The 140862-nt window shown below is 46.7% G+C and overlaps 3 protein-coding genes, 3 long non-coding RNA genes and 1 other non-coding gene across 26 annotated transcripts; 4 read left to right on the top strand and 3 right to left on the bottom strand.

Moving 5' to 3' along the window:
- Positions 1-104: 104 nt before the first annotated feature.
- Positions 105-177, top strand: TRNAQ-UUG. Its single transcript has one exon. It is a non-coding gene; the product is annotated as a tRNA-Gln (tRNA).
- Positions 178-5579: 5402 nt separating this feature from the next.
- Positions 5580-18485, bottom strand: TXNL4A (thioredoxin like 4A). Of its 5 annotated transcripts, none has more exons than XM_038525703.1 (5): positions 18374-18401; positions 17820-18015; positions 15849-15918; positions 9191-9294; positions 5580-5998 (listed from the first exon to the last, which is right to left on the bottom strand). In XM_038525703.1, the coding sequence occupies exons 4-5, from the start codon at positions 9232-9234 to the stop codon at positions 5827-5829; spliced, it is 216 nt and encodes a 71-aa protein (XP_038381631.1). In that variant the 5' UTR covers positions 9235-9294; positions 15849-15918; positions 17820-18015; positions 18374-18401; the 3' UTR covers positions 5580-5826. The 5 variants fall into 5 exon arrangements, 4 of the variants coding, with proteins under 4 accessions (XP_038381631.1, XP_038381628.1, XP_038381630.1 ...); XR_005353258.1 differs by having other exon boundaries at positions 5812-5998; positions 17820-18006; positions 18374-18405; XM_038525700.1 differs by lacking the exon at positions 15849-15918 and having other exon boundaries at positions 17820-18006; positions 18374-18485.
- A 162-nt stretch (positions 18486-18647) lies between these two features.
- RBFA (ribosome binding factor A) lies at positions 18648-47816 on the top strand. Of its 3 annotated transcripts, none has more exons than XM_038525699.1 (7): positions 18648-18866; positions 36217-36259; positions 36992-37168; positions 37675-37787; positions 40732-40816; positions 45723-45796; positions 47050-47816. In XM_038525699.1, the coding sequence occupies exons 3-7, from the start codon at positions 36992-36994 to the stop codon at positions 47390-47392; spliced, it is 792 nt and encodes a 263-aa protein (XP_038381627.1). In that variant the 5' UTR covers positions 18648-18866; positions 36217-36259; the 3' UTR covers positions 47393-47816. The 3 variants fall into 3 exon arrangements, with proteins under 3 accessions (XP_038381627.1, XP_038381624.1, XP_038381625.1); XM_038525696.1 differs by lacking the exon at positions 18648-18866 and adding an exon at positions 33208-33412; XM_038525697.1 differs by lacking the exon at positions 18648-18866 and adding an exon at positions 33226-33485.
- On the bottom strand, positions 25586-33486 carry LOC102154355. Of its 3 annotated transcripts, none has more exons than XR_005353256.1 (4): positions 33424-33486; positions 28660-28774; positions 25955-26016; positions 25586-25850 (listed from the first exon to the last, which is right to left on the bottom strand). It is a non-coding gene; the product is annotated as an uncharacterized LOC102154355 (long non-coding RNA). The 3 variants fall into 3 exon arrangements; XR_005353257.1 differs by lacking the exon at positions 33424-33486 and adding an exon at positions 29845-32134; XR_005353255.1 differs by lacking the exon at positions 33424-33486 and having other exon boundaries at positions 28660-32129.
- A 13732-nt stretch (positions 47817-61548) lies between the features above and the next one.
- Positions 61549-67713, bottom strand: LOC119870385. The gene is made up of 3 exons (XR_005353254.1): positions 66741-67713; positions 62361-62571; positions 61549-61936 (listed from the first exon to the last, which is right to left on the bottom strand). It is a non-coding gene; the product is annotated as an uncharacterized LOC119870385 (long non-coding RNA).
- On the top strand, positions 67586-97543 carry LOC100685536. Of its 6 annotated transcripts, XR_005353251.1 has the most exons (7): positions 67730-67849; positions 80908-81036; positions 81770-82013; positions 90222-90311; positions 94543-94682; positions 96557-96672; positions 96917-97543. It is a non-coding gene; the product is annotated as an uncharacterized LOC100685536 (long non-coding RNA). The 6 variants fall into 6 exon arrangements; XR_005353249.1 differs by lacking the exon at positions 94543-94682; XR_005353253.1 differs by lacking the exons at positions 90222-90311; positions 94543-94682 and having other exon boundaries at positions 67731-67849.
- Positions 97544-104136: 6593 nt separating this feature from the next.
- Positions 104137-139124, top strand: ADNP2 (ADNP homeobox 2). 7 transcript variants are annotated; one of them, XM_038525689.1, is made up of 6 exons: positions 104152-104225; positions 105167-105390; positions 106296-106419; positions 114738-114858; positions 130175-130264; positions 134458-139124. In XM_038525689.1, exons 4-6 carry the CDS (start codon positions 114751-114753, stop codon positions 137662-137664), a joined length of 3405 nt encoding a protein of 1134 aa, XP_038381617.1. In that variant the 5' UTR covers positions 104152-104225; positions 105167-105390; positions 106296-106419; positions 114738-114750; the 3' UTR covers positions 137665-139124. The 7 variants fall into 7 exon arrangements, with proteins under 7 accessions (XP_038381616.1, XP_038381617.1, XP_038381619.1 ...); XM_038525691.1 differs by lacking the exon at positions 106296-106419; XM_038525690.1 differs by lacking the exons at positions 104152-104225; positions 105167-105390 and adding an exon at positions 105406-105541.
- Positions 139125-140862: the final 1738 nt, after the last annotated feature.

Here is a 140862-nt window from a genome sequence, read left to right as displayed (position 1 = left end):
TCTTTAAAAATAAATAAATAAAAGGGGGAAAAAGAAAGCTTCTATTAGTTTTGTTTGTTTGTTTTGCTTCTATTAGGTATTAACTAAAATAAAAACATTGGGGTGCCCGGCTGGCTCAGTTGGTAGAGCATGTGACTTTGGATCTCAGGGGCATGAGTTCAAGCCTCACATTGAGCACGAAGCCAACATAAAACATGAAATAAAAACATTTACTGTCAGAAAAAATACTTCTTTCTAAAGTAAGTTCCAAGCTGATCCCCTTTCATAGTCTGACATTTACTATCTCAAACCACAGACACCTACCTTTACAGATTATTTGGCATTTTATAATATCAACTGTTTTAACATCTTCTTAACATTTTTACAAAAGATTGCTATTTTCCAGTACCCTGTTACATATATATTAGAAGAAATCAGGGCCACCTGGGTGGCACAGTTGGTTGAGTGTTTGACTCTTGGTTTCAGCTCAAGTCATGATCTCAGGGGTGTGAGATGGAGCCCCATGTCAGGCTCTGTGCTAAATCTGCTTGAGATTCTCCCCCCTCCCACTCTTGTTCTCTCTCTCTAAAGTAATAAATAAATCTTTATAAATAAATACATAAATAATAAAGAAAAAACCATAAAAAATAATTAATAAAAATAAATAAATAAAAATGCTCCCATAGGGGAAAATTAATAGATGGATTTACATGTGCTTAAACACACTTATTAATATAAACTACATTAATATGAAACTTTAGTAGCAAGCAGTTTACTCATAGAGTACTTAAGTAAAATGTTGGAAATTCAATGTCAAATGCTATATTTATATACTTGTAATTTAAAGCTCATTTAACACAAAATTTGGGAACTTATGAAAACATCAAGTTTAATAATACAGGGCTAAATTTGCAAATTAGCAGTTCTGGATGCAATTGTGTGAAGTTTTAAATTCTCACATTTAATTTCCTTTCTTTACAACCATGGTCTCTTGCCTGATCTCTCACCAAAGACTTTTAACTCTCTTCCCAAATCCCCTTTTAGCTCCTCCAAGGGGACAGACAGATCTTCTCAGAACTAAAATTTGATCAGAACTAAAATTGTATACCTGGTTCTCAAGGCAAAGCCTCTCATTGTTACCCCACCCCCACCCCCATACCTAACCACATCACATGCTCCAGTTCTCAAACAGGCCCCCGCTCTCTCCACCACCATGGGCCTCCTGCTGGTCACCATCTGGAATGCAATTACCTCTACACCCACTTAGTTCGCTTTTTAAATATCTGATCTCAGCTTGAAAATGATTTCCTAAGGGATTCTTTCCCTGAGTCTCCATCTGGGTCAGATCTACTTTTTATATGATCGTCTAGCACTCTACCTATTGACTGTCACAGTTGTAATTTCACTTTTACATGATCATTTGGCTATCTTCATGAGACAGCAAGCAACCAGATTGATTTTGCTCAGCCCTGGGCCCCAGGAGCTACTCAAACATTTTTTAACAATTTTTTGTACATGTAGATATGTGAGAGCTTAACCACTCTGCTGAACAAGAAAATCAGAGGCCAGATGGAGGATGTGGGCTTTAGCAGAGGCTGGGGAAGACTAGTGGGATGTTGCCCCACTACAGTGTGCAAAGCAATATAAATCTCATTAAGACGCTGTTGGTGTTCTTTGTATAGCTTTTGATGATAACTGTAAAAATGCTACAAAGGGTACTAAAACCAGATGTATTTTAAAAGTCATTAATAAAAATGATGCAGAAAAAGCTACTCAAAATGGCACCTATATAAAGGGAGTCCTCCCAAAGTTCCCCATTCTGATTTTTCAAGACATCCGGCTTTCCCAACTAGCACCTCAGCTTTCAGATAAGAAACCTAATGAGGCCATGAACATATCCTATATTTTAACTGAGCAACCTGAGGAACCAAAAGCTGGGTGCAGTTTTTGTTAACATTAGTGAGTGGTATTTAGGATAATCATAGTTTTTTGTTGTTGTTGTTGTTGTTTTTTATGATAGTCACAGAGAGAGAGAGAGAGAGGCAGAGACATAGGCAGAGGGAGAAGCAGGCTCCATGCAGGGAGCCCGACATGGGATTCGATCCCAGGTCTCCAGGATCGCGCCCTGGGCCAAAGGCAGGTGCCAAACTGCTGCACCACCCAGGGATCCCCAAGGATAGTCATAGTTTTGATTCTGTTAGTGCCCTGAGCTCCCCATCTCTTCTCTGCATGGGCTCAGAACAGTCAGGAAAAGGCAGTCTACCCTAGGGGCCCACACAGAACAACAATCTACTGCAAACACACAAGGTTGCCGGTTGTTTTTAATGCTTCAGATCTTTGTTTTGAATGTCTGAAAACTGTAAATAAATGACATCATGCCATAGTATCCTTCTGCACCTAGCTTCTCCATTCAGTAGTTTGAAATTCATCTATGTTGATGTATGTAGCTGTATGTCAGTCACTAACAGCTGTGTAATAATCCTTTGAATTGTTTCCCATTTGATTAATATTGTTTCCAAATAATGCTGCAATAAGCACTCTTGCGAATCTCTGTCCGTTTCCTTAGGGTACTTGATTACTTACTGCATCCCTGAATATATTCCGTACCTTCGGCTAGTTGTTGCTTCTATGTCAGCTGCCATGACTAATTCTGGACTTTGCACAAAGACCACCCTGGGGAGGACAGGAAACAGAAATTGTTCAGTGGTATACTTTCTGTACTAGTTAATTTCAACTTGAATAAAGCAATAAAGTAACACAGTGCAGCAATGGGGCAAGGTTGGTAGCCCTGCAGATCTAGGTTTGAATTTATGTCCTCTGCTGTGAGGTATAACTCTGGGTAAACGAAGCTTTAGTTTCCTTCTCTGCAAACTATCTACCTAGCAGGTGGTTGGAAGAATTTGCGAAAATGGCTTGTCAATCACTTAGTTCTGGATGAAGTAGACAGTAGATACATAATAATAGGATATGAACCTGGAAGAGACCAAACCATTATAAAGTAAACCATATTGGAGTTACAAAGCACCAGTGAAAAGATAGTTATTAAAGTCAAATGAATAACTTATTACAATTTATAAACCCAACAAATTTACAGTAACTACAGAGTTAGTTTACAAATGTGGGGTGTAATATTTTTGCTTATTTTTCTGTTAACAGCTAATAAAGCTTTATCAAGAAGAGATATAATTCACATACTATACAATTCACTCAACACAATTCAATGGGTTTTGGTATATCCACAGATGTGTACAACCATCACCACATAGAACATTTTCATTATCTCAAGAAGAAATCCCATACCCATTAGCTATCACTCCATTCATCCCCCTCCCCCTAATCTTAAGCAATCACTATTCTATTGTCTCTATGAATTTGGTTATTCCAGACGTTTCATAAAAACGGACTCATACGATATGTAGTGCCTCACCTCATTCACTTACCATGTTTTCAAGGTTCACCAGGCTGTAGCCTACATCAGTACTTCATTTCTTATGAACAAATAATATCCCATTGTACGGATGGACCACATTTTGTTTATCCATTCTGCAGTTGATGGACGTATGGGTGGTTTCCTCATTTTGGCTATTATGAATAATGCTGCCACTAAAGTTCCATCCAAGTTTGTGTGGACATACATGTTTAGTTATCTTAGGTATATACTTAGTACTGATATTTCTGGGTCAAAGGGTAATTCCCTATTTTATTTTATTTAAGATTTTATTTATTTATTCACAAGAGACACACAGAAAGAGGCAGAGACATAGACAGAGGGAGAAGCAGGCCCCATGCAGGAAGCCCGTTGTGGGACTCGATCCCGAGACTCTGGGATCACGCCCTGAGCCAAAGAGAGACACTCAACTGATGAGCCACCCAGGAGTCCCCCTATTTTATTTTTTGAGGAACTGTTAAACCATCTTCCAAAGGGTTGCCCATTCCACCTCTCCACCAGCAGTGTGAGGGTTCCAATTTCCCCACATCCTTGACAACACCTGTACTCATCTGATCTTGGAATCTATTCATATCTGTCTCAGTGAGTGTGAAATGGCATCTGCAGGTTTTGATCCGCATTTCCTTTCATGTGATCCTTGGCTGTTTGTCCTACCTTGGAGAAATGTCAGGAGTAGAATATTGAATGTCTATTATATGCCAGGCACTTGGGGTCATGATGATTTTTCCATTAGCCTCTCATTTGATGTGGCATTACACTCCCTATTTTGTAAATGGGAAAATTAAGGCTGGACCAATAAAGCTGAGGATTTGCATTTGAGTTTGAAATCCACTTCAAGCACACCTCATTTGTATTTGCTGGCTTGTATTTGTGTCTCAACCACAGTCAAACCACAGTCAATCTGGCCATGGCAGTGAGTGCTTTCACACCAAGAAGAGCCCACCAGGCACTATTCTGACACACGTGGGACAAACAGAGACTACCAACTCCCCCCCCCCCCCCCACCTGGAATGGAGTTCCAGGAGGCCACTTGCCACAGTAATTGGCAGAGCCCGGCCTTGAAAGCAGACGGGCCCCACGCTCCACACTTTCAGTCTGTGTGCACAAGATGTGCCTGGGAAGATCCCAACCAACCACCTACCCACATGCTGCTGGGGTAGGAGAAACAAAAAACTGCATGTACCAGGAGCTGTGGTTGCTACAGAAAATACAGACTGCTTGAGGACAGTAGATACGAGCTCAGGAGGAATAGAAACAACTCTTACTCTATATTTAAGAGGAAAACTCTGGGGCACCTGGCTGGCTCAGTTGGTTCAGCATCTGCCTTTGGCCCAGGTCATGATCCTGGGGTCCTGGGATCCAGTCCCGCATCAGGCCCCCTGCACGGTGGGGACTCTGCTTCTCTGTCTCCCTCTGCCCTTTCCCCTGCTTGTGCTCATTCTGTCAAATAAATAATCTTAAAAGAAAAAACCCTCCAAGAATCATTATTTTATTGCACTGTTTTTATAGCAAGAATAAAAGACATTTTTCCCCCAAGTGTATATTCTTTCAGAACTCAACCTTTGGATTGTGTTGTGTGTTGCATTGCACCCCCAGTAAGTTCCCATGTCAGGAGTTCGGATCCCCAGGACAACATGCACCCACCCCCCCTTTTTTTACAACATGCCCTTATTTGGAGATGGGTCATCACAAATGTAATCAGTTAAGATAAGGTCATGCTCCTGTGGGGTGGTCTTCTCCAGTGACCAGCGTCCTTAGAAGAGGAAATTTGGACACAGACACACATGCAGCGAGAAGGCCATGTGAAGGTTGTGAAGGGGCAAAGATTCAAGCCACAGGATGCCAAAGATCGGCAGAAATTAGCAGAATCTAGGAGAGGGGCAGGGAACAGATCCATCACAGCCCCAAGGAACCAGCCCTGACCTGACCACACCCGGACCCGAGGCTCTGGCCTTCAGATTGGCAAGGCAACTCATTTCCATTGTCACCCAGTCTGTGCCACTTTGTTCTGGCAGCCCTGGAGAACTCACATGGATTCCTACTGCCACATGGGTAAAACATGGTGAATTCTACTCCAGTGCTAAAGATGACGATTAGTCTCCAACTGCCCAAACCAGTTATCTGTACGGCAAGGTTCATAAGAAATAAGCAATTATGACTTTCCATCACTGTGTACTTTATTCGTGTCAGCTAGGTATTTACAAATATTTGCTAATATAAAAATACAATGGCCAGACAGGCAAAGAGTTGATGCCATGCAACCCTTACTACAAAGACCCTCCAAGTCCTTGAGCTTTGAATTCACTTCCAAACGCTTTCTCTAAGGCTTTAAATAGTTTCAAATATTTCCATGTGAAAACAATTCTGCACCACTTCTGTGCACGGAGACTGGGCTGAGCTCAGTATCTGTATTTCGTGGAGTAGTCCTTTGGAGACACAACCAGGCCGCGGCCCTTCCGGGCGCCCCGGTACACAGTCTCGATGATGTCTATCATTTCCTGTTTGTCTTCCATGGCCCAGTTGATCTTGTTGTTGTTACCAGTACCCAGGTCAATCATGATGTGCTTGTTCCTGCAAAGAGGACATGGGGGGGAGGGGTCAGTGCTCACAAAAATCCTTCTAAAAACAGTTCCATAAAAAAAAAAATGCCATTTCCTACCATCTCAGGCTCTTGTTAAACATCAGTGAAGACAAGAACACAGTCAAGAGGATCCACCATGATTTAGAAGATGGAAATAATGTAAACACTATCTTAACACAGCCATGCTTGGTGCAAGCTCCTTCTGTATACTCTGCGACTCCCTCAGGACCCATGTCCTCTGGGGAGCTGAAAGGTCAGAGGGCACAGTTCTAGTCACTTGGACAGTAATAGCATTTTCTGGGGCAGAGGGGTGGCGGAGTGGGGATTTACTTCAGAAACACATGATATATTTTTTTAAATTTTTATTTATTTATGATAGTCACACAGAGAGAGAGAGAGAGAGAGAGGCAGAGACACAGGCAGAGGCAGAAGCAGGCTCCATGCACCGGGAGCCCGACGTGGGATTCGATCCCGGGTCTCCAGGATCGCGCCCTGGGCCAAAGGCAGGCGCCAAACCGCTGCGCCACCCAGGGATCCCAACACATGAGATTTTCATGGCACTCTTGGGAGCTCTGGGCGTATACTTTACTAAAGGCCCCAGTGGCCTCAGAATTTTTAAAAAGCCCTTATTGTGAAATTAGTATATTTTGCATTCCTACAATCAGGGAAGTAGACGATATTTTACGAATTTGTTTTTTAAAAGGATACTTTAAAAAATGATCTTGTATGTGCACTTGACAAAGAGAGTAATCTTTTCTGTCCTTGGTGCACTGTTTTCCCCAGGTCTGCTGAACATTAATTTGTTTTCACTAATTTAACTTTTCACTTGAACAAGAATGAAGCGCTCTGTCCTGCAGTCTCTGCTTTGGACACCTTTCAACCAGAGCGAGCATCCAAAAAGGCAAATTTGATGCTTCTCTACTGCGAACACTCACTTGCAGGGTAACACTGCGCACCCGCACTCGGGCCCAGGGATCTGCTCCTTCTTACCACCAGTGTGCCAGCCATTCTGTGTCCCTACGGGACACCAAACACCTGACTGTTCATGCCCACACTAGCCCCTAGGAATGCATGTGCTCTTTCTAAACTTACTTAGTACTTGTGTCTCTATAAATACCTATCCTCTGGCCCTTCTGTGTCCTTTTGCTAGTCTACTCAGCTGTGGCCAACCCATGAAGCTCAGTGATGGCAGGAACCCTGCTGTATCTGACTTGATGTCCTGGTGGAGACCACAAAACCTGGCAAGACTCAATATATGCATTTGGTGAAAAAATCAACAGCAGTACTGATGTGCCTCATCTTAGAATTCTGGGTCACAGGAAGAGCAGAAGGAGGGTCCGTATTCTCTTCTGAGGCAGTGCTCTGGTTCGGCTGCCACAGGCAGCAGGAGGCTGGACCCAAGACAGCCTCATAAGTCGCACCTGATGGCCTGGGGAGAGTTTTGAGCAGCACGAGAAAAGGCCTAGGCTGCCATGAAGAGCTGTCAGTAGAAACACGATCTGAAGAGCGCGGGTGCCTAGGGCAGCAAGGAACACAAGGCTGGGATAGAGGAAGGGCCTCGATACTTGGTGGCTGGACATCAGTGACCCTGTCCTGTGGTTCTGGAGAAGCAGAAGTCACAAGGATGCACTTGGATGGTCAACGAAGGAACTATCAAGCCAAGTCCTGCAGGGGCTGCCTGGTTTCTCCCCACTGCGGACAGCAAAGCAAGGAACACGGGTGTAAGACCCACGAATGCCCCTCAGCAGATACCAGATCCAGGAATGACCTTCTGCGGAAGCCCCAGGAAGCTCTGTGGCCGGAATGCTCAGTCCCAATGAAGAACAGTGTGCCCCACCGTCTTTGCAGATGCCCGGGGCAGGGACTTGGGCTGCAGGGACGGACAGTGCAGGCAACAAACCCCAGGGGCTACGGCTGAAGCAGGGTGGGAAGCCGCCCCATGGCACATGCCTTTCCTAGAAGAGGCTGGGAAGCCCCGGCTGAACTGTCCCAGGGCCCCTGAGAAATCAGAGCTGCTTCCTCTGCTGCCCTACTGGGTGCTGCCCTACTGGGTGCTGGGGAGCCGAGGTCACGCAGGATGGGTGTCCAGGAGCCCAAGAGGCCTCAGTCTTACTGATTTTGCTTAGGGGAAGGATGTGCATCTGTGGACCCGGAGTGCACACTATGGCAGACAAAACCCTACACTCAACCCTGAGAAGTTCCTGCCCTCATCCCTGGGATGGTGATGTGATGAGATGCCAATGCTCAGCAACATTACAGACACATAGGGTTGGGCAGGTGACCCCGAAGGTTACAGATCCACTGACTTTAAAATAAGGGGATGATCCTGGATTATCTGGGTGAGATAATTGCCGGCATAGCAGAAGCAGAACAGGGTAGCGCAGAGACAGTGCAAGCCCCGAGATGGAAGGGGCTCAGGAACAGGGGGCCCCAGCACGCAGCCAGCGAGGACACAGCGGCTTCACACCCACAGCCATAGGAAGTGGACACGGCCACAACCCCACGAGCAGTGGCTTCTTCCCCGATTGATGGCCGGCTAAGGGCCCAGCGCATGACTGGCCTCCTGAGACCCTGGGAGGGGAGCCGCAGAGCCCCAACTCTGACCCACAACGCTGGGCTCCTACTACCTGTGCTGTTTTCAGCTGCTACAGTTGTGCTAACTTGTCACATGAGTACAGGCTGAGATACACCCTATACGGTCCTCACCAGCTGGGGAGCTCTACTTTCCCTTTACATCTAATGCTTAATGTCACTATTTGTCAACTTATGTAGTAACAATAAATAGAAACTGGGACGCCTGGGTGGCTCAGTGGTTGAGTGTCTGCCTTTAGCTCAGGGCATGATCCTGAAGTCCTGGGATCAAGTTCCGCATAGGGCTCCCTGCATGGAGCCTGCTTCTCCCTCTGCCTGTGTCTCTGCCTGTCTCCCATGAATAAATAAATAAAATCTAAAACAACAACAACAACAAAAACAAAAAAACAAAAAACCCAGAAAATTTGACAAATAAAAACAATGTCAAATGGTGATTTCTTTCTGCTTAAAATCTCCACAACACAACTTTTTTGACTCATGATGTTGCTCAACTTTATTATGTAAGTACCATCAAATGTAAAGATATCGTGATTACATCAAGCTTCACACCAACAATATTTAAGTGAAACGATGATTTTAAGAGAACATACCTGAAGAAAAACATGACAGTACACGGATCGTACAACTCATACATTTTGTTGAAGTCAGGCACTTCTGTAATATCCACAAGATAAATAACTGCAAAATTTTTAACCTAAAAGAGATTGAAAAAAACCCTATAAAATGTCAATTTTTTATTTTGTAAAAGCACATTTAAAAACAAACAAGACTCTGTGTATAAGAGGATAATTTTCAAATCAATTCCCCAGCCTTTTTTCCCAGTAGAGCTAACATGCAGGAAGACAACCCAGCTGGTTCATGGTCCTGACACTGGGCTGTCTATACCTGGTCTAACATTTCCAGGATAGCAGGTTATGGGAATCCTGCAGAAAATGTCCACAGCTACATTATTCATGTCGACCTAGTGATAATCTGTATGAACTTTTCCAAATACTTCACTGCACACAATCAATAACTGCCCTTAGAATTCAGCCCTATGATTCCCCCATTTAGGTTCAAGCACTTGCAGATACTAATATGCTAGTACCCCAAATAATACTGCACAGAACACATGTTCTTTAACTTTTTTCACTAATTAATTGCTATAAATATATGTTTAGTAAGTTCTTTCCCACTTTTCCTGGTGTATATATATGCTCACATATGTAAATGTTTATACTGTTTTAATAAAATGTGATCATACCACATACTTTATATCCTGCTTTAATTACAAACATGCTCTTGTATAAATTACATACTTTCCCCAAACTTTTTCTTTCTTGTGGGCACCAAAGCAAGGCTTTTTTTTTTTTTTTAATTTTTTTTTTATTTATGATAGTCATACAGAGAGAGAGAAAGAGGCAGAGACATAGGCAGAGGGAGAAGCAGGCTCCATGCACGGGAGCCTGACGTGGGATTCGATCCCGGGTCTCCAGGATCGCGCCCTGGGCCAAAGGCAGGCGCCAAACCGCTGCACCACCCAGGGATCCCCAAAGCAAAGCTTATTGATCAATAGTACAAAGCTCCCAAAAAGGGAGGGGATCCGAGAGGGCTGCCCCCCAAACAGAATTTTTATGGCTATATAATGCTTCATCAAATGGTTATGTCACTATTTTGTCATTCTTCCATTATTATCTGATTTTTCATGAAAACAATTCAGATTTTTCATTAATACCAATTATTCACCTGTGAACATTCTTACCCTTAAATTTGTGTACGTATTTCATTATTTCCAAAGATAAATTCCTATAACAGAACCTGTACCACAAGAAGGTGGCATTTAAGGGCCTCTATAAACTCCATTTTAAGGCCTTCCAGGAAGCTCACGCCACCCATAGGTTACAGATTGAGCTGCGCCACCCACAGGAAGAGACATAGCGGAGCCCTAAGCCCAAAACTCAGAATGTGGCCCTACTGGGAAGAGGCTCCTTGCAGCCACCACCAGTGAGAAGACTGGCCATTCGGATGGTGTCCTTTAGAGAACCAGCCACGGATGACCTGTGGGGAGCAGGAAAGCCACGGACGACCCAAGCACGGAGGATGTGCCAAGGCATTGTCCCTACAGGATTTCAGAGGCAGCGTGGCCCTGTGGACACCTTGGTGTGGGGCCCCTGGCCCCCAGAACGTGAGATAATAGACTTCTGTTGTTTTCTCTGCCCAGTTGTGGGGCTTTGTTACTGCAGCCCCAAGAAACGTGTACAACAGTAATTCTAAAATTCTGAATATAATTTGCAGATGAAGTAACATGGTATCTGGGACCTGTTTAAAGACTGCAGTATAACGATATCAGGGCTCAGGTGACACAAGACTGACAAGTATCGGTCACTGCTGGACCTGCGCGGTGGGTTGAGGGGTGGGCTTACCCTCCCCTCCTCTCTGCTTTCAGGAACATTAAAAAGTATTTAACATAGAAACCTAAGCCACCATCACCAAGGAAAGTTCACCCCCCAGCTCCCGTCAGAAGCCTCAGAACCTCACATGTTGGCTCCTGTGTGGATGCTGATGCCCCCACGTGCCCCATCGTCCAGAAAGCCTTTATATGGCTGATCCAATCTCTGTGAACACATTCCCAAAACCCTGGATTCCTGTGCCAACAGTGAGCACCTCCTTTATTTTCATGGTTAGCTAGTAAACTGTATTCTGGTTTTATTTAAAATAAGACAAACTGTACCACAGAGGTTAAGCCTGTGTGACAGTCACTGTTCAGATACACAGATGGTCTGGCAGCAGAAGCAAACCATCACGTTAGGTTCACTTCCCCCAAACATGAACATGCTCCTACCTCACTGTAGACTGACCGCTAGCTACTCTGTGCAAGGCCCTTCTCACCCATGACTTATAGTTCTTCCAAATTGGGACATTACTCCAGTTTTGTGCACAATGAAATCAAGGCTCAGAAAGACAAAGCGCCTCTAAGCTGCAAGGGAAGCAAGTGGCAAAGCTGAGACTCACCGTGTCTGGCTCTGAAGGCCAAACTCTGGATGGATCCCCTACCTGAGCCTTGAACAAACTGGCGTGCCCAAAGGGGACAGGAGGCCTGGGAGGGTGGGGAGTGTGCCAGCCGGGAGAGCCGCGTGTGCACGAGAGGACAAGGCAGGGACAGAGGCAGTGCCCGGGAAGGGGGTTAGATAGAGGTGGAACGTGAGCCTGGGGACCTTCTAGGCCACAGTTCAGGTGATGAAGCTGTTTACAAGTAAGGAGGGCTTGGAAACTTGAGGAAACGAAGGAGCACCTGTAGAGACAGTCTTACAAGGCATGCTGGTGTGCTGGTGTGGCTGTACTCTGGGCACCACTGCCTACATCCAACAGGGGCTGGGCCGTAGCCACTGCAGAGCCAAGGGCAGGTAAGGGGTGGCCAAGGAGATGCACTCACAAACCGAGACCGGGGACCTGTCCAGGGAGGTAGGTGGTCAAGGCAGGTGAAGTCCACGTGCATCCATGACTCTGGCTACTGGAAGGTCATCCACCAGTGACTGTGCCAGACAGCGCAGGGCTGAGGTGCGACCAGCACAAGGCACTAAAGAGGGACCGGCCCCACTAGGAGGGGGCCATGAAGAAAGGATGTCACTGAGGGACGGTGCAGAGGCAGGGCCTCCCCTGGCCACCCCCAATTCCCTCTTTTCCTGGTGAAACAGGAGAAGGCAGCTGAGCAGCATACAGGCCCAAAGAGCCTCCGTGCAAAGTGTTATTTCACTCCACAGCCGCCCCCAGATAGCAGCACTCTCCTCTGCGGAGCGGTCCTGGCAAAGTGACCCTGCCAGTTCTCATCCTGCCTACACTAGAATTTCACTAAGCAGAGACACTTTCTTTTATTGCTTTCTACGTATAAAACAAAGATACTATGGTTTAAAATAAAAGATTTTTAAAAAGATTTTACTTATTTATTCACGAGAGAGACCGAGAGAGGCAGAGACGCAGGCAGAGGGAGAAGCAGGGTCCCAGCAGGAAGCCCAATGCAGGACTCGATCCCAGGACTCCAGGATCATGCCCTGATGCACCACTGACTGAGGCACCCAGGAGCCCCTAAATGTTGGTTTTTTAGTGAAACTTTAAGAGCGGGACCTCTTTCCTTTAGCCTCCAATGATGAGTAAGAAAACTGTAGTTTATTCAGAGTAAAATAAACAGGGGTGTCTGGGTGGCGCAGTCAGGTGGAGTGTCCAACTCTTGGTTTCAGCGCAGGCTGTGATCTCAGGTCGTCCCAGGGTCGTGGGATCAAGTCTCTGCTGGGGTCTCCCTCTGCCCCCCCTCCTGCTCCTCCCACCACTCACTCACATGCTCTCTCTCTCAAAAAAAAAAAAAAAAAAGAAAAAAAGAAAAAAGTACAATAAACCACCAAGTGACACCCACTACTTGTTTCCTTCCCATCCATATGAATCACATCATGGTTCTGCAGGCAAATTTGAGGCTGGGCACCGTGAGTTCGCTGTACCGGACTCACACACAGCACCGGTAAATATGTTTACTGAATGAATCTTAACAACAAACTTGTATTTCGAAAGGCAAGAAACATAATGTCACTAAAAATGTGTTTCTGGACAGTGTGAGCTTAGTGACGTCATCCTGAGTTTGGAGTTCAAGCAGACCAGCCTTCAGGCATGGTCTGGTGCCTTCCTGGGAGGCTCTCAAGCTCCTGCAGCTCAAGTCCTTGCAAAGGGAGGGGTGGCCATCAGGAGCGTGGCCAGGTGATGGCCGTCCCGCGGCTCTGGGGCCTTCCTCCAACTCTGGGCCGCCCGACAGTGTCCTTCCTCTGAACAGCCTCCGTCTGCCAAAGCTTCTCCTAACATGGGCTACATGGCTTCTCATCTCAAGCCCTTCCACAACAGTCTCATCTATTTCACCCGTGTCACACCTGGTAGGGAATCTGTGATCCACTACAATCCTGTGTATTTTTTATAAAACTGAAATGAAACTAGGGGTCTACTCTATTTTCTCTATTTAAAAAAGATTCACTTTGAAAATAGAGAAACAGAATGGAAAAACCACTGCCATGTGTCCAGCCCCGTATTTTTAAGTGAACTCTAACCCCAATGCGTGATCTTGATCAAGGCCCCAAGATCAAGAGCGCCCGCTCCACTGACTGAGCCGGCCAGGTGCTCCAGCCCAGTATTTTTTAAACAAGTTACAGAACTTAAAAATATACAACAATCAAATAAAATCAATAGGAGTGTCTTGTAGTGAAAAGTCCTTCCCTTTCCCCAGGCCCACACACTCACGTGTGAGGAAGTCATGTTTGCCCTCCTTTCTCCAGCTGACATCATTAGCAAATGCCCACAGTATTTAGAAAATCATTTTTCTACATGATTTCTAAAATAATTTTTTAGCAGCCAAATAATACACTATCGGGTGAAGCAGACATTCCCGATTCAAATCCCAACTGTCCATTTCGCAGCCTGAACAAGTGACCTGGTGTACCTGCCTCAGGGATGTGAAGGTCACACGGGGGTTACCTGCTCATGATCTAGAGATTACAGTCGTCACGCTGCTGTCCTATCACCGACCCTTTCACTGCTTCCAGCTCTGCTGAGAAATCACAGCAAATGTCCCGTGGAGCAGAAGAGTCCTCTTTAGGACTGGAGAGCTGGGCTACTGAGTTCTAAGGCCTTTCATGCGATGCCCAATTGCTTCCAGAAGTGTGTCAGTATTAACCCTCTCGGCACCACTGCAGTAAATTCCTTCCCTCTGACGTATGAGAAACGGCAGCATGCTACTTCAACGTGTGCATCTCTGAAGCTTACTTAACCACTAGGATCTCTTTTTTTTAGGTTCTTTGCCTCTCTACCCATGGGAGTCCTCTTTTTTTTTTTTTTTTTTAAAGATTTATTTATTTATTCAGAGAGAGAGAGAGAGAGAGAGAGAGAGGCAGAGACACAGGCAGAGGGAGAAGCAGGCTCCATGAAGGGAGCCCAACGTGGGACTCAATCCCAGGTCTCCAAGATCATGCCCTGGGCCGAAGGTGGCGCTAAACCACTGAGCCACCCGGGCTGCCCGCCTACACGTTTTATAAGCACACCTCCTTTTCCTTCAACAAGTCACTGACCAAGCTGTGCAGCCGTCCTTCATCATATGCCACTAAATCTGTTTCCAAGTCGACAGGACTCACGCAAATCACTAAGGCAAGAAGGGCAGCACAAGGCCACCGGTCCAACCTTTCCCACAGAGCTCCTCCAGCTAAGAACCCACCCAGGAAGCTGGGGAGCATGTTCTGGACTGTCAATTGGCACAATGTATTTTAGTTCCAAAGAGTCCATTTTTAGGTAATTCACGTCGAAGCCTCAAAAATACTGCGCAATGACTTTATTTTCCCAAGCTGTCTGCCTGATTAGCAACTTCTGTAACGTGAATGACGAGGTCACTGATAACAGTGGCTAATGACTCCTGCCTGTGTTACCTGCCACGTGACAGGAAGTGGTCCAGAAGCCTGTTATGCTAATTCTATCCTCACGACTATCAATGGGTTAGGCACTACTACCCCTTTCTTGCAGACAGTAAAGTGAGGCACAGAGACAAGTTATGTAGGATCACACGGGGAGCACGTAGCAGACACCAGCACTCCATGCTGCCCCTCATAGCCTGCTGCTAGCTCCAAGGTCACTGCACCCAGAAACACAAAGCCATAGCAAACATACACAAGTTCCTGGCGCGTATGAGATACCTCATTTGACTGCACGTCACCTCCAGAAAGATTCAATTTACTTTATGCAACTTAAGAATGATCCCTTAAAATCATTTCCAAAAAGTTCCATGTCTATTTGTCTCATATACAATTTTCTTGAATGTATGATCCTGAATCAATGATGTCACCGAGGTTTTGCAGATCTTAAACTATTTGCATGGGTTTTTTTTTTTAACATGCAAAAATTAAAAGTCCCATTTATTCTTCCCCATCGTGGGGTTTAAGTTAACAGCGAGCTGTGACAAACTGTTCCTGCAAAATGGTAAGACAGCTCAGAGGTACACAGCCTCTCCCTGAGGCTGTGCATAAAATCAGATTTTAAATAGGAAACTTTGTTATTACCACTCTACCAAGCTCCAGACATCTGTAAAATCATTAAGCTTACCTCCCATGTTTTCAGGGCAGCTCAAAACTAATACAGCATGAGGTGGTGGCCTCATGATGGTTGGCACCATCAAAGCATCAAGTCAACACACCACATTCCCGGAGAAACAATCTAATCAAGTCCAGCCTAAACGGTGGAACTTTTACTCACTTTAAAACAGCTGGGGTATCCAAACAGGGCTCGAGACAGGATGAGGAAGATCCCCCACTATCTGCCATTTCTGCAGAGGGAGATTTTTAGATAGTTAAGTTGTTCTTTATACTAAAACTTTAAATTTCAAAAATTCCTGTTGAGCTCAAGAAGGACTTCCAGAATTATAAACTCATGTTTTGCCTTTACACAGAAGAAAATAAAACAATTATCTTGTGATGAGTTTCAAGTTTGCATTTCTAATAACTGTACTATATAATATTAAAAGTTTATTAAAACAGAAATCCAAATTTTTGGACCAAAGAAAAAGTACCTTAAAGATAAAACAAAGACAAATACTCAAAGTGAGCCCAACTAAACTGTTCTTATCAGTAGGTTCGATCCCAGAGTGCGTTCCTCAGTGATCCCGCAGTCCAGCCTACAGCTGACACACAGGGATGGGAAAAGAACAAACAACTTGCTGAAAGTCCCTAAGAGCTCAGGTTAACACAAAATCTGTCTCCCAAAGAAGAGCGTCTTGCTGGGTTTTGCCTGGGTATGAAGAGCCAAAGGAGCCTCCCGTCTCTAACCATCCTGACCCTGCACCGAGGGCAGCAGGAGCTGGTCACCACCTGGTGTTTATGCCCCCACATGCCCCGCACAATTCAGAACACACACCCTACGTTATTTCAAGGTCAACAGAGCAGCAATGGTGTTTCTCAGGAAAGTGCTTGGAGGTGGTTCTTCACTGACCACAGCAGTGTCTGCTTTTGACGCGACAAACTGGCGCCGCAGCTCTCCCGAGCTCCCCAGGCACCTCCTCAGGCTCCCCAAGAAGAGAAAGGGAACGGCCAGTCTCCCAGCACCCTTACTCTGATCCCGAACTCTGCCAAGTGGTTTTTGGAAGCCACTTCAGAATTCCCAGGGCAGCTTTTGGGCAGAGCTGTGTGTGGACCTCACCCCAGACCTGCAGAACGAGAACCTCGGAGGTGCACCTGAGCAAGTCTTCCAAGCGATCCTCACGTGACTGACCGGAAAGACGGCCTCCACAGTTCCACGGTTCCCAGTGCTACCACCCGGCCTCGCTTGGCTTCTCCCGCCACACAGGAGATCAGAAAAAGTAGCAGTGGAAGGTCAGATAGTTGTTAGTGAACTAACCTCAATGTGGGGTCCTGCTCTGACCCCCGAGACTTCGCCTTTCCCAGACACATCTGTCCCTACACCTGTTACCATGTACTGAGCTATCTTAAGCCCTTCTTCCTCTGAAAGAAATCATGGCTTTAATGTTTCCATTACTCTTGACCTCTCCTTATTTACGGAATATCAGTAAGTAATCTATGAATTGGCTACAACTACACATCCAAATGAAAGTTCTCCTGAAATGAGCCCACAGAGCCCACAGGAGAGCACCAGGTGCTGCTGGTTCTGGAACTGCCAACAGAGCCTCCGACAAGCCAGGGTGCCAGCATGGTGACCCAGACTGGGTCCAACCAGGCAAGTCTCCCAGAGCACGTCTGAGCTAGGAGTGCACTTAGGGCACAAAGACCGGGATGGAGAACAGGCTTTCCTTCCCCTGACAGGCACGACTGCCTCCCACACACAGGGAGCAAAGCACCAAAAACTGGCAATCCTGTGCAGCTACCTGGCTAAAATGGCGTTCCACGAAGTCCCTAGGTGTGCTGCTCCCAGCTCCGTGGAGGTGGCACCATGAACCCCTTCAAAACCTGGAGACCAGGGACACACTGCTCCCACGGAAGGACCGTAGCCTCGGGGCACAGGGTCAGGCCCCCTGAGCCCGCCGCACCCTACCCTCTGAGGCCTGGAGCCTCCACGCGGGGGTCAGGCCCTTGGACCCTGCTGCGCCTCTGCAGCCTGGAGGAAGAGGAGGACCTGCACGCGGTCACCTCACTCCAACCCTGCAGCCACCTAGCAAACGGGGCAAACCAAAGACCACAGCTTCCTAGGCTGACGCTGGGCGGGGGGCTGTGTTACCTTCTCCGCGATGCTGTACAGCACCTCGTCCATCTTCATACACGTGGGGTCCCAGTCGTGTCCAAAGCGGATGACGACCACGCGGTCCTCCTCCGACAGGATGGCCTGATCCACCTGCCAGCCGTTGTGCAGGTGTGGGAGCATGTACGACATCTCGGGGCGGCTCCGGGTACACCTGCGGGCACACCTGCGGGAACTGTGCGCACCGGCTCCTTGCGGCCGACTGCGGGCAAGGGCTGCACGTCGCACCCGCCCGCGCCCCTGGGTCCCACAGCAGACCTCACCCCCCCGACCCCTGGAAGAGGGACGGCACTGAGGGGACGCCCTGCAGACCCAGTCCCCGGTGCGGAGGCCCCGGGGTCGCCCCCATCCGTGCCCCTCGGTCCCGCCGCGGGGAGGGCCTGGGACCCCCGCAGACCTTGCCCCCGGCCCCCGGCCCCGGCCCCGGCCCCTGTCAAGCTCTACCCCTGGAAGGAGAACGGGGCCGCGAGGACGCCCCGCAGACGCCAGCCCCTGCCTCCCTCGCCCCCGCTCCCCGCTCCGTCCGCCCGCACCTCAGCCGACCGCAGCCTCCCGCGCGGCAGCCCTTCCCGGCGGGGACGCGAGCCGGTCGGTGCGTGCGCGTGGCCGCCGACGCGAGCGTGAGCGTGCGCGTGGCCGCCGACGCGAGCGTGAGCGTGAGCGTGCGCGTGGCCGCCCGACGTAAGCGTGAGCGTGCGCGTGCGCGTGCGCGTGGCCGCCCGACGTAAGCGTGAGCGTGCGCGTGCGCGTGCGCGTGCGCGTGGCCGCCGACGAGGGGCCGCGCGCGCCCGGCGCCGGGAGGGAGGGACACCGAGCCGGGGCTCCCGTGTGCGCCCGGGCGGTGCGGCCGGTGGCCCCCGGACCCCGCGGGGTCGGTCTCCTGAGGTGTCGCCGCGGTCACGGGGGGCCCGGCTTTGCCGCCTGATTCTCAGCCCCAGTCAGGCCCCTCGGAGCGACCCAGCTTCTCCGCGGCGCCCCCGTGCCCTGGGGGTGTGACGAGGGCAGCCGGCCGAGCGGAGCTGCGAGGTGCGGTTCGGGTCCCGGCGGGGAGCAGCGCTGGGAGCCGGGGGACGGGGCCGGCACACGGGACAGGCCGAGGACCGTGACGTGACGGGCTGGGGAAGGCCCGTCCTGCTCACCGCACAGCCGTCCCCGGGGCGGTCAGGGCAGACTAGGCCCCGCTGTGCGGTCGCCGCGTCAGCAGAAGACCAGCTAAGGTGTGGGTCACCGTGTGAAACACGCACGGCCCTTGTCGCCCGTCGCCCCGTCCGCCTCCGGGCGCGTCCTTTTTGTCAAGAAGCTGACGGAGGATCCCCCACGTCCTGTGGGGTCCTCGCGCTGCAGCCCCGGGGGGTCGTAGAAGCGCCACTGCGGTCTCCGTTGGGGCAGCTCCCGTCCTGCTGGGGGGAGGCCCGAGCGCGGTCGGCTGGTCGTCCCCACTCCCCGCGGTCCCTGAGCCCCGGCGACCGCGGACTCCCGCCCGCCTCCCTGCCCCCGCCTGCCCCGGGCAGTTCGTGCGAGCGGAGACCGACCGGGACATCGCCCGGGACTGCCTTCTCCAGGCCGCGCTGTCCGCGGGCGTCAGGATTCGGTCCTCGGTGCTGGTTACCACTTCATCATACGCATGTGTGCATTTTTTTATTTTTATTTTTTATACATTTATTTTTTGTTGGTGTTCAATTTGTCGACATCTAGAATAACACCCCGTGCCCGTCCCGTCAGGTGCCCCCTCAGGGCCCGTCACCCAGTGTGTGCATTTCATTTATCCATCGTCTGACATTTGGCTGTTTCCACTTTCTGGCCGTCGTGCATATGCTGCTGTGAACATCTGGATTTGTGTTTGTGTGGACTTAGGTTTTCGCTTCCCTAAGAGTATATGAGTGGAAAGCCGGGGTCACGCGATAACCGTGTTTAACATTTTATGGAATACGAACTGTTTTCAAGAATGGCTGCAGCTTTATTGTATTTATTCAAGAGAGCACGTGCATGCCCCCAAGTCGTAGGGTAGGGGAGCGGCGGAGGGGTGGGGCGGGGAGGCGGGGCAGGGGAAGCCGGCTTCCCACCGAGCAGGCCCTGCGGGGACTCCAAACCCCGGACCCAGAGACCGCGACCTGAGCTTAGCCAAAAGGCGGAAGGCGGACGTTGACCTACTGAGCCACCCAGATGCCTCGTGGCTACACCTTCTAACATTCCCAACAGCAAAGCGTGAGAGGTTTGATCCCTCCACATCTTTGCCTACACTTGTTATTTGTGTATTTTTTATTACAGCCTTGTGGTAGATGTGCCCTGATACTGTGATTTTGACTTGCATTTCCGTGATGGTTAACAATATACAGAGCATCCTCTCACATACTTATCCCCCACTTGGAGAAATATCTGTACATATCCTTTGCCCATTTAAAAAAAGTTATCTTTATTATTGAGTTTTAAGAGTTTCATTAGATATATGATTTTAAAATATTTCTTCCCATTCTGTTGACCACACTTCTTATTGGCATCATTTGCAGCCCAAAAGTTTTAAATTTTCATTATGTCCAGTTCATCATTTCCTTTTGTTGCTGTGGTGTTGTATGTTTCGGTGTCATATCTAAGAAACCATTACCTCATTCAATGTTGTGAATGCTTACTCCTGCTTTCTTCTAAGAATTTTTAACTTCTTTTTTTTTTTAAACAACTTTTTTTTTTTTTTTTTTCTAAGTAAGCTTTAGGCCCAGTGTGGGACTTGAACTCATGAGTTGCATGCTCCACAGACTGAGCCAGCCAGGCACCTCCATTAACTTTCACATTTGGGTCTTTGATCACTGTGAGTGAACTTCTGTGTATGTGGGTGCTAGGTGTCCACCATCATTCTCTGCATATTTAGACATCCACTTGTTCTGACGCCGTTTATTGGGAATATTTTTCTTTCCCTATCAGAGTGTCCTGGCACCCTTGATGGAAATCAGTTGATTTTGTTTTTTGTTTGTTTGTTTTGGTTTGGTTTGGTTCCGTTTGTTTTTGTTTTGTTTTGTTTTTTTTTAAATCAGTTGATTTTGAATGTAAGGATTTATTTCTGGATTCTCAGTTCTATCCCACTGATATGTATGTAGGTATGTATGTAGCCTAATGTAGGTACCACACTTTCTTGATACAGCTTTGTGTAGGTCTTGAAATTAGGAAGTATGAGCCCTCCACCTTTATTCCTTTTCATGATTGGTTTGGCTATTCTGGGTCCCTTGTATTTGCATATGAACTTTAGGATTAGCTTGTCAATTTCTGCAAAAAAGGCAGCTGGGATTTTGACAGGGACTGTGTTGACTCTTCACCAATTTAGGGAGTACTGTGCTGCCATCTTAATGTTGAGTCGTCAGTGGGTGAAGGATGTCTTTCCATTTGCTTAGGTCTTTATTTCTATGACTTTTATATTTTCCAGTGTTCACGTCTTGTGTTTTTTTTAGGGAGGGAAGTTAAATTAATTCCTAAATATTTTATTCTTTTTTGATGATATTTAAATGGAATTGTTGACGTGCCTGGATGGCTCAGTAGATTAAGCCTCTGACTCTTGATTTTGGCTCAGGTCATGATCTCAGGATCCTCGGATGGAGCACCACATTGGGCTTTGTGCTCAGCAGGGAATGTGCTTGAGGATTCTCTCCTCCTCCTCTGTTCCTCTTCTGTCTCTCTAAAATAAATAAATAAATCTTAAACATAAATAAATAAATGGGATTGTTGTTTTAAATATTTTTAGATTATTTGTAACTAGTGTATAGAAATACGGTTGATCTTTGGATACTGATCTTGCATTCTGCAATCTTGCTGAATCATTCATTACTTGGAATAGTTTTTTAGTTGGATACTTAGGATTTTCTATATACAAGATCATGTCATCTGCAAATAGGGACAGTTTTACTACTTTTATAGTCTGGATGCTTTTCATTGTGTTTTTGCCTACCTGCTCTGTTGAATAGAAGTGGCAAGAGAGACTTGTTCCTCATCTTAGAGGGAAAGCATTCAGATTTTATTTGTTTTATTTATTTATTTTAATAATGAATTAATTTTTTATTGGTGTTCAATTTGCCAACATACAGAATAACACCCAGTGCTCATCCCGTCAAGTGCCCCCCTCAGTGCCCGTCACCCATTCACCCCCACCCCCTGCCCTCCGCCCCTTCCACCACCCCTAGTTCGTTTCCCAGAGTTAGGAGTCTTTATATTCTGTCTCCCTTTCTGATATTTCCTACCCATTTCTTCTCCCTTCCCTTCTATACCCTTTCACTATTTTTTATATTCCCCAAATGAATGAGAACATATAAGTTTGTCCTTCTCCGATTGACTTACTTCACTCAGCATAATACCCTCCAGTTCCATCCACGATGAATGAAGCAAATGGGGGGTATTTGTCAGGGAGCAGGTGTCCCTGTGTGTCCTTATGAAAGGATACAGGTATCCAGTGTTCCTTCCTTCAGAGCACTGGCTTGAGTTAGGTTGAGGAAGAGAGCAATTTGACTGAATTAATGAAAAATCAATGGAGACTTTTTAAAAAAGAAAGGTAAGAAAGAAAAATGACTGGAGAGCCGTATAGTGCCCCCAGAGGAATTTGCATTTTTTAAATTATTTTTTAGTGGGGGAGGGGCGGAGGGAGAGAGAGAACCTTAAGCAGGCTCCTCATCTAGTGCAGAACCTGATGTGGGGCTCGATCCCATAGCCAGAGGTCATGACAAGAGCCAAAATCAAGAATCCGACCCTTAAGAATCCTCCAGTTACCTCCGGAATCTGCATTTTTATTTACTTTTTATTTTTTTAAAGATTTTGTTTATTTATTCATGAGAGAGAGAGAGGCAGAGACACAGGCAGAGGGAGAAGCAGGCTCCTCGCAGGGAGCCTGACGTGGGACTTGATCCCCCATCTCCAGGATCAGGCCCTGGGCCGCAAGTGGCGCTAAACCACTGAGCCACCTGGGCTGCCCTGGAATTTGCATTTTTAAAAGAAAAAAATTATTTGAGTCAGATGTAAGACAATGTTAAGGTGAGACTTTGCTTTCAAATTCCAGCAGAGGCCCCATACTGAAAATAAATGATTTAAAATGCTTACATGTGGGGCCCTGGGTGTCTCAATCAATTAAGTGACCAACTCTTGATCCACAGGTGAACAGAGAGGAGTCTCATGTGCTAATAAGCTTAGAACAAAGCAGGTCATGAAGGCTACATAAGGGTTGATTCCATGAACTTAAGTGCAGAAATATGCCAAACCAAACCACATATTGTTTAGGCTAATTTTGCCTCTTTTACCTCGTGGTATACTTCATTTTATTGCACTTTACAGATCCTGCATATTTTAGAAGTTGAAGGTTTGTGGCAACTCTACCAGCACCATTTTTCCAACAGCATTTACTCACTTCCTATCTCTCATATTTTGGTAATTCTCGCAATATTCCAAACCTTTTTCATTATTATTATAAGTTATAATTATATAATTATTATAAAAACTTATTTGTTGTGATGATATGTGACTAGTGATCTTTGATGTTACTCGTGTCGTTGTTTGGGGCACCGCGATTTTTGCTCCTCCTAGAAGCAGTAACCTGGGGTTAACCAGACCAATGTCCACTGTGGGCTACTGAGCACAGCTGCACCCTTTCCCCAGACTTTTCATTTCCTGTGGCTCTCCTCTTTGGGGAGGTGGATGTGAGGGTTTCCCTCCTGCCCCCTATTGTGGCTGCCTCTCAAAGTCTTCCCTTGCTGCGTACTTGATGTCTCAGTGATTGTGTTTGCTGAGCATCAGGCTGACCACCTTGGGTTTGGTTCTGATGGAAGATGGTGGACTGATAAATGTGTTGTTTTCTGATTGCTCTGCCTCCTGGCCATTCCCCCCCACCCCCTTGTGCCTCCCTGGTCCCTGAGAACCACCATATTGAGATTAGGCCAGTTAATAACCCACAATGGCCTCTAAGCATTCAGCTGAAAGGAAGAGTCACAACTCTCACTTTAAATCAAAAGTTAGAAAGGGGGGCGCCAGGGGGGCTCTGTCAGTGCAGCATCTGCCTTCAGCTCAGGTCATGATCCTGGGGTCCTGGGATCAGGTCCTGGGATCGAATCCCACGTCAGGCTCCCTGCTCAGTGGGGAGTCTGCTTCTCCTTCTCCCTCTGCTGCTACTTATGCTCTTTCTCTCTCTGTCAAATAAATACATAAAATCTTTTTAAAAAATTAATTTAAAAAACAGACATGATTGAGCTTAGTAGGGAAGGCATGTTGAAAGCTGAGCTACGCTGAAAGCTAGGCCTCTTGTGTCAAACAGCCTAGTAGTGAAAGCAAAGGAAAGTTCTTGAAGGAAATTAAAAAGGTCTATTCCAGTGAACACACAAATAATAAGAAAGCAAAACAGCCTTGTTGCTGATGTGGAGAAAGTTTGGTCTGGATAGAAAATGATGTTCCCTTAGACCAAAGCCTAATCCAGACCAAGGCCCTGACTCTTCAGTTCTATGAAGGCTGCGGGAGGTGAGGGAGCCACAGGAGAAAATTGTGAAGCTAGCAGAGGTGGGTTTCTGAGTTTTAAGGAAAGAAGTCCTCTCTATAGCATACAAGTGTAAGATGAAGCAGCAAGTGCTGGTGTAGAAGCCACAGAGAGTTATCCAGAAGATCTAGCTAAGATAATTAACAAAGGTGACTATGGACCAACAGATTTTCAATATACATGAAGCAGTCTTCCCTTGGAAGCAGATGCCATCTAGGACTTTTGTAGAGAAGAGAAGTCATTGCCTGGGTCAAAGCTTCAAAGGACAGGCTGACTGCTGACCCTCTTGTGAGGGGATTAAGTACCTGCTGACTTTAAGTTGAAGCCAGTGCTCACTGACTATTCTGAAAATCCTAGGGCCCTTAACTATTAGGCTAAATCTACTGGGCCTCTGCCCTAGAAATGCAACAACAAAGCCTGGATGACAGCACATCTGTTTACATCATTGTTTGCTGAGTATTTTATTTTATTTTTATTTTATTTTTTAATTTTTTTAAATTTATTTATGATAGTCATAAAGAGAGAGAGAGAGGGGGGCAGAGACACAGGCAGAGGGAGAAGCAGGCTCCATGCACTGGGAGCCTGACGTGGGATTCGATCCCGGGTCTCCAGGATCGCGCCCTGGGCCAAAGGCAGGCGCCAAACTGCTGCGCCACCCAGGGATCCCTGTTTGCTGAGTATTTTAAACCCACTGTTGAAACCTACCACTCACCAAACCAAACAAAACCAAGCAAAAAAACAAAACAAAAAACTCCCTTTAAAATATTGCTGATCATTGACAATACCGGTCACCCAAGAGCTTGGATGGATGTGTGCGATGAGATCGGAGTTATTTTCACGATGCTAACAGAGCATCCATTCTGTGGGCCATGGATCAAGGAGTAGTTTCAACTTTCAGTATAAAATATGCTTTGGGGATATCTGGGTGGCACAGTGGTTTAGCGCCTGCCTTTGGCCCAGGGCGCGATCCTGGAGACCCGGGTTCAAATCCCACGTCGGGCTCCCGGTGCATGGAGCCTGCTTCTCCCTCTGCCTGTGTCTCTGCCTCTCTCTCTCACTGTGTGCCTATCATAAATAAATTTTAAAAATTTAAAAAATATATTAAAATAAAATAAAATAAATAAAATATGCTTTGTAAAAAAATAATAATAAATAAATAATAAAATAAAATATGCTTTGTGAGGCTGTATCTGCCATAGATAGTGATTCTTCTGATGGATGTGGGCAAAGGAAATTGAAAACCTTCTGGAAAGGATTCAGTATTCTAAATATTTTATTTATTTATTTTAGATAGAGTGAGAGAACATGAGCTGGGGGAAGAGCAGAGGGGCTTAATCTTAATTAAGGGAGGGGTGGTGGTTTTGTAGGATGGAGCCCCTACCCTCTGGGATCTGATGCTGTTGTTGGGTACATAGAATCAGAATTGAGTTGAATTCTCAGACACCCTACTGGAATCCTGGGAATTGCTTCAAGTTGTGGGTGGGGGATCCTCCCTTGTTGGAAGCCAGGTGCTCAGAACCCTAAAAGAGCAATGGAGGAGCATATTGGTGGTTCTTTTAAAGCCTATTTTTGACAGCAGGAACTGTGCTTGTCTTACTGCAGGCCATGGGGGAACGGGACTTACCTGGTGTTTTGGTGTCTGGATTGGAAGGGCCTTACGGTATATGTGAAGATCATGTTGGAGATCTGCAGAAACATTTTAATCTCATTATCATGCAAGAATTTTTGGAAAATAAGACACAATTCAGCTCTTATCTCTGGGGAGGAAAGCTGGCTATTGAACAGGAGCTCCTGTGGAGCCTGCCATCGTTGAAGATAATTGCCTCACCAGGAGCAGGTCTAGATCACCTGGACCTGAAGCTTGTTGCCAACTTTAGTGTGAAGGTTGCCAATTCACCACAGGTTGTGTCCAGCCCCATGGCAGACATGGGCATGGCCTTGCTCCTGGTGGCGGCTCGCAGGGTGGTGGAAGTTAAGCAGCCCTTGGACTTGCTGGTTTTCCAAAGAGAGCAGATGACAGGCACTCATGACAGAGGCAGTAACATCATTTTTTATCTTCAAGCTACAAGTCTTTTCTGGGCCTGATTTCTTCACACTGTCTCCGGGACTCTGCTGCACTTGGCGATTGGAGCCACTGTGCACAGTGTATGAGGCCAGAGCCCAGCTCCTGGCACATGTTGGCCACCACCCAGTCCCCCTGGTCCCCACCCAGGCCATAGCATCTCTATAGACGTGCCCTTGGGGTCATTCACAGGTCAGTGAGCACGCATCCCTGGAGCGAAGGGCGGGATCCGACCCCCGCACCCCCTGGACATATGGGCGTGCCCCCAGCAGAGGCAGAGCTGCTGCAGTTCTGCACGCCCCATCCTCCTGCTGGAGCTGTGGTGTGGAGGCCCTCCAGGAAGGAGGCAGGAGCCAGGCTTTGTGGTTTTGGTTGCGGGTTCACGCACACACATGCTGACACCAACACATTTTAGCCAAAAGTCCTTCCTTAATGTAAAAGAAGTTGGTATCTTGAAGCTTTCTGCCAGGATGCTCTAGTTTTGTTACAAGGAAACTGCCACTTGGTCTTCGCAGAAACCTTTGTTTGCGGTCAGAGGTCAGCACTGGGTCCGGGGCCGCAGCAGGGTGCGGGGTTTCTGTGTGGAGTCCCCACTGCTCACCTGCACCTTGTGGGTTTCAGGTCATGCGCTGACCACTGTACCAGGTACAGAGCGTCTCTACAAACTGGATGGACCGAGAAGTAAGGGGGGCCACTCTGGGAATCGTTGGCATGGGCAGCATTGGCTATAAGATCGCTCAGAGGGCTGAGGCTTTTGAAATGAAGATTCTGTGTCACAACTAGAGTTGCAGGTAAACGTCAGAAAACGGGCCTGCCATGAGCCAAGCAGACTTAGGCCATCACTGCCTTCAGCTTAGCTTGGATGTAGTAGCCTCCATTCTCCATAGACCTCCCCTGCTCTTCCTCTCCAAAAAACAAGACTGATGGTCAGGAAAGAGATTGTGATTACCTAAGAGTGTGGCAGTGACTTTGTATTATTGAAAAAATTCACCGGAGAAGAGATTTTAACTCACAATTGTATTTTTTTAATTTCTAAAGTGATTTGTTTCAAGGGAGAAGCTGTCCACACTCTGGCCCTTGTGTCAGAGGGACCAGACATGTGTCTGGTTCCTTTAATACTGAAGTGCATATGGGCCCTGGGGAGGGTGGGGGGTGCTTCCCTGAATGTGCATATTCTGCCCTCAGCCCAGCACCCGGCTTTGGGATTCCAAGTCACTTCATGGATGCCACGGGCTCATATCCATCTAAGAGGTGCTCGCAACTGCCCACGCGCATCCAGCCAACGATGGCCATGCTTGACAAGCTTGCAGCGGCCTCCCACTGCCGTGGAACACCTTCCAGCTGGCCAGAGCCTGGCGGAGGTCCTGCTGAGGGCCGTGCCCAACTCAGTCTGCACCATGGGCGGTGAAGAGACTGGGGTGCAATGATGACTCTCCTGGTGATGACCGTGCACATGGGGACCAGGGTTCTTCTAGGACAAAGTCTCTTCTCCGGGCCATCACCAGACCCCAACCTGTGATATTTCACATTTAGTATCCGTATGGCAGTGGCTACTGGCTGGGAGGCTGTGACCTCCAGGAGTAACCAGCTGCGTGGGGTGCCCGGAGCAGGACCAGGGCCCTTGCTTTGTTTGATAAGCAGCATCCCCAGGTGTCTGCAGGGTGTCTGCCCACATTTGTCTGTGGTCACAAAAGGACCTGCTCGTATTCCTGCTTGCAGTGGGACCCACATCCTTTCAGGAATGTTCTGTCGTCCTTGAGCATATGTGGGTGTATGGCTGGGCTTGGTCCAGGCCCCTGAGGTCCAGGAAGAAGCTGCTGCTCGAGGGGCCTCAAGGGAGACCCCTCAGAACCAGGCCTCCCCTGAGAACCCAGGGGTGCCATGGGTCTGCACGGCAGGGTCCCAGACTCACGTTGATAGGGGTCCTCAGAAACTCCTTCCCGGGCCTGCGGTACGGATTTCTAACTAGAGAACATGGTTTTTCTTCCTCGTTCCCTCTGTAGGAAAATAGAGGAGGAAGCTGTCGGGGCCACTTACTGTGAGAGTCTAGATAACCTGCTACAGTGATTGGACTTCGTGCTGTTGGCCATGAACCTGACACCCCAGACCCAGGGGCTGATTGGGTGGAGGGAGCTGTGTGGGATGAAGCTCACTGCCATCCTCATCAACATCGGCAGTGGTACCTGGGCCGTGGTGCGTCTGGGGCCGCCTGGCTGGGGAGTGATGAGGGAGGAAACCCCCTGGTGGTCCTGACCCCCCTCACCCACCTTTCTCCGGCACAGCCGCGGTGTCCTGAGAGTCCACGTAGAAGGCTGGGGTACTGAGTTCCCAGGACTTTACTTTCCATGTAGAAATATTTCTGATTTTTGTTTTCACATCATTCTGAAACTCAAATCAACAACAAAAAGGATGAGAATAGTACCATATGGAGTCTTCACACCCCTGTCTGGGCATGTTGGAGTAGAGCCATTACACTTTGATTTTCTGGGTACAATTTAGTAAAATTTATGGGGATGAATTCTTATGAGCCTTCACTTTAAAAAATAAATAGCTTAGTGTTAGTTTGGTTATTCGACATTTCATGCCTTGTGTTTACATACAAGAGGCAGTGGACCCTGTGGTGGTCCCAAATGTTGTGGGTTGGTGCGGCATTTATAAAGAATAGAGCGTCGGCACTGATGTCGGACATTCAGGCCAGTGACCTCTGTGGGCTGGGGGCCAGAGGACACGGGACACCTAGGGCTCCCAAGAGCCGCTCCTGTCTCTTCTGTAGAACAAGGAAGACCATGCTTGCCACCTGAGATGATGATTTGTAAGAAACATAGTAGGTTATTCTGCTGTGGTCTTCATGCACAGTTTCTGGCTCCTACTGTCCAAACCCTCAAAATCTCTGAAGCGTTGAGTGATAAAGGTGCCATTTGTTTAAAAAAGGTGCCTTCTGGAACCCACTCGATCAAGGGCAGGGGCTGCTGCCAGGAGGCCCAACCATGGGGCCCACACCTGACCTCTGGGGAGATGAGAGGGCCTGGCGTTTCAATCAGCCAGTGGCCAATGATTTCATGAATTGTGGCCAAGCAGAGAAGCCTCCATAATAACCCAAAATGCCTGGGTTCAGAAGCTTCTGAATCAGTGAAGACCCAGGGACTAGGGAGAATGGCAGCTGTCAGCAGAAGGCATGCAGGCTCCATGCCCTGTCCCCAAATCTCTCCCTGTGCGCCTCTTCATTGGGCTGTGGGTTCTCACCCTCTCTCAGATCCCTTAACAAAGAGGTAAATGTGAGTGTCTCCCTGAGTTCTGTGAGCCACTGCCACAAATTAACGGAGCCTAAGGAGGAAGTCACTGGAATCTCCAACTGGTGGCTACTTGGCCAGAAATACAAGTAACAGCCTGGGACATCTGACCAGTGTCTGAGGTCAGGGGTGGGGGCAGCATGAGAGGCCTGAGCCCTTCACCTGTGGGATTGGATGCTATTTCCAAGGTAGACAGCATCAGAATTGGGCTGAATTCTCAGACACAGGTGCTGGTGTCCCAGAATCGCTCCGTCTTGCGGGAGGGCCCACTGCCCCACGTTGGCATGCACAGGGCTGGGCTAACTTGCTCCAGAGTTCTCTGAAAATTCAGACCCTCTAGGTGAGCAGGAAGGAGCAAGTAGTTTCAGTAACATCAGAGGCTGGTGGACGTGCTTGAGATTCTGGGAAAACAGCCGGGAAAGGGCGTGGACTAGGCTTTTCCAGCAGCCTCCCCTGCTGCTCCCGCTGCCCAGAGGAAAAGAGCTCCATGCCGAAGGAAAGGGTTTTCTTCTCAGTTTCTGCTCAAATGTGCTCGGCTCTTCTGAATCTGAAAGGACAGTTGAGAATTCTGCTTGTGGCTTAGTGTCCATCGTGCATACGCAGCTGTCAGGGTGGCATCCCTACCCCAAAGAACAAATGCTCATGCCAGGAGGTAGTGACGCAACATGGGCCCAGGCCACAGGGTCTGGGCTGATTTGCTAGGAGTTATGTGACCTGCCGTCAGGCCTCAGTTCCTCGTGAGTAAAATGAGGACTGGCTGCCCAGTGTTTGGAGGATCTAGTGGGAGAGTGTGTGTGCAGGCCTAGTGCACTGCCTGGCACGTGTCAGCCCCACATCCAACAACGAAGAGACACGAAGAAGCTTGCGGCCTCTGTCAGATGTTTGGCAAGATCAGGATGTGTTTGCAACAGCAGCTGCTAAGAGCAGAGCACCCTTCCTGGGGACCGTCCAACTGTACTCATGCAGGGGCCTTTTCTCTCTGATCAGGTCTGTTAGTCTATCAGGATGCCCTGATGGAAGCTCTTCAGAATGGTGTCATCAAAAGGGCAGCACTGCATGTGATGCACCCGGAGCCCCTGCCCAGGTAGGGAAGCGGGACAGAATCTGCATCTCTCCCAATACATGGGGGGTGCTCCTGCAGCAATCCCCGCCTCTGGCTTTGGCAGACCCGCAGGGTCTTGGTCACAGAGATTTGTGAGCAGGCATCCAGTGACCTGTCCAGTTCTGCAGCTGGACAGGGAGCTCCGGGCTCTCGGGCTGCAACCCCCATGGGTGGAGACCGCATAGGATAGTCTTCCTCTTGGACAGTGACCCTGGTTTGCCCCCCGGAGCATCAGAGCGCCTATGATTCTCCTTTTCCACAAACCTTGTGTATTGTCAACCACCGCATCTCATCGTACATCCCTCCAAGGTTAAGCGTCTTCATGTCCCTCATTCACAGTCTACAGTACATTTCCAGACACCTTGTTGTTAGTATTGCTGCCAGCACTTTAGGTTATTTTTTTTTTAAGATTTTATTTATTTATTCATGAGAGACAGAGAGAGACAGAGAAGCAAAGACACAGGCAGAGGGAGATGCAGGCTCCCTGCGGGGAGCCCAATGTGAGACTTGATCCCAGAACCCTGGGGTCATGCCCTGAGCTGAAGGCAGATGCTCAACCTTGGAGGTGTCTAATCCACCCAAGCATCCCTGGGGGACTAGATATCAACTACAGCAATGTTAGAGGTGCTAGCACCACCTTCTCAGCACAGCTGCCCTTGCCTGTTCACCAGAGAGTATGGACATGACTCAGTTTTTCCTGGGTTCTGAATTGGGGACAAAGCCGGTCACCCTGTCTCAGCTCAGAGCCTCATGGGAGGATGGTTTCCAGCGTGTGCTGTGCTGTAGCAGGGCCGGCGTTACCCTGGCTCCCTGTCGGGTAGACTGTCTTCACTCTGATCCCTCCCAGGTCAGGTGCCCCAGAGGACTTCCACAGGTTTGGGGTCTCTAAGATTCCCAAAGGGTGGAGGGTGATCACTGTGAATCTACTTTGGCCTCTGTCTTCAAACAATCCAGGGGCCCTGCTGGGTCAGGTCACTGCCCTTCCCTGTGCTGGTTCCCAGTGTTTCTATCACTGAGCCTGCCTCATGTCCTTCTTTTCCAGGGCTGATGGCCATCCTCTGCCTTCTTCGGGGAAGAGAACACCCCCTAATGTAATTCCAGTTAATAAATCTTTCCCTTCTAAATGCCACACCCATTAAAGGCACATTCAGCCTGTCCCACGATGCCTAGACTAGCACCCAGATCCCCATGTGCCATCGTGTGCCAATGGCCTGGGTTTGGTTAGGATTCTTCTGTGATGGGATCCCTGGGTGGCGCAGCGGTTTGGCGCCTGCCTTTGGCCCAGGGCGCGATCCTGGAGACCCGGGGTCGAGTCCCACGTCGGGCTCCCGGTGCATGGAGCCTGCTTCTCCCTCTGCCTGTGTCTCTGCCTCTCTCTCTCTCTCTCTCTCTCTGTGACTATCATAAATAAATAAAAATAAAAATAAATATTAAAAAAAAAAAAAAAGGATTCTCTGTGACACCCGAAAATGCTGCCCCCACCCTGCCCTGGGGTCAAGATGAGTGGGGGTCATACCTAGGCATAGTTAAGGGATACTGTGTAAGGCCAGCGACGCCTCCCCCTTCTCAGCATGAGGATATCCAACCAGAATGTGAAGTCAGAGACACCAAAGCGTGCTGAATAGTTTTCAACCACTGATCTGCATACCAGAGGCCTTGGTCCTGACACCTCACAGGAAGCGCGATGCACCAAGCCAGATGACAGATGATGGACAGTCTGGTGGAAAGCATCCTGACTTCTCCCCACGGCCTTCCCGTTCCTAATGGGGTGCTACTTCAGCGACCTTGTGAGGGCTGATTCAGTGCCAAGACATAGGGCACACTTAGTGGGGAAAAAATTCTTATTTTGTGTATTTACTAGAGCCCGTTGTATAGATTGGTTTAATATTCTTTTGGCCGAAGGGCGCCCCGTTGGCTGGGTCAGATGTCGGGGTCCTGCGTGCAGCCCATGTTGTAGTGGGGATCACGTAAATAAGCTTTAAAAACCGTTTACTATTCTTTTGGCTGAAAAAAGTCTTGAGAGCAGTCGTAGTACCGTCCACTGCGAGCTTGCTGGGCGCCTGGCTTCCCCTCCCACCCCGCCTCCGGGCAGCCTCGAGCGTTGCCGTGTCCCGGGCAGTGCGACCCTCGGCGACCGCGTCCGTGCGCCACGTGCCCGCGGGGCCCGGCCGTGCGGGTGGGAGGGGCGCGAGGCGACAGGCCGGCGGCCCCGGGCACCGGGCGGCCTCCTTCGGGAGCGCGCGGCCGCTGCAGAGGCGCCGAGGCCTCACTGACCGCAGGAGCCCTGGGCCGCCCGCACCTCCGAGGACACGGCCCCGCTCCGCGCACCCGCCGCCCCGCGTGCCCCGCCCCGCGTGCCCGCCCCAGGTTACAGTTCGCCGCCGCCTGCGCCCCGCCCCGCCCCCGTCGCCCCGCCCCCCCGCCGCCCCGCCCCACGTCCGCCCGCGCCCGCGCTCCCGCCGCAGCCATGTGGGCCGTAAGGGCGCGTCCGTGGGGCCTTCGCCGCGGGCTCCTGGCGCCGCCCTGGGGTCCGCGCGCGGCTCTCCTCCCGGGGGGTGCCCGAGGCCTGCATGGCTCGCCGGTCCCCTGCGGCAAGAACCTGCTCAAGAAATTTGCCTCGAAAACTAAGTAATGCGCACCTGGGCTGGGCGGGGCGCTGCGCGCGGGGTCCGGGCTGGGTCCGCGCGCCCGGCGGGCGCAGGTGCGGGGCGCGTGTCCTCGGGGGCGGCGTGTCTGCGGGCGGGCCGGGGGCTCCTGGTCGGGGGCCGGGGGCCGGGGGCCGGGTCGGCGGCGCTCGCTCGCTCGCTCGCGGGGTCCGGGTGGCTGCAGACGGGGCGGAGCCTCGCTCCCGGCTGAACGCTGCTGGGCCTCCCCTCCCCCTGCTCCGGGTGTTTCCGAGCGTCCCCGTGGCGCCCAGGTGACACCGCGCGAGGTCCGCGGTCTAGTCCGCGTCAGGGACACAGGGAGTCTGGTTCCTCGCCGGGGTGCAGTGGACGCATCGGGGGCAGATCTGAGAGCGTTCCGGGCCCGGGCGCCGTCCCTGTGGCCTCAGGGCCGGTGTCCAGACGTGACAGCAAGATGCGTTGCTCTTCTGACCCAAGGTCATCCTGTGCTAGACCCGGCTCTGTGGTGTGGACTCGCTTTCAGATTCCCCGCGCAGCCGGGAGGAGCAGAGGCCCTGCGGGAACGTCGGTATCCACGCCTCGGTGCCTGGTTCCTGCTTCCATAGCTTTGTTGTTTCCTTTTTATTTAAATTCAGTTTGCCCACAGACAGTGTCACACCCCGTGCTCATCCCGTCACGTGCCCTCCTTCATGCCCGTCCCCCAGCCGCCCTGCCCCCCAGCTACCCCAGTCCCCCATCACCCTATTCCCCGGTTCCCCATCACCCCGTGCCCCCTTCCCCTGATCACCCACACCCCATCACCCTGTCCCCCAGTACCCCTGTCCCCTGGTCCCCTGTCCCATCACCCCATCCCCTGGTTCCTCCATCACCCTGTCCCCAGTTACCCTGTCCTCCTGTCCCCTGATCACCCATACCCCATCACCCTGTTCCCCAGGCACCCCATCCCCCCATCCCCCAGGTACCTCATCCTCCCCCCGCCCCCTCTCCAGGAACCTTCAGTGTGTTTCCTGGAGTCATGGTTTGTTTTTCTTTCTAATTTTTCCTTCGTTTCAATTTAAAATCCTTTTTCTGCCCCTGGATCCCATGCAGGGACCACGTTACATTCATCATCTCTTCAGGCTCCTCTTGCCCAGCGGTTTCACAGACTTTCTGATGGTCTTGATGGTTAGATGTTTTCTAATGCTCCTCTGTTGGGATGTGTGGGACTCTTGTTCTTCCCATGGTTATGCTGGCATTATGGGCGCTTGGGGAAGGGCCATGTCCATCTGTGTGCACAGTGCACACTGCCAGTGTGGTTTGTCACCTTTGGCCTGATGACTGAATGAAGTCACATGTGCCAGGTTTACCGCTGGCGAGTTACCCACACCCATTCCATCCCATCCTCTTTAGGGACTTCCCTTGCTCTTGAATGTTTGCAGTTCTGTGTGAGAGGCAAATAACGTCATCCTACACTAACTTAGATCAGTGTGGTCTTACAGGTGTTAACCTAATAGAACTTTATCTCACTCAGATTGTTTTAGCTTTGACCCTTGTGAGCTCTTTTTTTTTTTTTTTTTTTTTTTTTGTAAAGATCTTATTTATTCATGAGAGATACAGAGAAAGGCAGAGGGAGAAGCAGGCTCCCTATGGGGAGCCCGATTCGGGACTCGATCTCAGGACCCTGGGATCACGCCCTGAGCTGAAGGCAGACACTCAACCACTGAGCCAGCCACCCAGGTATCCCATGAGCTCTTTTCTTTTTTTTTTTTTTTATGATTTTATATATTTATTCATGAGAGACAGAGAGGCAGAGACACAGGCAGAGGGAGAAGCAGGCCCCACGCAAGGATCCCGATGCAGGACTCAGTCCTGGGTCTCCAGGATCATGACCTGGGCTGAAGGCAATGCCAAACCACTGAGCCACCGGGGCTGCCCTCCCATGAGCTCTTTATTTAGCTCCTATCTCTCTTTGATGTACTTGTTGTTATGGGATTTTGTGGTGGCTTTTAAGTTTAAGAACTTTTTTCAAGCTTTATTTATTTGAGAGAGAAAACAGGAGCAGAAGGAGGGGAAGAGGGAGAAGCAGGTTCCCATCCCAGGACCCTGAGGTCATGACCTGAGCCAAAGGCAGCCACTTAACCGACTGAGCCACCCAGGTGCCCCTAAAAAACATGTTTTTGTTTTTGTTTTAGCACTTCTTTCTCAGGCTGGAGTCAGCCATTTCTCTTGGAAGCTCTGTTATTGCAGGACACCATCAGAGATGATGCCCTGAGACCCGGGGTGTCTGTCCCTTAGGCCTTTCAGCTGACAAAGCAGAAAATAGGTTTCCGTGAACCCCTGCATGCACATGTTCTGTACTTGAGCACTGCAGGGACCCTTGAGTCCATACTGATGTCCAGCTGTAGTCCATCTCCACACGGCTCGTCCAGCTAGCATTCCTTGCTTATCTGTAATCTGCTGCTGAAGTGGTGAGGCCTGCCTCCCCCACTACCACCCAGTTTCCCGGTCCCGTCCAGCACGTGCATGGACCCAGGTATGGTGCTTGCGTGCAGTTTGGTAGGCATTCTTTTAAGATTCTCTTTCTGTACTTTCGGGATTGGAAGTAGACCTTAAGGAAACATTAGGAGGTTGAATTAAAACTGTTTTTTATCTCCCCTGCAACCTGTGTTGTTGATCAGAATTCTAAATTTCTTCACTCCCTGGTAACACCATCCCTGTGCCCAGGTTTGGCTCCCTAGGAAGGATTGTGCTATTGCACTATTGAGTTGCTGTGTGATTTCATTTTCTTTCATTTGCTGTCAGCATCATAGATCTATTTTCTCTCCACAGAAAGAAGTTTTGGTATGAAGGCCCTTCGTTGGGTTCTCACTTGGTAAGTGTAGAGCAGCATCGAGAGCTGCTTTACCCTCTGGGCAGGAGTCATGGCAGTCCTTCCATTTCCACGTTCGAGCACACAAGGTCTGCAGGGGCAGGACTAGACACACTGGGGTGTGAGTTGTCACTACTTAAAGATTTTATTTTACAGGGAGAGCGAGTGAGCGAGCGGGGGAGGGGCAGAGGGAGAGAGAATCCCATGCAGACTCCCCGCTGAGCACAAGCCTGACTGGGGCTCTATCCCACGACCCCGAGACCATGACCTGAGCTGAAACCAAGAGTTGGACACTCCACCTCCCAAGCCCCCAGGCGCTCCTTGACTTAAAAATAAATTATTGTGAAGGTTTCTGGAATGTCTGCGTTATCAAACACTAGTGTCAGAATGTCCATCTGGTCTTTAGTGTGTGTGTGTGTGTGTGTGTGTGTGAGAGAGAGAGAGAGAGAGACACACATGTATACACGTGAATAAACTGAAATTTTACGTCATGAGTGGTTCTTGTTAGAGAAAGTACATTGTATGTTAACAACCACTGAATTGTTTAAGAGGGAGAACTTTATGGTACGTGGGATTGTTTCAACGAGATTTCTGGATGGAAAAACATCTACTAACACACTTGTTGTGGGGGGAGGCTAGGTGAAACCTCAAGGACCTTGGTCTATGAGTTGTGTCTTAGTGAAAGCTGAAGTGGCTCAGTCACATTGGCCTTTTTCTTGGTGCTTCTGCATGGAGATGTACAAGCCGTCCCGGTTGGACTTCCTAACGAAGACCACTGCAAAGAAACCCAGGAGGGACGACCATGTGCGCCTGCGGGCACTGAACGGCCTCCTCTACAAAGCACTGATGGACCTGCTGTGCACCCCTGAAGTGAGCCAGGAGATCTGCGACCTGGACGTGCAGCTCTCCAAGGTAGGGTCGGGGCCAGAGTGGGAAGAACAGGGTGAGACCGGCAGGCAGTGTCCTTTGACACCGCAGCCCAGTGTAAGGGAAGGGCCCACGTCTGTCACAAAGCCTCTGGGTTCAGAAGCCACGTGAAGCGTGATCATTTAAGTAGTAAAGATGGGGTATGTGTGTGGCATGCGGTGTGCAGGCGCCCAGTGGGCTTGCGGGATGGATGCACCTACATCTCTGTTGCCCTAGAGTGAGTTGAGCCAGGGGGATGTGAGGTGGGCTAGAGGTGGCAGGTTGGGCATTTTGGCACGCACCGTGGGATTGGGGTCAGGGATGTTGAGGGTTCGGATTTGGGACCCAGCTCCACATCCTATGAGAGGGTGGCAGGAGATGGTAGCCTGTGGCGGGGGTGGGGGGCTGCTGACCAGCTAGAGCTCCTGAGCTCTTGTTGGTCTCTTGGTGTTGTCTGCGTGCGAGAAAGCCCTGGAGGCTGATGCTGACCGGAGTCTGGGGCTGGGCCCCAGGTCTCTCTGACTGCAGACTTCTCAGCCTGCCGTGTGTACTGGAAGACCACAGTCTCCGCCAAGCAGAGCGCACACACAGAGGCCGTCCTGCGGGGGAGTGCTGCCCACATGAGGTGACGGTGCTGTGCTCTCTGCCTACTTGCTTCTGCGTGCACCATGAATCTCCCACTTGCTGCATCAAGTATTTTTGCTTTTAAGGAAAATCTTGGAAGCACATTCTTAAATTTCAAAATGTGATTTACGGTTTCCTGCAAGACCTGATCTAGAGCAGTGGTTCTCAGAGTGCGGTCCCAGACTTCTGGGGACTCCTGACGCCCAGATGCCCCCGTGCTCTTTGAGTGTCATGCCACAGGCTTACAGGAGAATGCAGTGATATTTTATTTAGGATTTATTTAGGATTATCCTTGAATAAACCTTTTATTTGGGATTATCCTTGAATAAGTGGAAGTTGCTAATTTTATTAAATCCAATGCTTCTGTGTGGTGGGGAGTGAGCATAAACTAACCTGTGCTGGTGTGGGATGGTGGTCTCGGGAAGGTGTGCAGTTGAGCGTGAGCAGAGGCAGTCACTTGCTCACTGGAGAGAACCAGTCAACTAGTGTGGTTTTCCAGATTCAGGAGTTTGACATTTTTCTCTAAAATGAGCAAAGTGAACCTGCCACTCTGACGGAGAACAGTGAACTCTACTTGTTGCCAGTGTAAAATTCAAGCTTTCTTTTTTTTAAAGATTTGTTTGTTTATTTGAGGGGGAGGAGCAGAGGAAGAAGCAGACTCTGCTGCGCAGGGAGCCCGAGGTGGCTTGACCTCAACCCTGAGATCATGACCTGAGCCAAAATCAGGAGTCGGACCTTAACCAACTGAGCCACATAGATGCCCCAAAATTCAAACTTTCAAATGAAAATTGACTTTAGAAAACTTATGTCTACTACCGTGAGTTGGATAGTGTTCTGACACTTAGACTCTGGTAACGCTAATAAGTGCAGTGTTGTGTAGTATGTACCACCCTCTGAAAATCTGGGTAGCCTGGGGAATCCGTGTTTTCTAAACGAGTTGTCCGTGAGGCCACAGAATCACGAATAGGGAAAGAACAGTTCACAGTGCCTGGTTTCAGGTTCCACGGCGCAGCTAACTAAGCCATTGTTGGTTGACCTGTGGAGTACTCCTCTTCCAGTTAGGGGTCACTGTGAGGCCAGATTTTCTTGTATTTCAGCCAAAATAACAGAACAGCTTGAGTACAGATGGAGAGATGAGAATCCAGCGAAGCTAGGCACTGAAGAAATTTGTAACTGTGTAAAGAATACCACCCTTCTTAATTTTTCTGAAAGTAGTTATATTTCATTAAAAATATCCATGTGGGGATCCCTGGGTGGTGCAGCGGTTTAGCGCCTGCCTTTGGCCCAGGGCGTGATCCTGGAGACCCGGGATCAAATCCCACGTCAGGCTCCCGGTGCATGGAGCCTGCTTCTCCCTCTGCCTATGTCTCTGCCTCTCTCTTTCTCTCTGTGTGACTATCATAAATAAATAAAAATTAAAAAAAAAGATTAAAAATATCCATGTGAGCATTTAGAGGGTTTGTTATTTGAAATGAATTAACATATTTTTCAAATTCTTGTTTTTAATTTATAGCATGGTAGATATGGACAAGATACAACCCACGTTAACAAAAGCTCCTTGCATCCTCAGTGATTTTTAACAGTATAAAGACCGAACATTTTGAGAACTGTGGAGCTGGGTGATAGTGAAGGAGTTACTCCAGGGGCGCCTGGGTAACTCAGGGGGTGAAGCCTCTGCCTTCAGCTCAGGTCACCATCCCGCGGTCCTGGGCTCCCTGCTCAGAGGGGAGTCTGCTTCTCCTTCTTCCCCTCCCTCTGCTCATGCTCTCTTTCTCTTTCAAATAAATAAATAAAATCTTAAAAAAAAAAAGAGAAGTTAGTCCGTTTCCTCCCCAGTCCGAGGAAATGCAGAAACCCAACCCACAGCACTCTCAGAATGGGGTTCTCTCCTCTCTCTCCCTTCCCTGCTCTGTCACTCTCACCAATCCCTCTTCCCTCTCACCAATCCCTCATCCATCTCCACCACGTTTTGGAGATGGGGATGAGTCCTGTGAGGAGCTAATGTTTGCATGTCCCATACCGTCTGCTTCAGTTCTCCTGACATCCGTCCCCGGAGGCCCTAGGAGTCTCTTAAATTGTGTATCAAAGAGTGTTCAGTTTATTCTATTTTTTTCTTGTTAACAGAAACAAGAAAAAGATTTCTAACAAATGTTGGCAATAGCGGTATTGTTTTCTTTTTGTTTTTCTTTAAAGATTTTATTTATTTATTCATGAGAGACACACAGAGAGAGAGGCAGAGACACAGGCAGAGGGAGAAGCAGGCTCCATGCAGGGAGCCCGACACGGGACTCCATCCCGGGTCTCCAGGATCAGGCCCTGGGCTGAAGGCGGTGCTAAACTGCTGAGCCACCTGGGCTGCCCGCAGTATTGTTTTCTGATTAATTTTTAGGTAATCAGGAAATCCAGCTGAACAGACTATCCCTTTCCTAGCTTCTGCGCTCATCCTGCTCACCTGAGGTTTAGTGTGGAGGCTTTCTTGTACCTGTGTGTCACTGTGCAGAGAGGCTGTCCCAGCAGTGTCTTCCCTGGAGGCTAATGCAGCTGATTTCACCTCAATGTGCATGCTGGAGCCACTGCAGATGATGACGTATGTGTGGCTCTGGGTGCTTGAGGACCTCCATGCACGTCTGTGGCCTTGCTGCCAGTGAATGTCTGCTGAGTGGAGGAATGGGGTCGGGACAGGCTCTTCGTGCCCAGACCTCGCAGCCCATGGCCACCACCATGCCCAGGAGGCTCTGAGCTAAGACCGGGTTATTCATAAGGATCTCAAGAGTTTCATTTAGGCAATTAGAAATAGTCGTGATAATGGGCAGTTGGCTAAGGATGAGTTTCCTGCACTGACATCCTTGTGTTTGTGTAAGGTGATGAGTAAATCTCATGTTTTATCTCTCCTTGAGATGATTGTATTTGTTTCTGCAACCGTCACGTACAATGTCTCTCTCCAGGCACCTTCTGATGGCCCAACAGATCCTAAGGAACGTGCCGCCAATAGTGTTCATTCAGGACAGAGGCAGTTTGGCTCTGGTGGAGGTAAGGCTTTAAATAACTCACTTCTCTGACAGGAGCTTACTACAGGGGTAAGATCTTACATGTAATCTTCACATATTCGAATGCTGATGTGTGTAGTTAAAAGAAGTAATCCTTTGATCAGTTCATGTGGGAAGTGAGGCTCCCAGGCACCCGTCCTAGCCAGATTCCCTAGAGGTAACCACTTTTTCTGGCTTTTTAAAAAAATGTTTACCACTAAATCTCTAGATAGGAAACCAAATCTTGGTTTCTCAACTTACAAACTGTCTTCCTCTTCGGATTCAACCTAAGTTACGTTACACTAAAGGTTACGTCCTGTTAATTGTAAGTTAATTATAGAGGTTACAAATTGTAAGTTTATATATATTTTTCTGTGTCGTAGTTACTTGGTGGTTATTAAGGTGTGTTATGCTTTTCTTTTTTTTAGGAAATAGGTTTTGCTTTCATTGGCTAGATAGAAAAATATGCAACATTTATGCAATAATTAATTAGGAAACTAACTTTTACTATGACACAAAGTAAATAAGGCCATTTTAAATCTTTTGTTTGAAAACATTGCATGCTTTTCTGCCATGGAAAAAGCTTATTAGCGACACCTAATAAACCGCTGGGTGGCTCAGCAATTGGGTGTCTGCCTTTGGCTCAGGGTGTAATCCCTAGATCGGGAATTGGGTCCCCACGGGGAGCCTGCTTCTCCCTCTGCCTGTGTCTCTCATGAGTAAATAAATAGAATCAAAAAAAAAAAAAAAAAGGGAAAAAGCTTATTAAAGCAGACTTAATTATTAGTAACAACATTGTTTGAAATAAAATACAGAGTGCTCTTTCAGGTTATTGAACAGAGACACTGCTCATGCACTAGAAAGCAGTCCAAGTTCAGGTCAGAGGATCTTTTGATTAGTGAATTTAATGAATTTTATTTAGTGAGCTTATAGCTTCAGTTTTCAGTGCACAGAAGGCTCTTCACTCTATGCTTTTTTAATTAAGTCAGTTTCAGTTCAGTTCTCAGAAACCAAGGTAGATAAAAAACTGACTTCCTTATAGGTCAGGGATAATGCCAATGTATAACTTGCACATTTTGTTTTATTTATTTATTTTTTAATATTTTATGTAAATTTAGTTTGCCAACATATAGTATAACAGTGCTCATCTCGTCATGTATATTACACTTTAAAAAGTTTAGAAAAACACCTAGCCGGTAGCATTTATGGTATTATTATAGTTAGGGAGCTGTTGGTCACCACAGGACTATATAGTATTTTTTTCTTTACTTTTGCTTCTTTATTTCTTTTCTTTTCTTTTTAAGATTTTGTTAATTTATTCATGAGAGAGACACAGAGAGAGGCAGAGACACAGGCAGAGGGAGAAGCAGGCTCCATGCAGAGAGCCCGATGTTGGACTCAATCCTGGGACCCCAGGATCACAACCTGAACCAAAGGCCAACGCTCAACCGCTGAGCCACCCAGATGCCCCATTTTTATTTATTTTAAATGTTTATTTATTTGTTTGAGAGAAAGTGCAGGTGCATGTGAGCAGGGGTGGGGGGTGGGGGCAGAGGGGCAGAGGGAGAGAGAATCTCCAGCAGACCCCCTGCCCCAGGGCTCAATCCCATGATCCGGAGGTCATGACCAAGCTACACCAGGAGTCAGATGCTCAGGCACCCCAGGACTAGATAGTACGTAATCCACAGAGGAAAACAAATCTAAATAGACATTTTCAGTTTTTGTTGGTGGTTATTTAAGCGATACTGAAAACATTATATGAATAATAACCTTGATGGATACGTGGTTTTTGTGGCTAGAAAGGGAAACAAAGGGGTAGAGTGAGCAGCACCACTTGATTTAGAGCATCAAGTAGAATTCAGGCTATGGAGTGTGCTGGGAAGATGCATGGAGGAACTCACCCACACACAGTGGGTCGAGCTGGTAGGAGGATGTATCACTGCGCTGTGGGAGAGCCCTCTACTCACATTACACCATGACTTGTCCCTCTAGGGGGCAGGAGGTCCTACCTGGCCTGTGGCCCCCTTTTTAGAAGAAGTCTTTGGAGGAGGGAAGTGCAGGCAGTGCTCAGAGCATCGCAGGCAGGTGTGTCTGCAGAGATCCTGCTGCTGGGTGTTTGCTGTGGAGGCCACTTGGGCCTGTCCAGCCTGTGTCCTCCCATGTCCTTCCTGGACTTCTGCTTGCCTCCTTGTTCTTAGGTTTCTGTGTCCCTGTAGCTGGGAGCAAGCAGAGGCTGAACCAGAGGGGGCTCTGGGGCAGGTGATTTGCGGAGGGCACGGCTGTGACCTGCTGCTCTTCCTAAGTCCAGGCAGTGTTTTTTGAAGTAAGGGCTAAAGCCAGCCAGTAGTAAAGCAGTTTGGACATACACACGCATGTGAAATTGAGGATTACGGATGAAACTGAGTCTCTGCCTGTCAGCTTATTTTTGTATTTCTGTATCTTGTGTTGGTTGTGCCACATTGAAAAATCATTGATAAAAGTAGTGATAGCAGCCAGCAGTGCTTTCAACACCTTGCTTTGCATTCCCAGAATCATCTCCATGGCTCTGAGCATTTGAAAGAAGAGCAGTAATGAGCTCTGCCCAAACTGAACCCCCAGGAGCTTTTAGCCATTTTGGTGTCCATGCCTGTAAACACGCAGCAGAGCTCAGGGAAACAACCGTGGAAACCAGAGAGATGCCAGTGTGCACACTCCCCCAAGAGGTTTCCATTAGAGTCCTGGCCACAGCCAGTGTGCCAGAATCCCACTGTGGGAACCTCCTGTGTGGGGGGCTGAGCAGCACCCCCTGCGCACTCTTCACCCTGTGTCCTGCCACCCAAAGTTCCTGTGGCAGGGCCTGTGGAAACGAGAGTGTTCGGTAGGGACGTGCATGGAGTGCTGGCGGCAGGGCTTCCTGTGTCAGCTGAGAACAGTGGACATGCGCCCCTCACCGCTCAGCTGACATGGAGCTGAGGAAAGGCCATGTTCCTGTGACTCTGTTTAAAAGTCAGACAGTGTGACAGACCTTTGCTGATGGAAGTCACAGTGGCAGCTGTCTCTGAGGAAGGCAGAGGGTGGGAGGGACGTGAAAGGGCTTCTGGGGTTCATTACCTCGACGTCGGGACGGCTGTTGGTGCAGTGCATCTATGACATGTCACTGAGCTGCACACTTGATTTGTGCACATCTCTTGTGTGTTGTAACATTTCAATCAAAGAGTTTTTAAAATATTGATTTTTTTTTCATGATTGTAAAGGAGAAAATGTAAACTTTCAAAGAAAATACATCAACTTGGTACCAGTGTTGTGATTTGTTACACATTTGTCTGTCCCCTGGCTGACCATCAGACGAGTTCACCTAAGCACATGGGCTGCTTGGTCTCCATAGTCAGGCCTGAGTCCTCCCAGACAGTGGGGTCCGAGCAGCCCCGTCTCTCACTCAGAAGTCAGCTTAGAGCCGCTGCCATTCCTGTGCGGGTTCTCTGGGCTCAGAGTTGGCCAGGAGTTACCCTGCGGCCTTGTGTGTGTGTCAGGGTTTGGTTGCATTTACATTGCGTTCTTGGTTAGGGCTTCACAGATGAGCCTCTGAGGCCTGGGCTGCTGGCAGTGCCCTCCGTCCTCACCCTCCTCCCACCAGCTCCAAAGTAGTTTCCCCAGGTTAGAATTCAGGAGTTTCACATGAATACAAGCAGACACCTGGCTGCTTATGCCTGGCACAGATTTTGAGGTTCACCTTGTTTCATGTGTAGGTGGTTCCTTCTTGCTGAATGACCCGATTATCCTCCCATGGATGTTAGTTTCTGTTTCTGATTTTTGGCTACTATGAGTAAAGCTGCTCTCAATGGCAGTGCACACATCTTTGTGTGAGTGTGTTCCTTTTATTTCTTGTAGGTCAGCATGTAGGAGTGGCCAGTAGGTGTTCTAGTTCTTGGGAAACTGCTGGTCAGAGTTACCAGGCTGTGTGACCATCTGCTCCCGCCTGATGCTGGAGGCCCTGCTGCATGTGCTGAGGCCGTTCTGGTGGTTCACTGTGGTGACTGATTCTGCTGAGCATCTTCCCAAGCACGTGTTGGCTGTTCTTGTGAAGTCTGTTCAAGTCTTATGCCCATTCTTGTAAGGTTTGCTGAGTGTGGGGTGTGCGAATGGTCATGTGTCCAGCATAGGCCCCCTTGGCAGGTACAAGCGGATGTGTTCTCTGAGCTCACTCGGGAGATGTCCACTCAGTGCTTGTTTTGTGGCATCATCAGTCCTGTTTTCTGGGGACTGACTTTTCTCCTGGTTCTTCTGTTTTTACACTGGTGGTTTTTACTGGCGTGCCATTGGTTTGTGGTGATGCTTTGTGTTGCTGTGCGACAGCAGGCCACGGGCCTGGGCTGTCTTGGGCTTGCCCTGCAGCAGGGTAGGGTCTCAGGAGCATGTCCTGGGCCCGCCAGTGGGTGGGTAAAGGTGTGAGCCGTGCTCGGTGTCCACAGAGAGGCTCTCTCTGGTGGTGCCCTCACAGAGGAGAACCCTCGTGCCTAGGTTATTAGGCTCCTCAGCCAACATGGAGCTGGGTTTGTGTGCTGGACCCGATGTGACTTTATCGCTATGTCAGGAGGCTTTCTTTTCCCAAATACAAATTCTGTGGCAAAATTGAAGTATTTTACACACATCATTAGGACTTACTTATGTAAACTAACATTTACTGGGTTTTTTCATAAGTTTGCCTGACGTTTACAAGTTTCAGGCATAGTTTTAAAAAATCATCTGTTATCAGAGAAAATGTGATTGTAAGTAGCAGGTTTGAAAGCACAGACTAGCAGACAGTGTCACTCCTGGATGGTGTCAGCAGAGGGACTATTTAAGCAGGTACGGTGAGGTTCACCGTGAGCCGGGCTCTGATGCCGGTGGTAGATAGGTGTGGCTTGCTGAATTACCCTGTCCATGCTCTTCAGGTTGACCGGTTACTGGCCAGTGCTGATTTTGGAGCCCCGGACAAGAAAGAAGACTCTGTGCAAGACGATGTCAGGTACATGAGGACCTGATTTTTATTCTCTTTTTTTAAAAAATATTTTATTTATTTATTCTTGAGAGACACAGAGAGAGAAAGAGGCAGAGACACAGGCAGAGGGAGAAGCAGGCTCCATGCAGGGAGCCTGACGTGGGACTCGATCCCAGGACTCCAGGATCATGCCTTGGGCTGAAGGCGGCGCTAAACCCCTGAGCCACCTGATTTTGATTCTTTGGGCAGATGTCCAGATGTGGAGTTGCTGGTTGCCGTGGCGGTAGCATCGTTGCATCCTCTGCTGCTGTGTGGGCCCTGCCCTGGGGCCCAGACCTGCAGCAGCCTGTGGCGGGTCCCACGGCCAGCCCTGCAGCAGTTCCTAGCACCTCCACAAGGTGGTTGGGAGGGCCTCCATGGCCCCCACAGAAGTGCTGGGGCCCATGGCTCCTCAAGGGGGGCAAGTGTCTCTCTCCACCCTCTTTGTCCGCACTGCAGTTTTCTTGAATGCATACTATACCCTGTTCTGGCATGAGGGTACTTACATGAACAGAACAGATGAGCCTTTGGAGCTCAAAGGCATTTTGCTGGGAGAGGCCAGTGGTGAGCAAAGGGTGCCACGGATGACTATAGACACCCTTTCTGGTTGGGGGTTTGGGAGGCGGATGGGTGGGGGTGGTGTTGTGGTTTCCAGTTGGACAGGCTCTGTGTGAGAAAGAGATTGGGGCCTTGAGGGTACTTGTGGAGGGGCTGCGTTCCAGTGGGGAGGAGCTCCAGCAGGTGCTCAGACCGGTGCGTTAATGTCGTGGGTACAGTTGTGGGGCCATGGTCACCAGCCCGAGGGCTGTGGAGCTGGAGCCCCAGGCAGTGGGGAGCCCAGCCCAGGGGTGTGAGAGCCTCAGAGCTGAGCAGGAAAGGGTTAGAAGCCAGAGTTGGGTTTTGGAAGGGTTGCACCAGGTTTGCTCTTCCCTTTGGTTTCCCAGGTAACCCGAGGGCTAGATCTGAAAGGCCCCCCGAAATTCTGTGTCACTGGCTGGCCTAGCATATGGCCATGTTTAGGGAAATAGATGGAAACATAAGAAGGGCTATGTTGGGCTGTGCTGCCCCACGTAGCAGTTGTGGGCTGGGGGGGAGGGGTGCCAGTACCAAAGCCCCTTCCCAGTGTTGTCTTCCCAGCTTCCCCTAGACTTGGAGCAGCACACAAGCACATGGAGGTGGGGCTGGGGAGTGCTGTCCTACGGCTTCGCTCGAGCTTCACCTGACGCCTTTTCTCCCTCCAGGAGTCCCAGGGCCCTGGACGCTCCTACACAGCAAGGCACTCTGGCCTCCACTACGTGCTCAAGTCTGTGCGGCATTGATCACGAGGCGCTCAACAAACAAATCATGGAGTACAAGAAGCAGAGAGGGCAAGGCTGTAGGACCGTGAGCCCTGAGGTGTCGCAGCTGACAGCTGGTCTGGCATCACAGACGAGAGCAGGAAAGGTGGTGGCTGTGCCCTGTGCAGACGGTGACCTCTCCCCCAGGAACCACCTGTCGGGGGCGGGGAGCACTAAGCCCCACCCTGACCTCGGTGGGGCTTGGGGTGTGGACAGCAGCTCCGAGGAACAGAGCAGGGGGCAGTGAGGGGCCAAGGCAGGAAGGGTGGAGGTGACCAAGTGGCGGGGAGGGGGTGAGGTTCCGGCTCTGCCGGCAGAACCACGGGCTCCACATGTACTGCACAGCCTGGCAACGTGGGTGGACTCATAGCTCTAGCCTGGGTGAGACGCCTGTGGAAATTCTTTAGGTGGATGGCACCAGTTGGCCCACTTAGAGGCTCATGGGGCACTTGCACACCATCTAGAACATGCACAGCTGCCTGCTGCATTGTTCCTAGTTAGGAAGGCAGAGTGTCGCCATGTTTGCACGTTTCAGCTCATGCCGGAAAAGCCGTCCTCAGGGTCTCCATAAGAACGGCCCTGAGTCCGCTTTCCCCCAGGGCAGGACGGCCATGGTGTGCCTTGTCGGACGAGTACCGTTGGAAGGAAGTATAATAAATCTTTAAGTCTGACCTCGAGAAATGTCGTTCTGGGCATGGGGCTCCTCCCTTTCCCAAGTATCATCAGTGTCAAGATGCTGAAAACAGCATCAGCAGAGTTTCCATGGTCACATGTGCACCAGTGAGACACAGCAAGGAAGCTTGTGACGTGGCCTTTAGGGGAGGACAGCTTCCACATGTGCGAACAGTCAGCTCTGCGGTGCTGGTATGCCCCCCGTGCACCTGCCAGTGTAGCCCCTGTGGAAGGGGCACCTCCAGGATGCGGGAGACTGCCGTAGGAGCTCCAAGCATGTTGCTGTCTGGGGGCACGTGTGTGGTCCTTGCTGACCCGGAGACCTGGAAGGTGCGGGTAACTGGAGTGTTTCCCGAGGAGCGCACGTGCTGACCAGAGGAGGAACATCCAGACCAAGGCTGCACGTATCTGAAAATACCTGTGGGTTGGTTCTAATCAGGAATCTAGTGAGGCAGGATGGCAGACCTGGAGAGGACAGTCCTGTGTTCAGTGTCCCCAGGAGGCAGGGCCGCTTGGGGAAGCACCAGGCTTGGTCAGGAGGCAGAGGAACAGGAGAGGGGTGGGTGGGCAAGGCTGGTGCTGCGACTTCTGTGGGCTCTGGACTGTAGGAGCATGGGCCCTGGAGACACAGGCAGAGGAGATGCTGACGAGTGGGGTGTGGGCTCTGGTCGGTGGGCTTGCGTATTAATGCAGGGCCATGGTTTGCCGTGTTGAAGAGTTAGCCCGGGCAGGGGGGCAGTCTCTCCCAGGCCAGCAAGGCCCCCAAGATGGTAAAACATCGTAAACACAGAACATCCGGAACCCTCTGCACCAAGCAGCCTGCTCAGTGGCTGCCAGGTCTGGGTTTACGCTGCAGAAGGTGCCCAGACCCCAAATGCAGCACAGTGGGCACGGCTTGTGGGTTGTGAGGCCCAACAACCGTGAGCGCCCATTGGTGTTCCCCGTGGCCTGAGAAATCTGAGGCAAAGCAGGACACAGAGCCAGAGAGGAGACTGACTGAGAGCCGCTTGTCCCTGAGCTTGTGGCAGAAAATCAGGGTTTCAAGACCAAAGACACAGGGAGAAGGCAAGATGCAGGTTTCTTGTATTTGAAGAGAACCCAGGATGGTCCATGTCCTGACCCAGTGGGGCAGACGCGGCAACCTTGTGCTGCACGGAAGCGCTTTCCAGCCCTGTGGCTGCTCTGGGTTCTTTTTTTTTTTTTTTTAAGATTTTTTATTTATTTATTCATAGAGATGCAGAGAGAGAGAGAGAGAGGCAGAGACACAGGCAGAGGGAGAAACAGGCTCCATGCAGAGAGCCTGACATGGGACTCTATCCAGGGTCTCCAGGATCATGCCCTGGGCTGCAGGCAGTGCTAAACTGCTCCGCCACTGGGGCTGCCCTGCTCTGGGTTCTGTAGGCTGATCTGTCCTCCGCTCAGCGCCATCCAGCTGTCAGAGAAGTGTGTCCACCTCAGGGGGTCCTAGTGTGGCTCTGCTGTGTGGACACCTAGGGAGCCTGGCAGGTGTTCTGTGTCTTCTAACATGCAAGGGGACGAGGGGAACAGCTGAATCGGTGTCTACTGGAGACTGCATGGCTTACCTCCTGAGGATGTGCGAGCTGGACGACCCTCTGCAGCACAGCCCCCGACGTGGCTGGGGTTTCATGTCCTCCTGGCATGCAGGATGGTAGGCCAGAGTCTGTCTTCCTGAAAGCCGTGCCTGTCAGAATCCAGCGTGCCTGCAGTTAACACCCCTCTGGAATCCCGAGCAGTCACTGAGCGTCCTAGCCCCAGGTTTACCTCGCAGAAGGTGAGCACACACCTGTGTGGCTTTTCAGTGTTGATTTGATCACAGGTCTAGATTTGGACACCTGGATGGGAAGCCGAGGATGAGCAGATTTTGTGCTGAGATGGGAAGCTCAGAATGACAGTGAGGCGCAGACCTTGCAAACGTGCATGCAGATGGCCCAGCAGTGGCTGCAAGCGCAGTAGGCAAGCCTCCAGCGGGCTTCCAGGGCTCCGAAGCCCCCGGGAGGAGGTGGCATAGGCCTCCCTCAGAGGCACCGTGGAGGAGAGCCACACGCTCATGAACTGTTAATGCAGCGGTCAGGCCTGACAACCTTTCCGTTGACTTCTCAGGTTCCCAGGTTCTTGCTGTGTTCCTCAGGCCTGCACATGTCTGATCGACGCCTTGTCTTGCTGGGTGTTCACTGGGTGTTGGCTACTGTGCTTCTTGCTGGGCTGAAACCAACACTCACATGCCCTCCCAAGAGTGGTCGTGTTGAAGGGGAGCTGGGCCTCTGCCACCTGCATTGGGAGGAGCTCTGCTCCGCTGCAGTCGGGGTCAGCTCCAGACTGGCCAGGACCAGCCAACTTGCAATGAGTCCTGCTTTCCTATGTCTCCAGGTAGTTTCCCTTTTAGTCTGTGCAACCCTGCCAGTTCTGTGTGGTTCATGCCTCCCTGCCACTGAGCCTTGGTTTCTGAGACTTTGAATCTGGGTAAGACAAGCACTGGGGTCTTGCTTTTCCCTCCTAGAACAGGAACCATGCAGATTGGCCTGTGTCCAAGATTCTGGCAAAGCAGGATGTCAGGAGTTCTATTCTGTCTGCAGGGCACAGAGGTCAAATGGAGATCCCACTACATCCCCTTGGGCATGGGTGCGCCAGGCTCCCCGGAACTGGAAGTGTAAAAGCAGCAGCTTCTTCCCTAGCACCTGGCCAGGATGACCACACAGGCAGCCAGAGTGTAGTGCAGTCTGCAGTGTTTGCCTTTCCTTCTCTCTGCGGTGCACAGGGTGCCAGACAGTGTTAGAGAACCGACTTCCTCTGTCCGCTCAGAGCTGAGGTGACACGGTCGTCATAGAGATGCCACTAGATCAGAACCCAAAGTTTGCAGTGACTGAAGGCACAAAACATTGTTGCTAGATCTGGGTTAAGCTTCCAAGCATTCTAGAATGCATATCCCTGTAGCACCATTTTCTGTGTATTTTCAAATTCACTTAGGATAGCACCGCTCAATAGGAACCACGAGATTAGGTACAGCCTTGTTTAGTAAGCTGTTCTGGGAAGAATATGTGTACAAGAAACTCTCAGATGTCCTGTAAATCCTCTTGACTCAGCCCCAAACATAAACTTCCCCTATGTGCTGGCATGGCAGACAGCTTGTACACTGGTTCTGGACGTGCTGGGTGCAGGCTGTAGACATGAACCAACACATCAGAGTGGCCAACAGGATGGTGGCATCCACATTGTGTGGGCTGGACCTTCTGCTGGGATTCTGTTTTGAATTCCTGATGTTGGTCCCTGCTCAGGCCCATGGCTTGTAAATTGGCACATGGCTACATTCCTGCACCACACATCATTAGGATCAGGAAGGTTTGTGAGGAGTCAGTGGCTGCCATCCCACTCCCATGCTCATCTGTGTCTTCAAAGCAGGTTTTATTAGAGTATATTAATCTTGGTCACAAAGCCAAGAATAATTGCATGTATTTTAGTTACCAGGAGAAAAGCAGGGAAGAACCATCCAGAAATGTCATTGAGAAATGACAAGGTCTGTGGCAGATTCTTGTCTGAATTCTATGGATGCAAACCAACAGAGCCTGAAAGTGTGCTACATACAGCCTCAGAGCACTATATTAAAGTATGTGTGTGAATGCCCGTGTGTGCGATTGTGTTTGTACATGTGCAAGTCTGAGTGCACATGTGAAGTGTGTGTTTGTGTGTGTGTGTGAGTGCATGTGTGTGTGTGCCTGTTCACAAGCTATTAGGCTATAAGGTCTTTTTTTTTTTTTTTTAAAGATTTTATTTATTCACGAGAGACACAGCGGAAGAGAGAGGCAGAGACAGGCAGAGGGAGAAGCAGGCTCCATGGAAGGGAGCCAGATGTGGGACTCGATCCCGGGTCTCCCAAGATCATAACCCTGGGCTGAAGGTGGCACTAAACTGCTGAGCAACCTGGGCTGTCCAACTATAGGGTCTTTTTAAAAAATATTAGAGGGGGAAAAAAATATTAAGAGGGATGTCTGGGTGGTTCCACGGTTGAGCACCTGCCTTTAGCCCAGGGTGTGATCCGGGGTCCTGGGATCTAGTCCCGCATCAAGCTCCCCACAGGGAGTCTGTTTCTCTCTCTGCCTGTGTCTCTGCCTATCTGTGTCTCTCATGAATAAATAAAATCTTTAAAAAAATAAAATATTAGAGCACCCACGAGCAGTGGGGAGGGGTAGAGGGAGAGGGAGAAACAAGCTCTCTGCTGAGCAGGGAGCCTGATATGGGGCTGTATCCCAGGACCCTGGGATCATGTCCTGAGCCAAAGAAAGACACCTAACTGACCGAGCCACCCGGGGTTCCCCAGGCTATGATGTCTTAAGGCACAACATTCATAACCAAGCCATCTGGGCATTGCCACTGACCCTTTTGTTGTTTTGGTTCCATTTTGAGAAGTCTCAACCATCAAGGTTAGGGAGGAGGCAGGATTTGAAGATCAGGCCCTATATAGTTTCAAAGCTGTGCTTTTTTGGGTAGAAACACAATGGAGACTTCTGACCCTTTTCTGTAATGAAATAATGTTGAAAATGTTCTGATGCACAGCAATGTCTAGACACCACCCCCACCCCGGAATCTGTGGTAACAGGTTGGGTCTGGAGTCTACCCTTGCCCCTCCTCTTACAGGGGCCCTGGTCTCTGTGCCTATGTGATAAAATGGAGGGCATGAGGGTGTCAGAATCGAGAGAGGGCTTGGGGGAGAGATTTTTCTGACCCTTGGCATAGAGACTGCCTGCAAAAAGAAAAAAACAACTACCTCTGGGAAAGAGGAGAATCTGATTTCCAGAGTTACTATATGGTTAGATTCAAAAGTCCAGTTTGCAACAAAGTCACAAGGCACACAAAAACAGGAAAGTGTGGCCCATTTAAAGGAAAAAAAGATACCATCCCTGAGAAAGACCTGATGGCAGTTCTACTAGACAAAGACTTTAAAGCAACTGTCTTGCTCCTCAACTAATGAAAGAAGTGGAGCAAATCAACAAAACAACCTTTGAACAAAATGGAACTATCACAAAGAGAAAGCAAAAAGAAACTGAAGAGATTCTGGAGCTCAAAAGTACAGTAATTGAAATGAAATACTCATTATAGGAATTCAGAGGCAAGTTCTAAGCACAAGGAAAGAAACAGTAGATTGTAACCTAAGACAAAGTTGAATTTGAGGAACAGAGAGAAAAAAAAAGTTAATGGGACCTGGGACACCTGGGTGCCTCAGTCAGTTAAGCATCTGCCTTCAGCTCAGGTCATGAACGCAGGGTCCTGGGATCAAGGCCCATATTGGGCTCCCTGCTCAGTGGGGAGTCTGCTCCTCCCTCTCCCTCTGCCCCTATCCCTGCTTGTGCTCCCAATCAAATAAATAAAATCTAAGGGAAAAAATGTTAATGGGACCTAAGGGGCCTGTGGGATTCCACTAAGCAGGCCAACCTGTGCATTGTAGGTGTCCTAGAAGGAGGAGAAAGAGGTAGAGCAAGTGTTTGAAGAAATAATGACTGAACATTTCCCAAGTTTGAGGAGGCACCAGGAAACTGAATGAACTCCAAGTTAAGATGAACTCAGAGACCCACACTAAGAAACACAAAGGCCAAACACAATCTTGAAGCAGCAAGAGAGAAGTAAATCAATACATGTCAGGGATCCCAAATAAGGGTAACAGATTTCCATCAGAAACTGGAGGTCAGGAGGCAGTGGGTTGATATCTGCAAAGTGCTAAAAGGAAAACGTTCAACCAAGAATTCTGTATTCTGCAAAATGTCCTTCAAAAGTGAGGGAGAAATTAAGACATTCTTAAATAAGAGCTGAGGGAGGGCTTTACCGCTAGACATGCCCTTCCAAGAAATGCTTGAAGGAGCCCTGCAGGGTGAAATGAAGAACAGTAGACAGTAACTTGAAGCTGTGTGTAGAAATAAAGATCTCAGTAAAGAAAAATGCATGGCCAGTTATAAAAACTAGTACTCTAACAATTTGTAACTCTACATTTTGTTTTCTACATAATTTAAGAGACTAGTGCATTTAAAAGAATTGCAAGTTTATCTTTTGTGACAGCAAGTAAAAGGGCTGGGTTTGGAGATATTAAAGGAGCAGAGTTTTTGTGTGTTGTTGAAATTGGTATACATTCACACTATAGTGCTAGAGTTTCAGGATGTTAAATGTAATCTCCACAGTAACTACAAAGAAAATAGCTATAGAATATATACAAAAGGAAATGAATAAGGAATGTAAATGTTTCACTACCAAAAAAACCCCCACAAAACACAAAAGAAGACAGTAATGCAGGAAATGAGTGACAAAAAGAAGCTGCAAGGCACATAACAAATAGCAAAATGACAGAAGTCCTTCCTCATCTGTAATATAAATGGATTATAACCTTAATATAAATGGATTAAACTCTACAATGAAAAGACAGAGATTGGCAGAACAGATAAAAATCATCATCCAGCTACATTGTCTTTAAGAGACTCTAGATCCAAAGACATAAGTAGATTGAAAAATGAGAGAATATAAACATGTTCCATGCAAATAATAACCAATGATAGCAGGAGTGGCTACACTGGTATCTGACAAAAAGTGAGTTTAAATATTAAAAAGTTAAAGAGATAAGAGAGGCCACTGTACATTAATAAATATTTCCATGAAACAAGATACATAATTATAAACTTTTACATGTCTAATGACAGGCCATTGAAATATATGAAGCAAAACTTGACACAACCAAAGGGGGAAATGGATTTAAAATCACACTTGGAGAATATACTTCTTGTAATAATGGATACAAAACCCAGATAGAAGTAGGGAAATAGAGGACTTAATAACTAGATCTAACACATTCAGGACACTACCAAGCAAGAGCACACACATTGCTCTCAAGCGCACATGGGACGTTTTCCAGTATCATATGTCAGGCCACAAATTAAGTCTCAATGAATTTAAAAGCAGTTGTTCTACAATCTTCTGTGACCACAATGGTATGAAGTTAGAAATCAATAACAAAATTGGAAAATTCACAAATCTGTGGAATTTAAATCAGCACACAACCCAAAGATCAAAGAAGAAATCAGGGAGATTAGAAAATACTTAGAGATGAATGAAAATGAAAACAACTTATCAAAACTTACGAGATCCAGCAAAAGCAGTGCTAAAGGGACATTTATAGTTATAAATGGTTACATTAAAAAACAAGAAGATCTCAAATCAACAACCTAACTTTACAGTTTAAGGAAATACAGAAAAACTAACCCTAACCTAAAACTACCAGAACAAAGGAAATAAAGTTTAGAGCAGTGATGAAGTCAGGAACAGAAAATCAGAGAATATCAATAAACTAAATGTTCTTTAAAAAGATCAACAAAATTGACAGACTTTAGATGAAGAACAAAAGAAGATTGAAATTACTAAAATCAGAAATGAAAATGGAGAAATTACCAATTCTACAGAAATAAAAAGGTTTCTAAGAGTACTATGAGCCTTTGTATTCCAACAACTTAGATAACATAGATGAAATGGACAAATGCCTAGAGACACAAAACCTGCCAAGTCTACATCTGAAATTTTCTAAGTCCGAAAATCTGAACAGACTGAAAACTAATAATATCAAATCAGTAACCAAAAACGTCTATATAGAAAAGTCCCTGGGCCCAGTGGTTTCACTGGTGATTTCTAAACATTTAAGGAAAGTCCTACCAATCCTCAAACTTAAAAAAAAAAAAAAAATGGAAGGGAGACCACTTCTTGACTTATTTTAGGAGATCAGCATAACCCTCACAAAAATGGAAGGGAGACCACTTCTTGACTTATTTTAGGAGATCAGCATAACCCTCACAAATCAAAGCCAGACAAAGACACTACAGGGAAAGAAAATTATCGACCAACATCCCTTGTGATCATTGATCCAGAAGTCTTCAACAAAATATTAGCCAACAATTCAGCATATTCAAATGATTATATACCATGACCAAAAGGCATTTTTTCCTGGAATGCAACGATGATTCAACACACAAAAACATAAATGTGATACATCAACAAAATGGGAAAAACACAATAACCTTGATGCAGAAAAAGTGTTTGACAAAATTCAAGTGTTTGACAAAATTCAACACCCTTTCATTAAAAGAAAAAAAGAAAAAAAAAAAAGCTCAACAAAATAGGAATAGAAGGAAGCTACCTTAACAAAAGCCATATGTGAAAAAACACAGCCAACAATACTTAACACTGAAAGAAAGCTTTTCCTGGAAGATCAGGAGCAAAATTAGGATGTCTGCTTTTACCACTTTCATTCCTGGAAGTTCTAGCCAGAGCAATTAGACTGGAAAAAGAAATAAAAGGCCTTCAAATTGGAAATGAAGAAGTAAAATTATATCTGTTTGCAGATTATCTGATTTTATATGTAGAAAGTCCTAAGGACCCCACAAAAAACTGTAAGATCTAATTAATGAATTCTGCAAAGTAGCAGGATTCAAAGTCAACACAATGAATAATCTGAGGAGGACATTACAACAATAATTCCATTTACAGTAGCATTAAAAAAAAAATAAGATACTTAGGAATTAACCAAGAAGGTGAAGACTTGTACAATGAAACCTACAAAACACTGCTGAAAGAAATTAAAACATAAATAAATGAAAACACACACTGCGTTCATGGACTGGAAGACCTAATGTTGTTAAAATGTCAGTGTTGTACAGAGTCAATGTAATCGGTATCAAAATCCCAATGATATTTTTTGCAGAAATAGAAAAGTTCTTCCTAAAACTCATGGAATCTTATGGGACCTTGAATAGCCAAAAACAATCTTGAAAAAGAAGGAAAACACTGGAAGAGTTACACTGTGGTTCTGGCTTCAAAGGAGACTGACAGACAGAATGGAATCAGGAGTCCAGAAGTAAACCCTTGCACATGTGGTTGAATGACGCTTGACAAAAGTGCCAAGGTCATTCAACAGGGAAGGAATCCTCTCAACAAACGGTGCCGGGGAAATGGGAACCTTACCTCACACCATCTAATAAAAAGTAACTAAAAATGGATCAAAACCCTAAATGTAAGACAACCACTATAAAATTCTTAAAACCGGATTAGACAACGATTTCTCAGATATGACAAAAGGCACAGGCAACAAAAGAAAAAGACTTCATGAAAAATTTCAAATGTCACACAAATACACTATATGTAAAAAAAGCAATGCACAGAATGGGAGAAAATATCTGCAAATCCTATATCTGATAATCAATATTGAAAACACACAATGCCCACAGCGTTCTGCGGCAACAACAACAAATGAACAACCCAATTACAAAACAGGCAAAGGACATTCTTGAACAGAAATCTCTCCAAAGTCCATACACAGGGACAGTAATCACATGAAAATATGCTTATTATCACTCATCATCAGGGAAATAGAAATCAAAAACTATAAGGAGACACCACTTCACACCCATTAGGTGGCTACTATGTCGAAAAAAGCAAAGAGGGGCACCTGGTGGCTCAGTTGGGAAAGCGTGTGACTTTTTTTTTTTTTTTTTTTTTTTTTTTTTGCGTGTGACTCTTGACTTTAGCGCTATGAGTTCAAGCCCCATGTTGAGGGTAGAGGTTAAACACACAGACATACACAGAATGAAACTCAGAAGTGATGTTGGGTCATTTGGAACCATATTTTCTGCTAAATATTCATGATAGAGTTATTTTAAAGAATTTTTGAAAAACTACAAAAAAATCTAAGTATTCGGTGAAGATATAGATATGTGAAGTGAAATAAGCCAGTCACAAAAATAAATCCTGTATGATCCATGTCCATGAGGTGCTTAGAGGAGTCCCCTTCACGGAGACAGTACGTGGTTGTGCCAGGAGCTGGGGAGTGGGGATTGCAGAGCTCATGTTCAGGGGGCATAGAGGTGTAGTTTCCCACGATGGAAGTAATCATGGGGATGGAGGGTGGTGACAGCTGCACGGCACTGTGTCTTAAAACACTGAACCGTATGCTAAAATGGTTACGATGGTAAAGTTTCTGTTATGTGTATTTTACCACAATAGAAAAATCTGAAGAAAAACAAATGGGAAAAAAATGTACAAATAGCTCTCACACAAAGATTAAAGGATGATAAAGTTTCATCTTATTTACATTTATAGCACTTCTGAAAAATATCCATAGGTCTGCAATCCCTTATTGGGAAGTCCTTAGGGTCCAAGGCTGCACACGGTATCAAAAGTGTTAATATTTATTAAGCATCTGAATATTTATACTAACTAGCTTAACTAGAGGAAGGCCTTTGGGGAAAAGAGAGGTAAGAGTCACAATAGTTAACACTCACTACAGACTGAGGCTTGGTGACACAGGTTGTGCTTTCCAAGGGCCGCCTCAGTATTGCTCACAGCAGCCTTGGGGGACCTGCAACCCCAGGTTACAGATGAGGCTGCTGGGGTGCTGGGCTCTGCTGGCCATGGGCTGGTGTGGGTTTTCCACCAGTTTGACTGGTCCCCCATGGTTCCTGATGCATTCCTTGGGGTGGTTGGGGTGGAGCATTACAGTGGGGGTGGGTGATGGGGTCCCCACCTTCCTCCTTACCAACCAGACCCCTCCTCAAAGCCAAGGCATCAGAGAAGCTCCGTCCTTGCCAGTACTAGAGTTAGAAATAGGTGCTTGGCCATGAGAAGTGATGGTGCTGGAGGAGAGAGCCCCGTGTCTGCCTCTGGACACTGTAGCTTGGAGCGGGCTGGTAGCTGTGAGGCAGCGTGGGAAGCCCTGGATGCATCCGAGCCAAGAGGAACTTCACCCTCCCACCCCTTTCCTCCTGTCGGGCGAGATGAGGAGTATTTGTGTTAATTCACGAAGTCCTGCTAATTGCATCCAAAAGCATCCTGACAATCGCTGAGAATCACCAACTGAAATCCGCAGGTGGCAGGAAGGGGTGTAGGCTAAGGCATCGTCTGCCTTCCGACCTTGGGGGCCCCGAGTTTGTCAGACAACCACGTGCCAGGGGAACAGTAACAATAAAGTAACATTCCCTGGTGCCCTTGCATTACTCAGGGCACTTTGTACTAATTTACTTAATCCTGGGGGGCAGGTGCCATTATCGGATTCATAATTGAGTACACTGAGGCAGAGTCAGCCCGCAGCTGCATGCCCCCATGTTTGCCCCCTCCCGGGAGGGGCTGTGGATCACGTACCTGCCTCCTACAGCCAGAGGGGAGTGGGCCAGGCCACAGGGCTGCGAAGAGCTCCCAGCAAGGGGAGGGGCCGAGGGGGTGCACAAGGCCCACAGGTGCTCCGGCTCCTTGGCCGTGGTGACCTCATCACCAGCCTGCCACCCCAGCCCATGCCACTCTGTGAGCACCCTGCTCCCAGGCTCCCAGGCTCCCAGGCTCCCAGGCAAGTGGCACTTGAACATGTACCAAGGTCAGAACCTCAAGGTGCCAGCTGTGTCTCTGCCCCCACACATGTTGTACACGTGCCTCATTAAAAAAAATGACCCAAAAGATCCATTCCAGACGTAAAGATAAAAGGAAAAAAACCTCCCTGATTCCCATTAGACTAAAGTCCCCCAGCCCTGCACATACCAAAAACAAGTCTAACTTTCTGGGAAGTCCTTCCTCATGATCTGGAACATTTACATAGAGCACACGACCCTGCACAGAACGTTCCTTCCCCGAGCTCTCCTCCATGAAGACGTGTGTCCCTGCCAGCTGTCCTCACGCAGGCTCCATAAAACTTGTGTTTCTTTAAAACTTTTAAAAAGATGGTTCACTTTGCATCAGCTGACTCCCTTTGCCCTGTTCACAGTCTGGTAAAATGGCATCCACCCTGTGGGACCACAGACGCCAGCTTGTCACTGAACTCGATGCCACGAGCCTGTTTCTCAGCCCTGGTCCTAGGACCTCCGGGTCACGTGCTGACAACCCAAGGAAGTTCCTGTCCTCCCTTCAGGGTCTTTCCCTGAAGGGTTTTACTACTAAGTATTATGGGAAAACAAGGAATTAGGGGAAATCATCAAGTCCTGGGAGTCATGGCATCTGGTTTGGTTTCCATCTGCCTGGCAACACGTAGGAGAACACTATCTCCATGGCCATCGCCATCGCATCCCCTGCTTCTCGTGGGGTGGGGAGCCTCCGCCAGCTTCCCCACCTCCCTGCTTCACGTGGACCCCTCCCAGTGGACGTGCCCCTGGCTTCGGGGAGTCTCCAGGGTGATTCCACACAACCTGTGAGGACAGCAGGTCAGGCTCCCGCGCCTCTGCCGGGAGCTCAGGTCCACGTGGTGTCTGTACCTGGGTGCCGGGACTCCCCATCTCCGAGGATTCAGGAGCAGAGCCAAAGGGAGGGCGGTTGACCCCCACCGACGATTTGGGTTCAGGTTCACCTGTGGTTCCAGCCCCTTCCAAGAGGCCCAGGAATCTAGGTAGAGACCCTCTCCAGGGGCTTCACACCAACAGGTTTTCTGGAAGGGGGTTCCAGTCCCCATCCCCTTCACTGCCGTTTACCAAAGGCTGGAGAAAACAACTTCTAGCTTTTTTTCTTCTGAACAAGAAATTCATGTTTTCCTATGTACCTTACCTCCGTCTTCTGCTTTACAAACCTGTGGAAGATCATTTCGTGCTGCTTCCTTCCTAGTGCCTCGGAGGCCAGACAGGCCACGAGGGCAGGAAATTCCGGACTGAGCCCCCACCGCCCCCATCGTTCTGGGGCCTGAGGGGACTCTGGGACCCCAGGCTGCCTAGGCTCAAAGCAGGTGGAAGGTGCGTCCCCTGTGCCCCGGGACAGGCTGGGGTGTTCCGGTGTTTGTAGCAGAGCTGCCGAGAGGAGGGGCCGTGGCAACGGGCTCGGGAAGCTCCCCACTGGGAGCTCCCCAGGGGCCCTTCCCACTGACCTCGGGGCAGGTGTGGCTCCGGGGTTCCAGAACCAGCATGACCCTGCCCCGGGTTGCAGACTGGGCAGGAAGGGCCTCGGTATGGATCCGCGGCATCGACGGTGTCCGTCAGGGCGGGAGGTGCTGGCCTGCAGGTGACCCGCATGTGAGCGCAGCGGGCAGGGTGCCAGGGACCCCGGGGCCAGACCAGGGCACGGGGTGAGCTCTTCCCCGGCTCCTGTGCCAGGGGCAGGGACCCAGCTGCGGGGCTCCCTGGGGCCCAGGAGCATGGGCGGGGAGGCAGGTGCGGGGCTTCTGAGACCCAGCAGCCGCAGCTGTGCGGCCCAGTCTGGCCTGGAGTTGTCTCTGCAACACCGGCCAGAAATGGAGGTTTGCCAAGTCAGGAAGCCCAGATCCTGGCTGGGTCACAGGTGTGTCTGGTCCCCCAGCAGCAGCTGCCCCCTGCCAGGGCAACCTGGGTTGCCCCCTGTGCACCTCCGCACTGGACCGGCGATCCTCGGAGCTGGGAATGGAAGCACTGCATCGTTGCTGATCAGGCAGGTGTCTCTCTGTCTGTGCCTCTGTGCCTGGATGGCTGACTTCTGTCAGCATGTCTATGGCCCAAGCCCTGGCCCAGCGCCTAGAGCCCTGCTGGGTCATTCTGCAGAAGGCCTATGACAGTCCAGCAGGATCTAACCTTCCAGCTCCCCGACCCCAGCGCCTGGACGCCTGGTAAGGCCTGCCAGGGAGGGAACTTAAAATTAAGGCTTTTTCCACCTTCATCTGCTACACCTTGTACCATCCCCCTCCCCCAACCCTTATGGGGATTAAAATAGACACCCAGGATCCACAGTTTGGAACTGAGACAGAAACTTCCAGAAATGATCTTCTAAATTATATAGAAGATACTTTTTATAGAGAATGTCTTCATCTTTTCCATAGCATTTACCCCAAACCACACAACCTTGATGGCACCTAAAATACTACAGGACCAAGCCAGGTGTCCATTAGGAACTTGCCCTGAACCAGGTCTTAGTGTCCTGGGTATCTGGCCAGATGGCAGCCTGCTGTCCTGTGTCACCTGTGTCTCTGGAATGTGCTCCACCTCCCTGTCCCTGAGGCTCAGCTGTGTGCCTCAGGGTCTGTCCACATGTGGAAACAGGTGGCAAGGTGGGCACAGGCTTCCTCACAGCTCCGCAGATGCATGTGTGTCCAGAGGCTTGTGGTGCCTGAGAGCCGGGCCGTGCACTCTTGCAGGTCTTCTAGGACCTAATGTGGAGAGGGAGGGGGAGACATTAACCTGCACTCCCACATGCTGTTTCTCTTTCAGCTAACTGTTCCCAGGCTATTTGCATGGTTCTTAGTCACCTGTCAGGGCACAGAAAAGAATGTTTTTAATGCCTGCCACCTGACAAACAGCAACCAGATGAGCTCTTGTGTCTTTCTGGTCTGAATGAAGCATGTGCAGAAAGAAGGGCGTAGGGGCTTCTGTGGCTCTAGGCCACCCAGGGGGCCCTCCCTGGTCGTAGGGGGTGGAGAAGGGTGGTCAGTGCAAGATGTGTTTATTTCACAGTTAAATAATTTGCCTTCTCTTGCATCTTTGTTGAGCTTCCTGAGCACGGAGCAGGATCAATATACAGTTACCGTGTGAGTAGGCCCTGTTTCTCCCTTCCAGGGGTGTGGGCAGAAGTACCTGCGTCAGGATGCATGTGCTCTCTTACTTAAGAGGTGATGGCCAGGGGCGCCTGGGTGGCTCCGACTTGGAGCGTCTGCCTTCGGCTCGGGTCATGATCCCGGGTCCTGGGGTCGTGTCCCACGTCGGGCTCCCCACAGGGAGTCTGTGTCTCTCTCTACTTCACCTGCTGCTTGTGTGCTCTCATTCTATCTCTGAAGTAAATTAAAATCTTAAAAAAAAAAAAAAAAAGTGATGGCCTGGCATTTCTTTCTACATTGTGTCTTCAGAAGTGCTAATGCTACCAAGGATAATAAGTGGTATCACTAATTCAAGAAAGCCTTTTACAATTATACAATGATATACTATAAAAAAAATGATATCCTATAGCTTTTATTAAAATTTTAGCTGATGGTTGAAACGTGCTTCTCTAATGCTCCAGGCGGAACCCTCTGCAAGGTATGAGGAGGGACCTCAACATCAGCATGTCCCAGATTATCTCTCAGTTCTTCCCTGGAATAAGTGACAGCTCCATTTTTGCAGTAAACAGCATTTTCCTTAAGAGCAAGAACAGCTTTTTTTTTTTTTTTTTTTTTTGAAGATTTTATTTACTTATTTGAGGGAGAGAGAGAGAACAGGGTGAGAGAATTTTTTTTTTAATTTTTTTTTTTTTTTTTTTATGATAGTCACACAGAGAGAGAGAGAGGCAGAGACATCGGCAGAGAGAGAAGCAGGCTCCATGCACCGGGAGCCCGACGTGGGATTCGATCCCGGGTCTCCAGGATCGCGCCCTGGGCCAAAGGCAGGCGCTAAACCGCTGCGCCACCCAGGGATCCCGGGTGAGAGAATTCTAAGCAGACTCTGTGCTGAGCCTAGAGTCCAAGGTGGGCTCGATCTCATGACGTGGAGATCCTGACCTGAGCTGAAACCAGAGTCAGACATTTAATTGACAGAGCCACCCAGATGCCATGAGAGCAGCTTATTTTATATGAGCCCTCAAGGCTGGGCCAGCCCCATGATCCTCACCCCTCACAAGTGCCTCAAGGGTGTCTTAGAGGTGACTCCTGCCCGAGGCCATGTTCCTGTGTGAGTGGTTGTTGGCATCAGGGAAAGAGGAGTCATAGAGACTTTACCAGTTATTTTCAGGGCCTCAGGATGCATCCGCGGTTTACAGGATTCTCACCCCCTGCATATGTGGAGACCCAGCCTCTCTCACCTGGAGCCCCAGACCCAGGTGTGTTTTAGACTTTAGCATGTTTTAGGCTGTAGAAAAGTGACATGCATGTGGACTAGACATAGTGACAGGCTCCAAGCAGACCCCTGACCAAATGTGATAGGATTTCTGCAGCAGAGCGTGAGAAAGTTCTTGAACATGTAGACAATGACACGGGGTTTCTCACCAGGACACATGGTCCCATCAGTTAAGAACTTTGGGCTTCCAGAGCTTTTTGCTGTTGGAATTGTGGATTAGGGACCCCAAGTGTGGGGACGCATTCCCTTAAATAGAGGAGCTTCGGGCGTTTGCTGAAATGCCCTTATTTCTAGTTTCCAGACTTGCTTTAGACGAGTGGGTCCTGAACGAGAGCCTCTGCTGACTTTGCTATTTCTGACTCTAGAAAGATCACAGATGTCAGCCGTGTTCCAGAACTTCTCACACTGATGTGTAGCCGCTCTGGATCCCAGTCACCCATGCTGATTGCTGTCCAGGGGCCTCCAGGCCCTGGGGTTCCAGTGAATCAGACCAGAACCCGCAGTTCCTAGAGCCCGCTGGCCAAAGGGAAGGGCCCCCGTCTTTAAGGTGTGCCTGTTAGCGTGCTGTTGGCATCACCTTTGCACAGTCCTGGCTTTCTTGACGGATGGGGAGCCAGATGGAGGGAACCCCGCGTGGGAGCAGGCTGGGTCGTGGGTGTCCCTTGGCGCTCACAGGACTTCGACGCAGCAGCAGGAAGCTGGCCGCTCTCTGTAGGCAGTGCCTGGCATGATGCAGCCCTTCTGTTCCTTGCTGGTCAGTGCAGGTGGCAGGTGTCATCTGGGTTATGTGCACCTGTGCCACCTGACCTGGCACCGTGACAAGAGATGACCCCAAACCTTCCAAACTCAATGCTTATTTTCTTGATTGGGAAAATCACAGGATTGCTGTCTGTGTACATTTTGTGCATTTTTCTAAGGGGTGAGGGGATAGGACTTGCGAGCCTCCTCTCAGGAACAGAAGGAAGGTCAGAGGCTGTTTGCCCTGAGGGGACACCGTGCTGCTTGGCGGCTGCTAATACACAGCCAGGTCCGTGCATGTGATCAACAGCCGGGGGCAAAGGTGTAGGAGCCGCCTGGGCCCCAGGGCTGACTCCCCTCATAGCCACGGCTGCTCAGCGAAGTGCATCGAGTTTCCTGCTGGCCCTCCTAAAACTGTTCCCTAGTTCAGTGAAAACGTGGGAAGAGACAGAGTTCTCAGTTGAGCCATTTCTGCCCCGTGTACCCTTTCACCCCCCAGGGTTCCTCGTGGCCCTGCCGCCACCCTCCAAGGACCTGCTCTACCTTCCTCAGCCTGCTGCCACCCCACCTAACGCTGCACCGTGTGGGTGCCCGACTGCAACGCCCTGCTCGGCCCCGCACCCCGCTCCCACCGGATCTGAACCAGCCCCAGGGTGGGACCCCCAAGGGCCCACGCTCTCCCCTCCAGGGCCCTTTCCAGCTATGGAAGGTTTGTCGGGCTCTGGAGTGTTTTCCTCAGTTTCCCCAAGGGCAGCTTTTCTGTTGGAGGGTCGCACCTCTGCACACCCACCCTGAATTTCCTGGGTCCCCTCCAGGCTCCCAGCTCAGGGCTTGCCTCCAGCAGCTGTCGTGTCATCAGACCAGACCAGAAATTCCTCCTTTCCTATGCTGCACATCAGGCTGGTGACCCTGAGAGGAACTAGCCTTTCCCTCCCCTGATAACCCTGAGGTCCTTTCAGCCTGTCACTGCACAGAGCAGGACGGGGTCCTGTGGCTGGGCCGGGGCTTGGGAGAGGGCCAAGCTGCAGCCCAGGGGTGATGGGGAGCCTCCGCGCAGAGCACAGGGACGCACTGTTTACTCACCTTCGGGTGTGCTTTACCTTTTCTTGCTCTTTGTCGAGTAACGTTTGCATAAGTAAAGAGACGCATGGACACCTTCCCAGCAGCCAGCTTTAACTGTGGCCGACTCTTGGTCACTGCATCCACCCCCCCTACCCTGTGTCCTTCACCAGACCTGCTTCCAGGTGAACCCCAGACATCATAACATCTCACCTGTGACTCTTCCAGTGTGTACCTCTAAAAGTAAGTTCTAGAAAAACACTGTCACTGCTGAAATCTGGACTCTGCAAGTGCCTGTCTTGACAAATACCACTGTTGACATTTCTGAGCATCTCACAAATTTTAAACATTTTTATATATGTTTTAAGGAAAAATCGTATATATTTAGGCTGTACAATGTGACAGTTTTGTTACCGAGACATAGTGATACGATTACCACAGTGAAGCTAATTAATGCAAACTCTCCACACATGCTAACCTCCCATGAGGTTTTCAAGGGGTTTGGGATCCAAAAACGGTACAGGGGTTGCAGTTGGCTGATGCTTCTTAAGTCTCTAAATTTCTAGGTTCCTTATTTTTTAAATTGAAATTTATCTTGCCACAGCTGGAGAGGTGGCTCTTGCTGGTAGGAGTGTTCTGTGTCTTTGCCGTCAGCCAGGCACATGTTGTCCCCAAGCACTTGGAATATGGCTCTTGCGCCTGGGGAACTGAATTTTAACTTTTATCCTATAATTCAACTTGGGCAGCACAGATGAGCAGACTGCCTCACCGGGCCACAGAGTTCTGGGCTTACTCTTGATTCTGCAGCAGGTCTGAGGGGGCGTGGGCATGAGGGAAAGGATGACAGAGCAGGTGTCCGCTGCCCAGAGGGTGGAAAGGCCCTGGGGGCCGAGGCTCCGAGTTCTGATCCTGGGGCAGGGGGTCCCTGGAGCCCCCTGCAGACTGGCCACTGTTGGCTGTGCAGTGATGCAGTCGCTAGGGTCACTGGAGGGAGGCAGGCGCCTGGCCTTCAGGGCCCCATGGGGGCGTGTAGCTGGGGGTCTGTGCGACGCAGATGGCAGTGTGCGGGGTGGAGTGCAGGGTCCAGCACTTAAAGAAAAAGCCCCTGTTGCCTCCTCTCCGTGCTCGTCTGACTGCGGACGTCTGAGATTTACCCCAAGCACCAATCCTGTGGCGCTGAGCCACCATGGCTCCAGCTCTGACACTGCCTGTTGAGCAGCACAGACCCCACACAGTGGCCCCCGGTCACAGGGTGTCACCCCTCCTATCAGTCAGCTGGGATCAGGGTTCCCACAACCCCAAGGGGGCTCCATCACTTGCGAGGGCAGCTCCCCGACGTCAGGACTCACTCACATCTGGTGGCTTATTAAGTCATGAAGAACAGCACACCACGTAGATGAAGAGCCGCCCAGGGTGAGGTCCATGGGCTTCCGAGCGCAGAACCTGCTGTCCCCGTGGAGTGGGGGTGGGCCGCCCTGCCAGTCGTAGGTGGATGTGATCAACCCGGAAGCTCCCCGAGCCCCGTACTTTTGGGATTCTGAGCAGATGGGTCATTGCCTCCATCTCCAGCCCCTCCCCTGTGCGGAGGACGGGGACTCCGGGCTTCTCCTGACTGCTCTGGTGACCTGCGCCGTCCAGATGCCCAGGCTCTGCACTGGGCCAGGCGGGGTCCACTGTATGGAGGATGAAGAAACGGAGCCCCTCCGGACCTGGGTTCTGACCATGGCATCTGCCAGAGCCAGGCTGAGTCGAGCACAGAGCTCTGAGTGTATCTTGGGTCAAGGCCCTGGGGACCGTGTGAGTCTGGGTCTCTTCTCCAAAAATACCTGTAAATACCCAGGCTTTGGGGGCTTGCTCCCATGGGGCCGGACCCAGCCTGGGCTCAAGCCCAGTGGGCCATGCGGGGGCTGCAGGGACACAAGCCCGGCAGGAGTAGGGCTGGGGGCTGCGAGGGAATTGTCTTCTTGAAGCTGCGTGTCCCTGCATCTGGCCAGCCCACACCACGCCAACCCTGGACTCTTCCGGCCTGCGCCCCTTGGGCTCCTGCCCACCCTCCCGTGGTCGCCCAGCTGCCTGACTAAGTGGGGCTGTGCTTCCTGTGTTGTGGGGCCGGCCCGCATGCAGAGCCGCTCTGCCCAGGAGGCTGCAGGGCAGGGGTCCCCGCCTGAAGGGGTTTGTGAGACCCTGTGACCCGCCACCCCCTCATAGTGAGCTCAGGCCACGACTGGACCAGCTGCCCCTGCCACCTGCTGTGGGGGACCTGCCTGAGGGGTGCTCGCTGCACGGAAGAAGCCAGAACAACCTAGCAGGGTGGGCATTGTGTGTATCCATGGTGACGTGCAGGTGGCGTCAGGATGGTCATGGAATGCCCGGGAGGGTAGGGGTGGGCTCTGTGGCTAATGGGGTGAAGGCCTGTGGGGGACATTCCAGGCAGAGGGAGGAGTGACCACCAAGGCCCAGAGGTAGGGTCACCATGCAGTGGAGTGAGGTGACATACCAGGGAGGGGTCTCGTGGCTGGGTCAGGACCTTGACCCGCATGGCTGGGCTCAGTGGGGCTGCTCAGTGGAGAACAGGTTAGGAGGCGCCAAACCAGGAGACTAACAGGGAGCATGGCCGGGATGTGCAGGTGGTGAGAGGTACCTGGATTCCAGGTATATCTGCAGGTGGGGCTGGCAGGATCCCTGAGGGTGCAGAGGGGACTGAGTGCTCACAGGGGGTGCTGATGGCCCCAGGCTGAGTCAGGGCTGCCTGAGGTGGGCAGGAGTCCACTTCTGCCCCAGTTTGCATACATTTAGCCATCAGGGCAGCCTTGGACCTGTGAGCCCATGTCCACCCGAGGCCCGGGCAGCAGGGCAGTCATGATTCCGATGGACCTAATCCCGAGCCCAGAGTGGAAGGTGAGCCTCCGACATGAGCTGCAGTCATCAGGAGTCCTCTCAGGGGGACCCTGGGGTTTGAGGTCATTGCTGTGGCTGAGGGAGAGAGGTTCTGCATTTGGCCTTTATGCAGGATGATGCTTCTAGGAAGAGATGCTTCTAAAATTATCCACATCTTCAGTGTGGTGTTTAGAGGTGGGACGTGGGCGGGGCTACGCTGAGGGCTGCCCTGTGTGGGGGTGTCTGTGTTGCTCCTGAGGACCCGGGTTGGGTGCCCTGGGTTCTCTTCTTCGTGCCTGATGCCTGATTCCTGGGCCAGGGGGTGGCTGGTGAGGGACAGGCTGCCCTGAAGCCTCAGCGTCGGTGTTGTCAGGACCCTCAGCTTCTGCGGGCACAGCCTCCTTGGCTGTCCTGGCCAAGCCGGCGGACACGAAAGCTACCTACCCCGGCCCAGGGTAGAGATTGATCTCACGACCCTGAGGTCGTGACCTGAGCTGAAATCCAGAGTTGGATGGCTGACTGACTCTGGCCCCCCGGGGATTGTGTGTGGTGGTACTCCTGGGTTACTCCAGCCCACCCGCTTCCATCCCCCTCCCCTGTCCCACCCCAAGTGACCATGCACCTGATGATCCCGAATGAGCATCGTTCTTGTAACTGGAGACTTTGGAGGCCTGGCTGCGGGTCACCCCCTCTCCGTCTGGCCCCCGTGACTCAGAGAAGGCCACAGTTGTTGGCAGTCATTCGTGTTCCCAGACTGTGAGTGGCTGCAGGCCTGAGAACAGTCTGCTCAGCTCCGCTTGCTCAGCTTGGCCTCACCCAAGGCCTCCTTCTGCTCTGAGGAGCGCAGGGCTGTTGGCGGCCCCTCTGCGGCGGTGGCTGCCGGGTTGGTGACTTCTGTAGGGTGAGCGCATCTGGATCACTCTGATTATAGATTTGGATTTTTAAATGCAGCAAAGGGCACCTGGGGGGCCCAGTGGTTGAGGTCTGCCTTGGGCTCAGGGCTTCCTGGGATGGAGTCCCGCATCAGGCCCCCTGTGGGGAGCCTGCTTCTCCTTCTGCCTGTGTCTCTGCCTCTGTGTCTCTCATGAATAAATAAATAAAATCTTTTTTAAAAATAAAAAAGTAAAATAAAATGCAGCAGAAATGGTGAGGGCCCATGAGACCCAATGCAGGAGGGTTGTGGCGCTGTTTGCTGGGAGAGCGGAGGTCCTGATGCACGACAGGGACCCGTGACAAGCCTGTGAGCTCGACTTAGGCCGCGCGGGGCTGAGGGAGGCTTTGGCCCGGCCCTGGGGGCAGGCGGGCAGGTGCAGGTGGCGCGGGTCCTGGGCTCAGGCGCGGGCCTACTCGGAGGGAAGCCTCGGGTTCAAGTGCGCGGACGCTTGCGAGCCCAGTCCGGCGGGGATGGGAGGAAGCGTTGGCCGATTTTTTTCTCTCATTTTTCTGTTTTCTACGATGATCCTCCGTTATTTCGGAAACAAGAAAGTTTTGAAGCATGGACACCGAGCCCGGGGCAGTGGGCTGGACGGGAAGGACGGGCTGCGCTCCCACCCGGGTCCTGCCCTCCGCGCGGTCCGCCTGGCAGGAGTGTGGGTGCGGCGGCCCCGGCGGCGGGCGCCCCGCAGCACGGAGGGAGGGTGCCCAGGCTTCCTGCCCGAGGCGAGCCCTGCAGGGTGTGCGCAGGGTGCGGGGTGGGAGCAGGGGCCTGGAGGCCAAGCGCAGCCCGCGGGGTCCTGACCGCAGGGCTGGCGGAGAAGGGCCAGGCCCCCCGGGACCCGGAGCCAGCCCCGCCTTGCGCACACCTGGCGCCTTCAAGCTCGGTCTGCCAGGTCTGTCTGGATTTTGCTCTGGAGCGGGGTCTGAGAGTCAGCAGTTGGCGTCACCCGCTAATGACCTAATGACGAAGGTAGTTTCTCTTTACTTCTCTTGGAAATTACTTGAAGTCGGCTTTGCAGCGGAGCTGGAGTGAGGGGCCGGGCAGAGAAGCCGACCCGCTGCGATGCAGCCCGGGGCCTGTGCGCCGTCGGCCGCAGGTAGGGGTGTCCACCTGTCGAGGAGAGGAGAGCGGGACAGCTCCCACTGCCACCACGCCGGGGTCTGCGGCCCGCGGGCCGGTGAGCGAGGCGTGGGCTCAGAGGACCGGGCTCGGCCAGGCCCGGGAGGGCGAGCAGGTTCCCCCAGGGGCGGGAGGACGGGGGACCCGGGAGGCCCCAGGCTCTGAGCAGAGTGCTTCCCCCATGAGATGCGGGCGGCGCTGTAGATGATCTGAATTCTTTTTTTTTTTTAAAGATTTTATTTTTTATTTATTTTTTATTGGTGTTCAATTTACCAACATACAGAATAACCCCCAGTGCCCATCACCCAGTCACCCCCACCCCCTGCCATCCTCCCGTTCCACCACCCCTAGTTCGTTTCCCAGAGTTAGGAGTCTTCATGTTCTGTCTCCCTTTCTGATATTTCCCACACATTTCTTCTCCCTTCCCTTATATTCCCTTTCACTATTATTTATATTCCCCACATGAATGAGAACATATAATGTTTGTCCTTCTCCGACTGACTTACTTCACTCAGCATAATACCCTCCAGGTCCATCCACGTTGAAGCAAATGGTGGGTGTTTGTCATTTCTAATGGCTGAGGAATATTCCATTGTATACATAAACCACATCTTCTTTATCCATTCATCTGTCGATGGACACCGAGGCTCCCTCCACAGTTTGGCTATTGTGGACATTGCTGCTATAAACATCGGGGTGCAGGTGTCCCGGCGTTTCATTGCATCTGAATCTTTGGGGTAAATCCCCAACAGTGCAATTGCTGGGTCGTAGGGCAGATCTATTTTTAACTCTTTGAGGAACCTCCACGCAGTTTTCCAGAGTGGCTGCACCAGTTCACATTCCCACCAACAGTGCAAGAGAGTTCCCTTTTCTCTGCATCCTCTCCAACATTTGTTAATTTTTCCTGCCTTGTTAATTTTTCCCATTCTCACTGGGGTGAGGTGGTATCTCATTGTGGTTTTGATTTGTATTTCCCTGATGGCAAGTGATGCAGAGCATTTTCTCATGTGCGTGTTGGCCATGTCTATGTCTTCCTCTGTGAGATTTCTCTTCATGTCTTTTGCCCATTTCATGATTGGATTGTTTGTCTCTTTGGTGTTGAGTTTAAGAAGTTCTTTATAGGGATCCCTGGGTGGCGCAGCGGTTTGGCGCCTGCCTTTGGCCCAGGACGTGATCCTGGAGACCCAGGATCGAATCCCACATCGGGCTCCCGGTGCATGGAGCCTGCTTCTCCCTCTGCCTGTGTCTCTGTGCCTCTCTCTCTCTCTGTGACTATCATAAATAAATTTAAAAAATTAAAAAAAAAAGTTCTTTATAGATCTTGGAAACTAGCCCTTTATCTGATATGTCATTTGCAAATATCTTCTCCCATTCTGTAGGTTGTCTTTTAGTTTTGTTGACTGTATCCTTTGCTATGCAAAAGCTTCTTATCTTGATGAAGTCCCAATAGTTCATTTTTGCTTTTGTTTCTTTTGCCTTAGTGGATGTATCTTGCAAGAAGTTACTATGGCCGAGTTCAAAAAGGGTGTTGACTGTGTTCTCCTCTAGGATTTTGATGGACTCTTGTCTCACATTTAGATCTTTCATCCATTTTGAGTTTATCTTTGTGTTTGGTGAAAGAGAGTGGTCTAGTTTCATTCTTCTGCATGTGGATGTCCAATTTTCCCAGCACCATTTACTGAAGAGACTGTCTTTCTTCCAGTGGATAGTCTTTCCCCCTTTATAGAATATTAGTTGACCATAAAGTTCAGGGTCCACTTCTGGGTTCTCTATTCTGTTCCATTGATCTGTGTGTCTGTTTTTGTGCCAGTACCACACTGTCTTGATGACCACAGCTTTATAGTACAACCTGAAATCTGGCATTGTGATGCCCCCAGATATGGTTTTATTTTTTAAAATTCCCCTGGTTATTCGGGGTCTTTTCTGATTCCACACAAATCTTAAAATAATTTGTTCTAACTCTCTGAAGAAAGTCCATGGTATTTTGATAGGGATTGCATTAAACGTGTATATTGCCCTGGGTAACATTGACATTTTCACAATATTAATTCTGCCAATCCATGAGCATGGAATATTTTTCCATCTCTTTGTGTCTTCCTCAATTTCTTTCAGAAGTGTTCTATAGTTTTGAGGGTATAGATCCTTTACATCTTTGGTTAGGTTTATTCCTAGGTATCTTATGCTTTTGGGTGCAATTGTAAATGGGATTGACTCCTTAATTTCTCTTTCTTCAGCCTCATTGTTAGTGTATAGAAATGCCACTGACTTCTGGGCATTGATTTTGTATCCTGCCACGCTACCGAATTGCTGTATGAGTTCTAGCAATCTTGGGGTGGAGACTTTTGGGTTTTCTATGTAGAGTATCCTGTCATCGGTGAAGAGGGAGAGTTTGACTTCTTCTTTGCCAATTTGAATGCCTTTAATGTCTTTTTGTTGTCTGATTGCTGAGGCTAGGACTTCCAGTACTATGTTGAATAGCAGTGGTGAGAGTGGACATCCCTGTCTTGTTCCTGATCTTAGGGGAAAGGCTCCCAGTGCTTCCCCATTGAGAATGATATTTGCTGTGGGCTTTTCATAGATGGCTTTTAAGATGTCGAGGAATGTTCCCTCTATCCCTACACTCTGAAGAGTTTTGATCAGAAATGGAAGCTGTATTTTGTCAAATGCTTTCTCTGCATCTAATGAGAGGATCATATGGTTCTTGGTTTTTCTCTTGCTGATATGTGAATCACATTGATTGTTTTACGGGTGTTGAACCAGCCGTGTGTCCCGGGGATAAATCCTACTTGGTCATGGTGAATAATTTTCATAGTGTACTGTTGGATCCTATTGGCCAGTATCTTGTTGAGAATTTTTGCATCCATGTTCATCAGGGATATTGGTCTGTAATTCTCCTTTTTGGTGGGGTCTTTGTCTGGTTTTGGAATTAAGGTGATGCTGGCCTCATAGAACGAATTTGGAAGTACTCCATCTCTTTCTATCTTTCCAAACAGCTTTAGTAGGATAGGTATGGTTTCTTCTTTAAACGTTTGATAGAATTCCCCTGGGAAGCCATCTGGCCCTGGACTCTTGTGTCTTGGGAGGTTTTTGATGACTGCTTCAGTTTCCTCCCTGGTTATTGGCCTGTTCAGGTTTTCTATTTCTTCCTGTTCCAGTTTTGGTAGTTTGTGGCTTTCCAGGAATGCATCCATTTCTTCTAGATTGCCTAATTTATTGGTGTATAGCTGTTCATAATATGTTTTTAAAATCGTTTGTATTTCCTTGGTGTTGGTAGTGATCTCTCCTTTCTCATTCATGATTTTATTAATTTGAGTCTTCTCTCTCTTCTTTTTAATAAGGCTGCTAATGGTTTATGTATCTTATTAATTCTTTCAAAGAACCAACTCCTGGTTCTGTTGATCTGTTCCACAGTTCTTCTGGTCTCAATTTCATTGAGTTCTGCTCGAATCTTTATTAACTCTCTTCTTCTCCTGGGTGTAGGATCTATTTGCTGTTTTTTCTCTAGCTCCTTTATGTGTAAGGTTAGCTTTTGTATTTGAGTTCTTTCCAGTTTTTGAATGGATGCTTGTATTGCGATGTATTTCCCCCTTAGGACTGCTTTTGCTGCATCCCAAAGATTTTGAACGGTTGTATGTTCATTCTCATTAGTTTCCATGAATCTTTTTAATACTTCCTTAATTTCCTGGTTGACCCTTTCATCTTTTAGCAGGATGGTCCTTAACCTCCACGTGTTTGAGGTCCTTCCAAACTTCTTGTTGTGATTTAGTTCTAATTTCAAGGCATTATGGTCTGAGAATATGCAGGGGACGATCCCAATCTTTTGGTATAGGTTCAGACCCGATTTGTGACCCAGTATGTGGTTTATTCTGGAGAAAGCTCCATGTGCATTTGAGAAGAATGTGTATTCAGTTGAGTTTGGATGTAAAGTTCTGTAGATATCTGTGAAATCCATCTGGTCCAGTGTATCATTTAAAGCTCTCGTTTCTTTGGAGATGTTGTGCTTAGAAGACCTATCGAGTATAGAAAGAGCTAGATTGAAGTCACCAAGTATAAGTGTATTATTATCTAAGTATTTCTTCACTTTGGTTAATAATTGATTTATATATTTGGTAGTTCCCGGATTCGGGGCATATATATTGAGGATTGTTAAGTCCTCTTGTTTGATAGATCCTTTAAGTATGATATAGTGTCCCTCTTCATCTCTTACTACAGTCTTCGGGGTAAATTTTAGTTTATCTGATATAAGGATGGCTACCCCTGCTTTCTTTTGAGGACCATTCGAATGGTAAATGGTTCTCCAACCTTTTATTTTCAGGCTGTAGGTGTCCTTCTGTCTAAAATGAGTCTCTTGTAGACAGCAAATAGATGGGTCCCGCTTTTTTATCCAGTCTGAAACCCTGCGCCTTTTGATGGGGTCATTAAGCCCGTTCACATTCAGAGTTACTATTGAGAGATATGAGTTTAGTGTCATCATGATATCTATTCAGTCCTTGTTTTTGTGGAATGTTCCACTGAACTTCTTCTTAAAGGGGAATTTTAAGAGTCCCCCTTAACATTTCTTGCAGAGCTGGTTTGGAGGTCACATATTCTTTTAGTTGCTGCCTGTCTTGGAAGCTCTTTATCTCTCCTTCCATTTTGAATGAGAGCCTTGCTGGATAAAGTATTCTTGGTTGCATGTTCTTTTCATTTAGGACCCTGAATACATCCTGCCAGCCCTTTCTGGCCTGCCAGGTCTCTGTGGAGAGGTCTGCTGTTACCCTAATACTCCTCCCCATCAAAGTCAGGGATTTCTTGTCTCTTGCTGCTTTAAGGATCTTCTCTTTATCTTTGGAATTTGCAAGCTTCACTATTAAATGTCGAGGTGTTGAACGGTTTTTATTGATTTTAGGGGGGGATCTCTCTATTTCCTGGATCTGAATGCCTGTTTCCCTTCCCAGATTAGGAAAGTTTTCAGCTAGAATTTGTTCAAATACATATTCTGGCCCTCTGTCCCTTTCGGCGCCCTCGGGAACACCAATTAAACGTAAGTTTTTCTTCCTCAGGCTGTCGTTTATTTCCCTTAATCTATCTTCATGGTCTTTTAATTGTTTGTCTCTTTTTTCCTGTTTCCCTCTTTGCTATCAACTTGTCTTCTATGTCACTCACTCGTTCTTCCACCTCGTTAACCCTCGTCGTTAGGACTTCTAGTTTGGATTGCATCTCATTCAATTGATTTTTAATTTCTGCCTGATTAGCTCTAAATTCTGCAGTCATGAAGTCTCTTGAGTCCTTTATGCTTTTTTCTAGAGCCACCAGTAGCTGTATAATAGTGCTTCTGAATTGGCTTTCTGACATTGAATTGTAATCCAGATTTTGTAACTCTGTGGGAGAGAGGACTGTTTCTGATTCTTTCTTTTGAGGTGAGGTTTTCCTTCTAGTCATTTTGTTCAGTGCAGAGTGGCCAAAGCAAGTTGTATTGGGAAAAGGAGAAAAAGAGAGGAGAGAAAGAAGGAAAGAAAAGAGAAAGAGAAAAAAAAAGGAAGAAAAAAAATGAAAAAAAAGAAGAAAAAAAGAAATAAAAAGAAAGAAAGGAAAAAAAGGGGTGGGGGAAGGAAACAAATCAAAAAGGAAAGCAAAACAAAACAAAACAAAACAACAACAACAAAAAAAAAAAAGAAAAAAGAAAAAAGAACCACGGGGGAGTATCTTCTGATTCTGTATACTTTAAGTCCCTTGGCTTCCCCTGGAACTTGTCCGTCTCGCTGGTCTTCTGGGGAAGGGGCCTGTTGCGCTGATTTTCAGGTGTTAGCCCTTGGGGGAGCTGCTCTGCCCCCTGCCTGGTGCAGGGCTCAGTGGGGGTTGTTTACCCCGTGAGGCCCCAGGAGGAACAACCACAGTGGCAGCGGCCAGCTCTGGAGCCCTGGAGTCAGCTCCCGCAGTAAACACAGAGCTCTCAGCCTGCAAGGGCCTGGATGCTCTGGTGGCGGGGCCGCTGATCTGCTCAGCTCGGGGCAGGAGCGTCCCCGCTGTCCTGGGCCTTCCCGGCCTCTGCTGCCCCGGGGGGAAGGCCGGATCCTGGGCTGTGTCCCGGCGCCCTGTGCTCCGGAGCCTGCGCTGGTGGATTCGCGCTCCCGGGCCGCGCAGCCCCCTCCGCGGAGCCACCACCCGAGCCCCCCCGAGCTGCTCCTGGAACCGCGCAGCCCCCTCCGCACGGAGCCTCTTCCTCTGCCCGAGCCCCCCCAGCTGCTCCCGCCCCGCAGCCCCCTCCGCGGAGCCGCCCCCGAGCCCCCCGAGCTGCTCCGGGTCCCGCCGGGTCCCGCCGTGCGCGCTGCAGCCCTTAGGGAGCTCGGCGCACTGTCCAGGCGCGCAGTTGCTCTGTTACTCTCCCGGGGAGCCCGAGGGCATCCCCGCCCTCCTGGGTCCTGCTCCAGCTCCCCGCGAGCCCCTTTCCCCCGGGAAGGTCGGTGCAGCTCCTGCTTCTCCGGGCCGCGGCTCTCCTGTCCTGGGGACACTCGCCCCGGCCTCAGCCCGGCTCCTCGCGGGGCCCCTCCCCCTCGGAGGCCTTTGTTTCTTTATTTCTTTTTCCCCGTCTTCCTACCTTGATAGATGCGCGAACTCTTCTCACTGTAGCATTCCAGCTGGTCTCTCTTTAAATCTCAGGCCGAATTCATAGATTTTCAGGATAATTTGAAGGTTTTCTAGGTAATTTGGTGGAGACAGGTGGTTTGGAGACCCTACTCTTCCGCCATCGTGCCCCTCCATCGATTTTATTTATTCATAGAGACACAGAGAGAGAGAGGCAGACCCAGGCAGAGGGAGAAGCAGGCTCCAGGCAGGGAACCCAGGATCACGCCCTGGGCTGAAGGCAGGCGCTAAACCGCTGGGCGACCCAGGGATCCCCTTGGGAGTTGTTTTTAAATTAAATCTGTATTCATTTAACTAAAAGTCAAATATTTACAATGTTTTCCCCCATCACACCATGCCATTCAAAAGAATCCACCGTGTTATCAGTTTGCACGATCACCAGCCCGGACAGGATTGTGCATGGAGAAGCCAACTGTGAGGCCAGGCGGAGGTCACAGGGGACGCCCCTCCTCCGCACCAACCTGGCACTTCCCCCGCCTCCAAGTGGTCACTATGTTTGTGGGGGTTTCCTGACCCCCCTGCCCTGGTCCAGGTCGGAAGCTCCCTGGAGCCTGTGGGGCTGGCCCTATAGGAAACAAACAGGGTCGTTGGAGGGGAAGGGGTGGGGGACAGGTCACGGGGTGACCGGTATGAAGGAGACAGGATGGGATGAGCACTGGGTGTGATTTAAGACTGAGGAATCACTGATCCCTATCTCTGAAACCAATGAGACACTGTATGTTATTAATTGATTTTATTTTTTAAAATATTTTATTTATTTATTCATGAGACACAGAGAGAGAGGCAGAGACACAGGTAAGAGAGAGGCAGAGACACAGGCAGAGGGAGAAGTAGGCTCCATGCAGGGAGCTGCATCCGGACTTGATCCCAGGACCCAGGGTCACGCTCTGAGCCAAAGGCAGAGGCTCAACCGCTGAGCCACCCAGGTGCCCCTATTAGCTGATTTTATTTTTTTTATTTATTTATTTTTTTTTTATAAATTTTTATTTATTTATGATAGTCACAGAGAGAGAGAGAGAGAGAGAGGCAGAGACACAGGCAGAGGGAGAAGCAGGCTCCATGCACCGGGAGCCCGACGTGGGATTTGATCCCGGGTCTCCAGGATCACGCCCTGGGCCAAAGGAAGGCGCCAAACCACTGCGCCACCCAGGGATCCCTATTAGCTGATTTTAAATAAAAAAGTGGGCGGCCCCGGTGGCTCAGCAGTTTAGCGCCTCAGCCCAGGGCCTGATCCTGGAGACCCCAGAGGATCGAGTCCCAAGTCGGGCTCCCTGCATGGAGCCTGCTTCTCCCTATGCCTGTGTCTCTGCCTCTCTCCATCTGTGTGTGTGTGTTTCATTAATAAGTAAATAAAATCTTTAAATCAATCAATCAATAAATAAGTAAAATGTGTGACAGCACCCTTCCTGCTGCTGTGCTCCCCCACACCGAGGGGCTGGGTGGCATGAGGGTGGGCATCTGTGGGACCGGCAGCCTGCCCACCTGCTGGAGTCACAGATGCCATCCCATGACCCTGCCCGGCAGGCGGGAATCTGCCCTGAAGGCATCTGCCTAGTCCCCACGTGAGTAAATAGCTCTTTGTGAAGATGAACTTTTCCAACAAAACGGGAAAATCAGTGTGTATACTCAGTACCTTCAAAGACACAAATCAACAGGTGCATGCCTTCAGCTCAGGTTGATCCCAGGGTCCTGGGGTCGAGCCCCATGTCGGGCTCCCTGCTCAGCGGGGAACTTTCTTTTCCTCTGCCCCTCCTCTTGCTTATGCTTGTTCTCTCTCTCTCTCTGAAATAAATAAATAAAATATTTTTAAAAAAAAGATAGAGCGAGTAAGTGTGGGGAGAGGCAAGGGACAATCTTACGTGGACTCTGCACTGAGTGTGAAGCCTGAAGCGGGTCTGATCTCAGGCCCCTGAGACCCTGGTCCTGACACAAACCATTACTTTTGAAATGTTCCAATTTATATTTGGAATAGATCTCTTAGAAAAAACGGGAACATTGGCTTTTCATAGATTTTTGGTAGTTTTTCTTGAGGACCCAGATTTTCTCTTTTGTTGGCGAGGTGAGATTTTCCTGATGCAGTGGTTTCTAGACATTATGTACTTGCATTTCCCCTTAATTTTGGTTCATATACATCCAGGACTCCTCTCAGGGGCTCAGCTGGGAGTGGCTTTCAGCACTGGAATGATGCACATTTGCCTGCAGTGAGGCCTAGGCCAGAGTGTGTGGCCCTGGTCTATGCCCCGTGGATACTCAGAGCAAGGCCTGGGGTAGAGTCCACCTGCCAGGGAGCTGAGGGGTCTAGCCAGCAAAAGCAATCCTAGAGGAGGATGTGGACCCCCAGGGGTCATGTCAATGTACTGTGTTTCCACAGGGTGGGTATTGCTCCTTATGCCCGAGGAACAGGTGGGCCCTCACCCCCTCCCTGCACCTGGGGCTTCTGTCATCAGAGGGGATAGAGTATGTTGGGGAACAAGCAAGGGTCCCCATTAGCACAGAGGCCATGGCCTTCCCCCCAGCTGAGCACTGTGTGTGCTCTGTCCACCACTCTTCCCACATTTCCCTTGGCAGCAGGATGGCTCTGTGACAGTTGGCAGCCCAGCACACTCAGCCTTTTTGGACTCACTTGTAGGGTGGAGTTGTGAGGGTGGGACAAAGCAATGGAGTGTGGGTGCCCTGAGTGCCCAAAGTGCAGACAGAAGGGAGTGTCTGATGAGAGCAAGCAGGTGCCATCCTCCCAGCCGCGCATCCCCTGGAACCCTGCGGCATCTTCCGAGTGTGCAGAGTTAACGTCCAGGACAAATTCTTCTCTCACAACACTACGGAACAAGGCTCTCGAGTTTTTTTTTTTTTTTTAATAATAAATTTATTTTTTTATTGGTGTTCAACTTGCCAACATACAGAATAACACCCAGTGCTCATCCCGTCAAGTACCCCCCTCAGTGCCCGCCACCCAGTCACCCCCACTCCCCGCCCTCCTCCCCTTCCACCACTCCTAGTTCATTTCCCAGAGTTAGGAGTCTTCCACGTTCTGTCTCCCTTTCTGATATTTCCTACCCATTTCTTCGAGTTTTTTAAACTGACACTGTTTGCTTAGTGGCAGGGAGAAAGCAAGCCCAGGTCTTCTATGGTGTATATTTGGTCTGGCACAGCCTGTGCATTCAGGGACCGCATCATGTGACATCATTAGCAATGCATTCTTAACCATTGTCTGCTCCTCACAGTCACACCCTCAAGAAACAGCTGGCTCCTTACCCGCATGAGTGGCCAGTGGGCAAGCAAGGGCATCCCTGAATGTCCAAGAGTTGTGGTACAAACCCAAACCTGATGGGGGGGTGGACAGTATCTGTTCATATTTGTTATTTTTGACATTAGCTGTGTACCAGGACAAGGCCAGAGTAAATTCTCCCTTCTAATTTTGTAATTTGGAGTTGGATAAAGGACAGGTAAAGCCAAAAGAGAAGAGTAGGATAAAATCACTGAAAGCAAAATGAGGTGAACAGACTTAAATATAAAATTATATTGTATTGTAGAGCTGCCTGGGCAGGTCAGTTGGTCAAGGTCTGACTCTTGATATCGGCTCAGGGCATGAGTTCAGGATCTGGAGATCAAGCCCCACGTTGGGCTCCATGCTCAGCATGGAGTCTGCTTGTCCCTCCTCCCTTCTGCCCCTGCTCTCACTCTCTCTAAATAAATAAATTAACAATTATATTGCATTGTGCAAACAAGCTGGTGTGTGAAATAAATAATGTTGGAGACAGATGGGGAAATTGTTTTTATACTAAGAGCTAAGTTTTAAGCTTGATGCCTGTTTGAAGTATCGTGAACATTCTGCTTTTATAGGAAAAGGGGTAAAATTTATTAAAACATGACAATTATAATAAAACACAAATTCTGAATTAGGTATTATACAATTTTTTATACAAAATGTATACTTTGCATTTTTGTAAATGACTGATTTCAAAGGTTCCCGAAGTTCATTGTCCTCTTCATCTGACGTAAGAGCTGCAGAGCAGACATGGATATGGATGCATCTGGGAGTGTGTCACATGGAAACCACACACTTAGCAGAGGTTCAGGATCTGAGTTCTCAAGGTGAGCCTCCTGGATTTTATTTTTAAATGAAATCATAAACGTTTCCCTTAAATAATTCAGAAATCAGTTTTCCTTTTTTCTTTTTTTTTAAATTTATTTATTTATTTATTTATTTATTCATGATAGACATAGAGAGAGAGAAAGAGAGAGGCAGAGACACAGGAGGAGGGAGAAGCAGGCTCCATGCCGGGAGCCTGACGTGGGACTTGATCCCGGGACTCCAGGATTGTGCCCTGGGCCAAAGGCAGGCACCAAACCGCTGAGCCACCCAGGGATCCCCAGAAATCAGTTTTCTTTTCTTTTTTTTTTTTTTTTTGAGACAAACTCAAAGTGTGTCATATGTAAATGGAAAGAAATCACCCCCATTTCAGCTACTTGGAGCCAACTCTTTATAGAAGGAAAAGAGAGTGGTAAAAAACAGGCAGAGCAGGGAGGTGGGGTGTCCAGGACCTTAAAAATTATTGAAATCACATTAGGTAACTTTGAATGACTGCATCATGATGTAAAAATATATATGGCAGGAAGAGAGAACATCTTGGAGGGAGAAGAATAAGGAGAAAGTGTTTGGTGACAAAGTCCCAGTGTCATTTAGTAGCTGTGAACTCATACAAAACCCAGAAAATGAGGAAAAATTAGATGTGGAGGAAGAAGATGACAAAAAATGAGATTGAGAAGACTTTATATATTTATATATTTATCTATCTATTTATTTATTTATTTATTTATTTTTTAGATTGAGAAGACTTTAATGTGTACTTATCAACACTGGGTGTCCAGTGGAGCTGGTCCTCAGCTCCCTCCCATCTGCATAGTCGCAGGAGTCGTATCCTCACTTGCCGTGCCAGGCAATGTTCTGGTGCCCAAGACCAGTGTTGAGGGTGATGGCATGGAAAAATGGGAAGACCATGAGCACAGAGCAGATGGCCTATCTCTGTGAGCTGTTGCTGGTGTGGACTTAGCTACCCTCTGAATCTGAGGTGCACCTTCCACATCTGTGAAATGAGACAAGAACATCTCTCAGATTGATTTTTGAGAGTGAACTATTGATTCTTTTTACCTTCTCTACATTATATGAAAAATGTGTGTTTTTAAATTTGGGAATCAGGCATCTATTGAGTATAAACCAATTACAAAAAAATTTTTATTGGACTTCATTTGCCAACATATAACATAACACCCAGTGCTCATCACACCAAATGCCCCCCTGAGTGCCCATCACTCAGTCACCCCAACCCCCCGCCCACCTCCCTTTCCACTACCCCTTGTTCATTTCCCAGAGTTAGGTGTCTCTCATGTTTTGTCATCCTCACTGATGTTTTCACTCATTTTCCCTCCTTCCCCCTTTATTCCCCTTCACTAATTTTTATATTCCCCAAATGAATGAGACCATATAATGTTTGTCCTTCTCCGATTGACTTATTTCACTCAGCATAATACCGTTCAGTTCCATCCACGTCGAAGCAAATGGTGGGTATTTGTTGTTTCTAATGGCTGAGGAATATTCCATTGCATACATAGACCACATCTTCTTTATCCATTCATCTTTCGTTGGACACTGAGGCTCCTTCCACAGTTTGGCTATCGTGGCCATTGCTGCTATAAACATCGGGGTGCAGGTGTCCCGGCATTTCACTGCATCTGTATCTTTGGGGTAAATCTCCAGCAGTGCAGTTGCTGGGTCGTAGGGCAGGTCTATTTTTAACTCTTTGATGAACCTCCACACAGTTTTCCAGAGTGGCTGCACCAGTTCACATTCCCACCAACAGTGTAAGAGGGTTCCCCTTTCTCCACATCCTCTCCAACATTTGTTGTTTCCTGTCTTGTTAATTTTCCCCATTCTCACTGGTGTGAGGTGGTATCTCATTGTGGTTTTCATTTGTATTTCCCTGATGGCAAGTGATGTGGAGCATTTTCTCCTGTGCTTGTTGGCCATGTCTATGTCTTCCTCTGTGAGATTTCTGTTCATGTCTTTTGCCCACTTCATGATTTGATTGTTGGTTTCTTTGCTGTTGAGTTAAATAAGTTCTTTATAGATCTTGGAAACTAGCCCTTTATCTGATACGTCATTTGCAAATATCTTCTCCCATTCTGTAAGTTGTCTTTGAGTTTTGTTGACTGTTTCTTTTGCTGTGCAGAAGTTTTTATCTTGAGGAAGTCCCAATAATTCATTTTTGCTTTTGTTTCCCTTGCCTTCATGGATGTATCTTGCAAGAAGTTGCTGTGGCCAAGTTCAAAAAGGGTGTTGCCTGTGTTCTCCTCTAGGATTTTGATGGACTCTTGTCTCACATTTAGATCTTTCATCCATTTTGAATTTATCTTTGTTATGGTGCAAGAGAGTGGTCTAGTTTCATTCTTCTGCATGTGGATGTCCAATTTCCCCAGCACCATTTATTGAAGAGACTGTCTTTTTTCCAGTGGATAGTCTTTCCTGCTTTGTTGAATATTAGTGACCATACAGTTGAGGGTCCACTTCTGGATTCTCTATTCTGTTCCATTGATCTATGTGTCTGTTTTTGTGCCAGTACCACACTGTCTTGATGACCACAGCTTTGTAGTACACCTGAAATCTGGCATTGTGATGCCTCCAGCTATGGTTTTCTTTTTTAATATTCCCCTGGCTATTTGGGTTCTTTTCTGATTCCACACAAATCTTAAGATGATTTGTTCCAACTCTCTGAAGAAAGTCTATGGTATTTTGATAGGGATTGCATTAAATGTGTAAATTGCCCTGAGTAACATTGACATTTTCACAATGTTAATTCTTCCAATCTATGAGCATGGAATATATTTCCATCTTTTTGTGTCTTTCTCAATTTCTTTCAGAAGTGTTCTGTAGTTTTTAGGGTATAGATCCTTTACCTCTCTGGTTAGGTTTATTCCTAGGTACCGAATGCCTTTGGGTGCAATTGTAAATGGGATTGACTCCCTAATCTCTCCTTCTACAGTCTCATTGTTAGTGTAGAGAAATGCCACTAATTTCTGGGCATTGATTTTGTATCCTGCCACACTGCTGAATTGCTGTATGAGTTCTAGCAATCTTGGGGTGGAGTCTTTTGGGTTTTCTATGTACAGTATCATGTCATCTGTGAAGAGGGAGAGTTTGACTTCTTTGCCAATTTGAATGCCTTTTATTTCTTTTTGTTGCCTGATTGCTGAGGTTAGGACTTCCAGTACTATGTTGAAATAGCAGTAGTGAGAGTGGACATCCCTGATCTAAGTGATCATTCTTCCTGATCTAAGGGGAAAGACTCCCAGTGTTTCCCCATTGAGAATGATATTTGCTGTGGGCTTTTTGTAGATGGCCTGTAAGATGCAGAGGAATGTTCCCTCTATTCATACACTCTGAAGAGTTTTGATTAGGAATGGATGCTGTATTTTGTCAAATGCTTTCTCTGCATCTATTGATAGGATCAAATGGTTCTTGTTTTTTCTCTTGTTGATATGATCTATCACATTGATTGCTTTACGAGTGTTGAACCAGCCTTGCATCCCGGGGATAAATCCCACTTGGTCATGGTGAATAATCTTCTTAATGTACTGTTGGATCCTATTGGCTAGTGTCTTGTTGAGAATTTTTGCAGCTGTGCTCATCAGGAATATTGGTCTATAATTCTCCTTTTTGGTGGGGTCTTTGTCTGGTTTTGGAATTAAGGTGACATTGGCCTCATAGAACGAGTTTGGAAGTATTCCATGTCTTGGAACAACTTTAGTAGAATAGGTATTGTTTCTTTAAATCTTTGATAGAACTCCCCTGGGAAGCCATCGGCCCTGGACTTTTGTGTCTTGGGAGGTTTTTGATGACTGCTTCAATTTCCTCCCTGGTTATCAGCCTGTTCAGGTTGTCTATTTCTTCCTGTTCCAGTTTTGGTAGTTTGTGGTTTTCCAGAAATGCGTCCATTTCTTCTGGATTGCATAATTAATTGGCATATAGCTGCTCTTAATAAGTTTATTTTTTATTTTTTTAAAGATTTTATTTATTTATTCATAGAGACAGAGAGAGAGAGAGAGAGAGAGAGAGAGAGAGAGAGGCAGAGACACAGGCAGAGGGAGAAGCAGGCATCATACAGAGAGCCTGACGTGGGACTCGATCCAGGGTCTCCAGGATCACGCCCTGGGCTGCAGGTGGCGCTAAACCGCTGTGCCACTGGGGCTTCCCCATAATAAGTTTTTAAAATCGTTTGTATTTCCTTGGTATTGGTGGTGATCTCTCCTTTTTCATCGTGATTTTATTAATTTTAGTCTTTTCTCTTTTGTTTTTAATAAGGCTGGCTAATGCGTTATCTATCTTATTAATTCTTTCAAAGAAACAACTCCTGGTTTTGTTGATCTGTTCCACAGTTCTTCTGGTCTCTATTTCATTGAGTTCTGCTCGAATCTTTATTAACTCTCTTCTTCTGCTGGGTGTAGGTTTTATTTGCTGTTTTTTCTCCAGTTCCTCTCCAGTTCCTAGGTGTAAGGTTAGTTTTTGTATTTGAGTTTTTTTCAGTTTTTTGAGGAATGCTTGTATTGTGGTGTATTTCCCTCTCAGGACTGCTTTTGCTGTATCTCAAAGAGTTTGAACAGTTGTATCTTCATTCTCACTAGTTTCCATGAATCATTTTAATTCTTCTCTAATTTCCTGGTTGACCCTTTCATCTTTTAGCAAGATGGTCTTTAACCTCCACGTGTTTGAATTTCTTCCAATTTCTTCTTGTGATTGAGTTCAAGTTTCAAAGCACTATGGTCTGAAAATATGCGGGGGACAATCCCAATCTTTTGGTATCAGTTAAGACCTGATTTTTGACCTAGTATGTGGTCTATTCTGGAGAAATTTCCAGGTGCACTTGAGAAGAATGTGTATTCAGTTACGTTTGGATGTAAATTTCTGTAAATATCTGTGAAATCCATTTGGTCCAGTGTATCATTTAAAGCTCTTGTTTCTTTGGAGATGTTGTGCTTAGAAGATCTGTCATTTGCAGAAAGCGCCGTGTTGAAGTCTCCCAGTATAAGTGTATTATTACCTAAATATGTGCAATTTTGGTTATTTATTTATTGATATGCTCGGCAGCTTCCACATTAGGGGCATAAATATTCATGATTGTTAGGTCCTCTTGTTGGATATACCCTTTAAGTATGATATAGTGTCCCTCTTCATCTCTTACTACAGTCTTTGGGATAAAGTTTAATTTATCTGATATGAGGATGGCTACCCCTGCTTTCTTTTGAGGACCATTTGCATGGTATATGGTTTGCTATCCTTTTATTTTCAGGCTGTAGGTGTCCTTAGGTCTAAAATGAGTCTCTTGTAGATAGCAAATAGATGGGTCTTGCTTTTTTATCCAGTCTGAAACCCTGCGCCTTTTGATGGGATCATTAAGCCCATTCACGTTTAGAGTTACTATTGAAACATATGAATTTAGTGTCATCATAATACCTATCCAGTCCCTGTTTTTGTGGATTGTTTCTTTGGACTTCCTCTCTCTTTTATAGAGTCCCCCTTATTATTTCTTGCAGAGCTGGTTTGGTGGTCACATATTCTTTCAGTTTCTGCCTCTCTTGAAAGCTCTTTATCTCTCCTTCTATTCAGAATGAGAGCCTTGCTGGATAAAGTATTCTTGGCTGCAGGTTCTTCTCATTTAGGATCCTGAATATATCCTGCCAGCCCTTTCTGGCCTGCCAGGTCTCTGTGAAGAGGTCTGCTGTTAACCTAATTCTTCTCTCCATAAAGGTTAGGGATTTCTTGTCTCTTGCTGCTTTAAGGATCTTCTCTTTATATTTGGAATTTGCAAGTTTCACTATTAAATGCCGGAGTGTTGAACGGTTTTTATTGATTTTAGGGGGGGGATCCTTCTATTTCCTGGATCTGAATGCCTGTTTCCCTTCCCAAGTTAGGGAGGTCCTCAGCTATGATTTGTTCAAATATACTTTCTGGTCCTCTGTCCCTTTTGGCGCCCTCTGGAACCCCAATTAAACGTAGATTTTTCCTTCTGAGGCTGTCATTTATTTCCCTTAACCTTTCCTCATGATCTTTTCATTGTTTTTCTCTTTTTTCCTCAGCTTCCTTCCTTGCCATCAACTTGTCTTCTATGTCACTCACTTGTTCTTCTACCTCATTAACCCTCATCATTAGGACCTCCAGTTTGGATTGCATCTCATTTAATTGATTTTTAATTTTGGCCTGATTAGATCTAAATTCTGCAGTCATGAAGTCTTTTGAATCCTTTATGCTTTTTTCCAGAGCCACCAGTAGCTTTATAATTGTGCTTCTGAATTGGCTATCGGACATTGAATTTTAATCCAAATTTTGTAACTCTGTAGGAGAGAGTACTGTTTCTGATTCTTTCTTTTGTGGTGAGTTCTTCCTTCTAGTCATTTTGCTCGGTGCAGAGTGGCTGAAAACAAGTTGTACTGGAAAAAGGAAGGAAAAAGAGAAAAAAGGGGAAAACAAACAAAAAACAATAAACAAGAAGGGGTATCCTCTGAAGCTATACACTGTAATTCCCTCGACTTCCCCTGGAACTTTCCAGTATTGCTTGGTCAAGAACTTGCTCTTCCCCTGTCCTTCCAGCTGGTCTTTTGGGGGAGGGGCCTGCTGTGCTGATTCTCAGGTGTGTGCACCTGGGGGAGCTGCCTTTACCCCCTGCTAGATGCACGGCTCAGTGGGAGCTGTTTATCCTGTGAAGCCCCTGCTCCCTGGCAACCCTGCTCAGTCCCAGACACAGGATGACACCAGGAAGAACAATAACAACAGTGGCGGTGGCCAGCTCTCCAGCTCTAGAGTCAGGTCCCGCAGTAACTCCTGCAGCTCCCAGTCCGCAGGGGCCTGGATGCTCTGGTGGTGGGGGGCACCGACCTGCATAGCTCGGGGGCACCCAGCAGCAGGAGCGTCCTCACTGTCCTGTGTCCTCCTGGCCTCCGCCTATCCCAAGGGGAGCGCCGGATCCTGGGCTGTGTCCCCCTGCGCCTTGGGCTCCAGGGCCTGTGCGCTGGAATTGCGCTCCCGGGTTGCTCAGCCCCCTCTGCCCGGAGCTGCTGCCTGAGCCGCCACCTGGGCTGCTCCCGGGGCCCCACCAGGCATGTGCTCCAGCCCTTTAGGGACCTCGGCAATGGTGTGTGGTGCACTCTTTCCCGGGGTTCACTTCCTCTGTTAGTGACCCTGGGAGCCTGGGGGCTCCACTGTCCCTCCTGGGATCCTGCCTGAGTTCCCTGAGAGCGCCTTTCCATCAGGGAAGATTGGTAAAGTTCCTGCTTATCCGGGACTATGCTTTTGTCTTGGAGGCTCTCACCTGGCCTTAGTCTGGCTCCTGACAGGGCCCCTCCGCCACTGGATTGTTTTTTATTTATTTATTTTCTGTCTTCCTACCTTGTTAGAAGCACAAACTCTTCTCTCTGTAGCATTCCAGCTGTTCTCTCTTTGAATCTCAGGCCGAATCTGTAGGTTTTCAGGATGATTTTAAAGTTGTCTAGGTAAGTTGGTGGGGAGAGGTGACTTGGGGACCCTACTCTTCTGCCATTTTTCCCTGCCCCCTCATTTCATTTTCATACAAAATCTTGAGGTAATATTATCCTTAATTCATAAATGTGGAGGTCTACAGAGGAGTTCCATAGTGGCCTGAGGATATGCAGCTCATACATAAAAGCCTATATTAAGACAAGGTTTGCCTGACCCTAAAGTCTGTGTTCCCTCTTTTATGTACTATGTCATTCTAGCAAGTTCCTTAGAGCTCTACCAGTCACTGTGTCACCAAGGATAATTTATCTGTTAAGTAAGGCCATATATGTCAATGCCATTGTTTTAAGATATGTGTGAAGCTGGTGCTTTCCCATATATTTAGACAATATTTATAAACCACAGCATTTTCTCTTTACAGAGTTATGGTCATAATCAATTATTAGACTTCAGACCAAAAGGCAAATGAATATAGTTGAGAATATACGAGTTAACATACGTGTCAGTATAGTTTTTGTTTTACAATTGAGTCCTCTTTGATTGTGGGAAAATCCCTGACATCAAAAGCTTACTCTAAACCTGTGGGCCCATCACTTTGAGAAGAGGTTCTACCTCGGTTCTTTGGAAGGTCAGTGTCTCTCAAGGGGTGTGCCAAGCTGTCATCTATCTGCTCCCTCCCTAATATGCAGGGTTGGCATGTGGCCATCAGGCCTGCTAGCTGTTACTGCACAGCAGAAGGTCCGTGACAGAAGATGCACAGTGCCGCCCGGGTTCCTGGGTGTTTGTGAGCAGACAGTCAAGAAGACTGGAACAGCTTTAGACGGCGGCCTTGGGATCCCTGGGTGGCGCAGCGGTTTGGCGTCTGCTTTTGGCCCAGAGCGCGATCCTGGAGACCCGGGATCGAATCCCACATCGGGCTCCCTGCATGGAGCCTGCTTCTCCCTCTGCCTATGTCTCTGCCTCTCTCTCTCTCTGTGTGACTATCATGAATAAATAAATAAAAAAAAAATCTTAAAAAAAAAAAAAAAAAAGACGGCGGCCTTAGGGGGACATCCCTTACCTCAGATGAGCAGATCCCAAGCCATGAACCCACCATTATCACTCCATTCTTTTTGTGTTAGAAACTTTCCTGGGTTAGAGTACAAACACCTCAAAGAGGTATTGATTAACACCTGGATAACTCTCACTCCCCCACTGCTACCTGAGCTCAGATTAGGTAGGACCAAGGATCTGGAGTGAGATGAGTGATGGTGGTGGGTGAAAGGGGCTTGAGGGCCTTTGAGAGAGGACTGGATGGGCATGTGCTCCAGTAGCCTCATTTGTTTCACATTATTCTAGATCTTCCCCACACATGCTGCTGAAAACCTATGTGCTTCTGAGAAATTGTTTATTTTATCCCTTTAACAAAGGCTGTAGATCCTGACTGGCAGAATAGCCATACAAACGATGGTGGCCAGAGCCTATGAAAATAGGACCTGGTCAGTGACTATAGCTGCTCTGTTGTCCACTCCTGTTTCTGACTCAAAGAAAGCCTTATTTCTTCCCCAAGCCCATGACATTGGTTGCCTCACTTCCAGGAGCCACTTTACAGCATACCCAGGCCCACAGCCTCCATCAGGACACCCCTGAAGTGTCCTTTGTTCCAGTTGAGTCTCTGACAAACCAAGGGATGGTGGCTGACCCGTTGGCCATAGCAAGCTTTGAATACATAACCTCTGCTTGTTCCCATTCACATGGCATCTATTTACTTCCACAGTTATGCAGGCTCTGCCAAGGCCCAGTCTGCCCTGTCCGTGACTGCAGCCCCACCAATGACCAGGTGTGGTCCCCACAGAGGCCCTTGTAGGTAAGCTGGCAGAGGGTCTAGACTCTGAATCTTTGATTGGAATTTCTAAGCTATTCTCATGTTTCTTCCCAGATCTTGTTATTGGTTTCTTTTTGTGTGGCATTGTTAGTGGGATCAGACCATTCCTTTCCTTTCCTTTTGCTGTCTTTGCATTCTTGTTTTTTATTATTTTTAAAAGATTTTATTTTTCAGTCAGCTCAGCACCCAATGTGGGGCTCGAACTCACAACCCTGACATCAAGAGTCACGTGGTCTACCAACTGAGCCAACCAGATGCCCCTGTATTCTGGCTTTGTGTTGTGCTGTCTAAAGTGTTTTGATTGTAATGATAAAGATTGCAGAGCAGACCTCCAGCATCAGCCCCTGAGCCTGTGGTTTGAGCCAGCCTCACAGACAACTGGTTTGTAGCTCCCATGGACTGGTGTCTTCTTGGATAGACAGTTGCTGTGGTCACCAATGAAACCAGATGAGGTTGTATTTCTGTCCCAATCTTGTGTCCTGAGAGCCTGGCTTTGATTCAGAGAGAGCATTTTCTCTGGTTTTCCACTTGCTGGGACTACTGTCAGGTGGGAGCCTGAGACACAAGGTGCATTCCTACAAGGCTTCATCAGCTCTCATATTCTGGGTCTAGAGCCTCTCCTCCAGGAAGACTCCTGCTTCTGATACATACTGTTGTTTATAACCTGAAGACTTGTGCCTGTCTTTCTCAATGGCATAACTTTACCGAGGATGATTTGGTCCAGTCTGAGGAACATATGGCTTGAAAAAATTTGTTCATTTGAGATTTACAAAAGAAAGGAAATGAGATTTCTCAGGCCCAAATGGGCAGCATTGCTTGATTAGTAGGTAGAGCCCTCCAAACTATATTCTGAATAGAAAATTATTTCACTTGAAGGTTATTTAACCAAAGCTAATGAACAACTCGACACACTTTAGCAACAAACAGCTAGAGCAATCCCCTCAGGAGCACCTCCTATGCCCAGGTCCCTTCTCATCCCTTGTCCCTGGTTGCTCTCCATCTGTACCTCTATTGGTTCCACCCTATTCTTCTCATCATCCAGAAAGAACCTCTGACTTTCCCAACAATTCTCTTAAAACCTCAAATTACCAGTCACCTCTGGAGATTTTTCCTTCCATAAGCTAGATATGTAGGAAACTGTGGAATTAATCCTTGGACCCAAGACGAATTAAAAACTATAATTAAGGGGGCTCCTGGGTGGCTCAGTGGTTGAGTGTCTGCTTTTGGCTCAGAGCATGATCCCAGGTCTAGGGATTGAGTCCTGCATCAGGATCCCCGGGGGGAGCCTGCTTCTCCTTCTGTCTGTGACTTGGCCTCCCCTTGCTCTCTGGCTCTCCTGAATAAATAAATAAAATCTTAAAAAAAAAACCCTTATAATTAAGGATTTCTCTGAACCCAGATAAGACCAGTAAATCTATTCATAGGATTTAGAATTCGTATGGCTCCATATGACCAGGGTTATCTGAGCTATATCAACAGAATTTCACATTCTAAATCCTGATGGCAAAAGCCAATGGAACTGACCTGGAAAGGGACTTACAGAATCCCCCTTTACATGATAAAACTGACACTTCAAGGGAAGCCAGAGAAGTAGGTTTACATCTCCTAAAAGCCATAACATTTCTTATAAAAATTGACTGGACCGTAAATGCATACCACAGAGACATCCCTCGAATCACAGACAACTCCTGTCTTCATTACCAAGTGTGTCTGCCTTCTCCGTGATATTTGATGCAGACCCTAGGTAAAGATTTTGATGCTGTACCTGAAATTTGTAAAAATTCTATAGAAATAGGAAAAATAATTGGATCAGAACCTATAAAAGTTTAACTATATCCTATAAACCATTATCTGCACCTCCCCCATATTCCTTGAAGCCAGAAACAAAGGAGAGATCCAGCCTCTAGCTGAAGGCGTCTTGTCCATGGGCTTCTGATGCCATGTACACTCCTGTTCTTTCAGTAAAGGAACAAACTGGTAAGGATATCATCAACAAAGTTGTCCTTTCCCCTTCCTACTAACCCAAATACAATCCTGTCGTCAGTGCCTCCTGAAGCCACTTGCTCAGTGTGTTGGAGCTTTGCCCTTTTCGTGTGCCCTTTCATGAAGACACGCAGTACTTTTCACCTATACCTGGGAGGCACCACAGTTTACCCGAGTAGTTGTGCCCCAGGGACTCACTGACCCTCTTATTGTGCCCAGCTTCCTCAATTAAGACTTTAGCAATCTAAATTGCTCTTGTGATTGATTAAATCACAAGACACTTAAATCACAAGACACTCTATGTAGATGATCTTCCACTTTGCTCAGAGAACAAAGCCTGTGAAAAGGACTCCATTCTCTTTCAGCCTTGGCAGTGAAAAGGACTCCATTCTCTTTCAGCCTCAGGACATAAAGTCTCAAAAGATAAATTACAATTTTGCAAAAATACAGTCCATTGTTTAGGGCATGAACTATCTTAGGAGAAGAAAACACTCTTCTGATAGACTAAAGACTAGCCAAACTTAACCCAGGCCCCTCACAAAATGACATTTGGGAGGATTTCCAGGTTTAACTGGATTTTACACACAATGAGGAACATTTTTTATTTTATTTTATTTTATTTTATTTATTATTTTATTTTATTTTTGAGGACCATTTTTTAAATTGGAGATTGTGATACCTCCTATATGGATTGACTAAATTCTCAGGGAGGGACTGAGGGACCTTTCCTCTTAGAGCTTAAAAATGATCAGGCAATCTGGAACCTGAGGAGGGATCTTCACTAGCCTCCTTCCCGGGCATCCCTAGCTATGAAACTCCCCCATCATCATTTGTAGAGGAACAATCTAGACAAGCCATTGGAGTTTTAACTCAACTTCCAGCAAAGCCCATCATTTACTACAGACTTGGGTAGAAGTGCTCTACTCTATGGGGTCATGAGCTGGCTTTAATGGTTTCTGGTCCACTGCCTGCTTCTGAAAATAGGCCGCTTCTAGGGAATCTTGAAGTTCATGGTCTCTTATTGGAATAGTCTTCCAGCTGGATGGAATTCTGGATTGTTTCTTTAGCTGTGAATCATCCAAGTTGTGAAATCTGACTCTCTTGAGTTTTACTGCTGGATTTTTTGTTAGTGATAGATGGTGAGGGGTCTTCCAACAAAGTTTAAGAGCAGTTTTCTCATATGTGTCTTCCAACAGACAAAACCTCTGTCTTGAAGGTCATGAAGAGGCTGTTAGAATGATGTTGTGGGAAGGCATCCTTCACCTGCTGGTGATGGAGAGGGCAGCACATGAGTCCCTTGCAGTATTTCCCCATGTCTGTGTACAGCAGGGCAGGATTTAGCAGCAGAATTGAAGTCCCTAAATGCATAGGCTTTCCCCATTGCCAGGTCATAGGTACGTGATGTGTCCTTGAGGGAGTAAACCATGTGGCTATAAGGACTAGTGGGGTACTTTTAGCCAAAGGAACTCAAGGTTTCTGGAAATTTTGCTAGTTTTAATTTAAGGATGTCTTTGGCTCTTTCAGCCTTTCCAGAATATTGTGGATTGCAAAGGTGGTATAGTTTTTAAGCAAGTAGTAACTCTTCACAGAATTCTTTCATAATGGTTCCTATACTGTGTACCTAGATCACTTGATATAAAAGTTGGGATGCACCTGGTTGAAAACAAAATCAGAGTTTTTAGCAACTGTAAAGGGCTATAGCTTTTTGGCAAGGAAATACTTCAACCCATCCTGAAAATATGCATAGAATAACTAAAACATATTCAAATCCCATGGAGAGTGGAAGCCAGATAAAATCCATTGAGGTTATTTAAAAGGCCCTTGAAGCTTTAGTTCCAGGCCATGTTCCATTGTGTTGGTTAATTTTATGTGTGAAGATGATGGGGTACCCAGATTCAGCATTATTTCTGTGTGTCTGTGAGTGTATTTCCAGATAAGATTAGCATTTGAATTGGTGTACTCTGTAAAGCAGATTGCCCTCCTCATATGGGTGGGCATCATCCAAGCTACTGAGGGAATGAATAGAACAAAAGGAAGGAGGAATTAGCTCCTTTTATTCCTGCCTGCTTGCGTTACCAATAGACCGTGGACTGGCATTGCACCACTGGCTTTCTGGGTCTTCAGCTCACACAACAGATCATGGGACTTCTCAGCCTCCTTAATTGCGAGGGTCAGTTCCTCATCATAAGTCTTCCTAACCTATGACTTTGCTCATGTCCCTTTCTCCAAGGTAAAGAATCAGTTATTCAAATCTATTGATAAAAACATCTATTGATCAGACTCTAGATAATTCTGAATTTTAATTCAACAACTTTCATAGAACAATGGGCAAAATATCTGCCACCGGAAAGAGAGCAACAGAGATCTAAGGTAAGGCTTTGGTCTACATCTTTTTTTTAAAAATATTTTATTTATTTATTCATAGAGACACAGACAGAGAGAGAGAGAGAGACAGAGAGACACAGGCAGAGGGAGAAGCAGGCTCCATGCAGGGAGCCCAACTCAGGACTAGATCCCGGGTCTCCAGGATCACACCTCAGGCTGCAGGCGGCACTAAACCCCTGCGCCACAGGGGCTGCCCTGGTCTCCATCTTTGTCACAGCCAAGTCCCTTGTTCCTGGATCTCCATGTGCCCTGGCTGGATACTACCTTTTTGGGGGCCAGGACAGTTGGTGCTGCTTGCCTCAGACTAATACCTCATTCACTAGGAGAAGTATTCTGAAGCTGGTCTGTATAGATAAGGTAGACACCACAAGGCTGTTAACCCTAACTTAGACATGAGCTCCAAAATGAGGCTACCTTGATCATTCAGGCACTTTTCCTGGATGGCTTTCTGATTCACTGTGATGCCAACAACCACAGCAATGCTCCCAAAGGTGGAAACTCTACAAAGAGAAGGAGAGCTACTCTTTCCCTAGAGAAACTGTGACCACCACTGCCCTGGAGCACTGTAGACTGGCATACATGGTGATGGGTGGTGGAGCTTGCTCTAGAGTCCTTTCTGGCTGGTCAGGGCAGGGTCCGTGCCACTGCTGATGCTTCTTGTTGTGCGTGGATCAATGAAACAGGCAAAGCGGATCAGACCACACATTGCTGTAAGGAAAAGCCATCTGTCTCTTGAACATGAATCCTCATGGTCTATGGGTTTTTTCTCTTGCTTGGGTTGGGCAAATGAAGTTTATAATTCCAAAGCACCCTATAAGACTATGAACTGGGGGCACCTGGGGGTTCAGTCAGTTAGGGATCTGACTCTTGATTTCAGCTCAGGTCATGATCTCAGAGTCGTGAGATTGAGCCCTGTGTCAGACTCTGTCCTGGGTGTGAAGCCTACTTAAGATCTCTCTGTCACTCTCTTCTGCCCCACCCCCAAGACTATGAATTGTTCTTGTTATTGTCCCAGTGGTCATGACATGACATTGCTCTGTCACATCCTGTCTGGTCTTGAATTCTTGTGGGCAGCTACTTTCTCAGGTCAGTCGGCTGCCTTGATGACGCAGCAACAGAAAGAACAGATGTCATGATATGACTGACTGGAGCCAACGAGAGTCCCTGAGTTATGAAGGTCACCAGCTGCCCATGAAGTGGTCAGCCTCTCACAGGTGTCAGAAAGACCAGCGAGGAGGGGGCATTGGGAGACTAAGTGGACATTTACAACAGTCTCTGTAGCCATCTGCCCAGAATGAGCAGGACTTGGTCAATGACTGCCGGCTTCTCGTATTTTCTCCTCTTCCAAATTAGGGCCAGCAGAAAAAAGCGACTCCCCACACTGTGTACCCCCAAGCATGAGCTGTCACAACTCCGCTTAGCCTCCTCCAACTGCCCTGAGCCAACCGCCTCCAGTCAGAGTGTCCTCTTCTGCTTACTCCTGAGTTTCCACCAAACACAAGTGGTGGTGGCTGACTCACTTGTTGGTGCAGGGTCTGAATAAATGGCAGCTGTTGTGTTCTCCCTTGGGTGGTCTTCATTTGTTTCCACATGACAAACTGGATTTATGTAGATTATAAAACTGTGTGGAACAAACAGGTGATAAAAACTGAAACTGGAATAACCTTTCCAAAACATACACTTGTTTAGATCATCCCCTTGCTTTAAAACCCTTTGCCCATTGCCCTTGGAATAAATCTACTCTTTGTAACTGGACATAATAATCCCTGATTGGTTTTCCAGCCTTCTCTCCCTTGCACTGGTAACCAAATTGGCCTTCTTTTATTTTCTGTAAACATCTTGCTCTCTTTTCCTTTCAGGCTTTGGGACAGGCCATTTCTTCTACCTGGAACACTTTTCTATCTCTCTCTTCACCTGGGTACATTTTCAGTATAGACATCACTTTCCCGGCCAGCTCGTTCCAAGGTTTGCCTGGGTAAGATGCTCCTCCTGTTGTTCCTGGACTACACCATTATTCCACAAGTTGCTATCCCATCGATTACCATACCATTGTAAGCTAAATTACACTGGTCATACACCACACCAAGCTTGACTCTGTCAACCCTCCCTGTAGTGTTACAATAGTTCATGTAGATAATCTGAATTAACATATGTGAAAATTTTCTTCTGAAGAAATGATTTCTAGAATTAATTATGATAAAATTACTTTCTATTGGCAGGGTATCTAATGTTTTGCAAATTACATAATAACACCAGCACCACCCTTTCATGAAGATGGCGCGAAAGTCAAAGAAGGAAGCTCCTGCCTCTCCCAGAGCCGAAGCCAAAGCAAAGGCTTTGAAAACAAGAAGGAGGTGCTGAAAGGCATCCAAAGTCACACTAAGAAGATCTGCACATCACCTACATTCCAACGATCTAAGACCCTGTGTCTCCGAAGCCAGCCCGAATACCCTGGAAAGAGCATCCTTAGGAGAATCAAGCTTGACCACTATGCCATCAAGAGCCTCCAGACTACTGAGTCAGCCAAGAAGAAGATAGAAGACACCACACTTATGCTCATTGCGGATGTCAAGGCCAATAAGCACCAGATCAGACAGACTGTGAAGAAACTCTACGATATTGATTGGCCAAGGTCAACAGCTTGATCAGGCCTGATAGAGAGAAGGCCTGTATTCGACTGACCATGAGGCTTTGGATGCCAAAAAAATTAGGATCATTTAAACTGAGTCCAGTTGGCTAAATATAAATATAATTTTTTTTTATAAAAACCCCCACCAACACCAACTATAGAATTCACAAATTTATCTTATTGTTATCTTATTGTCCTAATAAACCTAGGAAGGTGGTTGCCTACAAAATGATTTGTATTTTAAATTTATTATTGTAGTGCTGCCCAGGTAGCTCAGCGGTTTAGTGCCAACTTCAGCCCAGGGCATGATCCTGGAGACCCGGGATCGAGTCCCATGTTGGGCTCCCTGCATGGAGCCTGCTTCTCCCTCTGCCTGTCTCTGCCTCTCTCTCTCTCTCTCTCTCTCTCTCTCTCTCTCTCTGTGTCTCATGAATAAATAAATAAAATCTTAAAAAATAGATTTATTATTGTATTAAAATATAGAATCACAGGGTAGATATGACTCCAAGAAGCAACCTTCCTGTAGTGCCTTTTTTTGTACTAGAACCTTTGTGTTTGGTTCTTTACTCTCTCATCAGTGTTCATAGCTTTATTATCACCTACATTATGGTAATTTTAAATTTATATTTCTACCCCAAGTTTTCAGATTCAGACACCCAGAAGTCTTTTTTTTTTTTAACCTCCCATGAAGGGAGCCCAACGTGGGACTTGATCCTGGGACTCCAGGATCACACCCTGGGCCAAAGGCAGGCGCTAAACCCCTGAGCCACCCAGGTGTCCTGACACCTAGAAGTCTTAACAGTTATATCCAACATGGTTAAGATCAAATCTGTGATCCATAATTCTCTCTCCAGGGTTTCCACTGTCTGTCTCCCTCTTTTTTGAGGTTATTTATTCTATTTGATGACACACAGTGTTATGTTAGTTTCAGGGATACAATAATGATTCAACATCTCTATATGTGGTACTGTGCTCACCACAAGCGTAGCTGCCACCCATCACCTTACGACACTATTACAATACCTGACTATATTCCCTGTGCTGTACCTTTTATTCCTGTGATTTATTCATTCCATTACTGAACTCCTTTGCCAACCTTGCTCATTCCCTCTTCCCCTCTGGCAGCCATCAGTTTGTTCTCTGTATTTACAGGTGTGTTTGTTTATTTGTTTTGCTTTTTAGATTCATGTATAAGTTAAATCATATAGTATTTGTCTTTCTCTGTCTTATTTTCCTTAGCACATCCTTTAAGTCCATCCTTTCCGCAGATGGCAAGATCTTATTCTTTTTTATGGCTGACTAATATTGCATTGTATATATACACCACATTCTTCTTTATCCATTCATCAGTCGAAGGACACTTGGGCTTCTTCCATATCTTGGCTGTTGTAAATAATGTTGCAATAAACATTGAAGTGCACGTATCTTTTTAAATTTGTGTTTTTGTTTTCTTTGGTTAAACACCCAGTAGTAGAATTACTGGATCACATTTCTATTTTTTATTTTTTTGAGGACCCCCTCCCATACAGTTTTCCAGAGTGGCTGCTCCAGTTTGCATTCCCACCAACAGTGCATGAGGTCCCCCGTTTCTCCATGTCCTCACCAAACACTAGTTATACCTTGTATTTTTGATTCAAGCCATTCTGACAGGTGTGATGTAATCTCATTGTGTTTTGATTTGCATTTCCCTGATGATGAGTGAAGCTGAGCATCTTTTCATGTGTCTGTTGGCCATTGGGGTGTCTTTTTTTGAGAAATGTCTGTTTAGGTCCTCTGCCCATCTTCAGATTACTTGGTGTTGAGTTGTTCAATGCCATCCTTCCTGACACTTCACTCACAGCAGTGTCCGAACTATCATCATGCCTTGTTCACGTCACCTCCTAATTATCTCTCATAGCTGTCCACTTCTCTCCATCTTCTCAGCTCCAGATTACCATCATCTTCCAACATGTTCCTTGTTGGGTCACTCTAACAAGCTCCTAACTCTTGCTTTACATCTACCCTTCTCTCATCTCTACTCTTTCCTTCCTGATATAGCCAGCTATATATTTTCCAGATGCAAATCTAATTCTATCAACCCACCCAGTGAAAACACTCAATTGGCTTTTCATTGGTCTTAGGAAGACCCAAGTGACTTCATGATCTGGTCCCTCACCTACTCTCATAGTATTTTTCTTCCTGTGATGTGTGCTTCAGTTATTCTGGTTTCATTCCTCAGTCTGCCTAGGACACGCTCCTTCCAGGCACAGGGTCTCTGCAGCGGCTGTTCCTGCTGCCTGAGTCACCTCCCCTTACCACATCTAGCTGTTTTGATCCACTAATGTTTTCTTGTCCCTCTGACTTCAGGTTGTTGCTTCCTTAAGACTGCCACTCTAGATCAGGTTTCTGCATCATAGATGCTTGGAGAGCATATCTTCTTCAGGAGTGTTTACCTCAGTTTATAATTAAATTCTCATTGTGTAGCAATTTCACTAATGATGTTCTCCTCCGGTGGATTAAGCTTTTTTTTTTATTTTTATTTTTTTTTTATTTTTTATTTTTTATTTTTTTTTTGGATTAAGCTTTTGTTTTCTGCTCATCACTGTCTCCTTGGCACCCAGTAGACACACAAAAAGTATATATAGAACACAGGCAAGAAAGGAGTGATTAGATGTAACTTGTTCATAAAGAATAACTGTCCCTCTTTTCTGTGGAAATTTCAGTGGTTTTAGATTAACCTTAGCAATTTATTTTATTGTAGATGAGCATGTGTACAGCTTGTCTGTTTATAGCTCAGTCAGGGATGCCAAATATAGCTGTATGCTGTGCAGACCCCACAGGGAGACAAGCTAAGGTGGGGGCAGTTGGAGCTGAAATCAAGCCCACTCTGTTCACTCAGATCTGTCTCAGAGGATATGATGCTTCCCCCCTTTCTTTACACATAAAGGCACTTGTATCTCCCAGCTAGGGCCCTCAGGGCAGCAAGAGCCCACAGGGCTTCTCCCCTGTAACTGGGTACAAAGGTAGCTGTGGACGGACATGTCAGAGTCTGGGACTAGTTCAAGATTTTTCTCTGTTCTGTGTTCACTCGGATTGCTCTCTCTATGCAGGACAATTATACTACAAATGCCGACGCTGATTATGAGGTGAACTAGGAAAGATTCAGCCTACCCTCCTTTAAGCCCAATTGAACAACTAAAATCAAAGCATCTATACTTATATTGACACCAAGTTGGTTAAGGAAAAGCAGAACACACTTGTGTGTGCTGTGACATGATTTGCTTACATCTTGGCCATGTGTTTTCCTGAGTCTTTGAAAAGAATCTTGATGAGTCTCACTGGGCCATATTGCTCATTCCTTCTATGGTGGGGAGGGACAGTCCTTTCCACACCAAAGCTGTTGATTATAGTTCGAAACATCACTCATATATCAATGCCGAAGTATTTAGGGATGTAGTGGGCTGATGCACTCTTTGAGTGAATAAAAAAAAATAGCATGGATCAAGAGATGCAAACATAGATAGATAGCTGGGCGATAAAGCAAACAGAGCAAAATGTTAATTGTAAAAGTTCAGTGATGGTGTTCACTGTATACTTATTTCAACTTTTCAGTATGTTCAAAATATTTCATAATGAGATGGGGAAAACTTTTAACTAAATTTTATTAAAATTGACTTATATAAAAATTTTTAAAAGATTTTATTTATTTGACAGAGACAGCTCGAGCACAAGCAGGGGGAGGGGCAGAGGAAGAGGGAGAAGCAGGCTCCCTCCAGGGATCTTGGTCTACCCAAGACCCTGGGATCATGGCCTGACCCAAAGGCAGACCGAACCCTCAACTGACTGAGTCACCCGGGTGCCCCTAAAATTGTCTTATGTTTATTTTATTTTTTAAAAGATTTTATTTATTTTTTCATGATAGACACAGAGAGAGAAAGAGGCACAGACACAGGCAGAGGGAGAAGCAGGCTCCATGCAGGGAGCCTGACGTGGGATTCGATCCCGTATCTCCAGGATCACACCCTGGGCTGAAGGCGGTGCTAAACCGCTGAGCCACCCAGGCTGCCCTGTCTTATGTTTATTAAAATATTTATTTATATTATATTTCTTAAAGTAACCTAGGCATCAGAGATATAGTGGTGAAGAAGACATGGTTCCTGTTGGTACAGCTCTTCTGACAGAGAAACACATTAGCAGATGGTGATGAAACAACCCAGTGAGTGCAGTGCCAGACGCACAGAATGTTCTGGAATACCAAGGAGATGTGCCCACCACAGTTTGTAATGTTTCTGTGTGGAGTGGTAGCGGTCAGGGAGATTTTCCTGAAAGAGAGGGCAGCAGTATGCAGCCTTGAATGGGAATGGGATGAAAATTAGTTCTGGCAGTGGAGAGGATAGGAATCCTATGGGCACTGCATGGTGTTTCAGGAACAGGAGATGGGCTGGGACTGGTCAAGCTTGGAGAGCTTGTGTGCTGTGCTGACCACTGGGCTTGTTCCTGGGAGGATGTGGAATGGCAGGGTCCAATTTGTCTTAGCTACATCACAAGGATGGCTGACTAGAGAATGTACCTGTGGAGCCAACGCTGGAGACAAGTTAGGTGCTTGTGTTGGTGTTCCTCAGGAGGTGAGCTGAATTCCAAGGCTGCAAGTGAGATGACAGATTTGAGGATTGCTTAGAATGTAAAATTGGAAAACTCGAGATGGTAAAATGAAAGACAATCAATCACACCGCTTACTGTAATTACAAGGAAGGATGATAGGCTGTTTGTTTGGAACATTTTAAATCTGAGTGCAGGAGACCCAAGTGGGCTGCCCAATTGGCAGCCAGAAAAATAAAAGTAAAGCTTAGGAAAGAGGTAGATATATTCATTTGGAATTGAAATAATGAAATTTGAATCTGCAATTGAGATTAAGAAGGGAGAGTATGCAGAGTAATAAAGTGAGAGGGATGGGATTTCTGGTACCTAGTACAGCACCTGGCATATAGGATGTGGGTGATGAATATGTGTTGAAAAATGAATGAAAGTGAGCACAACCCTGGAGATCCACATTGAAGGATAGGCTGAGGAAGGGAAGCTGATGAAGACATAAGGAACAGAGATCTTGGAGAAGATGGAAGGGCATATCTGGAAGTGGTCAGGGAGAGAAGAGCTTCAGGAGAGGGAGATGGGTGACAAATGAAGGGTGAGGACTCACATCTGTTCTTGGGTCTAACGATGATGAGGTCGTCGGTTACCTAGGAGTTTCTCCAAGGTGCTGAGGGTTCAGAGCACAAGGATGTAGAGTTCAAGGTACCCAGGCCACATTGGGAGAAATGTGACCAAATGCTCTCCTTACAACACCTTGATCTGGATCAAAGGGGACTGGAAGGCTTAAACTTTACTTTTCATCACACCCATGATTTCAAGGAAGATACATGAGGATATCATACCCATTTAGCACTGACTCATTAGCACATTAAATCATAATTCATAAATAAATATAAAGATTAAACTCTCCTTCAATTATGACTGGTATTCCTGTAGGGAAAAGGAGCAAACCATGGTCATGTCATGCAGTTCAGAATTTAACACATTTTTAAATTAATTCCGTTATTTCGTGCCTGTTACGTTTTTGGTCACTGGGGAGGTCCATGGCAGGGCAGACTGGGGGAGGGGCATGGCCAGCACATCCTCTCAAACTAGGTCCACGGTGAGGGTGGTCGTTGAGGAAACAGGTGTGCATGGTGCCACCAGGAGGTCAAGGAAGCTCCCGTCTGAGGGTCTTAGGGTTGTGGAAGGAGACATGGTCTTCTGCTGGAAGTGAAGTTGAGCAGGGCAGGTGCTCAGAGAAGGTCGATGAGGTGAGGATGGTCTGGAATGGTCATTAGGGAGCCAGAATAGGACAGGGCCCCAAGAGGTAAAAGGAGGTGTTTGCATGCGCACCCAGCCTCTCACTAAAGTGCAAGATCCCTGAGGGCGGTGTGGTCCTTGTCTTCCCCCGCAAGTCTGACTCAAGGGATGAAGACCCTTCTGAAAGCTCCCATTCCATGTGGAATATCATATTATGGCTTCACAATTAAAATTTGGGCAGAAGTGAACTTTTAGGCCAGTTAAGAGTTTTTACAAGTGTATGCAATTAACCTCTTCCCTACACAACGTATAGTAGCTCTAACTAAAAAAAAATCAGACTTCTCAAGAGAAACTGAGACAACTTTCTCAGGAAATAATCGTGAGGTCAGGAGCCCCCATCAGTCCAAGGACACACTTGTTCAAGTTCTGAGAGCCCAACTTGTGTCCTCCAATGGCAGCGCAGGATTCTCCTCGCAGCTGGCTTCCCATTGGCTCTGAGATGTGGGCGGGGCCTCCCATTCCTGCCCCTGCCACTAGCTCCACCCCCATTCCATGTAAATGAAGTCAAAGCTCTGGTGAGCCCACGTGACTGGTCACGTGGTGGACGGCGCCCTCGCCCCGCCCCTTCAATGACGTCATCACCCACACAAACTCTCGAGAGAGTTTGCAGAGATGCTAGGGAGAGGCTGGCAGGCCAGCCCACTGTGGCAGGAAAGGGGTGGGGGGCGGGGGCTCCAACAGGGACCCTCCCCCACCCCCACTCCAGAGCTTCCAGTCCAGCTTCAGGGAGGGGCCCCAAGGGTCCTGTGGGCAGTGCCCAGGGGGGTCCAATGCATACTCTCCTCCCATTGGCTGGCTGTACTGGCATGCAAATGAGGGCGCGCGTCACTTCCGGAGGCAAATCGAGCGCCATTTTCTCTTTCTGGCTGTGCTGGGAGGAGGGGACGGGGTCGCGCGGGGGTGGGCGCGCGCCGAGGCGGGGGTCCCGCCGCGCGGGGCGGAGGCGGGCGGGAGCGCGGGGCCCCGACGGGCCACGGCGGCGCGGCGAGAGGCGACGGGGGACGCAGCGGCGCTCCGAGCGCCCAGCGGTAGGTACGACCCAGGCCCAGCCCCGCGGCGACGCCCCCGGCCCTGCCTGGCCCAGGCCCGCGGAGTCCGACGGCGGCCGCGCCCCGCCCAGCCCCGCCCACAGCTCGCGGCCGGCGGCCGCCTCCCGCCTCCCGCCTCCTGAATCCTGCGAGGTCGTCGCGGCGTGGGGTTCGCGGCCCGGGACGGCGGCCGTCACCCTCCGCATCACGTGGGCGTCGGGGGTGGTCGCGGGGGGGCGGGGGCAGGACGCGGCGGGGAGGGGACGACCGAGGGACCGACGGGGGAAGGGAGGGAGGGCGGCCCGCTTGCTCCGCGCAGCCTGTCCCCGCGGCAGCCCGGCGGGAGCGCCCAGGTCGGCCGTGCGGGTCGGGGGCGCGGAGCTGGGTCCGGGGCGGGCTCCCCTCGCGGGCTCGCCCCGCGCCGCGGCGCCCACGATCCCGCTGCCTCCGCCGAGCCCGCCGACCTGGATGGTGCAGACCGACCCCGTGCGGACCGTGCGCACTTGCATAATCCGAGTCGGGGTGTTACGTGTCCGAGTATGAGCGGGAGACTCGCCGGAGTGCTGCTCACACGCGTCCTGATGGGACGGAAGGTGCTCACAGCCTCCCGAGGCCCCGAGGGGCCGGCAGTGCGGGGGAGGGCGCTGGGGCACGGACGCGACCCCCGGGGCGGCAGGGCACGGAGTGCAGGGATATCCCGCGGAGGCCCCGGTTACCGGGCTGCGGGCGGGGTGACGGTCGAGTGCCGTCCGGTGGGCTGGCATCGGGGCTGCGTGCAGGTGGTCGGTCCGCGCGGAGGAGGGCAGAGGGGGCGGGGGGCTGCTGGGGGCTGCGGACGAAGGCGGGCACCCCGCTTTGCCCGGCGTACTTGCAGCATTGGCGGGTGCAGCGGCCCCGGACCCTGACCCATGTTCCGCACCCCGGCTGTCTCACCGTGTTAGGGCCTGTCTACACGGCCACTGGGAGGCCGCAGCTCGGTGCCGCAGGATTGTGAGAGTGCAGTGGTGTGCTGCCGTGGTCCGGACGCTTCATGGGATGCTGGTGGTCATGGTGCCTCTGGTCCCCGCCCCGGGGACAGACCACTTAACTACAGCCCGTGGTTGTGGACCCAGTTGGAATCCAGGACGTGCCCTAACGGACTCTGCTGCTGAGACTGCTGTGCAGTGTGGGTGTTTTTGGCACATCCCTGTATAACTTCAGTTTCACACGATCTCCCAAGTTCCTGTGAGATGACCTGAACCACTCATTTTTGGAGTGGACTTTTTCCAGAATGAAATGATCTTAAGTGATCTTGATCCTAAAAAACAAAAGTAACTGTAAGTGCTCCCTTGGGAAATCGTATTTTCTTGTGCAGTGAGTGGAATTTGGGGGAGGCCCACGCGTATCACCCACTGATAGGAAATGTAAAATTGACCACTTAGGTGGACAGGGTCGTGCGGCCGCCTTCTGCTGCTGTGTCCTAATGAGGAAGGTATGCATTTAACCTGCTTGGGAGCCACAGTAACAATGGTGAGGGAAGGGGGTGCTTACATTTGAGAATCAAAGTTCTTGTTCTCCAGATTCAGGAAAGGACAGACAGTTCCTTGGCCCTACTCCCAAGGCTTCAGCAGGTAACTACAGGGCCTAGTTGCTGACAGCCTCATTTCCTGTCCTGAGAGTTAGCCAGGCTGCAACAGCCTCTGGGAACCAGCCTCTGATGATGCGCCCATCCCCAAACTAGTGCTTCTCAAAGTCCACTAGTGCTCGGATGCTGTGCTTCTCAGAACCCGGTGGTAAGATCCAGTTTCAAGATTAGTGCTTACCATGTGAAGCCATCCTTCTTTGCCTGCAGTAAATGTAGCTTGCTTCCTTGTTTCAGATACAAGTGGGTGATGGTCTTAACCTTGGACAGGTCTGTTTAACAGTCAGCTCTGGGGAAAAGGAGAACCCCAAAGGGTGGAGAACAGATGGAACTTTAAGGATGAAATGAAAGCAAATAGAGTTGAGTAGAAAGCATCTAACAGTGATTTTCATTGAGGCTTGCTCTGGCTGAAGAAGCCAGTGTGGGCTTGAAAGTGACCTTGTGTTTAGCTTTTAGGAACACCCTCATGAGGTGCTGGACAGCTCTTCAGTTAGTGAGGCTGTGGGGCTTGAACTCATGACCCTGAGATTAAGAGTCAGACGCCCAACCTGCTGAGGCACCAGGCGCTCCCAGGTGAGGCTTTTGAGGCCTAGAACCCATATGTGCATTAAAATTTTTAATAATTTTATGATTTTTAACTTTATTTCTTAGGATTTAATGTTCTTCCATTATCAAGTGCTAAATGATCCTTCAGTCTCTCCTTCTACTGAACCTAAAATATACTTTTGACATAGATGATGAGATTTGGAAAACTCACTCCAAATTAGCTTTTCAGAAACTTTTTGTTTCCCTTGTACCTACTGGGAATTCCTCCCTCTTACAGGTTAACCCTTCCTCCCTCTGCCCCACCCATTTGATTCCAGTCTGCCTCTTTGGTTTTATTTACCTTTGGTCAAATATATGGATACTTTTTTTTCCTTTACCTTGGTCCTTTTTTGGTTCTGATCTGTTCACCTAGACTGTCTTGGGCTCCAACTGTAAACCCTCCCATAGCCATTTTCAACCTTTATAGTGCTTCCCACACGTCTTATGATTCCTGTTTTATTTTTATCTCTTTTGTTCATTTATTGTGAACGCTTGCTGTATGTTATACTCTGTGATCGGCCCCATGCAAAGAAAACATGATTCCTACCCTGGAGGAGTTTAACCTACTAGAAGAAATAGATATATAAATGGATCATTGCAACAGGGTGCCATGCAAGAAGCATAAACTCTGAGGGGCACCAGGCATGCAGTGCGGGAAGAGGGGTGACAAGAGGAGTGTAAAAGTGGAATTGCTGACTCACAGATGTTGTCATTTAAAATCTTGGGAAATATGGCCAGACTGCTTCTGAACATGTAGAAATTATGATTTTTCCACTTAGTTTCACTGCTAGTGGATATTATCAATCTTTAAAAGTTACCGTTCTGTTAGTAAGATTGGCATTCGTTATTTTAACCTGATGTTTTTTAACTTGAACTTGATTTTTTTTAGTGTGATAGCTTACATATTAAAAAAACTTTGAAATAGTTGCAGACTTATAGAAAGTTGCAAATATAATACAAAGAACTTTTTCTCCTGAAACATTTAAAAGAAATTAGCTAAGCAAGATGCCACATTACCCCAAATATTGTCTGTTTCCTACAATAAGAGCAGTCTCCTACATATCCAGAATAAAACCATCAGAATCAGGAAATGAATAATTATCATCAAATCCTCAGATTCCATTGAAATTTTTCCAGTGTTCCAATACTATTTCTAGTAAAAGAATTAACTTAGAATTGCACATTGTATTTACTCATTTTTAGTCTCTTTCAGCGGGAAACAGTTCTGTAGTTTTCCTTCCATGTATATATATTTTTAAAGTGTGTAATTCATGTCGAATTATATAGTTTAATGAAAGAACATTTCTGGTACACTCCAAAAAACCTGTTTTCATTCCCAGCCAACTGCTAACCTACCTTCTATCGCTGTAGTGTTGTCTCTTCTGAATATTTCACATAAGTGGAGTCAGATGACATGAGGACTTTAGCATCTGGCTTCTTTCACTTAGCATGATGCTTTTGAATTCATTTGTGGTGTGTGTCAGTACCTAGTTTTTTTGTTTGTTTGCTTGTTTTTGTTTTTAAGATTTTATTTATTTATTCATGAGAGACACACAGAGGCAGAGACACAGGCAGAGGGAGAAGGAAGCTCCATGCAGGGAGCTCGATGTGGAACTCGATCCTGGGACTCCAGGATCACGCCCTGGGCTGAAGGCAGGTGGTAAACCACTGAGCCATCCAGGGATCCCCAGTACCTCGTTTTTAATGCCAAGAAGCATTCTGTTGTATGGGTATACCACATTGTGTTTATCCATTTACCATTTGAAGGACATTTCAATTTCCATGTTTTGGCTGTTATGAATAGTGCTACCTTGTATGGTCTGAACACTTTGGAATAGTATAGGCTAGTTATTTTGTGCAGTGTCTTATTAATTTGGGCTGAGAAGTCTACCAGACTTCTGTGAATTACTCTTCTTCCTTTGGTATTTATTTACTTATTTATTTAGAGGATGAGGAGGGACAGAGAGAGGGGGAAAGAGAGACTCTCAAGCAAACTCCATGCCCAGTGTGGAGCCTGACTCAGTGCATGACCTCACAACTCTGAGATTATGACCTGGGCTGAAATCAGGAATTGGATGCTTAACCAACTGAGGCACTTACGGCACCCCTTACTTAATTATTAAGTAATTTTAGGGAGGTGCTTGGAAATCATGTACATATCCCACTCCTCATCAGATTTTCAATATATTTAATTTTTATCACCATGTTGATGATTACCAAATCACGCCACAATCTTGTAGAATAAAGCATTTGGTTAAAATTCAGTAATTCTTTGAATCTAGAGTTCAGACTGGAGCAGGGGAAATGGCTTATTTCTGTTCCTCATCTAGGAAGACTCCAAGGCTGAGGTGACTTGAGAGCCAGGTGTCTAGAAGTGTCTTCACTTACTTGTCTGGTGGTTGAGGTTGGAACATCTCTGTATGGTCTCTCCATGTGGGCTAATTGAGCTGCTTCATGACATGGTGTCTGGATTCCAAGGTGATGGTGCTCAGAGAGTGAGCAGAAGCTTGCTCTAGTCTTGGAAGTCACATGGCATGACCTCTGCCATACTTTATGGGTTGAGTCAGCCACAGAGTTCTGCCCAAGTTTAAGGGGTGAGGCATAAGTGCCCCACTTTGGGGGAGAATTGTCAAGATCATATATATTTTTTTAAAGATTTACTTATTTATTAGAGCATGTGCGGAGAGAGAGGGAGAGGGTGAGAGAGAATGTGAAGCAGTGCCCAGTGCAGTGCCCAATGTGGGGCTCGATCTCATAACTCTGAGCTCACACCTGAGCCAAAATCAAGAGTCAGACGCTTGACTGACAGAGCCACCCAGGTGCCCAAGGTCCTGGGCACTGATATTGCAAAAGAGCATGTGGGATGGGAAGTACTGTTGCATTGTGTTTTGAAAAATTCAGTGCCATAGGTGGTAATCTATTTTTTTAATAAATTAATTTTTTATTGGTGTTCAATTTACCAACATACAGAATAACACCCAGTGCTCATCCCGTCAAGTGTCCCCCTCAGTGCCCATCACCCATTCACCCCTACCCCCCGCCCTCCTCCCCTCCCACCACCCCTAGTTCGTTTCCCAGAGTTAGGAGTCTTTATGTTCTGTCTCCCTTTCTGATATTTCCCACACATTTCTTCTCCCTTCCCTTATATTCCCTTTCACTATTATTTATATTCCCCAAATGAATGAGACCATATAATGTCGTCCTTCTCCGATTGACTTATTTCACTCAGCATAATACCCTCCAGTTCCATCCACGTTGAAGCAAATGGTGGGTATTTGTCGTTTCTAATGGCTGAATAATATTCCATTGTATACATAAACCACATCTTCTTTATCCATTCATCTTTCGATGGACACCGAGGCTCCTTCCACAGTTTGGCTATTGTGGACATTGCTGCTATAAACATCGGGGTGCAGGTGTCCCAGCATTTCATTGCATCTGAATCTTTGGGGTAAATCCCCAACAGTGCAATTGCTGAGTCGTAGGGCAGGTCTATTTTTAACTCTTTGAGGAACCTCCACACAGTTTTCCAGAGTGGCTGCACCAGTTCACATTCCCACCAACAGTGCAGGAGGGTTCCCCTTTTCTCCACATCCTCTCCAACATTTGTGGTTTCCTGCCTTATTAATTTTCCCCATTCTCACTGGTGTGAGGTGGTATCTCATTGTGGTTTTGATTTGTATTTCCCTGATGGCAAGTGATGCAGAGCATTTTCTCATGTGCATGTTGGCCATGTCTATGTCTTCCTCTGTGAGATTTCTCTTCATGTCTTTTGCCCATTTCATGATTGGATTGTTTGTTTCTTGGGTGTTGAGTTTAAGAAGTTCTTTTTTTTTTTTTTTTTAAATTTATTTTTTATTGGTGTTCAATTTACTAACATACAGAATAACCCCCAGTGCCCGTCACCCATTCACTCCCACCCCCCGCCCTCCTCCCCTTCTACCACCCCTAGTTCGTTTCCCAGAGTTAGCAGTCTTTACGTTCTGTCTCCCTTTCTGATACTTCCCACACATTTCTTCCCCCTTCCCTTATATTCCTTTTCACTATTATTTATATTCCCCAAATGAATGAGACCATATAATGTTTGTCCTTCTCCGACTGGCTTACTTCACTCAGCATAATACCCTTCAGTTCCATCCACGTTGAAGCAAATGGTGGGTATTTGTCATTTCTAATAGCTGAGTAATATTCCATTGTATACATAAACCACATCTTCTTTATCCACTCATCTTTCGTTGGACACCGAGGCTCCTTCCACAGTTTGGCTATCGTGGCCATTGCTGCTATAAACATCGGGGTGCAGGTGTCCCGGCGTTTCATTGCATTTGTATCTTTGGGGTAAATCCCCAACAGTGCAATTGCTGGGTCGTAGGGCAGGTATATTTTTAACTGTTTGAGGAACCTCCACACAGTTTTCCAGAGTGGCTGCACCAGTTCACATTCCCACCAACAGTGTAAGAGGGTTCCCCTTTCTCCGCATCCTCTCCAACATTTGTTGTTTCCTGCCTTGTTAATTTTCCCCATTCTCACCGGTGTGAGGTGGTATCTCATTGTGGTTTTGATTTGTATTCCCCTGATGGCAAGTGATGCAGAGCATTTTCTCATGTGCATGTTGGCCATGTCTATGTCTTCCTCTGTGAGATTTCTCTTCATGTCTTTTGCCCATTTCATGATTGGACTGTTTGTTTCTTTGGTGTTGAGTTTGATAAGTTCTTTATAGATCTTGGAAACTAGCCCTTTATCTGATATGTCATTTGCAAATATCTTCTCCCATTCTGTAGGTTGTCTTTTAGTTTTGTTGACTGTATCCTTTGCTGTGCAAAAGCTTCTTATCTTGATGAAGTCCCAATAGTTCATTTTTGCTTTTGTTTCTTTTGCTTTCCTGGATGTATCTTGCAAGAAGTTACTGTGGCCGAGTTTAAAAAGGGTGTTGCCTGTGTTCTCCTCTAGGATATTGATGGAATCTTGTCTCACATTTAGATCTTTCATCCATTTTGAGTTTATCTTTGTGTATGGTGCAAGAGAGTGGTCTAGTTTCATTCTTCTGCATGTGGATGTCCAATTTTCCCAGCACCATTTATTGAAGAGACTGTCTTCCAGTGGATAGTCTTTCCTCCTTTATCGAATATTAGTTGACCATAAAGTTCAGGGTCCACTTCTGGGTTCTCTATTCTGTTCCATTGATCTATGTGTCTGTTTTTGTGCCAGTACCACACTGTCTTGATGACCACAGCTTTGTAGTACACAGGTTGAAATCTATTACTGTCATTTATTTTTTGCCCAAATTGTCTTATATTTGGGTGGTGGGAACTTTTTTTTTTTTTTTTAAGATTTTATTTATTTATTCACCAGAGACCAGAGAAGGGGCGGGGGTAGGGGGAGAGGCAGGCAAAGATACAGACAGAGGGAGAAGCAGGCTCCATGTAGGGAGCCTAATGCGGGACTTGATCCTGGGACTCTAGGACCACGCCCTGGGCGGAAGGCAGACACTAAACCGCTGAGCCACCCAGGGATCCCCAGTGGGAACTTCTTTAAGCTGGTTTCTTTTGAGTCCTTTTGACATGTCTCACCATTCTTTGAACAACTTGCTTATTTTCTGGTGTAGGACAGTCTTGGCTTGTCTTATCTTTTCCATGCTTCAGCCCTAGAATCAACCATTTTTCTAAGGAGTCCTGGTTCTTTGTGGAAAGTGGTATTTAGAAAGTAAGATCTGGGGGGGAGAGGGGGTGCCTGGGTGGCACAGTCAGTTAAACATCCAGCTCTTGGTTTTGGCTCAGGTCCTTATCTCAGGGTCATGAGATCAAGCCCATGTGGGGCTCTGCTTGGTGCCTCATCTGCTTGATATTCTCCCTCTGCCCCTCCCTGAACCCACTTGCTCTCATTCTGTCTTTCAAGTAAATAAATAAATCTTTAAAAAAAGAAAAGAAAAGAGTAAGATTTGGGCTTTAGGAGTGCTCACTGTTATTGGAGTATGTCACTGCCTCTAGACTCTCTTAGTAGACAGAGCTATGGAATATATATGTACAGGTTTACAACTGTATCTTTTATGTATGTATTAAAAACAATACAGTCATACCTACATTCTGATCAAGTACCACAGGATTTAGTTTAATTTTATGCCTTTTCAGATACTTTAAAAACAGCTTTATGGAAATATAATTTATAACCATACAGTTCACCTGCTTATTTATTTAAAAAAAGATTATTTATTTATTCATGAGAGACAGAGAAAGAGAGGCAGAGACACAGGCAGAGGGAGAAGCAGGTTCCACGCAGGAAGCCCGACACGGGACTCGATCCTGGGTCTCCAGGATCAGGCCCTGGGCTTGAAGGTGGCGCTAAACTGCTGAGCCATCCGGGCTGCCCCAGTTTATCTGTTTAAAGTGTATATGTGTGTGTGTATATATAATTATAGTTCACTGGTGTTTAGTATATTCAGAGAGTTGTGCATACATCACCACAGTTGATTTTTTAGAACATTGTCATTATTCTAACGTCCTGTTCCCCTTACTCATCACCTTCCAGTCCTCCTCAGCCCTAGGCAACTGGGACAACTAGTATTCTACTTTCTGTCTCCATAAATTTGCCCTGAACACTTTATATGAAATACAACATGTGGTTCTACATGTCTTTCACTTAGCATAATCTTCCTCAGGGGAAATCCACATCATAGCAAACGTGTCAGTACTTCATTTCTTTTTTGGCCAAATATTTCATTGTGTGGATATACCACGTTTTATTTATTCATTCATCAGTTGATGGACATGTGGATTGTTTCCACTTTTTGGCTCTTGTGAATAATACTGCTGTGAACAGCAGAAGTTTTTGTTTGAATGCATGTTTTTAATTTCTCTTGGGTGAAATTGATGGTTCATATAGCACCTATATATTTCATCTTTTGAGGAACTGCCAGACTGTTTTCCAAAGTGGCTGCACTGTTTTACTTTAACTACCACAACATATGAGAGATTCAGTTGTTCCACATCCTTTCCAACACTTGTGTTTTTTCTTTTTTCTTCTTTTTTTTTTATATTATAGTCCTCTTAGTAGGTATAGTTACATATTTCACTGTGGTTTTGAGTTTCATTTCCCCACAGCTAATGTTGTTTAGCATCTTTTTATGTGCTTAACAGCATTTGTATATTATCTTTGGAGAAATATTCAAATTTTTTGCCCATCATCTTTTTTTTAAGATTTATTATTTTTTTTAGAGAGTATGAGCAGGAAGGGCAAAGGTGGGGAGAGAGAATCTCAAGCAGACTGAGCACAGAGCCTGATGTGGGGCTCCATCTCACGACCCTGAGATCACGACCTGAGCTGAAACCAAGAGGTGGACACTTGACTGGCAGTGCCACCCAGGTGCCCCTCTTTTGCCCATTTTTAAGTTGGGTTGTCTTTTAATTATTGAGTTATAAGAGTTGTTTTCTTTATATATTCTGGATGTAAGTTCCTTTTTTTTTTTTTTTTAATTTTTATTTATTTATGATAGTCACACAGAGAGAGAGAGAGGCAGAGACACAGGCAGAGGGAGAAGAAGGCTCCATGCACCGGGAGCCCAATGTGGGATTCGATCCTGGGTCTCCAGGATCGCGCCCTGGGCCAAAGGCAGGCGCCTAACCGCTGCGCCACCCAGGGATCCCTGGATGTAAGTTCCTGATCAGAAATATGATTTGCAAATGTTTCTTCTTGTTTAGCGGTTTCTTTTCTTCTTTTTTTTTTGCTTTTTTGATGGTTTCCTTTGAGGTGTAAAAGTGTTATATTCGATGAAATCCAACTTATCTCTTTTTCTTTAGTTGTTAGTTGGTTTTTGGTGTCTTATCTAAGGTCCATTGCCAAATCCAAGGCCATGAAAATTTATGCCTGTTTTCTTTTAAGAGATTCAAAGTTTAAGCTCTTACATGGAGACGTATGATCCATTTTGAGTTAATTTTTGCGTGTAATGAAAGGAAATTCCCAACTTCATTCTTTGGCATGTGGATATGTAGTTGTCCTAGCATAATTTGTTGAAAATTACTCTTTTTTTTTTTTAAGATTTATTTATTTGAGAGAGGATTTGAGCATGCATGTATGTGAGGTAGGGATGGGCAGAGGGGGAGAGCCTGAGGCAGACTCCATGCCGAGCATGGAGCGTCATGTGGGGCTCCATCTCACGACCCCAAGGTCACAACCTGAGCTGAAACCAAGAGTCGGACAACCAACTGACTGTGCCACCCAGGCACCCTGAAAATTACTATTTTGCCAGCTCTGTTAAATATGTAGATGTAGATATAGGTACTCAGTTTTCTTTTCTTTTTTCTTTTTTCAAGGAAAAATTAAAAAATGTTTCAAATTCCTGTGGAAAATCTTGACAACATCAGGAAGGTACGAAAAAAGGTGAAAGGCATTCTTGTGGATATTGGGCTTGACAGCTGCAAGGAATTGCTGAAGGTAAGAGTCCATAAGTGAGATTAAGAGAAGACAGTAATATCAGTGATGTAGGGTTGGCTTTATGGAGGTGATTTTAGAGTGTTTGAGGAATGAGTAAGGTTCCTCAAGGTGGAAATTGCTAGTATTTCAGATGACTGCTTGAGAGCATCATTAGTTCTTTTTTTTTGAGCATCATTAGTTCTTATTTCAAGGTGCTGAATGGGAAAAATCTGCAGCCAAGAATACTCTCTAGCAAGGCTGTCATTTAGAATAGAAGGAGAGATGAAGAGCTTCCTAGATGAAAACTAACAAGAGTTTGTGACACTAAACCAGCCCTGCAAGAAATAATCTTTTTTTTTTAAAGATTTTATTTATTTATTCATGAGAGACACAGAGAGAGAGAGAGAGAGAAAGAGGCAGAGACACAGAGGGAGGAGCAGGCTCCATGCAGGAATCCTGATGTGGGACTCCATCCCGCGCTGGGATCAGTCCCTGGGCTGAAGGCAGCGCTAAACCGCTGAGCCACCTGGGCTGCCTTTTTTTTTTTAAGATTTTATTTATTTATTCATGAGAGACACAGAGAGAGAGAGAGGCAGGGACACAGAGCAGAGGGAAAAGCAGGTCTCATGCAGTGAGCCTGACATGGGACTCGACCTTGCATCCCCAGGATTACGCCCTGGGCTGAAGGCGGTGCTAATAGACTGCTGAGCCACCCAGGCTGCCCAAGAAGTATTCTTTTATGTCTTTTTTAAACTGAGCTATTTTAAGCTATTCAAGTTTTTAAAGTCTTTTTTTTAAAATTTTTATTTATTTATGATAGTCACACACACAGAGAGAGAGAGGCAGAGACATAGGCAGATGGAGAAGCAGGCTCCATGCACGGGGAGCCCGACGTGGGATTCGATCCCGGGTCTCCAGGATCGCGCCCTGGGCTAAACCGCTGCGCCACCCAGGGATCCCTATTCAAGTTTTTAAAAGTTACTTTTAGGTGGTGCTTTTTATAGTTACTAGTTATCAAATATGTTTGTTTTTGATCTTGTTTTGATCGAAGGGAATGTGTTGAATTATTTGTTATTTTAGCCAAAGAAGACCCTGACTTAATTCCCTAGATGGTTGGAGTAATTACCAAATGGGGATTCATGTGATGGGGCTTTTCTGCTTTGTGAATTTAATATATGTAATTTTAACAAAAGTTTAAAAATTAAGGTCACAGTCATACTCTGATAAGTTATGTTCTCTTAATTTTCTTTCTTATTAACTTGAGGCTCTATTGCCAGCTATATATTTTCAAGTTAAGAAATAGAAATTGTGGAGTGAGGCTTGATGTGTATTCTTTTTTTTTTTTTTAAATTTTTATTTATTTATGATAGTCATACAGAGAGAGAGAGAGAGGCAGAGACATAGGCAGAGGGAGAAGCAGGCTCCATGCACTGGGAGCCCGACGTGGGATTCGATCCCAGGTCTCCAGGATCGCGCCCTGGGCCAAAGGCAGGTGCCAAACCGCTGCGCCACCCAGGGATCCCTTGATGTGTATTCTTAAAGCCATTGGTAGTTCTTTTTTTTTTTTTTTTTTTTTTAAGATTTATTTATTTGAGAGAGAGAGAGAACGATCAGGAGAAGGGGGCAGAGGGAGAAGCCAGCTCCCTGCTCGGCAAGGCTCCCAAGGTCCTGGGATCATGACCTGAGCTGAAGGCAGATGCTCAGTCAACCGAGTCACCCAGGCGCCCCTCATCCTCATAATTTTTAATGATTATGCAATAATCCATCGGATGGATATGCCAAAAGTAGCCATTGGTAGTTCTGTGCATGTTTGTTTTATTCATAACTATCAAAATAAGGACCGTGTCTACTTTGACTTTTTTTTTTAGACTTGTGAACAATTCAGTTCACAGTATTGGCCTTGGAAGGGTTTGGTTTCTTAATTTTCAAATCTCAGACTTTCAGCCAGATTGATTTTATTTATAAAAAGGTGGCCTAATACTGAGACTAATAATTACCAGGATCCTCATTAATGGCCAGAATTTATTTTTGCCCTCATGTAGACAAATACTAATTTCTAAAAGGTTGCAGGTAATTTTCTGTTGAGACATTGCCACCTCAGAGAGCTCTTCCCTCTGAAATGCTGCCTTCCCTGTGCTCTCCTGGCTTACCAACTCTGTTGTACTTCAGAGCTCTCATGGTACCTGATATTATTTTATTATATTTCTAAAATAACATCAGGTACCAGGTATCTTTCTCCCCCACTTGAATGAAAGAAGACAAGGACCTCTTGTTTTGTTCATTGATGGTATTACCTGTGATCAGAATTGTGGTCTGGTGCATAGGTGTGTAACAGATACATCTATATATATATATTTTTTTACATCTATATTTTTAATAAATATTTTTTGAATGAACAAAAATAGAAACAGTACTTTTAATAACAGACTATGACTGAAAGTCCATTTGCAAATAAAAGGATGGGGGAGATATAAGTGGAAACCTTGGGTAGATCATACTGCTTAGGAACAGTCTTACAGTGAGAGAACCTTGGAGTTCTTTGCATCTCTGTTTATTTTATTTTATTTTATTTTATTTTATTTTATTTTATTTTATTTTATTTTATTTTATTTTATTTTATTTTATTTATTTTAATAAATTTATTTTTTATTGGTGTTCAATTTGCCAACATAGAATAACACCTCGTGCTCATCCCATCAAGTGCCCCCGTCAGTGCCCGTCACCCAGTCACCCCCACCCCCCTCCTACCTCCCTTTCTACCACCCCTAGTTCGTTTCCCAGAGTTAGGAGTCTCTCATGTTCTGTCTCCCTTTCTGATATTTCCCACTCATTTTTTTCTCCTTTCCCCTTTATTCCCTTTCACTATTTTTTATATTCCCCAAATGAATGAGACCATATAATGTTTGTCCTTCTCCGATTGACTTATTTCACTTGGCATAATATCCTCCAGTTCCATCCACATCGAAGCAGATGGTGGGTATTTGTCATTTCTAATGGCTGAGTAATATTCCATTGTATACATAAGCCACATCTTCTTTATCCATTCATCTTTTGATGGACACCGAGGCTCCTTCCACAGTTTGGCTATTGTGGACATTGCTGCTATAAACATCGGGGTGCAGGTGTCCCGACATTTCACTGCATCTGTATCTTTGGGTAAATCCCCAGCTGCATCTCTGTTTATAAGTCATTTTATGCATGAGGTTTAAGAAAGCAAGGCCATTATTTGGAGATAAAATTTGGCTCAGCAGTTGAGCGTCTGCCTTCAGCTCAGGGCGTGATCCCAGGATCTGGGATTGAGTACCACATTGGGCTCCCTGTGAGGAGCCTGCTTCTCCCTCTGCCTTATGTCTCTGCCTCTCTCTCTGTCTCTCATGAATAAATAAATCTTTAAAAAAAAAAATGAGAAAGAGAGAGACATAGTCCATTAGTAACAGATAAGTCTTATAAAGTTCCTGGACCCAGTTCTGATACAACACCAGGGGTTCTGGTTTCCCACTGTGGAAGCTCACCAAAGCAGGGAATAAAATTCTTACTGAGGCTTCATTAATAGTCAGAATTGATTAAGTCATTGGCTGATTCAACCTCCAGCCCCCCTCCCTTCCCCAGAAGGCTCCAATCCTCAAATAATGTGATCGGTCCTCTGGGGAACCAACTGTATGTACCCTTGGGTACATACAACAGAATGATCCCCTTGGGTAGGGTCTGCAAGTCACCTTTATGGTTTTGAAGCATTTTCAGGAACTCTGAATGAAGACCACATTTATCTGAGAAGTACATATTTAATCATCTGAATGACCTTATAAGTAATTTTTTATGATTTTCTTATAAATCATTTTATTGCAGCAAGTACATGTATTGAAGTAATATTTGTAGAGAATATATAAATAAGCTAAGAACACAAGTGTATGTATATAGATACAGGGTATTTCAAATGATAATATATGGGAACCTCCTACAGTGGTGCCTGGCATGTGGTGTACATGGTGATGCTCAGAAAGCGAACCCTGAAGATATCAGACTGAGAGTACCCTTAGGTCACTGGGATGCCTTGTTTTTAATCTTGCCTTTTATTTTAATCTTGTCTCTTAGCTAATTATGTGCCCTTGGGCAAATCAGTTCCTCTTTAGGCCTTTGGGCCTGTGTCCTTACTCCAGTGAAGGACTGTAGAGATGAGGGCACTAGGGTCGTTACCCAGGAGAGGGAGGCAGTTGAGCAGGAGCTCAGAGACACACTCGCAGAACTGTCACTTCTGGCTTGGGGGGCTTGTGTGGCCTTTAGGGAGGTGAGATTGGAACTGTTTTTGTTTTTAAAGAACGAGTAGGATTACCTAGTGGAAAGAATTAGAAAGGGTATTCCAGGAATCTGGAATTTAAAATCACAACCAAATTGATTAACCCCCATCAAACCAGGCCGAGTGAACTCAGAAACACATTACCCTTTAACCAGATTAACCAGTCATTCTCATTTTATTCTGTTTGGTTTAACGTTGGCTCACTTGTGTGTGTGTGTGTGTGTGTGTGTGTAATACTTCACATGTGTGTTTTCTAAGAATAAGGACAGTCTCTTACGTTAACACAGGGTGATTGTCAGCTCAAGTAAACTGGTATTTTTATCTTGTCTGATCATTTATAGCTCCTCCAGGTCCGCGATGGGCCCAGTCTAGGAGCAGGCATGGCCTTTAGTTGTCATGTCTTTCCTGCATCTCCTTGAATATGAATTCACTTTTTGAATGGAATTCTGTTCCAAAATTGGTTTTGTTTTATTCTTAGATAAAACATCAGTAATAACTAAAGTTTTTCATCCTAGTGTCCTTGTTTTTGACTTTGTATAGAAAATATTCCTCACTGACTTTTGCTTCCTTATTAGTCAGCCTAAGAATGTGTTTACTCATCTGAATTTGTTCAAGGCTTGTTTACTTTCTTGACTGTGCTGACATAGAAGCGTACATACTTCTCAAGGGAAAATTGAGAGATTTAGGGACGCCTGGGTGGCTCAGTGGTTGAGCATCTGCCTTTGGCTCTGGGCGTGATCCCAGTCTCTGGATCGAGTCCCACGTCAGGCTCCCTGTGAGGAGCCTGCTTCTCCCCTGTCTATGTCTCTGCCTCTCTCTCTCTTTGTGTTTCTCATGAATAAATAAATAAAATCTTAAAAAAAAAAAAAAGAAAATTGAGAGATTTGAACGGTGTACAACTATTAGGTTAGTTAAACTCTTAGGTTAAATGTTACAAATTCTTTTGGGGGAAAGTTTTGTTTTTTTAAAACTATAGTTCTGTGTTTTATAAAATTGTTTAAAATTCAAGCTATGTGAAGTTCAGTTTAGAAAAATAAAATATATGTAGAAACATGGATATAAGAAGACTCATTTGTAAGCCATTACCCAAAATCTCCCCCATTGTTAATATTTTTGTATGTCTATCTAGATTTTTTTATAAGTGGGAGAGATCAAACTAAGATACTAGCTTTGTTTTGTCTTTTCACTGAATTTCATATTAAGAATTATTTTCCATGTCAGATGCATTTGTTCCTAATCCCCCAGAGTATTTAGAATTTCTTGGTTTCAAGCAGCAGAAACCAACACTAGACCAAGTTGAGCAACAGGGAATTTACTGGCAGACTTAGGTTTCCAGGAATGGAAGGAGCTGAGGGAACACCTGTCCATGCTGCTTTCTACTTCTTACCCAGCCAGCATTTCAGATTTCAGTGAGATGTCACTCTGCCTTCTCTAATTTGTCCCAAGAGTTAGGACCTCAGATTTTAGGCTATACAACTCTTGTTGAAAGCCTCTCTGAGAAAAATGAACTTGAGGGAAGAGAGACTCTTCCAAGAACCTTATCTTCTTTTTAAAAGTAGTTCTAAACCCTGCTACTCATTAGAGTCTCTTGATTTTTTTGAAAGTTAACATTTGGTCAGTTAAATATGGGCTGGCTCTTTAGTTTACAGGGCATTGGGCACAGTGAAAATGTGGACCTGCGCTGGCCCACAGGCCTGTTGTCCCAACCCACAGCACGTGGGCGGCTCCCAAGGGAGAGGAGCCTCTGTGCTGGGATGCTTATGGTACCTGGAGCCTGGCAGGGTTCCAGGTCCCCACCTTGCCTCCTCCCCTGCCCCAGCCTGTGCTGGGCTGCCATGGGAGGTGACCGTGGGATGTGGACTTCCTGACAGTGTGCTAATTGCCCCACGTCGTAGAGGACAGAGGGAGTGGTTGTAGGATGGGGGCTGAGAGGAGGGTGTTGGGTGAGTGGGAGACAGAGCAGGGACAGAATCTTTCCCAGGAATACTGGAGGGTAGGACCATGCATGAGCTGGAGCTCTAAGCCTAAAATGTGCCTCATGGTCTTTTTTTTTTTTTTTTTTTTTTATTCATGAAAGAGACCGAGAGAAGCAGAGGGAGAAGCAGGCTTCCCATGGGGAGCCTGATGTGGGATTCGATCCTAGGACCTTGGGATCACCACCTGAGCTGAAGGCAGATGCTCAACCACTGAGCCACCCAGGTGCCCCAGTGGTGCTCTATTATCCTATTAGAGTTTAACTCAAATGTAAAATTATTAACAATTTCAAGATGGTGAAAACAGAGTGTTAAACTCCAACACTGGCTGAACTAGGCCTGTGTCCCTGGAGTCAGCCCTCGCTGGTGTCAGACCCACAATTCTGGGATCATGACCTGAGCTGAAGGCAGACGCTTCACCAATTGAGACAACCAAGTGCCCCAGACTTTTTTTTAATATTTAATAATTTAGTTTACTTAACCTCATATATTAAAAATATTTCAGTATGAAATCAATATAAAGTAATGAAATATGTTGCTTTTTTTCTCTAATATCTTCCAACCATATTTAAAGATGTTTTTATTAGAGTAAAATATATATAATAAAGAATTTGCCATCTTTCCCATTTTTAAGTACACAGTACATTAGCGTTAATCATATTCACACTGTTTTGTGACTATCTGCACTATCTATAGTTGACGCCTGCACATCCGGGAGGGCTAGGGGCACCAACCACCTTTCCTCTGCACACTCAAACCTGGATATAACTTTAGACTCCCCCCAAACTTAACTACTACTAGTCCACTGTTGCCCAGAATCCTTACTGACAGCATTGGCAGTCAGCACACAGATGTTATATGTGTGATATGCTGTCTTCTTACGATAAAGTAAGCTTAGAGAAAAAAAAATTTTTTTTGAAGATGTTATTTATTTATTCATGAGAGACACAGAGAGAAGCAGAGACACAGGCAGAGGGAGAAGCAAGCTCTATGCAGGGAGCCCAATGTGGGACTCGAACCCAGGAATCTGGGATCATATCCTGAGCCAAAGGCAGGTGCTCAACTGCTAAGCCACTGAGGCACCCCTAGAGAAATAATGTTAAGAAATCATAAGAGAAAATATGTTTATAAAACTTACGTATATTCATTGAGAAAAAAATCTGTGTAGAAGTGGACTCATGCAGTTCAAACCTCTGTTGTTTAAGAGTCTGCTGTGTTCCCAAAGTTATCACCTCAAACAAACTAAGCATGAGATAGTCCCTGTCCACCCGTCCAACTCCCCCCCCCCCCCCCCCCCAACCCCCCAGCCCCTGCTAACCCGTAATCTACCCTAGCTCCACGGTTGGCCTGTTAGGGATGTTTCATGTAAGCGTAGTTCTTTTGTGTCTGGCTTATTTCACTTATGTTAATGTTCTCAAGCTTCGTCCATGTTGTAGCATGTCTCAAAATGTAATTCCTTTTTTTTTTTTTTTTTAATTTTTATTTATTTATTTATGATAGTCTCACAGAGAGAGAGAGAGAGAGAGAGGCAGAGACACAGGCAGAGGGAGAAGCAGGCTCCATGCACCGGGAGCCCGACGTGGGATTCGATCCAGGGTTTCCAGGATTGTGCCCTGGGCCAAAGGCAGACGCCAAACCGCTGCGCCACCCAGGGATCCCATGTAATTCCTTTTTATGGTTAAATCACATCCGTTGTATGGATGCACCACGTTTTGTTGAACAGCTCATCTCTTAATAGACATTTGGGTTGATCCCATGTTTTGGCTTTTGTGAAGGATGCTACAGTGAACTTTGGCATACAAGTATCTATTTGAGCCTGTTTTCAGTTTTTTTAGTATATACTTAGGAGTACAATTGCTAGGTCATGTGATAATTTCATATTTAGCTTTTTGAGGAACTACCAACCTGTTTCCATGCTGGCTTTACCCTTCTCCACTCCTGTCAGCAGAGTGAGGACTCAACTTTGTCCACGTCCCTGCCAACACTTGCTATTTTCTCCCTTTTTTCATCTTCCTGTTTCTCTCCCTGCTTGTTTGCCATCTGGTAGCTAAGGATGTTGAACATCTTTCATGTACTTTTTGGTCATTTGTATATCTTAAGAGATTTCTGTTTAAATCCTTTGCTCAGTTTTTAATTGGATTATTTGTCTTTCCATTGTTGAATTGCAGTTATTTTTTTTAAATTATTTATTTATTTATGATAGTCACAGAGAGAGAGAGAGAGAGAGAGAGAGAGGCAGAGACACAGGCAGAGAGAGAAGCAGGCTCCATGCACCGGGAGCCCGACGTGGGATTCGATCCCGGGTCTCCAGGATCGCGCCCTGAGCCAAAGGCAGGCGCCAAACCGCTGCGCCACCCAGGGATCCCCCGAATTGCAGTTATTTTGGATATTAAACTCTTATTAGATGTGATCTGCAGATATTTTCTCCTGTTCTGTAGGTTTCTTTTGAGTTTCTTTCTTTCTTTCTTTCTTTTTTTTTTTTTTTTCTAAGATTTTTAAAAAATTTATTCATGAGAGAGAGAGAGGCAGAGGGAAAAGCAGGCTCCATGCAGGGAGCCTGAGGTGGGACTTGATCCCGGGGCCCCGGGATCACGCCCTGAGCCAGAGGCAGACAGACGCTCAACCGCTGAACCACCTAGGCGTCCCTCTTGACTTTCTTGATAGTATCTTTCAATGCACAAAAATTTTAAATTTTGATAAAGTCCAGTTTACCTATTTTTGTTATTGTTGCTGGTACTTTTTATATCATATCTGAGAATCCATTACCAAATCCAGTCATGAAGATTCTTTTGTATGTTTTCTTCTAAGAGGTTTATGGTTGTATTTCTTTTTGTTTAAATTGTTGAACCAAAAAAAAATTGTTGAACCATTTTGAATTAATTTTTGAATGTGTTGTGAAGTAAGAGTCCAGCTTTGTTCTTTTGCCTGTGGAAATTCAGTGTTCCAGTACCATTTATTGAAGAGACCATTTTCCGCTCATTGAATGGACTTGGCATCCTTGTCAAAAATCATTTGGCCTTGGATGTTTGGGTTTATTTCTGCTGTCTCTTCTATTCCATTGCTCTGTATGTCTGTCCTTTTGCTGGTACTACACTTTTTTTTTTTTTTTGAAGATTATATTTTTAAGTCCTCTCTATACCCAACCTGGGGCTTAAACCCACAGCTTCAAGATCAAGAGTCACATGCTCTGTAGAATGAGCCAGCCAGGTGCCCCTACACTAATCATTATTTTACCTTTGTAGTACGTTTTGAAAAGTGTGAATCGTCCAACTTTATTATTTTTTTTTCTTTCAGTATTGTTTTGGATATTTGGGACCCCTTGCAGTTCCATATGAATTTGAGGATTGAGTAATCCATTTCTGCAAAAGAGTCTTGGAATTTCGATAGGGATTGTGCTATAGGTCACTTTGGGTAGTACTGATATCTTAACAATATCCACACCCATGAATATAGAGTGTCTTTCTGTTTATTTAGGTACTTATTCTTGGTTCCTCACTGTATCATATTTCTTTCTTTGCTGCCCTGTTCAGAGTGACCATTTCTGAGGGTGACCCTACACTTAAGTTCTGTGCATCAAGTCAGATATTAGATTGAGACATTAAATCAGTGCTTACAAATTGTCATGTCCTGAACCCACCCTTGATAGCAGGCATGCTTTAGAGACCTATGTATGTATAAAGAGATGTTCAAAAGTTTATTTTTTTTAATTTTTATTTATTTTTTAAGATTTTATTTATTTATTCATGAGAGAGAGAGAGGTGGGGGGCAGAGGGAGAAGCAGGCTCCATGCAGGGAGCCTGATGTGGGACTTGATCCTGGGTCTCCAGGATCACACCGTGGGCTGAAGACGGCGCTAAACCGTTGGGCCACCAGGGCTGCCCAGATGTTCAAAAGTTAAACCTGTTTCTACATCTTATCTATAAAAGCATATTGAAATGTTTTTAGTATCTTCTATTTATTTCCTAATAATTGTTTTTTTCTAACTAGCTCTTTTTTTTTTTCTGCAACTGGTGTTGGAAAGCACTGCTTCCTTTAAATCCTCTTCCCTTATCTCTTCTGTGACAAAACATTGCTGTCTTTCTTCTTTTCCAGTATTTTTTTATGAAAAATTTAAGCCTAAAAGAAAACCCATCTATCTACCACCTAATTTCTGTAAAATCAACATTACATAGATGTGTGTGTGCATATATATAAATCATCATCTGTAAGTTACATATATGTATACATAAACAACTATGTTTAAGAATTATGTATTTGTATTTAGCCCATCATTCTATCTTATTTTTTGATGAATTTCAAAGAAAGTTGCAGCAGCAGTACATTTTACCCTTGTACTCTTTCAGTATGTGTCAGTAGAGTTTAGTGTTAGTTTTTTTGGGAGGGGGAAGGAATTTATATGCTGTGAAATGCACTTAAGTTTTTGCAGATGATGATTTTTGATGTGCAAATCCTACTGTAATACAAGTCTCCCATCAGGATAGAAGACAATTCCATCAGTCTGGAAGGTTTTCCTCAAGCTCTGTTCTAGTCAGTCCCTGCCCCCACTCCATGGCTACCAGTGTTCTGAAATTTTGTACTATGGAATAGATTTGCCTCTTCTACAGTTTTATGGGAATCCATAAAATAAAATTTTGTACTATGTACAAAATAAAATTTTGTACTATGGAATAGATTTGCCTCTTCTACAGTTTTATGGGAATGAGATTTCGATGTACTCCTGTGAAAGATTCTGTGTGGTTGCAGTACTCCATCACATGGACGGATTAGTTTATTGGTCCTTTCTCCTGGTGGTGGACACCTAGGCTGTTCCCACTTTTGGTTATTATGAATAAGTTTTTCCTTATGAATATTCTTATAGAAGTATTTTTGAGAACATCTGTTTAGTTTTATAGGAAATGGCCATTGTATGATTCCACACTCCCGCCAGTAGTGTGTGAGGGTTTCACTTGTACCCCTTACCATTTGGTAGTATTGGTTTTTAAAAAATCTTTGAAATAGAGTTTACAGTAGCAGTAAGAACGTTCATGATGTTAGCTAACAATGTGATTGTTAGCTGCCTGTTCTTCATAGATCCCTCTTTCAGGGTTAGGAAGTTCCTACCTTGGTGAAAGTGATTTTTCTGTGTCAAGATAATTATCTTTTTAAAGCCTAATATAGTGAACAGCATAGTTTGATTTTCTTTTTTAAAAATAAACTGTTAGGGTTCCTGGGTGGCTCAGTGGTTGAGTGTCTGCTTTTGGCTCAGGTCGTGATCCTGGGGTCCCCAGATCAAGTCCTACATTGGGCTCCCCACAGGGAGCCTGCTTCTCCCTCTGTCTCTGCCTCTCTCTGTGTGTCTCTCATAAATAAATAAAATATTTTATTTATTTATATAAATAAATAAAGATTTTATTAATTTATTCATGCGCTCAACCACTGAGCCACCCAGGCGTCCCTAGGTAAAATCTTTAAAAAAAAAACAAACTGGGGATCCCTGGGTGGCTCGGCAGTTTAGCGCATGCCTTTGGCCCGGGGCACGATCCTTGAGTCCTAGGATCGAGTCCCACGTCGGGCTCCCTGCATGGGGCCTGCTTCTCCCTCTGCCTGTGTCTCTGCCTCTGTCTCTCTCTCTCTGTCTATCATGAATAAATATAATATTAAAAACAAACAAATAAACTGTTAAAGCAATCTGTATTCCTGGGAGAAATTCTACTTAGTTCTTTTTATATGTTGATTTGCAAAATTTTTGTTAAGGATTTTTGTATCTATATGCATCAGTGCTGTGGTGTGTAGTTTTAATTTTTTGTAATATCTTTGTCTAGTTTTGGTGTCAGGATAATTGTGGCCTCAGAATGAACTGGGAATTGTTTCTTCCCCTTTAGATTTTCCAGAAGTTTGTGAATTGATAATGTTTCTTCTGCAAATGTTTAGTGGAATTACTAACAAAGCTATCTAGAGTTGGAGTTTTCTTTGTGCAAAGTTTTGTTTTTGTTTTATCTTTTAGAGAGAGAGAATGACTGGGGGAATTGGCAGGGGGAGAGTCTCCAGCAGACTCCCTGATGAGTGTGGAGCCCCACATGGGTCCCGAGATCATGACCTGAGCTGAGATCAAGAGACAGACACTTAATTGACTGAGCCACCTAGGCACCCACTTTGTGGGAAGTTTTTTTTTTTTTTAAAGATTTTATTTATTAGAGACAGAGAGAAAGAGAGAGAGAGGCAGAGGGAGAAGCAGACTCCATGCAGGGAGCCCGATGTGGGATTCGATCCTGGGTCTCCAGGATCATGCCCTGGGCTGAAGGCGGCGCTAAACCGCTGAGCCACCGGGGCTGCCCTGTGGGAAGGTTCTTAACCATGAATTCAATTTCTTGACCAAGTAGCAGCCTATTATGTTATCTAATTTTTTTTGAGTGAGCTTTGGTAGTTTGTCTTCTTTTGTGGAATTTATTCATTTCAGCTTAAGTGGTCAGATTTATTGGCATAGAGTTGTTCCCATCATTTACTTATCTGTAGGAGCTGTAGTGATCTTGTTATGGGGCTTTGTTTCCTCAGCACTTAATGCTCTAAGCTTCCCTTTATGTGTTGCTTTAGAAGCATCCTACAAATTTGATTTACTGTGTTTCCACTTTTACTTAGTTTTAAGATATTGTCTACTTTTGCTCATGATTTCTTCTTCTATCCATGGATTAGAAGTATGTTGTTTAATATCTAGAATTTGGGGATTTTCTAGACATCTTTAGTTCCAGATTTCTGTTTCAATTTGGGTTAGTTAGCCATACTTCATGATTATTTTAGTCCTTTTAAATTTATTGAGACTTTCTGGCTCTGATAAGGTCTGTGTTGGGAATGTTTCACGTGTGTTTGCTGGTGTTGGGTGGAGACGTCTGTTAGTGTTAGGTCAGGTGTCTGGTTGTGTCTGGTTGTGTCTGGTCCTCTCCATCCTTCCTGTTTTTTCTGGAAGTGTTCTACCACTCACTGTGCAAAGAGGGGCATTGACATCTCCAACCATCAATTTGGATTTGATTCTTTACCTTTTCAGTTCAATAGTTTTTGCCTCATGTACTTACTCTGAAGTGCATACTTGTTTAGATTGCTTTGTTCTGCTAATAAATTGATCCTATTACCATTATGAAGTGACTTCCTATCCATTTTGATATTCTTTTTTTCCTCCATGAAACCTAGTTTGTGTGATGTAATTTCCTCCAGCTGTCGTTTGATTAGGGAGAGTGACCTGACCCATCTCTTTCCATCTTTTTATCTTTAACCTGTCTGTGTCTTCATATTTAGAGTGAGATTTCTGTAGGTAGCATATAATTGGGTCTTGTTTTATGTGCCTCTACATTTCAGTATTGAGACCAGGGAGGGTGGCTTGCTGTCTGTTTTGTAGATAGACTTTCTTGGAATGTAGCCATGCTTGTTGGTGTTTATGGCTGCTCTTGTGCATGGTGGTGGCACTGAGTGGTTGTGAGAGCAGAGCCCTCAGTATTTACTAACTGCCCTTTACCATAGGGGGAGTTTCCTGCCCCTGTTAATTTTGTGTTAAGTCATGGTTATTGATAGGGTTGGGTTTCAGTGTCCTGTCTCGCTGTTTACTAGTCTTTTCCGTTTTTTTATTCCGTCTCCGCTTTCTTTTGGTTTGACTATTTTTTATGATTCCATTGTATCTCCTTTATTGGCTTATTAGCTCTGTGTGTTTACCTTTCTGATATACTGCTTCACATTTAAGGACCCTACAAGGGGCACCTGGCTGGCTCTCGTCAGTGGAATGTGTGACTCTTGATCTTGGGGTTATGAGTTTGGGCCCAATGTAGGGGTTAGAGATAACTTAAAAAATAAATAAAAATAAAAAAGAACCTTACAATACTAGGCTTCCGTTTCCCACTCTAGCCTTTGTGTTGCTGTTACCATACATTTTTTATATATGTTATAGACCTCAGAATACATTATTTCCAATTTAAATCCTTATAATAATTTGTACTTTTCTGTAGTTCTGAATGGACTCGGTAAGAACTGTATTAGGATAGGCATATTTGTTTTATTTTTATTTTTATTTTTTTTAAATTTATTTATTTATGATAGTCACGGGGGGGAGGTGCAGAGACACAGGCAGAGGGAGAAGCAGGCTCCATGCACCGGGAGCCCGATGTGGGATTCGATCCCTGGTCTCCAGGATCGCGCCCTGGGCCAAAGGCAGGCGCTAAACCGCTGCGCCACCCAGGGATCCCCAGGGTAGGCATATTTGAAGGCAATTGTTATATTATTATCTGGCTTCACTAATTTTTTATGTTACAAGTCTTTAATTATTATAAAAATAGCAATATAACCTGTAAAAGTTAGAAAATACAGGTGGTCATTTCTTTAGAAAATAAAATTCAAAATGCCATACTCCTGCCTGTTAACATCTTGTTCTTCAGTGTCTTCTTTGTGTGTGTAGTGAGCCACAGTGAGCTCATATTGATGATGCTTTTGTAGTACTTTTCAGTTACCTTCCATCCTTGTGTCATTAAATGTTTGTCTTTTTTATCTGACAGTCCATATTCTTGTCTCTCCAATGTCCCCAAATGTGTTTTACACTTGGTTTGTTTAACCCAGGTTCAGTGTGAACTGCATTGCATCTGGTTTTTTGGTTCTCAGTGTCGTGTCCTGTCTGACCCATCTCCTCACCACTTTCTGTTGTGTTGTCCACTTCCTTGTCCACACCTTGTCCACACAACAGGGCTGATTCTGGGTATCCTTGGTCAGGCACACACTGGGACCTCCCACTTCATATTCTCTGGCAAATCCTCCCAGGTGCTTGCCAGTTACGGAAGACAGTGTTCACTCGTGCAGCTTTGCTCTTCTCATCTGTTTACTACTTATAAAACTGTAATTTTTAACTATAATTTAAAACTTTAATTTTTACTTAGATCATTTCAGCCTTTTCCTCCGTTTTTACGCTTTATGAGTGCTCTGCCACAGTTTGCTCACGAGCTGTGTTTTCATTTTACTTTCCCATGCAGATTTCTTAGGAGCTAAAATAATCCCTTCAGGTTATTAAATATTTCCTTCTCTTGAAATTGCTTAACGATCTCTTTTTCTCCCCTTTTAAAAGGACCTTAAAGGCTTTGACCCAGGAGAGAAGTACTTTTTTAACACATCGTGGGGAGATATTTCTCTCTGGGAACCTTCTGGAAAGAAAGTGGTATGTATTTTTGTATTTGATTTTTATATTTCCTCAGAAGTTGGGGGTAAGTGTTGGTTCAATTCTGAGGAACATCCCACGTGTTGGGATCATGGATGTATACGGGGAGGCATGTAAAGTTCAGGGAAGGAGAACCAACAACGAATGCTTTATAGTATAGAGTCATTGTTACTTTGAGAGTTTTCTGTGTCTAAGGTTGATAATGAGATACAGTGAAACTATGATTTGTTGATCATAAGACGGCCACTCATGCAAGAAAGGCCTTGGATTTATCACTCTTCTGAGGAAAAAGAATTGCCGTGTCATTACGTATGATGAAGGTTCATCCTGGTTTCAGGAAGCTTAATTAAAAATATCTTTGAGATGAAAAACACAATTTATGATAATTTGAGACATCACACCTAAGCAGATTCAAGCTAAATTCTTTAATAGTGTTTTTTTTCTGGAAAACCATTCCTAACACCCAGCCCTCCATAACATCAGCACCTTCATCAGTACCAAGCTCCACATGTCCCAGATTTGACTCTGCCACCTGCCCACTTTCCTCTCTCCCTCCATTCGTCCAAGCCATGTTGGCCTTGGAACTTTGGGCTTTAAAAAGATTTTCCTATTACTAGTCAATCATTGCTGTGTCACAGATTTCTTTAAAAGCATTTCTGTTGCCAACTGTCCTCCTGAGTTGTACTTTTCTGCCTCTGTTTTGTGTCCCACCTGTTGGTCTCTGCCCTCCTTGACCCACCACACCCCTCTTTACCACCAGACACAAGATGCCCCCTTGATTTGGTTATTCTGCTTGGAACAGCACATGGCTGTTCAAATATGCCTTTTGCTTTGAGGACCTTGACGTCATGAATCTTTTCTTACATGTCATTGATTTTCCTCTTCTGAATTCTCAGAAAATCCCAAAAGGCAACATGCAGTATAATAGATAATTTGAGCTTTTCTTTCTTTTTTTTTTTTTTTTAAGATTTTATTTACTCATTTATGAGAGACAGAGAGAGAGGGAGGCAGAGACACAGGCAGAGGAGCCTGACATGGGACTTGATCCTGGGTCCCCAGGATCACGTGCTGGACTGAAGGCTGTGCTAAACCGCTGAGCCACCCAGGCTGCCCTAATTTAAGCTTACATCAAGAAACACTTTTTGAGTGCCTGGTACAAATAGGTTCAAGTTAGTTTTTTTCCCTTAAGGGGGCTTGTTTTATGGGGGGTGAATAGGGCCTCAGCATAAAGTGTTAAATGACCGTATGAAATAGCAGAGATTGAATTTGTTGATTAGGTTCCGTATTTGGAAACACCACCCCTGCCCAATAAGGTAGGGACTGTGCTGTCTGCTAGTTCAGCACCTCCTCTTCGTTCAGGAGGCGGCAGAGATGTGCGCTCCTGCTGGAGCATGTGGCTGCAGTGAGGTTCTTAAGGGCTCTGAGAACAGAGATTTGCTAGATGTTTGGATTTTGGGGACTGAGACATGCTAAGGTTCTAGCAGGTGACAGAGCTGATTTAGCATGGGACATAAGGAAGCAACCACAGGCTGATGGGGATGGTGCCCAGTCCAGGGTGAGGGTTTCTGCTGGCACCCAGTCCTCCTCACTGCACTGTTGTGCATCTGGCCCCAGTCATCTTTCTTCCTCTGTTGCCAGGAGGGCCCAGCTCTCATACTCACCTTGTTCTGAATGATCACTCTTCCTAGAGCTTTTGCAGGGGACTTTGATGGGAACATAGGCTTTCATTTCTTCTGGGTAAGGGCCTAGGATTGAAATTGTTGGACTCTATATGGTAAATAAGTATGTATTTATCTTTATTTTTTATTTATTTATTTTTTATATTTATCTTTATAACAGACTGCCAAACTGTTTTTCAAAGTGACTATACCATTTTGCTTTTCCCTGATGTGGTGTGGGTGGTCTGCATCTAAGTTACTCTGCATTTAAACTAGACTTGATTCTGTCTGGGTTGTGGTGCTTATGGATTTATCCATTAATTTTCTATTTTAATAGGTATGTAGTGGCACCTTCTCTGGTTTTACTTTGCAATTCCCTGTTGCCTAATGATGTTGAACATCTTTCCATATGTTTATTTGGCATCTGGATGCCCTCTTGGGTAAAGTGTTCAAATCTTTTGCCCATTTGCTAAAAATTGTTTGTTTTTTTAAATTATTGAGACTTGTACATGCCTACAACATGTTTTCGGGATACAAGCCCTTTATTAGGTATGAGATTTGCAAATGTTGTTTCTTAGCCAGTGGCTTGTCTTTTTAAACAGTGTCTTTCACAGAACAGAAACTTTCTTACTTTGATGAGGTCCAGTTATGGATCATGTTTATGTTTTCATATTGAAGAAATCTTTCCCTGACCCAAAAATAGTAACATGCAACTTTAGTGATTTCTGTTGGCTCTTTCATTGAGTGTAATTTTCATTGACTAACTGGTTTTTCACTACAGTATTTCATTGAGTATGAAACGTACCGTTAAAAAAAATGTATTATTGGGGCACCTGGCTAGCTAAACTAAACTCTTCATTAGGGGTTGTAAATTCTAGCCTCATGCTGGGTATAGAGATTACTTAGAAATAAAAAATTCTAAAAAAAAAGATGTATTATTTAAGTATCGTTGACATCCAGTGTTACAAGTTTCAGGTGCACAACTGTGATTCGGTAACTACATTTCTCAGTGCTTGCCATGGTAAGTGTAGTCACCATCTGTTATCGTCCATTACTACAAAAGTATTGACTCTGTTCTGAGACACACCATTTTTTTAATGAACCTCTAAATAAAACTAAAGCAATATTTCATTTAAACTGAGTTGTACCATTAAACTATTAGTTGTAAAGTGTATCCAGATTTCTGAGATAGTAAAATTGGGGGAAAAAGTCTTTTAGAATCAGTGAAATATGGGTTATTGTTTTTTCTGGTTTGTGGTATGGGGTTGGCTGTTGCCCTAGGTTTATTCTAGATCCTATCAGAAATGCCAGAACTTGGGAAATTGCTAATTGCTGAGAATACAGTTCCACGTTGTTGAACATGCTGAGTGATTTCTCTGCCTTTTGGTAGGAAGGAAACCTGTGTGAACAGGAGAGAGGGTGACGGAAAGTACAAAATGTTTGTGGGGGGACATGAGAGCGCAGGGTTAGGAAGGGCCAGCAAGAAGTGGTGTCACAAGCAGGTCTTTCCCTCATGTGAAGCATTAGTTGGCCCAGGTCTACCTTCCTCTTCTGTGAAAGGAGGGCTAGGCAGTTGGTGGTTCACCAGCTCTAGGGTCTGGAGGAGACTCATGAGACCAGAGACTTTGTGACCCTCAAACCTTCACCAACCAGCACATTTTTGGATGTTAGAACATCACATTTCTCATTTGGCCAGCTCTTGTACAGATGCCCCAAGCTTGTTGAATTCCCCTGTGTTTGCCCCAAAGAGAAACTACATCGTTGGTCTGTGTTCTGGCCTGGAGCTCCCTCAGGATTGTCGTCGTGCTTTAGGTACAGCCCTCTTTTCTTACAGTTTTATCACATAGTTTACGGGACCCTTGGATGTGGTGAGCACTGTCATTTGGCTCCTTTCTGGAATGAGGGAAATAAAAGCAAGTAATGACGTGTTTAACAGTTTGCATGTTAGTTTATTTGCAGATAAATTCTAGAGGTTTTAGAATTTGGAGTAAAAACAACATTGGAGCTATGGGAAATGGAATACTTACTAGCTTTCTTTCTCAGAGAATTGAGTGAATTTCTTCAATTGGAGTAATGGGTTGTGGTTTAGGAGCTGGGTTCAAAGGGCCAGTGGGGCAGAGCTGTGGGCTGGGTTCTGTGTGCATGGTTGCAGCTAGGAGTAGCTGCTACATTTTCAGATGTTTGAGAAGAAAGAAATGAATATTATTTTGTAACATGAAATTTCTGTGAAATTTGAATTAGGGCCTATCATTTCATTGGCACAAAGCCATGCTTGTAGATTTGCATATTATCTGTGGGTGCTCTTCTGTTACAATGGTGGCACCAAGTTGTTGGCATAGAGGCAGTATTTATTTACTCTCTGGCCCTTTGAGAAAAAACTTGCCCTGGTTTAGAAAAAACACTGTTCTGTGAGGGGTGATAGTGTTAAATTATGTAGCACATTAAATGAAGAAGAATAATTTAGTTTTGAACTATAGAAGGTGTAGCAACTGATTTTTTTATTAAAGCATGCTTGACTTTGTTTTCTTTTAACAGAGATATCGAACAAAGCCATACTGTTGTAGCCTCTGTAAATACTCTACAAAAGTGCTTACTTCATTCAAAAATCATTTACATCGTTACCATGAAGACGAAATTGATCAGGAGCTGGTGATCCCTTGCCCAAACTGTGTGTTTTCTTCTCAACCCAAAACTGTGGGAAGGCACTTCAGAATGTTTCATGCACCTGTTCGGAAAGTCCAGAACTACACAGTAAATATTTTAGGTGAAACGAAATCTAGGAGTGATGTGATAAGTTTTACATGTTTAAAATGTAACTTTTCAAACACTTTGTACTACAGCATGAAGAAGCATGTGCTGGTAGCCCATTTTCACTACTTAATTAACTCCTACTTTGGCCTGCGAACTGAGGAAATGGGTGAGCAACCCAAAACTGAGGATAGCCTTTCTACTGAGAAGATGCCACCATCTGACAAGTATTATTGTAAAAAGTGCAATGCCAATGCCAGCAGCCAGGATGCTTTAATGTATCATATTTTGACATCAGACATACACAGGGATTTGGAGAATAAACTTAGGTCCGTGATTTCAGAACATATTAAGAAACCTGGACTTTTGAAGCAAATGCACATTGCTCCAAAACCAGCAGCGCCTTTGGCTGCACCACCAAACAGCAGCGCTCCAGGCATCACAGCCACATCCCCTTGCTTTCGTCTTGCCTTGCCACAGAATGGTCAGAGCCAGACCATGGTCCAGCCAGTGACTGTGGCCTCAGGCACATCTGGAAGCCTCACGCACTCTCCGCCTGCTGTGGTGCAGTCCCACGTGACTCTAGTCTCCAGTCCTCTCCCTCCCTCTGCTCCCCAGCCTGTCTTTCTTTCTCATGGAGTCCCACTTACTCAGTCAGCAAATCCTCCTGTGTTGCCCTTGAGTCAGCCAGTTGGACCTATAAATAAGTCTGTTGGAACTGGTGTCCTCCCTCTAAACCAGACCATCCGCCCTGGAGCTTTACCCCTTAGCCAGCCTGTTGGGCCTGGCGTTCTTTCAGTCAGCAGACCTGCTGGGCCTGGCGTCCTTCCTGTCAGTCCCTCGGTCACCCCTGGGGTTCTTCAGGCCGTCTCACCAGGGGTCATTTCTGTGAGTAGGACTGTCCCGTCAGGGGTCCTTCCTGCAGGCCAGATGACCCCTGCTGGGGTTATCCCTTCAGGACAGACGGCGACTTCTGGGGTTCTTCCTGCTGGCCAGGTGGTCCAGTCAGGGGTTCTCCCCATTGGCCAAACGGCCCCATCAGGGGTTCTCCCCACTGGGCTGACAGTCCCGTCCCGGGTTCTCCCTCCTGGCCAGACGGTACCACTGAGGGTGCTGCCTGCAGGCCAGGTGGTCGCTCCTGGGCTCCTTTCTCCCACCCAGTCAGTATCATCAGGTGTCCTCCCTGTGAACCAGGGTATTAATTCTGGTGTTCTTCAGCTTAGCCAGCCTGTCATGTCAGGAGTGCTCCCCGTAGGCCAGCCAGTTAGGCCTGGGGTCCTACAACTTAATCAGTCTGTGAGCACCAACATCCTGCCTGCAAGTCAGCCAGTTAGGCCTGGTGCTTCTCAGAACACCACCTTCCTCACGTCGGGCTCTATTCTCAGACAGCTCATCCCTACAGGGAAGCAGGTGAACGGGATTCCCACGTATACCCTTGCCCCTGTGTCTGTCACTTTGCCTGTGCCTCCGGGTGGTATGGCAGCTGTCCCTCCCTCCCAGATGCCCATCCAGCTCCTGCCTTCGGGCCCAGCTGCACAGATGGCCAGTTCTGTGGCCAGCATGCCCTCCCCTCCGGTGCTCGTCAGTGCCACTCAGAGTGTGTTTGTTCAGGCCTCTCCGTCTGTGGTAGAGGCGAACCAGGCACTCAAACAAGCGAAGCAATGGAAAACCTGTCCAGTTTGCAATGAGCTCTTCCCTTCCAACGTCTACCAGGTTCATATGGAAGTGGCTCATAAGCACAGTGAGTCCAAATCTGCTGAAAAACTGGAGCCTGAAAAGCTGGCAGCATGTGCACCATTTTTAAAGTGGATGAGAGAGAAAACAGTTCGGTGTCTCTCTTGTAAATGCTTAGTGTCCGAGGAAGAGCTCATCCATCACTTGCTAATGCACGGCCTGGGGTGCCTGTTCTGTCCGTGCACTTTCCATGACATTAAAGGTCTTTCAGAGCACAGCAGGACTATGCACCGGGGAAAGAAGAAGTTACCTGTGGACTATAGTAACAAAGGTTTCCAGTTGGATGTCGATGCCAATGGCAACCTGATGTTTCCCCATCTTGATTTCATTACCATTCTGCCAAAGGAAGAGCTTGGGGAGCGGGAGGTCTATTTGGCAATACTGGCTGGGATCCACTCCAAGTCCCTGGTCCCCGTGTATATTAAAGTGAGACCCCAGGGAGAGGGTGCCTCCGGGAGCCCTGGCAAACAAGCACTGACTTGCCCCTTTTGTTTTGGCACCTTCGTGACGACTGAGGCTTATGAGGTTCATTTGAAGGAGAGGCACCACATCACGCCAACGGTCCACACCATTCTGAAATCCCCAGCGTTCAAATGCATCCACTGCTGTGGAGTCTACACTGGCAACATGACCCTGGCAGCCATTGCCATACACCTGCTGCGCTGCAGAAGTGCTCCAAAGGACAGCAGCTCAGACCTCCAGATCCAGCCTAATTTTATTGAGAACAGCGAAGTGCTCTTACTGAATGGTGAGGTGGTCCATGACACTAGTTTTTCTGTAAAGAGAAAGTTGCCCGATGGCCACTTCGGGACAGAAGACCAGAGGGATGCAGAGGAGCGGCCTCTTGTTATTAGCAGTGATGCAGCCCTGGCTCCTGAAAAGGTGGCAAGTGTGGTGCCTTTTAAAAGACAGAGGAATGAAATCAGGACAGAGGGGGGGCCGCTGGTTAATGATGACGCTCTTCAGATTTTAGCATTAAACCCTAAAAAATATGAAGACCGTTCTTATGAAGAGAAAAAGCAATTTCTTAGAGATTATTTCCACAAGAGACCATATCCTAGTAAAAAGGAAATAGAACTTCTTTCTTCACTCTTGTGGGTGTGGAAAATCGATGTGGCTTCATTTTTTGGGAAAAGAAGATATATTTGCATGAAAGCAATAAAAAATCACAAGCCTTCTGTACTTTTAGGCTTTGATATGTCTGAACTTAAAAATGTTAAACACAGGTTGAACTTTGAGTATGAGCCACAAAACTTGTAAAAAAAAGAAAAGGAAATCTAAAGTTCTAGATAATTAGTGTTTTTTTCAATTGAGATTTAAAAATGTTATTTTCTTCACTGTATGTTGAATTAATCAATTTCAGTGGTCCTTATGCTGCTCTTTATAGATTTATTTCAGGTGCTCAGAAGGACTTCTATATAAAAGAAGTGAATAGTTCTTTCAGATTTATTGTTTCCTGCAGTTTGATTTTGTAACAAGTATTTTTAGTTCTTCCCTGTCATGTAAATGAAATCCTTGGAACCTTCATGCACGTCCTATTACCCAGTAGTGTCAGTATCGTAGGATGAAACTGAAATCTGTATGTTTGTGTTTTCATTTAAGGAAATTTCAGCTTGTTTCAGAATACTTGATTATCTGTGCTGCTGTCCTCAGTTAGCTTCATGGGTAGCGGCCAGCGATGAGTGTCTGAGCTGAGAGAGTGAGCACACGGCCTGGGGAGGTGGGCGCCCCGAGGATGCACTGCATTAACTCACGCTGGTTCCTTCTCTGCAAGTATTTGCTTACTAGACTATGAGTTTGACTTAGATTGTTTCAAGTTCATCCTAGCAGCTGTTTTTTATTACAAATCATAGAAAACCAAATGTTTTCCTTTGTTAAAATCACACTGAACCTGAAGCCTATTTATATTTAGCTCATAAGAGTTATTTTATAAATAAAGCAATTCAGTAGGTGCAGAAATACTTTCAGTGTAGACTTCTCCCCGTTTTTATATGGTGGTAAGTCATTTCTCCATTCAAAGGTAAGACAATAAATTTTTAGTGCCTTTAGAATAAATGCTGAACACACACAAACTCCTCCTAACCTAACTGTTCATAAACCAGTGAAAGGGAAGGACCATGTTACTCAGGAATGAAACTTTTACCCCTGAGTGTGGATACTAACTGAAATGTAGACATGGGTTTTCAGGGGACAAAGCGAAGTGAGTAGAGTGAGAGTGGTCTCTGTGTTGGTATGTTAACTCTCTGCAGTGTCCCAGAGGTCAGCGTATTTGTTCTAGGCTCTCCTGCAGCCCAGTTGTGTGCGTTACAGGGACGTGGTATTGCTAAAGAGCTCCACTGTGTTCCTGTGCTTTGTGCAGTTAAACCCTCGGTTCCTCCCACCCCTCAAGTAACTCAGAGCACCAGAACCAGCAATGGAGACCAGCCAGTTTAGACCTTAAATCATATTCCTGGCGACACACGGCAGAGGCACTTGTCCAGCATACTAAGAGGATGTGACGGTCTCTGGGAAATAAGATAATGTTACCATATGGATTTTAAAACATAGAAACTTGCATGTAATTGCTATAATGTGCATTTTTGAGGCAGTTGTGAAACTGGTCTGTGATTGTTGGTGTACTCTGTTGTAAATCCAAAAAGAGCTTGTCGAAGTTTATTTTTTTTTTAACCTATTGTTTCAGAGTGTCTATTTTGAATTAAAATTTGTTATACCACTGCAAACAGAACTGTTTAATTCTTTTAACAGATAGGTCACTGTGACTCAAGAATAATCTAAATGTGGAAATAGATACCATGTTTATTTGCCAAAAAACCATTGTCACTATGAAAGTTAGCATAACCCAGAAGGCTAATACCACTGTCCATAAGAGGTGTGGCTGCAGGTTCCTGACGTATCTGTAACGCTGGTCCCCTAAGGGTCGAGGTGGATGTTGGGTAGCTGTGAACTTGGCCTGTGTCGAGCCTGCGCTGGGTGGGATCAGGGCACTGGAGGCCAGGTTTGGCGGCGCTGGTAGGCAGTTTGCCGTGTGTGGGGCTGGAGGAGCGGCTGGCCCACCTGTCTTTAGTCCTGCAAGTCAGGGTTTCGGCTGGTGTTTGGGGGGCACCTGCCCACTGTGTTGGGGCCCCACCCCTGGCCTCCACCTGCTTCAGTTAGTGGCACTGCTTCCCCAGGCGTAACCAGGAGTGTGCAGTGTTCCTGGGAGGCAGCACCGGCTCTGGCGAGGAGTTCTGATTTCCAGTTGTGCTGTCGCTGTTGCTCAGCCTTTGATGCCAAGTGTCTACCTTGTGCTGGTCACGGTTAACGCTTTCTTTTGCTCCCTTCCTCCCCTCCCCCACATTGCCTACTGCCTGCTGGTTGGGACTCTGCCATCCAGTTACATCTTGCTTGGGAGGCCCGGTGGTCTGCTTGCCTTAGTAGTGGAATGGCAGTTTCTCAAGCAGCTGAGGGGTCTGGATGCTCTGTCTTGGGCCTTAGTGTCACTTTAAGGCTCACAAATGTTTTCTTTTAAAAGCTGCAGGTGAGGGCACCTGGGTGGCTCAGTGGTTGAGTGTCTGCCTTTGGCTCAGCGCATGATACTAGGGTCCTGGAATCGAGTCCCACTTCGGGCTCCCCGCAGGGAGCCTGCTTCTCCCTCTGTGTCTCTGCCTCTCTCCTTGTGTCTCGTGAATAAATAAAATCTTAAAAAAGCTGCAGGTGAATGACCTAGAAAGGGCAGAGGCATGAGCTGGAACCTGGCAGAAGGCCGGAGGATGGCCACGATGGCTCTAATGAACAGCAGGCCCCAAAGGCTGCAGGTGCAGAAAGCAGGGGGATGATCTCAGTTGTGGGGAGGGTATGCCTTTAGCTTCTGTAACACGAGCAACAGGGCAGACATCTGGATGCTTGCAGCACCATGATGAGGGCTCACAGTGCTGGGTACAGTAGCAGCATTGGTGCCATCATCGAAGATGAGCTGGACCCGTGGCATCGCTCCAGCACAGTGCAGACGGTGTCCGGGACTCGTCCTTCACCTATATCACTGAGACCAGACACAGTGGAGGAGTCAGGCTGGTCCCAAAAAGCCACCGGGGAGCTGGAAGACCCTAGTCTACGTCCCACCAGATAACTCTAGAAACACGCTGCCTGGGTGCTGTGTCCCCACATTGGATGCGTACCTCTGGGCGCATGTGTTTCCAGAGTCCTAGAATGGTCCTTGTGGTTAACAGGAAAGGGCTGTTGCTCATAAAAACCTTTGCCACCCGGCCTTCTTGGTGTTGGTTGTGCGTTAGCCTTTCCTCAAGCTCAGGTGAGTTTAATCTCCTCTGCAAAAGTCCATGTGGTTCTTCTTCATAAAGTTTTGAAGTCAGACCTCTGAAAATGCTGTGCTCCAGCTGATCCTTTACTGTCCTTCCCTTGCTTTCACAGGCAACAGCTGGGGCCAGGCCGCCAGTAGACAGGCTCTTCTGCAGCAAGTTCCTG

Source organism: Canis lupus, chromosome 1 (assembly GCF_011100685.1).
Source record: "Canis lupus familiaris isolate Mischka breed German Shepherd chromosome 1, alternate assembly UU_Cfam_GSD_1.0, whole genome shotgun sequence".
Taxonomy (NCBI): domain Eukaryota; kingdom Metazoa; phylum Chordata; class Mammalia; order Carnivora; family Canidae; genus Canis; species Canis lupus.
The sequence above is the reverse complement of the archived record's forward strand: the minus strand, read 5'-3'. Positions and strand labels throughout refer to the sequence as shown.

Bases quoted from the DNA above. Each gene is read 5' to 3' on its own strand.
- TXNL4A (XM_038525700.1), bottom strand. From the start codon at position 17,972: ATGTCGTACATGCTCCCACACCTGCACAACGGCTGGCAGGTGGATCAG. The intron at 9,295-17,819 runs GTAACACAGCCC...AATCTCTTTTAG, and splicing joins TGTACAGCATCGCGGAGAAG to GTTAAAAATTTTGCAGTTAT. The intron at 5,999-9,190 runs GTATGTTCTCTT...TCCTCTTTGCAG, and splicing joins ACTGTCATGTTTTTCTTCAG to GAACAAGCACATCATGATTG.
- RBFA (XM_038525696.1), top strand. From the start codon at position 33,252: ATGTGGGCCGTAAGGGCGCGTCCGTGGGGCCTTCGCCGCGGGCTCCTG. The intron at 37,169-37,674 runs GTAGGGTCGGGG...GCTGGGCCCCAG, and splicing joins TGGACGTGCAGCTCTCCAAG to GTCTCTCTGACTGCAGACTT. The intron at 40,817-45,722 runs GTAAGGCTTTAA...CATGCTCTTCAG, and splicing joins GCAGTTTGGCTCTGGTGGAG to GTTGACCGGTTACTGGCCAG.
- ADNP2 (XM_038525688.1), top strand. From the start codon at position 114,751: ATGTTTCAAATTCCTGTGGAAAATCTTGACAACATCAGGAAGGTACGA. The intron at 114,859-130,174 runs GTAAGAGTCCAT...CCCTTTTAAAAG, and splicing joins GCTGCAAGGAATTGCTGAAG to GACCTTAAAGGCTTTGACCC. The intron at 130,265-134,457 runs GTATGTATTTTT...TTCTTTTAACAG, and splicing joins AACCTTCTGGAAAGAAAGTG to AGATATCGAACAAAGCCATA.